Source organism: Crinia signifera, chromosome 2 (assembly GCF_055691185.1).
Source record: "Crinia signifera chromosome 2, ASM5569118v1, whole genome shotgun sequence".
Classification (NCBI taxonomy): domain Eukaryota; kingdom Metazoa; phylum Chordata; class Amphibia; order Anura; family Myobatrachidae; genus Crinia; species Crinia signifera.
In genome coordinates, this window is record NC_139218.1 from 125,646,928 (window position 1) to 125,791,106 (window position 144,179).

The window sequence follows — 144,179 nt, forward strand, 5'->3', positions numbered from 1 at the left end:
ACTGTTTTTTTACCCCAATGTTTACACAGTCGACATGGACACAGTTGGAGTTGAACCGCTACGCTCGGCACACTATTTTATTCTCCCACCACGCCCTAGTGGATGGTAGGGCATGAAATACCAAAGGAAATATTAACCACTAAAATGGAAAAAATCAGGCGCAATAGGTTTAAATAATAAATGGGTGTATATATATATAAAGAGGTCCACAGCTTGAAAGGCTGCTCCCAAACACCTAGAAGGACTAAATTGCCTTACTAGAATCAAAATGAGAAGAACTAAATTGAATAAAGAGAGCGCGCACTGTGTTGATCTGTTTGTTTTTACTTAATAAAAGATAATGAATATATCTAAACAATACATTGTAATAAAAAATACACAATAATTAAAAATGCATATGCAAATACAGAGTATATAATATATAAATAAGCATCCGACTTTAGTAATAAAGCGTGAATATTGGAAGATTGCCTCTGTTCAGAATGTGGATCCTTTATAGAAATCAGCTGATATATTTCTTTAAAGCGATTGATATTGTATTAACACAGAGTCTTGGTTTGTGTATAGAGACTTAAATATTACCACTGGTTGTCCCCGTCCATTTGCGATGTTCTCTCACTCGTAACAAGTGTCTGCTTCAACCGGTGTAGCCTGATGTTGAGAAGCCGGCACCGGGAGCAGACTGTGTGAGCCGGGCGTCCGCTCGTCAGCTACAACCAGCGTGGCCCCGAGGTGGAAGGGGGCTGGCGCTGGGAGCTTAACAAGCCGTGAGGTGAACTGCTATCGACCAGCGTGGCCCCAGATGGAGAAGGGCTGGCGCTGGGAGCTGTCTGGTCACGGAAGATGGAAGGCAGGGGTACGATGGTATGGTACAGCGGGTAACAAAGTCCAATCACAAAGGTGAAAAGAGTAGATGGATCATTCAGAGGCAGTCCAGTATATCGGATATGTCGGGTGCAGTAAATCCTTGTAAAGGATTTACTGCACCCGACATATCCGATATACTGGACTGCCTCTGAATGATCCATCTACTCTTTTCACCTTTGTGATTGGACTTTGTTACCCGCTGTACCATACCATCGTACCCAGCGTCCTCGACCCAAGTGCCACTCCAGGTGTGTCTGTCCTTCAGGACGCCCGGGCTGCCTTCCATCTTCCGTGACCAGACAGCTCCCAGCGCCAGCCCTTCTCCATCTGGGGCCACGCTGGTCGATAGCAGTTCACCTCACGGCTTGTTAAGCTCCCAGCGCCAGCCCCCTTCCACCTCGGGGCCACGCTGGCTGTAGCTGACGAGCGGACGCCCGGCTCACACAGTCTGCTCCCGGTGCCGGCTTCTCAACATCAGGCTACACCGGTTGAAGCGGACACTTGTTACGGGCATGAAATACCGCCTGTCGGCACATGTCGGCTCAAAAAACAGTGAAAAACTCATGTCGACCTAATGACTGTTGACCTAAACCCATGTCGACCTTAAGTCATCTCGACCTTGACCCATGTCGACCTTTAACCCTGTCGACCTTGGGCCAGTCGACCTTCCGGGGTCAACCTAATGACTGTCAACCTAAGTCTGATCTGACAGATGAACGTTTCCCGTTGTATGATATGGTTGGAAAATATATTGGTAGAACGCTAGTGACATTTGCTGGTGGTTATTCTATATAACCTATTATTCTTGTGTTAACAAGTGTTCCAGTTTTCCTAAACTAAGGGTCACCACAAGTGCTCTATTTTAAATTTGCTGCAGTGGCTTGCTCACTTACACTGGGTGAGTGCTATGCCCTGGTTTATCTGGGTGCAAATACTGCGGAGACAGTGATCTAAATATTTTGATAAAAATTTCAACTAGACATTCCTCCAACCTTCATTCAACCTTCTACACTCTGCCTACGATTAGAACACGTGTTTCACATATTAGCTTCCTCAGCTAATATTTTATTTACAATGGGCCTACAGAAGCATTGGGACCTTGTGGGACCTGTAGTTCCACTGTGAAAAACTACTTCATTCCAGGTCAGGTCGTTTCTTCGGGAGGGGGACCTCTTTTTCACTGGATTCCCGACTTTCCAAAAAATTCCAGGCATGGGCTGATTAGTTTGGGGGTATATGTCTCTGCTATTGTGTAAGGACCCCTGCTGGCTCAGCATGGTGCTGGTTACTGGAAAAATGGAGGAACCCCACTCCAGTACCACGCTCAGAGGTCTGGGGCTAGGTATGCTTCGGGTTTTGATGGATTTTCTTTAAAATTAACCCTTTTTTACACTGTAATACACAACAGCCTGCACAGATCATACTGCCAATGTCAATCACAATTCTTAATGAATTTAGGGGGTGATTCTAGTTGACCATCACAGCGTACCGATTCTTTGTGACGCCGCTCCGGTGAATGCACAACCCTGTCGCTGTTTCCCCTCGCAATCATGCGAGGAGATGTGTCACCAAGGTACATCCGCTCGCATGTGCCCACAGCAGGAGAAATCAGTAGATCAATTTGCAAATATGTCAACTATATTTGCAGGCAGCGCGATGAAGACATGCAACGTCAGCTGCTCACTCCCCGGCACACCTCACCTAGCCTGCAAACCCATGAGAATGCCCAGTGTTTTCATGGGCGACACCCAAGCCTGCTGCCACACACCCCTGGCCTGCTTCGCTCCATGCAAACGGCCCGGCTACATTGCAAATCGCCGTAGCAATTCGCAGTCGGGGGTTTGCTTCCGCTCAGAAATGCGCAGGTGCAACCCCAGCCATTGGGGCAGGGGCCACATTTGGTTCACTCCGAGTGAACCAGATTTGGCCCCTTACTCCAAATTGGTTTTGAGCCTCCTGTGCTCCAGACCGAAAGTAGATATATATTTAAAAAGTGTCATTACTTGTCTGGGTATGGATACGCATGTGTCATAATGTTACAAATCCCAACACATAAAACCTTAACTGTAGGTGATGATGAACGATATATCAAACTATAACACAAATTTCATCAACAGAGTCTACTTCATGTTTCACACCTGTCCTGCACATCTCCTGAAAGGAAGGCGAGGATGACATAGCAGTCTATGGGGCAGATGTATTAAGCCTGGTGAAGTGATAAAATGGAAGGTGATATTGCATCGCTAGGTAGCTCCTAACTGTCATTCATTAAACACCATCTGTAATTTGACAGTAAGGCACTGATTGGCTGGTGCGTAATTACAGTACCTTACACTTTATCACTATACCAGGCTTAATACTGTACATCTTCCTCTATGTACTAAACCTTGGAAATAAAGTGGACATAGATAAAGTACGAGCCAATCAGTTCCTAACTGCTATGTCATAGAATGACAATTAGGAGCTGGTTGTTTTGTACTTTATCTTTTTCTACTTTATCTCAATCTAAAGGGGTGTACTAAGCCTTGGAGAGTGTAGAGAAAAAAAGTGTCAAACAATCAGCTCTTAAATGTCATGTTGAAGGCTGTGTTTGAAAAATGACAGGAGCTTACGTACCCTCAAGTCTTACTACATAGAGCCTGATTCAGGCCTGATCTTACAGCAGTAAATTTGCACGGCCAGTGATCAGTTTAACCTCCTCCTGCTACAGTGAAATCCCGCCCTGTGAATGAATGTGCTCGCTGTGCGAATGGGTGTGAACGGCACCCGAGCGACTATTTCCAAACCCCATCGGAAGCTGCTCACCATCAAATGATTTTAGCACTGTGCCCCAGTCATCACAGCCGCCATGTAGCTTTGGACTAAGCAGCTGCGATGAACACAGGCACATCTGGGCTCTATCATCACCTGTAAGTATGCGCAGTACATTGATAATCGGCCGCTGGGTGAATGGCTGCTGTGCGATTAGGTCTGAATCAGGCCCATAAATCCCATAGACATTTAGGAAAGTTTTAGCTTACAATGCTACACATGATTGTAATATAGCCTGTGCACACTTTTATTTGAAAAAGGGAATATTAAGCGCCATCTTGTGGACATGTGTTGCATAACATAAATTCAAAATAATAATTATCCTTTAATAAGGATATTCCTCATACAACTTTGGAATCCTATTTACAAGCTTCTCTTAGTCCCCTGCTTCTCAGAAATTAGATTTTAAGGCTACTGATTCAGTAAACGAGAGAGAGAGAGAGAGAGAGAGAGAGAGAGAGAGAGAGGGAGAGAGAGAGAGAGAGAGAGAGAGAGAGAGAGAGAGAGAGAGAGAGAGAGAAACATGAGGTACAGTGCAGACAGGAGTTTGGTGTTTTCACACTAAAGATGCTTAACTGTCCTGCTATAGTGAGTCCATTTATAACTGTGGAAAAGATAAGTATCTCTGCTGGTGGTAAGTTCATGTACTGTATCATACCTCCCAACAGTCCCGATTTTATCGGGACAGTCCCGATTGTCAGGGCCTGTCCCGCTGTCCCACCCGCGGGCGGCAGTGTCCCGCGGTGTGGGGGGGCTGTTGGGAGTCCCCCCTGTCAGCTGCTAAGCAGCGGGGAATAAACGCTGTGCGCATGCGCACAGCGTCTATTCCCGCAGCCAGGTGGCTGGGGGCATGGCTAGAGGCTCACAGAGCCTCTGGGTCATGCCCCCATAGCGGCAAAATGGGGGCGTGGCCTCGCGGAAGATCCACGAGCATAGGCCACGCCCCAAATTAGGCCACGCCCCCCGAAAATTTCGCCACGCCTCCGGCGTCCCGCCTACTGGACGGCCAAAGTTGGGAGGTATGCTGTATGGCCACCTATGTGAACAGCTGAGCTTCTGTTTATGCAACCACTTTTACCAACATGCCGTAGCGCTCCCATAACATACCCATAAGATGGCCACTCCTGTAACACACCCATAATGACAGACCATCATGTGTGGTCACTAAGCCACCTCCTAGACACCACTCAGGAACACCCATCACTTTTCTGATACTGTGCATCTTGATTGCAACAGCATATTAGTTTGGAGTGATTTGGAGCAACAGAAAATGCTGGATATAGTGTGCACCTGCAGATACAGGTAACAGTGTAGCAATGGATATCTATACCAGGTTGAACTAGATGGACGCAAGTCTTTTTTCAGCCTTACCTACTATGTAACTATGTAACAGTGGGTCTTTTAGTTTGGCCAAGGAAGTGACACAGTGGTGTGAGGTGGATCCACTGCTTCTATATGTGGCATGGGTGTATGCCTGGAGCACAGTCTCTCTCCAAATACAGTACATTCAGAGGCACATTTATTTATTATCAGTTTCTTATATAGCGCATACAAATTCCGCAGCGCTTTCAGTGGCGTAGCTACGTTTTGGGCGCCCCCCCGCCGTTAGGGGGGGGGCGCCCATACCCAGCCCCCGCCGCCGCCCCGTCGAGCAACCCCCCTGCCGCCTCTGCTAACCCCCTCCCCCGCAGTCTTACCTATCGCGTTGGTCCCGGCGGCTCCGTCCGTTCATCTGCTGAGGACCACCACAAAATGGCCGCCCCGTACAGCAGACAGTTTCAGAGAACTGTTTGCTATATGGGGGCGGCCATTTTGTTGTGGTCCTCATCAGAAGAACGGAGCCGCCGGGACCAGCAAGATACGTAAGTCTGCGGGGGATTGGGGGGGTAACTATAGCACCGTAGCCCCCGGCGCCCCCACATGCACAGCACCCCCCGCGGTGGCGGGGGCTGCGGTGCTATAGTTACGCCCCTGAGCGCTTTACAGAGAATATTTCAACATTCACATCAGTCCCTGCCCCAGTGGAGCTTGCAATCTATATTGCCTACCACATATACACGCACACATAGACATTCTAGGGTTCATTTTTGATGGAAGCCAATTAACCTACCAGTATATTTTTGGATTGTGGGAGGAAACCGGAGTACTCAGAGTAAACCCACGCAAGCACGTGTGAATATACAAACTCCACACAGTTAGGGCCATGGTGGGGATCAAACCCATGACCTCAGTGCTGTGAGGCAGTAATGCTAACCATTACACCATCCTATCTGGCCTGAGGATGGAGGAAGAAGAAAGCGAGGTTAGATGTGCATAAGCAAAAGGCATAATGGGTCAGATTTCACAAATGTGCAGCAGAGTACCTCTGCTACTATGAGGACACAGGCAGGGCCATCTTAACAGCAGTGTGGGCCCCTGGGCAAAGCAACGCACTGGGGCCCTTACCCATTCTCACCTATTAGGGGTGGAGGGTGCTATCAGCAGCAGCTGTGGCAGGTGGTGCTCTATCTTCCATTCAACATGTAGGACCTGGAGCAGTAACTTCTGCTAATTACTCCTTTACTGCACAGGTGATGGGAGGCAGAACACTAACGTGTGGAAGGGGGCACTGAGCTGAATGAAGGGTCCCTTGTAAATGACTTCCAGGGAGGTAGAGGGTGTTTAGATAATGGAGTGGAAGGGCAGCTTGTTTGACTGCAGATATCGCCATTTTATGGAAATAGATTTCATAGCCGTCAATAGTAGAAAAACCTAGAGTCCCAACTTTCAGGAGGTGCTGGGAACTTGGGGATCAGAGATCAGGAGCCAGAGCAACCCATTGACAAAAATATAAAACTGTACACCAGACATTTGGAGCTGGAGCAGGGACCGACTGCTGGGAGGCTGATATCTCTAGTTCTGGGCATGATAGAGACAAGCCGCTAGTGTCGTCAGAAAGGGGAGAGTCCCAGCTTTTGGAATATACTATCAGAAAAACTCAAAGTCAGAGAGAACCTGAGAAATATAACTGGGAATTGCAATTAACAGGTCAGATGTGGGCTGCTGCTTTGAAGTTGGATATCTCCAGTTCCCCAGGGCCGATTTTCAAAATTCTGGTATCCCTGGAAAAAGGGGATCCTCAGCTATCAGAGTAGGGCCCTTATACACCTGGGGCCCCTGGGCAAGTGCCCATTAAGCCCATATGAAAAGACGGCCCTGGACACAGGGTCCAGGGGTGTAGCGAGGGCGCTATATTTACCTCAATAACATTCATTTTCACTCATTTCCAGTCTATTCTGAACACCTCACAATATTGTTTTTAGGGCAAAAGGTTGCACCGAGATAGCTGGATAACTGTGCTAAGCCACACAAGTGTGCGGCACAAACACGTGGCTCATGTAAGAGTGGCACTGCAGCGGTAGATACGGCAGTACTAGGCACCAGGCAGGTAGATACAGCAGTATTAGGCAGTGAGCCCCAGACCAGACGGTAGATACGGCAGTATTAGGCAGTGAGTGCCAGACCAGACAGGTAGATACGGCAGTATTAGGCAGTGAGCCCCAGACCAGACAGGTAGATACGGCAGTATTAGGCAGTGAGCCCCAGACCAGACGGTAGATACGCCAGTATTAGGCAGTGAGCGCCAGACCAGACAGGTAGATACGGCAGTATTAGGCAGTGAGCGCCAGACCAGACAGGCAGATACGGCAGTATTAGGCAGTGAGCCCCAGACCAGACAGGTAGATACGGCAGTATTAGGCAGTGAGCCCCAGACCAGACGGTAGATACGCCAGTATTAGGCAGTGAGCCCCAGACCAGACAGGTAGATACGGCAGTATTAGGCAGTGAGGGCCAGACCAGACAGGCAGATACGGCAGTATTAGGCAGTGAGCCCCAGACCAGACAGGTAGATACGGCAGTATTAGGCAATAAGCGCCAGACCAGACAGGTAGATACAGCAGTATTAGGCAGTGAGCCCCAGACCAGACGGTAGATACGCCAGTATTAGGCAATGAGCCCCAAAACAAACGGTAGATATGGCAGTATTAGGCAGTGAGCCCCAGACCAGACAGGTAGATACGGCAGTATTAGGCAGTGAGCCCCAGACCAGACGGTAGATACGCCAGTATTAGGCAGTGAGCCCCAAAACAGACGGTAGATACGGCAGTATTAGGCAGTGAGCCCCAGACCAGACAGGTAGATACGGCAGTATTAGGCAGTGAGCGCCAGACCAGACAGGTAGATACGGCAGTATTAGGCAGTGAGTGCCAGACCAGACAGGTAGATACGGCAGTATTAGGCAGTGAGCCCCAGACCAGACGGTAGATACCCCAGTATTAGGCAGTGAGCCCCAAAACAGATGGTAGATACGGCAGTATTAGGCAGTGAGCGCCAGACCAGACAGGTAGATACGGCAGTATTAGGCAGTGAGCCCCAGACCAGATGGTAGATATGGCAGTACTAGGCACCAGACAGGTAGATAAGACAGTACTAGGCACAAGACAGGTAGATACGTCAGCAATACTAGTATTGTGCACCAGCAGAATTTATAATAATTCATTTTATTATTAGGTACTGCTTGGCAGTGGCACTCAGTGGAATTATTTTTTACAGTCCCACACAGCACAAGTATTATTTTTTAATTAAATTAGATATAGCAGCCTAGTATGTAGTTGTACTACTAGGTAGGTAGGTAAACTTAGGCAGTAACACTGCCAGTGGCAACAGTGGACTGAGTAAATAATACTGGCAACCTCTATTCACAGTATTCAGTGCAGGCAGCACCAGTGGACTATATATAATTCAATTAATTAAGTATTAATAATATAGCAGCCTAGTAGGTAGAGAAAATAAACTACTAGGTAGGTAGTACTGCCAGTGGTCACCACAAAAGGTAGTTATATTACACACCTCCAGTAGCTTTATGCAGTGCACCAGCAGAATTTATAATAATTAATTTTATTATTAGTTACTGCTTGGCAGTGGCACTCAGTGGCACACGTCAGTGCACCAGCAGCATGGATTTATTTTTTACAGTCCCACACAGCACAAGTATTATTTTTTAATTAAATTAGATATAGCAGCCTAGTATGTACTAGGTAGGTACACTAGGTAGGCAGTAGCACTGCCAGTGGCAACAGTGGACTGAGTAACTAAATAATACTGGCAGATTCAGTGCAGGCAGCACCAGTGGACTATATATAATATAATTAATTATTCATATAATATATATTACAGCACAGTACCAGGCCCCAGCACAGAGGAGACAGTAGCACAGGTACACTGTTAGACTGTCCTCCTTGCTAGGGAGAGCCCACCCTAAGCAGAGAGGAGAACAGAATACACAGCAGCACTGAGGGACACAGCCCCAGCGAATAAAATAATTACAGCACAGCACACCAGAGGTAGACCGCACAGAGGAGACAGTAGTACTACGAGTACACAGTTAGACTACACAGCAGCACTGAGAGACAGCCCCAGCGAATAAAAAATATTGCGTTCAAGGTCAAGCTCAAGTTTAAGCCCCAGCAGCACCAACACATCCTCTCCCAACCCACTACTAGACTGGAGTGAAGATGGCGGGCGCAGCAGCCGCTATTTAAAGCTTCGCGAAATCCGGCGCCGGGAGATGACGTTCTGACCACGCAGACGGACCCGAGTCAGGCGGGAATCTCCGAGCGCTGCTCGGAACCGGGCTCGGAATGATGACGTTCGTGGGGGCTCGGATCTCTGGAATCCGAGTCTGCACATCTCTAATTATAATGGCACGCGATGCGACACGATCATGCCCGATTTGGGCTTATTCCCATGTTAAATAGCCCCCCAGACCCGATTTTTAATTGTATCCCCACCCTGATGGGTAATGAGTATGTTAAATGCCGCCCCATTGTTAACGTCACCCCACTATCAACGCCAACCCGAAGCGTGGCGAGCATAGCGAGCCCGCGAGGGGCGGCGGTACGCATCCTCTGACCTTTTCATACCCCCACTATCCACGTCGGCATGGAGTTGATTTTATATAGTGTGGCGAGCACGAAGCGTGGCGAGCAGACGCGGAATACGAGCCCGAAGCGTCAGAGGCGTAACTATAGCACCGCAGCCCCCGCGGCCGCGCGCGGGGGGTGCTGTGCATGTGTGGGCGCTGGGGGGCTGTGGTGCTATAGTTAGCCCCCTCCCGTCCGCCCATCTGCCGCCCGCCAATCCGCCGCCCGCAGCCTTACCTGACTTCACTGCTGGTCATTCTTCTGCTAGTGAGACGGACCACAATAAAATGTCCGCCCCATATAGCAGACAGTTCTCTGAAACTGTCTGCTGTATGGGGGCGGACATTTTGTGTTGGTCCGCCTCACTAGCAGAAGAATGAAGCCAGCAAGGGAGCCGGGACGGGACCAGCAAGACAGGTAAGACTGCGGGCAGGGGGTGCGGCGGGGGGCGCCCCCCATTACTGGGGGGGCCCAATTAATAGTTACGCCACTGCGAAGCGTGGTGAGCGCAGCGAGCCCCGCGAGGGGATGTGGATTACTTAACATGTATTCCACATCCACTCGCCACGCTTCGGGCTCGTATTCCGCATGCGCTCGCCATGCGTCGTGCTCGGTGGCTCGCTGCGCTCGCCACACTATATAAAACAACTCCACGCCGATGTGGATAGTGGGGGTATGAAAAGGTCAGCCGCGTACCGCCACGCTTTGGGTTGGCGTTGAAAGTGGGGTGGCGTTAACAATGGGGGGGGGGGGCATTTAACATACTCATTAGCCATCAGGGTGGGTGTACAATCAAAAATCGGGTCTGGGGGGCATACAACTTAAAATCGGGTGCAATCGCGTTGCATCGCATGCGATCATATCGCGTGCGATGCGACGCGATTTTTTTGGTTGTACAATGCCTTGCGATGGAAATCGGGGGCGCCGTGATAATACACAAGTACCGAAAGTGTTTTTTTTCTGTCATGTCAGGTAGTTGCTAATAAGTATTTCCCTAACATGTCTTCCTTTCCTCCCCTCTGTGCTGTGCAGCTCACCAGACAGTATCAATGCCTCTTCAGGCTCACTGTCTACTACCATATCTAAGAGACAGGTTGTTGTAATGTCATATTGTTGATAGGTATGGCCATCGACCATCAATGATTCAAAATCATTGATGGTTTATGGCTGATGTGGAATACTTTTGCCATTGATGGGGGAGAAGCTGTTTCCCTCCATCGATGGCACAGTAAAACCGATGTTTTGCATTTGTTTTTGTTTTTTAAATTGCTGGGACACAGAACATAGCTCCGTCCCACAACACCCACTTTCTGATTTGCCCACAGGCCAGTCAGTTGAATAAAATGGATGACCATTGATAGGTAAAACTATCAATAGTCATCCATCACATAGTTTATTACTATCGATGGCTGTTTGCCGTATCACCATCGATGGCAATTGCAACGATGGCCATGCCTAATGTTGAGATATTTGAGATATATATATATATATATATATATATATATATATATATATATATGTATAGAGGAATGGAATGGGCACTCACCAAGGTCTAGGTAATCAAAACAGCATTTTATTAGTATCAAGTTGACATACCAACCGACTATGATGCCTTCTCATCCTATGGAGCACCTCCCTTTTGCACTTTGATGAGATGCAAGTGCGGATTACTTGGAAAAATTTATATATATATGTATATATATATATATTTTTTTTCCCCCTGTCACACTCTGCCTCCCCTGCCTCTACCTGTCACCCTTTGCCCCTTTCTGTCACACACTACCGTGTTGAATATTGTGAACTTGGGTTGGGGTGTATCAGGGGGGCTAAATTATATTTTTGCACCCGGGCTTACCACCAATAAGTTCTGCCACTGACCCAGAGGGAATCTCTCTGGCATTAAACTATCCTGCAATTTCTGTTAGAGTGATGACTATCTGAGGATATAGAGCATCATGACATGAGCTAGAATTGTCAACTATCATCGTCATGTGCACTTTTGCATCACAGACCTCTTGCACATTCATGATATGGGCATGATGGTGGTTGATGTAAACATCTGCCCTCTGCCTAGGTGGTCTCAGCCCGATATATGTGCAGTCTATAGTTCCATGCACATTAGGCATGCCGGTGAGATTATAGAAAGCTACCCAAGCTCATGCCACTGGATGTCCTGACTAGTCAAACAGATTTAACAGCAAGATCTTCAGGAAAACCAAAACCTTGTCTGGAAAAAGCGGACTGGGTTATACCTAATATCCCTGAGCTTGCTCACTGGAAGGAGCCAGTGGCAGAAAAACGGAGAACAGACAAGCCTATTTGTGCAAGCCAGACACTGCATATGAGCGAACAGTGTTGGGCTCTATCTGATGTAGTATGAGGTCATTCAGTTGTTACACTTTAACCAGAACATCTGTATGACCTCACCATAAGATCAGAGTATTCTCACTCAGCCGACCTCAAAAAAACCATGGCCTGTGTAGCTGGGCCTAAACCTGATCCTGCTGCTGCTGTCTCTATGGATCCTTCTAGTCAGCACCCTACATTATGCAGCAGATAGTGCAAAAATGCTATGCATTGAAAGGACACTTTTCTGATGGTGGGTACACACTGTGGGGCAGATTTATTAAGCTTGGAGAAGCGATAAACTGGAGATAAAGCAGAGAAAAGGTAAAAGGAGATAAAGCACAGCCAATCAGCTGTGTTTGAAAAAGACAGTTGGGAGTTGATTGGCTGGTGCTTTATCTCCTTTTACCTTTTTCTCCGCTTTATCTCCAGTTTATCTCTTCTCCAAGCTTAATAAATCTGCCCCACAGTAAGATGTGGAATTCGATTTTGATTCGATCTGGCATTCGATTCTATTTCGATTCAATTTCTACTATATAGTCTTGCCTGGCAAGACTATTTTCTTTTTGAATTCCACTTAATGTGAATGCGCATCAAGATCGAATCTGCATTGAATGTGTAAAAACCATTCGATGCCAATTTGATTTCCATATTTGCTTGTAAAGGATTTCTATAAAATGGAAAAGAAAAATAGTGGAAATCTCATGTTTTTACCCTCTATTACAGCCTGGGTGTATCACATGGCATGAGTTCTTTTTACAGTCCCCATTAAGCACACATTAGAATTGATCCAAACCCACCTGTCTGAAGTAGGTTATTTATTTTGGTGGGATTGCCATCCATTTTAAAAACTGTTGCTGAGGAAATCTGGAGTTTTTATACTATAATGCTGGAGAAAAACAGTCTGCCCAAGTTCAATTGTTTTATAAACTCTGCCTTCGTGGAAGATTCCTGTTCCTTTGTCCTAGTAATTTTGCAGATTGCATAACTACAACACAAGCACAACCCTACCCCATGGAAACTGTTGAAAAGACTAAAATGATGCTTAAAAAAAATATACCCCTTAAACTGGGTACACAGTAGATGATGTAACAGATACACACCTGCTGAGGGAGGATGGAGGGTGTTATGTGTGCACATTGTCAGCAACATAGCGGGTTCACACTGGACTTTAACGGTGTGTCAATCCGAACCATCAGAATTGTCCAGTTCATTAGTCCTAAAATCATCTCCTGCAAATGTATCATAGGTCATACAATAAGTATAATTTATATATAAATTCCGGCAAAATATATTGTTAGTGTTCCTGGTGCTGTTTTTTTAACTCCTCTAATGGTCCATGTGTTCTCTGTTTTCTGTCCATGTCTACCTTATGTAGGTGGTAGTCCCAAGAAGGATGTCACATACACAGAATATGCTACTACAGTCAGCAGTGGAGATACTTTTCTTTTCCCTTTGATATATTTGGTCTCTCCTTGGCTGCAATCCTGGGTATCTATATAGCCATTTCTCCTCATTGAAATGATTGAACAACACTTGGTTTCACTGAATAATAGTGTAACATACACATATAAAAATTAATATAGTATTCACAAAGTTTTTATTATATATAAAAAATGTAGTATTTCAGTTCATAAATAAAACAGTGTGTACACTTGGAAAACAAATGATAACATTGTATAAGGGATGAGTAAAGCTCCTTGGGGTATTAGAGAAGAGTGGGAAAAAAGCACACCCTGATGTCTGAGCGGTGAATAATTAATCAATACACAGTCATTGTCAGGACCCTCTTAATGGCATTGTGGGCCCTAGGCACAGCAATGCACTGGGGCCCCTACTTAAGTTAAAAAAATAGTAATGTCCAATGATGTCTCTCCAATTGCTATAAGCCATTCAGCAATTAGCAGCCATACAGCCATTGACTGTTTGGCTGCAGGTCGGTAGAGAGAGCTTCCTGGCAGCTCTGATTTTGTGTAATTTACATTCAGAGCATCTGGGCGGCAATCTCTACTAGCCTCACAAGAGACTCCGGAGGCACCAGCAAACCCCTGCTCAAAGGCCCTTAGAACTGAGGGGCCCCAGAACAGCTACCCAGTACGCCCATGCGTATATATGGCCCAGGTCATTTATGTAGTGCAGTTCCCTTGTAAGTGAAGGGGGGCAATTATTCACCCCTCAGACAGGGTGTGCTTCTCCCCCACTCTTAGCTAATACCCCAATGAGCTTTGCTCTCCTCTTATACGATTTTATAATTTGTTTTTCATCCACCCATGTTGCTCCATTCCACCACTGTGCCATCTCTGAACTGGACCATCCCAATACATTGCCGGCATAAGGGACTGCAAATGTCCCCCAGGATGACCATTGCTCCTGCAGCATACCTGGCCAGCACCTTTTCTGGATGGACATTTCCTGAGGATTGGGGTTTGCCACCCCTTTGCGGCCTAGAAAAGCTTTTCTGAGGTACCTGGATAATCTATTGCCAATAATAATACAATCAAAGGCATCAGACTGGGCATATAGGAACGGACTCCATTGCATTAACTCATGTATGTGTGGAACTATTGGGTGAACTTATTACATTAACACGCATAACAAAGCTGTATTTCAACTGATTAGTCCTCAATGTACCGTATATTATCATTATTATTTATTATTATTATTATTATTATTATTCATTCTTTATTTATTATTTAACATTCAATTATTATTATTTTTTTTAATAACGGTGTTTTAGCGCTGTTACCTATTGTTTTTACTGTGTTTTCTTGACTGGGGGAGTTACTACCCCCAGTATTCTGTAATAGCAGCTACTTGGCATACCAACTTGGTATGCCAAGTGGCACTCTCTGTATCACTTGATATAAAATGTCTTTGTTTTCCAAGTGTCTTTTTTATATATAATAAATACTTTATGTGGATATTTATAAATGTATGTTACGTATTATACAGTGAAACCCAGCGCTGTTCACCCAGTTCTATTTGCTTTACATTTTATAGAGGGTTCTAAGTAGTAGTGTGCACCCGGCCATTTTTCAGGTTTTGTGTTTTAATTTGGATCTGGAACTCCTCTGGAATGGTTTTGCAAACCCACCCTTGCGTGTTTTTGTTTTGGATCTGTATTTTATTTTTTTGAAAGGACATGGTAGCACCCCTGGAATTTTACGGCACAATTAGCATCACCCCTGGAATTATACTGCACACTTGGCGGCACCCCTGGAATTATAAGGCACACTTGGCCGCACCTCTGGACTGATACGGCACACATGGTACCACACTAGAAATTATACGGCACACTTGGCAGCACATCTGGAATTATTCAGCACACAAGGCAGCTACCCTAGAATTATGCAGAACACTTGGCAGCATACCTCGAATTTTATGGCACAAATTGAAGCACCTCTGGACAAATACAGCACACATGGCAGTGACACAGAAATTATACAGCACACATGATGGCAGGCCTGGAATTATATGGCAAACTTGGCAGCACCCCTGGACTGATATGGCACACATGTCAGCACACCTGGACTGATACAGCACACATGGCAGCACCCCTGGACTAATATGACACACTGGACAGCACTGCTGGACTGATAAGGCACACTGGGCACCATCCATGGACTGATATGGCACAGATGGCAGCCCTGCAGTAAAAAAAAAAAAAAGACACACTTTCTTTTGATTTTTTTTTTTACGTTTAATATTTTTTTTTCATTTATTTTTTTAAAAAGCAGCCCATTAGTAGCCATTGAGTAGTGCCCACTCACCACCACAGCAGACAGCACGGACACATACCTGCTGTCTGAAATCCACAGCCAGAATGAAGATGGATCTGATCACCGGGACTTACAGTGTCTGTCAAATAAAGTAATGACATTTTTTTCATGCCACCCAGAACAGGCGTATGGTGGTGCTGAAGGTCAGGATGGGTGGAGGGGTGTCTCAGCTACACATTCCCAGATGCCGGTGAGCCTTTACAGTGTACGGATTGATTGAGCTGTAAACGAAGTGTCCTATTTTTACCTTGGTCAGGGTTCGAGATAGCGCATAACATCAAGCAGTGGCGGATCCACAGCGGGGCGACTAGGGGCCCCCACACTCCAGGTGGGTGGTGGGAGGGTGGCAATCAGCGGGGTCTGGGCAGCATGTCCCTGGGGTCTGGGCAGCGTGGGGCGGTCCCTGCAGTGGCCGGGCAGTCAGCGACCAGGGACTTGTGGCGGATGGGAACTAGTTCCCATCTGCCGCAGGGACCCCGCCACTGCCCATCTGCTGCAGCATGGGAAGCATTGCAGCAGTACTGGGGGATTGATGCCATATTCTCCCACTCCGCATCTTCCCGCTGCCCAGCTCTTTTGTCACATTGTCTCCGGGGGGACCTACCCACTCTCCCATCTTGATCATCCCATGTCCCAGGTGCCATGAAGAGGCCATGCCCGTGCAAAAGTGGCGACTCTGATGGGCAGCGAGAATAACTACTCAGGTGAGTGATGCGGGGGGGGGGGGGGAGATGTGAGAGGAGGGGGCTTCCACAATTTTTGTTGTCCAGGTCCCCCACAGACTTTAATCTGGCCCTGCCATCAAGCAGCGATATGCAATCAAATTTTTTGTTAAACTCGGTAAATCAGGTAACGAGACGCTTGCCATGCCTCAAAAGGCATTCAGGGAGGAATCCTTGCCCAAAATCACAAGTCACACATTGCTGCAAGTGAGAGAGTTTTGGCCACGTACAACGTGACAATGCTGCCTCAACCAACCTGCAGTCTGGATCTTACTGATGTATTTTTGTTCCCCTGGAAAAAAACATCCTGAAAAAAATGTCCTGGCCACGACAAGGGCACTCAAGGATGGTACAGTTAATGCATTCCAGGAGGCATACCAAGCTTGTCAGACACTCTGGCAATTGTGTATGATGTATATTTGAATATTATAAACCCTATGTATTGGGAAGTAAAAAAATATTTTTTATCAGAATTAGTTTCATTTCTTTCCTGACAGAATATATAGGGTCCAGGTCTCGTGAAATTACAACAGTGGGATGATGACAGTCCGCCTTGTTCTTAATCTGGAAAATAGTGTGGAAGATCGAACCCTCATCAATCCGGCCTCTGATAGGGGGGGGGGGTTTGGGAACTGAACCCACTCATCTCTAGTTCTAACACACCCCTCAAGAATATCAACCAAGACAGCGCCCTGTGATTCACACCCTCTTCTGTTCATCTTTTCTCATTGATTGCAGCATTCACATTATTTTATTCATTCTATTCCCATACTTTACAATGAACATGTTACTGTTGACATTTTCCTTGTGACTTTTGAGAGGGCTATACATAACCTTTTTTTATGCAATCCATTTTATTGAAGCAGACAGCAATTTAAAGAACCATTCATCAAAACAATAATTACCGTAGAAAAAACAACAACTGCATTAGAAATAACATGAAATTTGCACATGCTTCATGTAACAAAAATATCCAGGGACAACAGTGACATTTAGATGTCTGAAATAAACAGTTACAATAGAATACAGCAACATAAAGAGGAGTGAGGGGAGAAAGAGGGACAAGTGTAAGTAGGTTCTCAGGTGGTTTATATGGAGAGAAAGGAAAACAAGGCAAATGAAGAGTCATCATTACGACTGATTGTTTGGGTAGATAACACAAGGGCCATTTTTTTTAGAACTGTGTATTCTGTATGTTCAGGGGCATCACTGTGTATGGTGACACATGGGGTGCTCTCAGCATCATAATCCCCGAAAAGAGAGCCTGGCTTTGCGGAGGTCTCTTCTGCAGTGAATTCAGGGGTGTGCTCAGCATCTCCGGAGAGTAAGGCTGTTGTGGTGCTAATATTCTAGGACAGGAGCTGGGAGCTGCAGATACTGCAGAGTATATTACTGCAGAGTATATTACACTAGAGCACCGGCTCCCTGTCACTGCAGAAGAGCCAGCACTTTGGTATCACCCCTCCTCTGTAAGGAGCAGTGGAGTTTGTAGGCTTTAGGTAAAGGGAGATAACTATTTCCAGGGGATCACAAGCATTACAATCTATAGTGCGAGGAGGGGGCTCTCCGTATGCAGGAGATGCTAGCTCTGGTTGCATTCATTAGATACCTGAGCAATAAACAACTATGATAAAAGGCAAAATACAGTACTGTATGTCCAATAATGACCTCTTAGAGCATCTTCACAATCCACCAAAAGCCTGACAGTAAAAAAACAATGCCACCAGATATAACACTGTGTATATACCAACATGCCATTACAGGCCATCAAACCTTCACTACATGCAATCAGACCTCACACATGACATTAGACCATGTTATGAGTGTCGCAGACTGACCACCAGAGACTTATGGATACACCGTCAAATGCAAATCTTGGATCACTTCCAAGGGAAAAAGGATGAAACTCATTAAAAAATTCAATAAAAATATGGAAATCAGATATTCCTTTTTGCATATATATATAGGGCGTGGCCTAAACTGACAACATTGTGCTTTTGGAGTTCCTGACCACGGAGGCCCTGACGGCGGCGAAAAGGCTGGTCCCGGCTATTCAAGTCGTTGGTGCACCGTGTTGGATATCACTGTGGCAAGCTGTTTGCTGTTATCTATGATGTATGTGAGCCTGCACTTTTAGTAAAATTTGTTTTACACTTTGCTCATATCTGCGCTTTTTCTCCAATTTCTTTCTACATGTGATTGGGACAATTAAAGCTAAGGTCTGGCTTTATTTGGAGAGAGCTGCACTACATCCTGACCCAAGGACGCACTCCTATATTCTGAAGCTTGTGGCTGTGCGCAGTCTGGATCTACATTTTGTATATATATATATATATATATATCTGTATCCAGGTTTACCAATTGCAAAACTCTCTTACGTAGCGTTTGGCCTCACAGTCTCGTCGATTCATTAAGGACAAGAATGTGCTAGAATTAATTATCTTTTAATTAGAACAAAATATTCCAAGGTATGATTATGAAAACAATTACAAACAGACAGGAAATACAGTACATAGAAATCTCAACACAATAAACAGGGAATAATATGTCATAACCTAACACTTTCCATTGTGGGGGACTGCACAGGTCACACAGGGTCACTTCCAGCCCCAAGAACTCTCAAAGATCATTGACAGAGGGAAAAAATTATACCTTCAGAGTCATGCCCCACCTTTGTGTTTTAACCAGCTCGCTGGTAGACAATGGACTCTTTTTAAGAATAAACCCCTCCTAAATATCTGTAACTTAAGTATTTTACAGGAAGGAGAGGTGACACCCGGTGTGGCTGACAATGTTTACTTTACTCAAAACCCCCAAACCAGGTTTAGATTCCTTGTACTACTGTATATGTTTTTTTCTTTCTAATTTTTGGTGCTCACAAGACAAAGCATTGCTATATATACTGGTTATGATAAATGAAAACAACTTTGTTTCTCCAACAATGAGCTCTGGATCACCTGGATCCTGGATTACCTTACTAACCGCCCACAGTATGTGAGGACCAGCGAGTGCCATTCTGATACTATTATTTGTAGTACAGGGGCACCTCAAGGAACGGTTTTGGCACCATTTCTCTTTACCCTCTACACTGCAGATTTCACATATAATTCATCAACCTGTCATCTACAAAAGTTCTCTGATGACTCTGCTATTGTGGGCCTTATTGTAGATGACGAAGATAGGGAGTACAGAGAACTTGTGCAGAACTTTGCTACTTGGTGTCAGGGGAACCATCTTCAACTCAATACGAGGAAGACTAGGGAGCTGGTAGTTGATTTCAGGAAACATCAGCATACCCCCCCAACTCCTGTGAGTATTCAGGGAATGGATATTGAGATCGTAAGAACTTACAAGTATCTGGGTTTTCATCTGAACAATAAATTGGACTGGACTGATAATTTTGCTGCTTTGTATAAGAAAGGGCAGAGTAGACTTTATCTGCTGAGGAGACTGAGGTCCTTTGGAGTGCAGGGAGCGCTCCTGAAGACCTTCTTTGACTGTGTAGTGGCATCAGCCATATTCTACGGAGTGGTCTGCTGGGGCAGCAGTGTTTCAACAGCCGACAATAAGAGACTTAACAGGCTGGTGAGGAAGGCCAGTTCTGTCCTAGGAATGCCTTTGGATTCTGTAGAGATTGTGGGTGAGAGGAGAATGATCAGCAAGATAACATCATTATTGGATAATGCTTCACACCCTCTCAAAAATATTTTGACGGATCTGTGTAGCACTTTCAGTGATAGGTTGCTTCACCCTCGATGCTCAACGGAGAGGTACCGCAGGTCTTTTCTACCTGCTGCAATCAGAATGTACAACTGTCATGGTCTATAGGGATCTACATGTTCTTAGATTCTAGATTTATATTGTTTGGACTTCTTATCTTATTTGCTATTTTCACCCTTATCTGTACTTGAACCTTGCTGTAACAATTGTAAATTTCTCCATTGTGAGACGAATAAAGGAATTCTATCTATCTATCTATCTATCTATCTATCTATCTATCTATCTATCTATCTATCTATCTATCTATCTATTTTTTTATTGGACTTTATGGTCACATTTGAAATAATTATAAAATGAATTTTAATTGATAAAGTTTAAATTACAGGTACCGTATAGTAAATATTTTTTCGATAGCTGTAACTGACTAAATTACACCACGCCTGTAAGGCTGTTTACAAATATTGGGTACTGTAACACCAAAGTTGTTCAGCAGGAGACTCCCTGAAATAGTAGGCAATCGCCATGTTTCCTTAACGAGTCTAGAAAGCTTGCTGACCTAACCCACATTATGAAGCTGTTACATTTTTTAGGGGAAAACAAGAAATCTGTCACAGCCTCCCGGACCGCGGTGGTCACTTACCGGGTCCGGGGGCGTGGGTGGTGCGGGCGCCCCCTCCGGGCTCAGCGGCGACGGCGGCAGGGCTGGGGCAGCGTGCGGGGCTGGCTGGGTCAGGACGCTGGAGTCCCCGCTTCCAGCAATGGTCTCCCGGCGGTGCCGAGGGAGACAGGAAGCGGGGCTCTGTCAGGCAGGCGGGTGCGCGCTCACTAGGGGCGCGCACGCCGCTCTCATGAACTTTTAAAGGGACAGGCAGGAAATGAGGGGTTTTACCTGCAGGGATAAAAGGAAGTCCCTGACAGGTAAACCCCGCCAGAGTATAGGCTCACACCTACTCCAGCGTTATTGTGCCTTAGTGCTTGTCCCTATTGCTACTACTTTGATCCGGCTTGTTACTGACTACTCTTCCGCTTAACCCCTTGTACTCCGCCTGTGACCTTCCGTGTATGACCCCAGCTCGCTCTCGACTATTCTCCCGTCTCATCCCAGTGTACCGCAACTAGTGTCTCCCGTGTATGACCCGGCTTGTTTTGGACCTTCGTTGCCTCTCCCCTGGGCTCCTAACTGACCGTGTAATACCGACCCGGCTAGACGACCGCTTCTCCATATTGTCTATCTCCCTGCCACCAGCTCATAAAGGGAAACCTAACCAGAGGACCGTGACCGACGTGTCGAGTGCCGCAGAAGCCCAAATCCCAATTGGAGGGGTCACTGGCAGAAAACCCTCGGCACGGTTAGACTCCACACCTCTGCGTTAGGTCGAGCCAATTCCCGAGCTGAATAGGCAGGGATCCTAGTAAACTTGTGACAGAATACTCTGGCCCCTAAATATGGATCCAGCGGCCGGTCCGTCTCCGAAGGAGCTTCTGGAACATCTGCTTACCAGGGTGAACAAGCAGGAACAGGATCAGGCACAGATCATGCAGTGTCTGCAGACCCTGATGCAATGAATAGAAGCCCCCCCGGCGCCGCCGCCTCCGGCACCACTTCCTCCGGTGGTCGCAGCAAGTGCACCTTTGATTCGCATTCCGAATCCTGCCAAATTCGATGGGAATCCCAAAGAGTGTCGGGGATTTCTAAATCAGTGCCTCATCCAATTCGAAATACAGGCGGCATCCTTCCCGTCAGATAGGGCGAAGGTGGCCTACATGATTTCGCTACTCACGGGTCAAGCCCTGTCCTGGGCCTCTCCACTCTGGGAGAAGGATCACGCGGTGATTAATAACATCACTGAATTCATCACCGAGTTCCGTAAAGTGTTTGACGAGCCAGGTCGGGTGACGTCCGCCGCTTCGGCCATCCTCCGGCTGAGGCAGGGAACCCAGACTGTGGGACAATACACGGTTCAGTTCAGGACCCTCGCATCCGAGCTAGGGTGGAACGAGGAGGCCCTGATAGCTACCTTCACACAGGGGCTATCCGAGAAAATTAAGGATGAGTTGGCAGGTCGAGAGCCGTCGACTTCTTTGGACGACCTCATTTCCTTATGTACACGTGTGGACCTCCGTTACCAAGAGAGGGACAAGGAGAGGGAACAGTCCCGGAAGTACAGCTTCAAGTTGGCACCTCGATTTATTCCTCCAAGTAGCCCACCGTCGGCATCAGCCTCCGGGGCAAGTCAGCAGTCAGAGGAACCCATGCAGATTGGGAAAGCTCGCCTTCCTTTCGTAGAAAGGGAGCGAAGATTCAAGAATCGACTGTGTCTGTACTGCGGGGAGTCAGGTCATCTCCTCTCCGCTTGTCCTAAGCGTCCGGGAAACGACAAGGCCTAACTGATTGTAAGGGGGTCAGGTTAGGCACATTATCGTATACCTCTTCTCAAGTATCCGCAATTGGGTTTACCATAGATGTAACCCTAACTTATAGAAACTCTTCCTTGATCCTCAAGGCATTTCTAGATTCTGGCGCAGATGGTAACTTCATCACCGCAGATACCGCCAAGCGCTTAGGAGTTCTGTGTCACGGACTGAAGAATCCCCTACACATCATCGGAATAGATGGTAATAGACTGCCCTTTTCAAACATCTGTTCCAATACTGCAGCTGTACAGATGAGAGTAGGGATTCTCCATCAAGAGTCCATCCCCTTCTTCGTGCTTCCATCAGCAGAGAACCCTGTAATATTGGGGTTGCCATTCACCTGTTCTGGACTGGAAGCATCCTCAAGTATTGGCATGGGGGCAGGAATGTCAGGGGCGATGTCTTGAACAGATTAAACGTCATTCATGTTCTATATCCTCCTCTAAACTGGGAACCAGCCCCAAGCTTCCAATCGCTTACCAAGCCTTTGCGGATGTGTTCAGCAAGAAGGAAGCAGAGAAGCTACCAGCCCATAGAATTTGGGATTGTGCCATAGATTTAGTTCCTGGGAAATGTCCTCCTCGAGGTCGAGTGTTTCCATTGTCCATGGCAGAGTCTCAGTCAGTTTCCGAGTATATTAAGGATAATCTGGAGCGGGGTTTTATCAGGGAATCCAAGTCACCAGCGGGAGCGGGTCTGTTCTTTGTTAAAAAGAAAGACGGGGGTCTCAGGCCCTGTATTGATTATAGGGGTCTCAATGCCATCACGGTGAAGGATCGTTTCCCCCTTCCCCTCATCTCCGAACTCTTTGACAGGATCAAAGGGGCTCATTTTTTCACGAAACTGGATCTCCGTGGGGCATATAACTTGATCCGCATTAGGTCAGGAGACGAGTGGAAAACAGCCTTCAATACGCGAGACGGACACTTTGAGTATTTGGTGATGCCGTTCGGCTTGAGCAACGCCCCGGCAGTTTTCCAAAGATACATGAATCATATCTTCCAAGATCTTTTAAACAAGTTTGTAATTGTCTACCTGGACGACATGGCAGCATGTTCAAGAAGTTCTAACTCGCCTTCGTAGGCACAGGTTGTACTGCAAACTAGAGAAATGCTCATTCGAACAACAAGAGATGCCTTTCTTGGGATTCATTGTTACTGGGTCAGAATTACGGATGGATCCAAAGAAGTTGTCTGCAATCTCTGACTGGCCACAACCAGTAGGGTTAAAGTCCATTCAACGTTTTTTGGGTTTTTGTAACTTCTACAGACAGTTCATAAAGGGTTATTCTTCTGTAGTAGCACCTATAACCAAGCTCACTCGCAAAGGCGAGAATACCAAAGAGTGGTCCGCTGAGGCTAAGCAGGCCTTTTCATTGCTCAAGCAACTCTTTCTTTCGGCACCCATTTTAAGGCAGCCTAACCCTGACAAACCCTTCTTTGTGGAGGTAGATGCATCTTCAGTAGGCGTAGGGGCAGTCCTTTCCCAAAAGGATGAGGCTAACAAATGGTACGCCTGTGGTTTCTTCTCCAAGAAGTTCCAACCTGCAGAAAGAAATTATGCTGTAGGGGATAAGGAGCTGTTAGCTATTAAACTGGCCTTACAGGAATGGCGTCATATATTGGAGGGCGCAAAATTTCCAGTAACAGTCTATACTGACCACAGAAACCTAATGTACCTCAAGACGGCCCATTGCCTAAATTATAGACAGGCTCGATGGTCCTTATTTTTTGACCGATTCGATCTGGTGCTAACTTATCGTCCAGGAGATAAGAACATTAAGGCAGATGCACTTTCACGAGTATTTGGGCCAGCTGCCTCAGAGGAGTTAGATGACCAGAAGCCCATCCTAAAGTCTTCTTGTTTCATTGCATCCTCCAAAAAGATCAAAATCCCCGTAGGGAATACGTTTTTGCCCTTAAAGTCCCGAACCAAACTGCTGAATTGGTTCCACTCCTCTCACTTCACCGGGCACGCAGGTGTCAAGAAGACTACAGAAATCATTTGTCGTAGTTACTGGTGGCCCTCAGTCAAAACAGACGTTAAGAACTTTGTAGCTGCTTGCGATACATGCGCTCAACACAAGTCCATACCACAAGCCCCAGCTGGCTTACTTCAGCCCCTTCCAGTCCCAACTCACCCCTGGGTTGATATTTCGATGGATTTCATCACTGAACTTCCGGTTAGCCAAGGTTTTAATACAGTCTGGGTGGTGGTGGATCGTTTTTCCAAGGCGGCTCACTTCATTCCCCTCAGGGGCCTCCCATCTGCTTCTCAGCTAGCCGAGAGTTTTATAAAAAACATCTTCAGACTGCATGGATTTCCTCAAAGTATAGTGTCAGATAGAGGAGTCCAATTCACTTCCAAGTTTTGGCGAGCTTTATGTTCTTCTTTTAAAATCAAACTCAACTTCTCTTCGGCTTATCATCCCCAGAGCAATGGGCAGACCAAAAGGGTTAACCAAGACCTCGAAAAGTTTTTAAGGATGTATGTGTCAGCCAATCAAGATGATTGGGCGTCTTTGCTTCCTTGGGCAGAATTTGCCCACAATAATCTTTACCACGAGTCCACCGGTCAGTCCCCATTTTTCATTCAAAATGGATTCCATCCTAATCTTCCAGAAATTTTTTCCAAGTCTTCCAGTACACTGCCATCTGTCCAACATGCGGTTGAAAAGTTTTTGAATATTTGGTCTGAGGTGAGAAGAAACCTTACTAAAACCTCTGATCGCTACAGACGTTTTGCCAATTACAAAAGGAAAACGGCTCCCCAATTTAAACCCGGAGATAGGGTATGGCTCTCCACGAGACATTTAAGGCTCAAAGTCCCGTCTATGAAGTTAGCGCAAAAGTTTATCGGCCCCTTTCATGTCATTCAAATAATTAATCCAGTGGCGGTGAGGCTCAAACTGCCCAGGTCTCTTAGGATTCCCAACGTCTTCCATGTGTCACTTCTGAAACCGCTTATTCTCAATAAGTTTTCTTCTCTCAAACGGCCTCATACGCCTCTCCTAGTAGATGGTCAGGAGGAATATGAGATAAGACAGATTCTGGATTCAAGAATTTCCAGGGGTCGTGTTCAGTTCCTCATTGACTGGAAAGGATTCGGTCCTGAAGAGCGCTGCTGGGTTAAGGCCTCTGAGATCCACGCTCCGCAGTTACTCCGCAGGTTTCATCAGAAATACCCCAAGAAGCCTTTCATAGGGTGTTTGGTGCCCACCCCTAGGGTGGGGGGTAATGTCACAGCCTCCCGGACCGCGGTGGTCACTTACCGGGTCCGGGGGCGTGGGTGGTGCGGGCGCCCCCTCCGGGCTCAGCGGCGACGGCGGCAGGGCTGGGGCAGCGTGCAGGGCTGGCTGGGTCAGGACGCTGGAGTCCCCGCTTCCAGCAATGGTCTCCCGGCGGTGCCGAGGGAGACAGGAAGCGGGGCTCTGTCAGGCAGGCGGGTGCGCGCTCACTAGGGGCGCGCGCGCCGCTCTCATGAACTTTTAAAGGGACAGGCAGGAAATGAGGGGTTTTACCTGCAGGGATAAAAGGAAGTCCCTGACAGGTAAACCCCGCCAGAGTATAGGCTCACACCTACTCCAGCGTTATTGTGCCTTAGTGCTTGTCCCTATTGCTACTACTTTGATCCGGCTTGTTACTGACTACTCTTCCGCTTAACCCCTTGTACTCCGCCTGTGACCTTCCGTGTATGACCCCAGCTCGCTCTCGACTATTCTCCCGTCTCATCCCAGTGTACCGCAACCAGTGTCTCCCGTGTATGACCCGGCTTGTTTTGGACCTTCGTTGCCTCTCCCCTGGGCTCCTAACTGACCGTGTAATACCGACCCGGCTAGACGACCGCTTCTCCATATTGTCTATCTCCCCGCCACCAGCTCATAAAGGGAAACCTAACCAGAGGACCGTGACCGACGTGTCGAGTGCCGCAGAAGCCCAAATCCCAATTGGAGGGGTCACTGGCAGAAAACCCTTGGCACGGTTAGACTCCACACCTCTGCGTTAGGTCGAGCCAATTCCCGAGCTGAATAGGCAGGGATCCTAGTAAACTTGTGACAAAATCTGAGATCCTATGCATTCAAATGGGATCATCATAATTACAAGGCGCAATGCTGCAGATGTATTAAGCCTAGTAAAGTGATATACTGTAGCATCGATTAAGTGGAAGATGATAACGCACCAGCTAATCAACTACTAACTGTCATTTTTTTAAACACAGCTGATTGGCTGGTGCGTTACCACCTTCTGGCTCAGATTTATTAAGCTTGGAGAAGAGATAAACTGGAGATAAAGTGGAGATAAGGAAAAGGAGATAAAGTGCCAGCCAATGAACTGTGTTTGAAAATGATAGTTGGGAGTTGATTGGCTGCTGCTTTTTCTCCTTTTACCTTATCTCCAGTTTATCTCAAGTTTATCTCTACTTCAGGCTTAATAAATCTGCCCCTCTGCTTTATCTCCACTTTTTCACTTTACCAGGCTTAATAAATCTGCCCCAATGATCCATGTGGCTACATGCATTTTAAATAATGTTTCCTGTGGCTTCATATATGGAACCCCTTGTAAAACACAATACATGAGCAAGCCCTGACACGTATATATGTGTCTTTTCTCCAACAAGTACAGTAGGTCTTACTAACTGCTTTGGGGCTCATCTACATTTGGATGTAATTCATTGTATTACACACCTCTCATGTGTAGCTGTACATGTCTGCATTTCTAAGTGTCCCCTTCACAATCTCCCTGAAATGCTCTTTCAAAAGTAGGCAAGTATGGGTAGCATTTCGTGCATGATATTTAAACTGTAGCTCTGAGATTCTACTCTGTTTCTGCTAATACAGCACTTACATTTTAATAATAGTTATTACAGGAACAAGACTATATTTAATTTTACATGGTATCACTACCTGACAGTTCTGTCTGATACCATCATCAGATGATTTTAATTAATCTGGGCATCTTTCATAGCTTATTTGGTAGTGTATTATGACAGCATTTCTCCACAATTGTATTCATAGGAAACACATAGCCAAATATATGCTGAGTATACAATTTTTATGTATCTTGTCAGTTAAATTACAATCAGGGCCGGCGCCACCACTAGGCAAATCTAGGCATTTGCCTAGGGCGCCGGCCACTGGAGGGCGGCGTTTCGCCCCCCCCCCTCCCCGTGCCGCGGGGGTACCTGTCCTGCGGCTGTGTATATAAAGCTGGCGGCGGAGGCAGGGGGGGTCCCTGCAGTCAATAAGAAATAACGAGCGCTATCTACCTGGCTACGCGGAAGCGCTTCTGTTGTGGAAACACTGGCCGCACGCTGATTGGCTGAGATTCAGCCAATCAGCGTGCGCCGTGCGGCCAGTGTTTTCACAACAGAAGCGCTTCCGCCAGGCGGATATCGCTCGTTATTTCTTATTGACTGCAGGGACCCCCCGCTGCCGCAAGCTTTATATACACAGCCGCAGGACAGGTACACACCCCCCACCCCCGGCACCGGGGCGCCCTCACCCCGACTCGCCTGGGGCGCTCCGGTGCCTTGCACCGGCCCTGATTACAATATAAAAATTAGTAAAGTATTTAAATGAATCAAGCTCTGAATGTTTTAAGACAAGAATATACAGTACAGATGAGCAGATTCATGTAGCCAATATGAAGTTAGCTGAAATCAGATTTAACTCACTAAAATATAAAAAATCATATTAATCAGTAATTGGATTTAGGAACAGAGGGCCTTATTTTGTGCCTGATTTGCACCTGATCCCTAATATGCAAATTTGCAGATGACTGTGAGTGGCTAACTGCTGCACAGACGTAGAGAAACTCTGACCCTTCCACAACATTGCAACAGAGACAAGATGATCAAAGCCGGTAATGGCATCATACACCTTGTGTTGACACTTTTCACCTGTTTTCTTAGTCGGATCCATCAAAATCGGGTGAAAGGGACCCAAATCGCAATAGTGCATGGGCACCTTTAGAACCAATAAGTAGTAACAATGTGACTGATTCATGCTTGTAAGAAAAACAAAATAGCAAACAGCTGGGCTAAACCACAGTGCACGTGGGACAGATTTAACATGTACAGAGAGAATTAGATTTGGATGGGATGTATTCAAACTGAAATCTATATTGCAGTGGTAAAATAAAGCTGTGTAACATTTGTGGGTTCCTTGTGTAATGATTATCTTTATTGCCTGACAGCACTGGGGTCATGGGTTTGATTGCCAGCATGGCATTAAATGTGTGTTCAGCACTGGCGAGACCTGCTCAGCAGAGGATGCAAAGCAGGGAGGCGCCAGGCTGGAGAGCAGTTCTCCCTGCTCTGCTATCGGTTTGATTTGCCTGCCACGTTGTATAACAGAGGCAGCAGCACTGGCAGCTTGTGGCATCCTGCTACCCCCTGTGATAGCTGCAGCTTCAGTATCTAAAAAAGGAAGTGGGGCTACATGGCGCAGGAGGGGAGCTACACAGGACATAGGAGGCCGGGCTACATGGGACCATGACTGTTGTCTGTTGTGTGTGTGTGCATTATATGTATAAGTGGCACTTCTGTGGACATTATGTATAAGGGTCATTATGTGTTTAAGTGACACTACCAATGGGGGTTTTACTTGTATAAGCAACACTACCACTGGGGGTGCTATTTGTATAAGCTGCACTATACCTGGGGGCATTATGTGTATAAGTGGCACTACCACTGGGAATGTTATGTGGAAGTGGCACTACCACTAGGGGCATAATGTGTATAAACTGCACTACCACTGGGGGCATTATGTGTATACATTTTTTTAAATTGTGAGCAGCAGCCAATAGCTGCCAGGTTCAAGGACCCAGTGGCTTCCTGGAGCACATGTATCTTCTTCTGCACATTCACAGAAATTCCTGAAACAGAAGGAATCCCCAGCCAAGCAGCCTGGCTGTTAGCACACACAGACTCCACGCAGCCAGAAAATCAGTGGTGGTTAGTGCATGAGGGAACAGAGGCAAATTAATATGGTACAGAAGCTGAAAAAAATCAGGTGAATTGAGAGGGAGCACATGTGACCCACTGTTCTAATATCCTCCTATGCATGACCCACTGTCAACCTTAATTGTCACCTCATGTATGTCCCTCTTTCACCAAACTAGAGCACAAAGACACACAAGGATAAGATTTTAGAAAGGAGAAAAAAAAGAGGAGAACCAGACTATCAAGGAGAACAATGTAAAACAATTGTAAAAACCTGATGGTGAACCTACAGTAATTTATACCCTCTTATATTAATATATATTTATTCGGGAAAGCCTCATAAGGGCTTCTAAGACTAAACCACCAGTTGATTTTTTATTATTACAAATTTGTTTGGGCTAACTCTTAGAATTATTATTTTATGTATTATGCCCAAATGATGGGTACAGCAATGGCCTTGAATATGCACTGGCATACTGTATGCTAACCTATATATGGCAACATTTTAGTGCAAACACATACTGTACTTTACAGTATATCTATATTCATCTTATTGTAATAAGGTTTAATTATGATATTTTTTTTATTTGAACTGAAAGCAGAGATTCATTTATCACTATGATTGATTGACTAAATTATCTCAAAGAACATTTAAAATGTACTTTTAGTATTGATCATCACTCAATGGACTTTCTTAATGTCACTGTCTATAGGGATGGCAATAAGCTTGGATTTACCTCATACAAAAAGCAGACAGACCGGAACACTATATTACAAATCAATAGTCAACATCCTACAATGCTTAAAGGAAGCATTCCTATCTCATAATTCCTCTATGTGTTCCATATCAATTCCTCTGATGAACTTGCTAAAAACCAGATCGATTAAATCAAATCAAGGTTTCTCGCTAGGGGGACTAACTGAAGAGCATTAATCAATGTATACATAAAGTGTATTATTGGTTCTCTTCCACAACCAATAAGGTGACAAAATGACCAGTGTAAAATTGGATTGTACATGTCAGCACGTATGATCAACATCACATACATCTAATTGTATATGCAAGAAATTGATCTTTGCTTACTGCAGACCCTTTCCATATGCTATGAATGCTTACAGGAAGTGGTCACATTGACAGCAAATATAGAAGTGCCCTAAAATTCATCCCATCTAAAGCAAATGTGTCTTGGCTGAATCTTCTAAAACCAGATGTTTTAAACGCAATGACTGTTTTATATGTTGCGCAAAGAAAAATACATGGTGCAGATGCACACTCCATATTATTAATCAATAATAGAGGCTCTTGGTATATTAATTGGCCAAGAAATATTTGCCCACCAACCAGCTTCACGGTGGCCTCATTTCTGGTGGGTCCCTAATACTAAGTTTGAATCTGGGGCGCGGAACCCCGAAAAGGTTGGCATAGGCCAGTCACCCCAGGGCAGCACACAAGTGAAAAACTAAGCTAAAGGTGTATTAATAAGAAAGTAGCAGAAGCTAGAGGTTAAAAAGTGAATTGCTAGAAAGTATAATATATTAGTGGGAAATAAATAGTGCTAAATAAATGTTAGGGTGTGCCACCCCGAAAGCAACTCAGCCACACCAACCCAAGGGGAGCCGCGCCCCAAATCCATCCCCAAGACTAGCAATAAATGTCAATTTTAGGTCTTACCTATATTGTGCCTCCAGTTTGCAGTCTGGCTACCAGGGACCAAGCTGGTAAAATAATATTCAAATCAGGTGGGTGGGGTGCTACTCTAAGTTGAAGGAGTCCCAACCTTCAGGTGTACAGGTGTACACAATATTAGCTTATTGGGGGGGGGGGGTCTTAGAATGCACACCCAAGATACATGAGGTGCTATCATGCTGGGACTTGTAGTTCTGCAAAGAAAAATACATGGTGCAGATGCACACTCCATATTATTAATCAATAATAGAGGCTCTTGGTATATTAATTGGCCAAGAAATATTTGCCCACCAACCAGCTTCACGGTGGCCTCATTTCTGGTGGGTCCCTAATACTAAGTTTGAATCTGGGGCGCGGAACCCCGAAAAGGTTGGCATAGGCCAGTCACCCCAGGGCAGCACACAAGTGAAAAACTAAGCTAAAGTGTATTAATAAGAAAGTAGCAGAAGCTAGAGGTTAAAAAGTGAAGTGCTAGAAAGTATAATATATTAGTGGGAAATAAATAGTGCTAAATAAATGTTAGGGTGTGCCACCCCGAAAGCAACTCAGCCACACCAACCCAAGGGGAGCCGCGCCCCAAATCCATCCCCAAGACTAGCAATAAATGTCAATTTTAGGTCTTACCTATATTGTGCCTCCAGTTTGCAGTCTGGCTAGTGCTACCAGTCCCAGCATGATAGCACCTCATGTATCTTGGGTGTGCATTCTAAGACCCCCCCCCCAATGTTTTATATGTTGGTCAATGCTATGTGGTAGGTAATTTCCATATCCACATAGTGGCCTGAAGATTCAATTATGAAATAAGATGTTTTGTATGACGAAATGCATTATTTATGTTCTGACATACTGTACCCATGTGGGCTTTGCTATATTGGCATGTCCAAACAACCATTCCGGGACAGGTGGCCAAGCATCAATCCTCCATCCAAGCTGCATTCAATAACGGTGAATCTGATAAACACTTTTAAAACCTTGGACACCATGGGCCTGATTCTGGTTCACTTGCAAAAGCAAATTCTCTCTCTAATGGACAAAATCATTTGCACTGCAGGTGGGGCAGATGTAACATGTGCAGAGAGAGTTAGATTAGGGTGAGTTACTTTGTTTCTGTGCAAAATAAATATTGTCTGCTTTATTTTTACACTGCAATATAAATATCAGTTTGAAGTAAAACCCCCACCCAAATCTAACTTTCTCTACACATGTTACATCTGCCCCACCTGCAGTGCACATGGTTTTGTTCATTAAAGAGAGAATTTTCTTTTGCAAGTGAACTAGAATCAGCCCCCAAGTTCCTACATTGAAATGCACGATAATTGATAATTATTCAGGTTCAGTAGCAGATTCTGCTAAATAGCAAAATCTGATACTGCTGTCAATGTCATGTTGGAAACTGTCCAGCACTAGGGAAGGCTGTCCAGGATGTTAATGGCCTCCCAGCACTGTGATTGCAATCCAATTGTGATAGCTTCACTGGAATCAATGCAATCATAGCATAGAAATGTATTAGCATTTTAATTGCTCAATATCTGATAATTAGTAACTAATAATTTAAAACCTATTAGTGCCAATTGTAGAACACTCACACTCCCTGCCTTGCATCAGAGAATGTAATGACACACTTCCAGTTTGACAGGTTATTGGTACATTGGTGCCACTGTGTTCTAATGAGCCAGACTATGGGTTGTCACACTAAATGATGCAGAAGGGCTTTCCAATAAATAAACTCAGATATAATGCTTTGCTACTCTTTAATACAGGAACCGGAAGTCATACAAATTATTTAATAGCCTTCATTGGCTATTAAATAATCTATTATGGTGATTATGTAGTGCTTTATAGGGGAACTCTAGGGGCAGTATCAGTATGCTTTATGCCTGCATGCTGTGCTGACATCCTTCTTCTGCTGGTCTTGACAATGACCCAGTTGCTGGCCACACATCAGACCAACTGTCCTCCAACCATCCAGTCAGTTGCTTGACAAAAATCTGGTACTGGATGCGAGCAAAGGACAATCAGAAATGTGCTCACAAACCCGGGAAAATGGACAAAAACATTCAGTCAAATTGTTTAAATCAAACAGATTCAACTACAGTACCGTGTCTGAGCGACAGTTTTTGTCCTTTTCCAGATTTTGGGAGAATATTGCTAAGGTAAATATTACATTTGCTCCCATTCAGTACCATATTTTTATTCCATCCAAGCAAATAGTTGGATGGTTGGTGGAAAGTTGGTCTGATGTGTGGCCAGCATTAAGGATTGAAATGTAGATTGATAATGGTGATGTTCATTGAATAAATACGTTAAGATTTTTCCATTGGTCAGTGCTGTCATTTGACTGACTGAGCCATACTCTGGATACTGTATATTGATTTGGACAAATCTATGTTTCCTTAGAGAATCACAGTCTGCTGATGGATGATGCATTGAAGTAAAGCTGTATGAGGAGCTAATGTGCTCTAGAATGCTTCAGGATAGTAAAGGTTCAGGTACACGCCTAGTAGGATGTGTCCAGAATTGGGCAGAAAGTGGTCCAGGAGAGGTCGTGGAACTCATTATCCTCTGCCACCTTATCACTGCGATCCTTTCTTTCATTAGGCAGAGCCAGGTCAAGTGGTAGGTGTTTGGCAAAAAAAAAAAAACCCTGCATACTATAATACTTTTTCTGTTGGAATTACTGTCCAGGGCCTAAGTGGAGGTTGAACTAGTTCCACCTCATCATTACAGGACAGTGGCAAGCACGGAGTTTGACTGGGGCAGAACACTTGTCAAACTGTAAAAATTTAAGGTAACGCTACCCTTTGTCCGTAATAAAAGAGGTTCCGAACCATCAGGTGCCAGAAAATCTTTGTTGCACCTGTATCTTATTGTGTCTTGCAAAAGTATTTAAATCCTGGCAAAACTCAATAAATATACTACAAATAAAATCTAATTGCATTTACCCTATAAATGATCTAGCAGTGGAAATCACAGTGCTTTAGGAAAATATAAATAAAATATAAGATGACATAACAGGAATGTTATAATACTTAAAATCTATTGCATCAAGCCAGGTACACACTATGCAATGTGTATACCCTGCAATATTGGTAGCGTTGGGAACTTTGGGGACTCAGCACAACCCAGCATTGGCAACTGTAGATGGCGGGAGGAAGTAACGGAGGGGGCAGGATTGTTGGGAGAGGAGGTCATGCTACATTGTGCAGCATAGCCCTAGTTAACAGTGCGGCCCCTTGTCTGTACAGGCAGGACAACAGAGGGCATTGTTGTTGACTTGTGCATGCCTAAATTTGGCACACACATAAGGGATATTTTAAACATTATCGTCCAGAAGGGGGGAATTAGCAATATTGTTAAAAATATTGCTTACTGTGTATTGGGCAGGCTTTATTGTGTTGTCTGAGATAGGAACCAATTAAAACTTAAAGATTGCAAAACATAAGCCTTTATTATGTAAACAATACAACAAAACAAACAAACATTGGTTACACATTGCCGCTAAATTGGCTGAGTAGACATAGTTCATGCAATTGATACACAGAAAATCACATTCGTATTAAGTACTTTTATTATTCTCAGTGAACCACCATAGGCAGAACATAACTAACACAGAAAAGGTTGTTAAAATCAAATAGTGTTTTATATGCTAATGATGGTATTTTTATCTAATCAAAATAAAGGAATCATCTGTCTTCCGAATCTAACTTTTTAATTTGATTTAGGGAAAAAGTGTGTTCCCTTCAGGCTGCTTGTAATTGAAATGGGAGCAGCTGTTTGTCAAGCTGTAATTGGCATTAAATTGTTCTCCAGAAGTTTCCAAATCTTTAGAAAAATTGTTTATATATCTTTCCCAACTGCATCTGTCAGATCACCACCATTATTACAGAGAGAGAGAGAGAGAGAGAGAAATTGGTTAATTGTGTGCACAGCGGAGCCGTTCATTAAATATGCGCATATCTAATGAGCCGCTAATTAAATATGTGCATATTTAATGAACGGCTCAGCTATTTCCCGTTCGCGGCAGGGAAGCCCGCCGATGAAATGACAATCTCCTTATGGACCTTCCTCCGTGTCCTCCTCCTGAGCACTGACGCGCTGCCCGGATCCCCAGTGCCCCCGCATTGGGATTAAATGGATATCTGTGTAATTGGATTCTACAATTTTTAGTGAACAGAGCACAGGTTGTGAAGTTCGGAAATCATATCTCCGGCGAGGTCATGGTTAGCACAGGCGTACCACAGGGGTGTGTCCTGAGCCCGTTGTTATATTCTTTGTTCACGCATGATTGCGTGTCAACTTCAGAGTCCGTGCAGATGGTGAAGTTTGCGGACGACACTGCTGTGGTTGGCCTGATAACCAATGACGATGAGGTAGAGTATAGGTCTGAGGTTTGCAGACTGTTTGAATGGAGTAGGCAAAATTGTCTGCACTTAAACACAAATAAGACCAAGGAGATGAGAATAGATTTCAGGCGAGGTTGTGGTAGGCCAATACTTCCCATTTTTATTGAGAATAAGCCTATTGAGGAGGTGCAGGTTTTTACATTTTTGGGGTTACTCATTTCAAATGATCTTGTGTGGTCTTTAAACTCTACCACGGTGGTTAAGAAGGCCCAGCAAAGGCTTTTCTTTTTAAGGAAACTCAAAGCTGTATGCTCCGACATTAACACACTAACTAGATTCTATAGGGGCATTGTCGAGAGTGTCTTAACTTATGGAATCATAGTTTGGTTTGGGAGCTGCACCGTGGCTGAGAGGACCGCGTTAGATCATGTGATAAAAAATTCCAGGCTTAGTACATCTGGCCCCCAGTGTAGCACCTAATGAGAGTCCAGAAGGAAAAGTGACTGAAGTAGAGTAACTACAATGCATTGTAACAAACTTAAAACTCTTCTGTATCTCTTCATTAGCTTGTAGGCCTGGTAGAGAGGCAGTACATCAATTCTGGCCAATAGTAGCTATGGGGATATCTACCATGATAAACTGTGGCAAAGTAGCCTTATAGCATCGACGATATAGTCTGATGAGTCCTTAACTACCCCAGAATTCTTCTTCACCTTCCAGATTGACAGGCAAACCACTCTCCCTCCTTGTCTATAAAGAGAGGCTTTTTGATTTGGCTGGACAGGCTGACACAGTGCAAACAGACACATCATTTTCAACAAACAGTTAAAACACACATTTTATCTTTCAAATGTATAGCTTCATTAGGCTTGCTAATTAAAAAACCATGGCTGCTTTCTTGCACAGGGCCTCTTTTTGCCACAATATGCTTACAGTATTCTTATATGCTATTGTATATCTCCCGGGTGAAAATGGAAATTTAAAAAAATGGGTCAACTATACAGTAGGTCAAGTGATGACACTCCTGTAACCTTGCAGATCAAAGAAATCTGCTTATCACACAGATTCATGGAGCAGATGTTCCCAAAACACAATATACAGTTCTGTACTTCCCACATTGGACCTTATTCTTATTTAGTCAGACAGCTCCGTGTGCGGTCCGATGTTTGGTATTTGCGCATGTGCAGAGGCGTATCTGCGCATGTGCGAACGCCTCGCAGGTCCGTGCAGAAACCGATCGTATGGAACCATCCGAGTAGGGGGTGGAGAGGCGTGTGAAGGGCTGTTTGGGCTCATTACCATATGCGTACACCCCGCCCCCCTCGAAAACGCTGGGCATATGTATGGTAATGCGGCCATGATGCACGTGTGGGGGGCGGACATCTGACATAGTCGGATGTCAGCTGCCCGCCCATATCCCTTCTTTCATATGGAAAAATGTCCAAGTGGACTGAAGCACTCGGTGCTGCCTGACTGCTCCATTAATCACTCGATGGTCAGCGACCAACAGAGGATGGGGGAGGTTCCCACAGATGGAGGAGGTGTTCACATGAAACATCCACTTGCGGTCCGTACGCTCGGCATCTTCAGGGCCGGTGCATGGCACCGGAGCGCCCCAGGCGGGGGGACACCCCGGCGCTCACCCGCCCCGGCGCTCGCCATCGCTTCGTGCGGGGGGGAATGCGGCTGTCGCTCCGTGAGGAGGGGGTGCGGCCGTCGCTCCATGCGGGGAGGGGACAGACGGTGCCGGGTGAGGTGATGTGCAGCCCGGGCATTGCAGGGAGGGGAGGGGAGAGGGGGGATCAGCACAGTCACATCCGTCTAGGCCCGGCGCACATCCGCTCCATCAGGGGGAGGTTTTGATGTGGCCACATGTGCAATGGGGAGATGATGCCGGGCGGGCCCCACCGCATCGCACGGTGGGGGGGGGGGTAGAGTTGCTTACCTCCATGGGGAGGACGGGACCTCCTGCTCCTTTCTTCCGCCCTCCAGTGGCCGGCGCCCTAGGCAAATGCCTAAGGCTGCCTAGTGGTGGCACCGGCCCTGGGCATCTTACCACATTTGGACTGTGTGAGCGATCCGTACGGTAGGCGGGGCTAAGAACACTCGGTTCCTGTCCGAAATACGCATCCATCGGAATCAACTAGAATAAGGGCCATTGTCATGATCACTACAGCAGTATTTAGACAAAGAGGGATAGATTTTGTGCTATTTATCCAGGGTCAAATACAATCTGTGTTATAATGTAGAAAACATTTCTGCATGATTAATACAATGGAGCATTTTTTAGAAAGTGTGGACAATAATTGCCCAGACATTCTTGGACAGAGGCTGTAACACATAATTTTTTCATTTAACCGGTCAGAGAATTAACATCATTATCAGGGTAAGCTCCTTAATTCTGGTATCCTGAAAGATTGTTTTGACTCTTCAATCAAGAGTAATGTCTTTCTTCCCATAATTCTATTAAAGGCAGAGTTGTATTTGACTAACAGGAAGAGTGCAGCATTCTCATTGTAATTTGTTTGCTGGAAGGGACATACTTTAGCATCATTGAAAGGCATAGCCATGATGTTAGATGTTGGTCACACTCACTCCAGAGATGTGTGTATATATATATATATATATATATATATATATATATATATATATATATATATATATATATATATACAGGGGCAAACGCAGGATTTTCAGAAGGGGGTTTCCAGATGGGTGGAGCAAAACACAGAGATGGACACTTAGGTGACCCAGTATTTGCTGGGTCAATTAACGTTAAAGTATTATGGATAGACCAAATGTATATAAATAATAATAACAATAATAATAATTAAATATATATATATATATATATATATAAATATATATACATAACAGCAGAGTAGACCCCTGGGCATAGCAATATATTGGGGCCCCTACCTATCCTCCAGCGGTAGGGGTGGGGGGTGTTGTGAGCGGAAGCTTTGATGTCCCGCGGGTGGTAGGGGTTATTATATCAACCGCTCAGCATGTAGGGCCTGGATCAGTCATTTTCACTAATTACCCCTTTACTGCACAGATGGTGGGAGAAGGGGGCATTGGGCTGAATGAGGGGCCCTGATACATAACTTCCAGGGTGGTAGAGGATGTTTAATATGCAGAGGAGGGGTGTACAGTGGAGTGGGCTTATTATTCATACTTTTCTGGTGGGAGGACAGCTTGCTTGAGAGCAGATATCTCCAGTTCCCGGAAATAGATTTCTAGAATAAATACTAGAGAATCCCACCTACCAAATGGTATTGGGGACTAGGGGATAAGAGTTCAGGAGGCAGAGCAATCTGCCAACGAGAATATAAAACTACATACTAGGTGTGTGGAGCTGGAGCAGTAACCAGCTGCTGGAAGGCTGATATCTCTGATTTTGTGAATAGTAGAGACAAGCTTCTAGTGTCCTTCAAAAGGGAAGAGTCCCAGCTTTTGGAATATACCCTCAGAAAAACTCTAAGTCAGACAGAAACTGAAATATCTGACTGGGGAGAGCAATTAACAGGCTTGGATGGGGACCACTGCTTTGAAGTCAGATATCTCCAGTTCCCTAGGGCTGATTTTAAAAATTATTGTACCCTTGGAAAGAGGGGACCCTCAGCTTTCAGACTAGTGCCCTCAGATTCCTGGGGGGGTTTCTGGGTACTCAGAAACCCCCCCTGCGTGCGCTACTGATATATATCTTGCATCCTAGTGATTTAGGCTCACCCAACTGTACTTCATCATAGTCACATTCAAAATATTTGCCAGGGCCCAGTTTGCTCTTGTTGGACATTCTAGCAGCATTATGGGCCTTATTTTGGTTCATTCTTTCTGACAAAATCCTTCTTAGATGGACAAAACCATGTGCACTGCAGGGGGGGCAGATGTAACATGTGCAGAGAGAATTAGATTTGGGTGAGTAATTTTGTTTCTGTGCAGGGAAAATACTGACTGCTTTATTTTTACACTGCAATATAGATCTCACTTTAAAGTAAAACCCCACCCAAATCTAATTCTCTCTGCACAAGTAACACCTGCCCCACCTGCAGTGCACATGGTTTTGCCCATCTAAGAAGGATTTTGTCAGAAAGAATGAACCAAAATAAGGCCCTATGTGATGCATAATACTATTCATAAAGGGCCAGGCTTCTCTAATGGCTCAGCAGGGCCTCAGGTCAGCTATGCAGGAAGGAAGAGTTCCCCCTACTACAGTGGTTCCCAACCGTGGTCCTCAAGTACCCCCAACAGTGCATGTTTTCCAGGTCACCCAGCAGGTGCACTCATTATTCAGGCACATTTTAAAAGATCCACAGGTGGAGCTAATTATAGCACTTGCGATTCTGTGTGGAGACCTGGAAAACATGCACTGTTGGGGGTACTTGAGGACCAGGGTTGGGAGCCACTGCCCTACTAGATGCATAGTTGATTGTTTTCAGTGGGAGTAGCCACACCTTCAGAATTTGGCCTCGCCCCATCCTCACCTTAGCCATTGCTCTTTACAGCTTTTTGTGAAAACCATGAGCTCATCTGCTGCTATATTATCGGTTATGGTATAAATCATCTACAGTGTCTAGGTCTACAATCATATGGTGGACTACTAATGGTCGACAGTCACAGGGTCGACAGGGTCAAAAGGCCGACATTGAAAAGGTCGACAGGGTTTAAAGGTCGACATTCAAAAGGTCGACAGGTAAAAGGTTGACATGGTTAAAATGTCAACATCAGAAAGGTTGATATGGTCAAAAGGTTGCCATCCAAAAGGTCAACATGGAAAAAGGTTGACATGATTTTTTATGTTTTTAGGGTGTCTATGTCAACATATGTCGACATGGACACTAAGTTTACCACGTCCCCTAGCATGGCTCACTGCACTCGCCATGCTTCGGGCTCCATGCCCTAATGGATGGTAGGGCATGAAAGACCACCTGTCGGCTGAAAATTTAGTAAAAAAATGCATATCAACCTTTTCCATGTCGACCTTTTGATCATGTCGACCTCTTGACCATGTCGACCTTGAGACCATGTCCACCTATTGTGTGTCGACCTTTAAACCCTGTCGACGTTTTGAGTGTCAACCCTTTGACCCTGTGGTCTTTTTTACTGTCGACCATTAGTGGTCGACCATATGACTGTCTATCATGAGTCAGTCTATGATCAGTCCGGATACCATATTATCATGCAGGCGGTGGTGGTGGTGCATGGGACCCATTTATTGGTTTCTGCACAGGGGACAAAGTTATAAAAATACTTAATCAAAAACACTGAAGGCTGCTAGAAAAATAATGAAATTTACAGTCCTATTGGGAAAGAAGCACGATATAAGTAAAATTATCCTTATTTTATTATATGTTTTGTAATATTTGCAGAAAGACAAGTACAAAAGAAATTCATCCGAGTGGGAATTAAATTTTAACTACATCTTTATTGCAGATTATTGTGAATTTAAAGTATTAGATGTGTGTGCGCTGCTTAAAATACATTATTTATTGGCATTACAATGGTGCTCTAAACTGGATTTTATGGACTCAACTAAACCGGTGCTACCTCAATATATAATGTAAAGCAGGCATCATTAAATAAAATAAAGTAAATTGCTTATTTAATGCAGCGGAACTTTAGCGTTCTCTTGAATCTTCTCAGGTTTTCTTTACTGAAAAGGCAGAGGTGTTTATTGTACAAAGTATGAATTGTTACATTTCAATTTCATAGTTAATGTACTGTGTCAGACCTACATCAAACAGAACCATGTTGCATAAAATAATATTGTTCTCCTAGCTTGTGCAAGAGGAATTTATACTTAGTAACAATCAGGCAACTTGAATTGGAAATGACCGGTGCAGATATCAAGGGCGTTTAACACAACAATAATATTGTAGAAAATAAAAATTCTTGCGGACCTTATGTAATTAAATGGAAGGTTTTTCAATTATTGAATAGTTTTGCTTAAAAGAATGGAAAGGTAGGATAAAATCTAAGCTGGTGTTCCTTGATAGTCAAACTACATTGGCTGTATTTGCACATGTTAAGGCCCCTATACAATAGGCAATGTACCTGCAATTTGGGCTCTTTCCCTTTGATTGCAGTGATCAATCACAAAAAAAATGAGCCCAAATTACAGGTGAATGACAGGAGATGCAATGCGAGGTCCCGTGCACATCGCACCAGAGCCTTTCATTAGCACTGGCTGGAGAAGCAATCTGAAGGATTGCTTCTGAGCCAGACAAGTCTGGCTGGTATCTCATGCGATATATTGCAGGCAAAAGGAGAGCGTGGGATCCTGCTGTCCGTGAAGGACCCGGGTGGCTCATAGATGTGTTGCGTGCGACTTCCCCAAAGGGACAAGTCTCCATGATGTATGGGGAACTTTAGTCATTCAAATACACTATCGTTCAAAGTTTGGGGTTACTTAGAAATGTCCTTATTTTTTTAAAGAAAAGCACTTTTTTCAATGAAGATAACATTAAATAAATAAAAAATAGACTTTATACATATGTAGCGCCTCTCAGCCAGCCTAAGGAAGCGCAAGATTCCCTGAGCTGGCAATCGCTGGCGGAGAGGCGCTGCATCTGTTGGGGTCTCCCACGCACACGTGCTTCATTGTCGTCACAAGGCAGAAACCCTGCACATTTGTGGGTTCGATTATACTCCAAAAAAAGAGAGCTTTCATATGAAACTTGGCAGTCTATTCTTGTTTTTCAAAATGAAGGCTATTCCATGTGAGAAATTGCCAAGAAACTGAACATTTCCTACAACAGTGTGTACTACTCCCTGCAGAGAACAGCACAAACAGGCTATAATCAGAGTAGAAAGAAAAGTAGGAGGCCCCGGTGCACAACTGAGCAAGAAGACAAGTACATTAGTGTCTCTAGTCTGAGAAATTGACACCTCATAGGTTCTCAACTGGCAGCTTCATTAAATGGTACTTGTAAAACGCCAGTGACAATTTCTACAGTGAAGAGGTGACTCTGCGATGCTGCCCTACTAGGCAGGGTGTTAAAGAAAAAAAACATATCTGAAGCTGGCCAATAAAAGGAAAAGATTATTATGGGCAAGAAAAGACAATAGACTGACGGAGATTGAAAAAATGTGTTATGGACATACGAATCGAAGTTTGATGTGTTTGGATCAGACAGAAGAACATTTGTGAGATGCAGAACAAGTGAAAAGATGCTGGAAGAGTGCCTGATACCATCTGTCAAGCATGGTGGGGTAAATTTGATGACTGGGGCTGCTTTGGTGCTGGTAAAGTGGGAAATTTGTACAAGGTGAAAGGGTTTTGAATAAGGAAGGCTACCGCTTGATTTGCAATGCCATGCCAAACCTTTGGACAGCGCTTGATCGGAGCCAATATCCTCCTCCAAAAGGACAATGACTCAAAGCACACCTCAAAATTATGCAATAACTATTTAGGGAAGAAGCAGGCAGCTGGTATTCTGTCTGTAATGGAGTGACCAGTGCAGTCACCAGAGACAAGAAGTGCCTAACAAGCCAATCCAACTTGGGGGAGGTGCTTTTGTGGTACTGTTATCCTGAACATTTGTATACTAAAAGTACCTATACAGTATTTGCTTATCCTGTGCCAGTGCGCATTAAGTTTGTTCCTTACTCTACAAACATAGATAAATTGGAGTAAGAATTTCATCTATACTTTATACACAAAGTATAGCGGTATATACCTTCTCTACACTTTTTCCTTAATTTTCCTCATTCTCACCTCAAGGCAGACATCTGCCCAATACTTCCAGGTCCCCTTCCCCCTGCTTGGATCGCTCATTTCCAACCAATACCGCAGGCAAGTGGGCAAAAGCAGAGTCCAGGTTCAAAAGGGAAGGTCACCCCTTATTCTTCTATTCTCTCTCTCAGGGTACTCTCATTGAAGCCTCTGTGGGTGACTTCCCTGCAATGACCTAGGGTTAATCAGGTGGTCTCACACACTAGCTCCAACAGTAGAAGCCCCCTTTTAAGGAGACTTTCTTTCTCTCTGCAAACCTTATACTGTGTTTCCAAACTAACCTAACTACAGGGCAGACATCAGAAGCCCCCTTATTCCTAAAATGCAGGTGAAGTAAATCTGTATGCACTCGCTCACTTGCTATATTAGCAGAGGTATACGTCCAAGCAAGCAGCAGCAGTAGCAACAGATTGAATTTACAAGGAGACTCACTTTCTTCTTTCTCCTTCCTTCTCTCTGTAAACTTACCAAATTATTCTATGGACATCATCAATTTATCAGATGAGCATTTAAGGGAGATTTGTGTTTCCAAGCTTAATAATTTAAAATTGAACAGTAATTATCTATTGTACCGGTGTTAGTTGAAAGAATTTACCTAAGACAGTGGTTCACAAACTGTGTGCCTAGGCACCCTGGGGTGCCTCAGGACACTTGCAGGGGTGCCTTAGGTTGGTGGACTAGGATCAATTCAGTGCTGGTGGCTGCCAATCATAACATATGTGGACAAACAGAAGAAAATCCTGTCCCTCACCACATAACTGTGACATATAATCACAATGTACTGAAATTATTTGTTTTTTTGCTGAAATTCTCAATAAGAAATATTTGGCCTTAGCAATTGACCCCTCATACTCTCAGAAGGAGGAAAGCTCTCCAAATTGGCTTCACCCATATGACCTTAATATAACTGCCCCCCTCAATGCCCATATGTATATGGGGGAGGGAGATTGTTATATTCTAGCCATGGTACCCAGGTCTTACTAAATGTTACTGGTTTATCATCCACGATACTTGCTATATATTCTAAATGATAGATATCCCAAATGGCCGCTAAGATCGCATGCTTAGATGGAGTTGTTATGGATTTCCAATGAAAAGCAATTTTTATCTTTACCGCTCCACACATAAACCATATTAACTTTTGCTGGTGATTTGATATCCCTGGTATGTTTTGTGGTAATAAATAATACCTGGGTTCCACTGGGACATGGATTACTAATACCTTTTCAATCAGATCTTGTATAAATTTCCAAACCCCCCTTATTTTAGGGCATTCCCAGAAGATGTAAGTCAGGGAACCCCTCATTCCGCACTCCCTCCAACATTCATCCGACATAGTCGGGTACATTTGAACCAATTTAGTAGGTGTCCTATACCATCGTGTATACACTTTATATGCATTTTTTCTGTATCTAATTGAAGGAGAAACCGATACTATATATTTTTTTATTTTATCCCAGCAATTGGTCTCCATCTGAATTCCCAGCTCTTGTTCCCATGCAATTTCGTGTGCTACTCGTCTCGGCTTATCATAATTGAGTAACAATTTGTATACTGTTGATATAAGACCTTTGGAGATGGATCTTTTATAGCATAAAGTTTCCACGACTGTCCTATTCCCCTGACTATAACCGCCTAATATCGAGCCATGGAAACTCCGTAGTTGTAAAAATTGATAAAAACAATGTGTGGGTAGGCTATATTTCTCTTGTAGCTCCCTAAAGGATGGGAACACCTGCGACTCTACTATATCTTTGATAAATAGAAAATCTTTCACTGACCAATCCTTAAAGTATAATTTATCCTTTCCCGCTGGGAAGTTAGGGTTGTCCCTTAAGGGTACTAATTTAGGGGGGTAGAAATCAGTTCATAGCGTTTTGTTATTCTGTCCCAAATATTCAGCGTAAATGATATCGTAGGAAAATTATATATCGTAATAGGTCTAAGTTTACGTGGTATCCAAAACACTGTTGATATCGACTGCATTTGAAGTAATTCAGACTCCACCTGTACCCATCTTCGAGACGCCGGGTTAGAGTGCCATAATACTGCCTGAGCCAGGTGAGCAGCTAAATAATACAATTTAATATTTGGGACCCCTAGACCCCCCTCTTTACTAGCTTTTTGTAAGATTTTCAATCTCACCCTCGGTTTTTTCCCTGTCCACAAAAAAACGAGTAAACAACTTATGTAAATTCTTTATCGTACTGCTAGGTAATGCAACTGGGAGGGCCTGAATCAAATATAATAATCTCGGAAGTACATTCATCTTCAAGGCGTTAGCCCTACCCGACCATGAAATATACATCTCTGACCACCTGGTTATATCCTTTTGTAGGTCGTTAATCAATCTGGGATAATTTGCTTGATAGAGATTATTATAGTGCTTTGTTAAAAAAAATCCCAAATATTTCAATTTTTTTCCCCCCAAACAAATTGATACAATCCAGCTATTTGATTTTTCATTTCTTGGGGAAGATTTATATCCAATACTTCTGTCTAGGGCAAGAGGGGGGCAGTAACCCCGATAAAGGTGAATCTCGCATTAGGAAAGTGTAAGGGGTTTACTTATATATTCAATCCATTTGTGTTTTTTTTTTCTCTTTCCTCTTTTGTTGTTTTGTCTGTGTCTTTATATATGTAATTATTGGTATATTATGTATAAGTGTTTACCAGGAAGGTAAACGATGGTAGCATGTAAATGAATTGATTGTAATGTGGAAAATCATGTAATAAAAAGAAATATAAAAAAAAAAAAAAGAAACATTTGGCCTAGAGGTGCCTTGAAAATTTTTTGATGCTCTAGGGCGCCGTGAATCAAAAAAGTTTGGGGACCACTGACCTAAGAGATTATTAAATAAAGTGCCTTCCAATGAATCGCTTCATATGTGCAGACTTCAGCTTGCATTCTTGCTGATTTCACAGAAACATGGAGATATTGTACTGTTGGCTTGAATAGAACTATTGCAACATTGTCACATTTTACAAATAGAATTGTTGCAAAGGACAGTACTATTTTCCAATATACACTTTATGTTTCAATTGACATTTAATTCTGCACTAACTAAAATATATTTTCGCTAACTCGCAATTATCTGATTCTAGCCCCTCTGCCACAAACAAATAATATCTGGAGCAAGGGCTTTTTCCATCAGTTATCTTTTTGTCACATTTTTTGACATTTTGCATGTTTATTGTTTTGTGTCCTATATGTATGTAAATATGTCTTCGTCACGATAGTTGGTTCCACTTAATTTTATAAGTAAATACTAAATAAAAGTTATATTTTTAATCAAACAACAATTCAAAAGAAGTACCCTAAAAAAAGAGAGAGTTCTTTCTTTCCTCCCCACAGGTGCTTCAGTAAACCTGGAGTGAAATCTCTTCAGATTACCTCAACAAATTAACAGCTAGAATGCCAAAGGTCTGCAGTGCAGCAAAAGGAACATTCTTTGACGATGGCAAAGTTTGAAGGAAAAAATTATTATTTTAAATAAATGATTATTTCTAACCGTGCTAAATGTCTAGACTATATGCTCTATTAATTTCGCAACTCATTTGATAAATAAAAGTAAATTTTCATATAAAATACTAAATTGTCTGGGTGGCCCCAAAATTTTAAACGGTAGTGTATGCAAACAATGTGTTAATAATGTTTTATTAGATGAAGAGATGTTAGGAGATTGGAACAAGTTTCAAGTTAATTTAGTTGTTATACTTATATATTTAATATTGCAGAATTCGATGTATAAACAAATATATGCTGTAGGGAAATGATCAAGGTCTGCAATTAAAATTAAATCAGTCGTATTATTAGGCCATTATAGCATCCCTGGTCAATGAGAAGAGCTAATTGTGTGGTGTGAGTGTAAGTTAGTGTTATCTTTACCTTCAAATTAGGCCAACCTTCATGTTTTTTTTTTATATATCTGGTTAAAACTCTGGCAGAGAAGCAAAGGTTTCCATTTTCCTGAAAACATTAAATAAATACTTTGGGGGAAATTTACTAAGAATACTAATACAAAAAATTGTATACATATTCATATTCATGATACGAATGAATACGACTGCATACGTCGTATGCAAAGTCGTGTTCCGGAGGGGAATTTACAAAGCAGTCAAATACGACTGCTTTGTAACCCTCCGATGTCGTATTAATTCGTATTAGCTGGCCGTATATACGGACGCTAATAAGAATTCCTACAGGCAGTCTGCATGGATCAGTCAGATCCATGCAGGCTGCAGAGTGTAAAAAAAAAATAGAAAAATAAATAAATAAATAAAAAATCGGCGTGGGGTCCCCCCTTTCAGCCGTAACCAGCACCAGGCTGAAAGAGCAAGGGCTGGTAATAAAAAATCAGGAAACCCGGCAAGTAGGGGTTCCCTGATTTTTAACAACCAGCCCCAGGCTTCAGGTCTGGGGCTGGTTCCCAAAATACGGGGGACAAAATGAGTAGGGGTCCCCCATATTTTAAGAACCAGCCCCAGGCGAAACCAGCCAGCAGGGTAATGCCACAGCCGGGGGAGACTTTTTATACAAGTCCCCCCGGCCAAAGCATTAACCCCCTGACCTGTCAGTATGGCCTGAGGGAGTGGGGACACCCCCAATAAAGGGGTCCCCCCCTCCAGGACTTACCTGACCAGGCTGAAGCCTGGTGCTGTCCCCGGTGGCCCTGGAGCGGTGGCCACCGGGCTGATTTGAGTGTAAAAAATAGAATAATAAACTATTGTTTTTTTTACTGTGGAACTATGAGTCCCAGCAAGCCTCCCCCACAAGCTGGGACTTGGAGAACCACAAGTCCCAGCCTGCGGGGCATTAAAGGGCCCGCTGGCACTTGTAGTTCCACAGTAAAAGAAATAGTTAAATAAACACACACTGACAACACAGAAAAATAAAAGTTTAATACATCCATTCGTCTCCTCTTCTCCGCCTCAAATGGTTTTTACAATAAAGGTGACTGGAACAATGGGGTCCAAGGGGTTCTTTCTCACATGGGGGTACCCATCACGAAAATACCAGAGTAGGAGAAATACCATACATCCCTATAGGGGATAGGGCGTCTCCTCTTCTCCATTAGTATGGAATGCGTATGGGATACTGTATATCCAGACTTGTCAGTCATCTGCCCATTCACTTTCAATGGTGTATTCATATGGAGGAGAATAAGATCGTATATAGTTTAGTACAGTTTTATTTAAGACAAAATATCCATAGTGGGGGAGAAAATACCGGATATGGTGGAGAACTCGTTGAAATTAGTTCTCAAAAAGCGCTTTGGAAAGACAGCTCCAGTTACTGTCTCACAAGGTAGCTTCCAAAGTCCTGGCAATCATCCCAAAGGTATGAACTATATGAACTTCTTCTTTCATGTTTTTATGATATTTTGTCTTAAATAAAACAGTACTGTACTATATATACAACCCTCCTGTAGGAGTTTTCACCCAAGCCCGCTCCCTTCTTAGCTTTGTGGACAAACGTCTTCTTATAAATTTTTCCTTTGATCCCCTTACGCAGGCCCCTAGTGATCAACATGTTAGCGCAATGCACCATATCTGAACAGGGCAGAGGATATGGAGATGCCCTATCCTTCCTAGGGCGCTTGTCCCCGCTAACCTGCTTTGCAACCTCACGCGCAACCAACCTAGCAAACTTGTGTGGGCGATGGGGGAACCTGATTCCTCACTACTGGCAGAGGAATGGGACAAGGAAGATTCAGAAGAGTTACCATCATGCTCACCGACACCAGATGGTCCACCTGACTCCAGCGGTCCCTGCTCCTAAGACATCTCAACCTTGGCAGCTTCAGCTGACACCATCCCGGGAACAAAATCCACCTGGGAGCAAAGTGGTGCAGCCAAAGACCTCCCTGCCGAAGAGGCCTGCTGCATTGTGAGTTCCAGCAAGAGTGCCTTCCACAGATGACTGCACTGCTGCGGTGGTGGCATAACCAGCACCAACTGTAAGCTCAGGAGAGACACAAACATGAGTCAGCACAGAAAACCTTGCAAACTGACCATGGCAACTGGGCAGGAAGCCTGAGCAATGCAGGGATACCCCAAGAAAGAGGGCCCTGCACAGCAAAAACATTGCCCACATTAAACGCATCTGAAGCAGAATCAAACCTGGTGGTGAGTATGGCCCCAGCAGAGGGCGCCACAGTAACCCCACTGCCGGAGCAAAAATCCACAACAGAGTACCCAACTCCTTGTGGCTGAGCCCCATGAACTGCCTGTAATGGTCTGCAGCGCCGCTTACAAAGTAGGTACAACAGGATTGGACACCGTGGGGGGTGTAAAGCTAAACAGGGGGAGCAAAATTCTGGCACTAGCCACAGCCGAAGTATCACAGGCCACAACTGCGGGTGACATTGGTGAGCAGGCACCACCGGACAGACTAACGATTGCGGCATCCATAGCGTCGGTAGCAGGGGGAGGCACTGTAGTAGGCACAGCCACTGAGTGCCCTAACTGCTGTCCGAAGCCACACGCAGCCACGGTAGCCAGCGGGCGAGCAGCGTCGGCCAGCCTGGGCGGGTGCTGAGCACTTAGGATGGGGCATCCCTGGGTGAGGATGCAGGCAAAGTGACAAGAGGCAGAAAAGGAAAAAATAGTGAGAGTCTAAGAAGATGGGACAGGTATAGAATGAACTGTTCACTTCCAGGACTCATAGAGGAAGTAGCATCATATGACTTTCCTCAATATACCCCTAAGAAATCTACCGCCCCTTAGCCGCCTACAGTAGTTTGCTAATCCACTAAACAAAAAATGCATAAATCTCATGGGTAATCTACCTAAAAACAAAACTTTATTAACCAATCACAAAATTCACAGGCTCTAAAATGCAATCAAGCCTATGCAGCCGTCGCTTAATCATCTCTGGAATACATTTAAATTAGGTCAATGCATTTAGGCCATAAGCTATTAATTTCTTTTGCAGTTATAGATCTGACAAAAATTTCTATTAACAAGAAAAATAACAATACCATACAAATGACCCAATTAGCTCTTCCTATTGATTTTTTGACATGCAACACTAAACAGCCCGGTTATAGGTTAAAATGTGTAATATAAACAAGTCACTGCAAAACTATTTGCTATTGGATTAACCTCTGTTTATCATAAACTTTAATAGGTGCAATTATGGACTAATAATATTTGCATGTTTATACATTTTATTTGAATTGATTTTTTTAGACACTGGTATATTATATGGGTTAAGTCTGCCTCACTGATCATTACCTTATTAGAAGTTATTCCAGGATTTATTTTACTACACTTTAAGAAGGTGCTTGCGACAGCTCCCCTGGTGAAGTTAATTAATTATTTCTACTATTACTTCAGTACTTCTCTTGTAGAGAAGTATCTACTTTCTATGTGGTCTGGTGCTGCTTAGTACTGTATTTAAACTTCTCCTACAAAAACCTGATGCAATGGAGGGGACAGATTTGTTCACATATGGGGCCAAATGTAATGCAGACTGAGTTTGGCGGCTGTGTGGGATGCCGGCCGAACTCAGACGTTTCTTTAAAGGGGCAATCATTTAGAAGCCATGCTTTTGCCTTGTAAGTGATTACCCCTTTAAGAAAACATTAAGTTCATCCGACATCGCGAACAACCGCTGAATTCAGGCGGCATAACATTTAGCCCATCCATAAAAAAAGTGGATATTAATGTCTCTGCTGTTTTTGGCACATTAAACTTTTCTCTGTTACACTTTTCAGAGTTACGCCTCATTTTCTGATGTAAGCTGCAAATCCAAAAGCGTATTAGTTTCTGTGCACTAATTGCGATGGTAATATAACTTTTTAGATACTGTAATCTGCCTGTTGTGCAAATTCCAGGGTTGCAATATTCAGGACCTTGAACAGCTCCTTTGGAATCGCTTCCTTTTTCTGCATCATGTACAACTGAAACTGATCAGCATGCAGCAATACATTGTCACCAGCAGCAACAGATGGGGTATCCACATCCAATTGCTCTCCTCAGACTCCATCACGCTGTCTAATGGCTCGATGAATAACCCACCTCATGCTGTACATCTCTAACCATCTCTGGCATGCAACACCAGGCACCATGGTCTTGCAGTCCTCCTTCACTTCCTTATGCTGGGAGCTTACATGGCATATACACCTTTCCTCATGGCTGCAGGTCTGGCTTTTGAAACCTCATCATGGAGGAGTATCCAAGGCTGTTGAGATGGATTTGGTAGGATATACCTACAATCAAAATCCCGATGGTCAAAATACCGACAACCATTGACCGACGGTCAAAATACCGACATTTAAAATACTGACACGGTCAGTATTTTGACCGTGTCTGTATTTTGACAGTGTCTGTATTTTAAATGTTGGTATTTTGACCTTGTCAGTATTTTGACGGTCAATGGTTGTCGGCATTTTGACCGTCGCGATTTTGACTGTAGGTAAATTGACTGCATCCCGTTGAGACATCCGCAGATACGATGTACTGAAGGAAGCATGGCTAAGTATGTGAGACACAGCCATGCTGCAGAAATAACTACATGTATTATTATGTGCTTCCCGGTCCTACATCCTGCAGCCCCTAGACAGCTGGCATGAATCACTTCAAAAAGGCCAAGGTACAAGTAATTAGTAGCCAATCCACCCTTCCTATCTTGGGCTCCCCTGGGGGTATGATACAATACTATAATTTAATCATATTTTATTCTTAATAACAGTTTATGGAAGTGACTTTCAGTATCGTTCACAACATTTCATATATTTATTTCTTACCTTGTTCATGGATGTTTAGGACTGAAGATCTTCCTGCAATTAACAAATGAGTAATGAATGCCCAGACAGCTCTTACACTTGGGCATGACAGTGCTACCTGGAATATATACTGCAACAGCTAAAAATAATGTTAATTACTTTTTATTTGGCACCTTATATGTTTGACATTGTAAAAATCAAGACAGCAACTTGTGTGGGTTGAGTGGGATTACATTAGATACCATACTATGATAATATGAAACAACCCAAAATCCACCCCAAACACCTTTCAGCAACTGTCTCTACTTAGAAATCTCCATCAGGGAAAACTGGCCTCAGCTTTACTAGGAACCACTAATTTTGGTTTATTGTTCTTTCTTTTGTTCTTTCTTTTAATGTATTCATTGGAGTCACTTGTTCACTTCCCTTTGTTGAGATGTGGAAGCATTTATTTAGCTGCCTGCCTAACATGTGTAAAATGAAAGATTCCTTCTGCTTAACGCTGGTCCATTACAAATGTTGTCAATCAAACCCCAGACCCACCTTGCAATATATTTAACCACAGATCTTCTAAAATATAAAATGTTCAATACCACTGTGGTGGACAAAATTGAACCATGTTGTTCCAGTCTCTATCCTCCCCTATGCATCCACTTTGGTAAATTTTTTCAATAAGGAGATCTTTAGTTTACATGGTTGTCCAGGCAGGAAAAAAATCAGATAATGTAGCAACATTTTGGAGGGCGTTATACTGTTGATATGTGGTTAAATGGTTAAAGAATACAAGATTTCACTTAATGAATTGTTTCTCCACATGACTCATGAGCCAAAAGTTTGTCACTAGACTTAAAAAGTCATTCTATTTAGTCTGCAGGTGGATGTTGTTTACTTAGCTCTATAAAACGGTCTACATTTGCCCCAGAAAGTCATTTTTGTAGTGTCACAGTGCTGTATGACTGTGAAGTTCATAGCCAAAGAGAGCCTGAAAACTTATTATACTGACTGCTGCTTAACTTATATCACCTGTATCCTGTTATCTTCACTAAAAATTATTATGGAGTCAATTTGTGGACTAGCTTCCTTGCTACATCTTCCATTTTGTAGGCATCCACCAATATATAAAAAGCATTACAGATTTAAGTTAGCTTATCTACTGCCCGTCAGTCTTCATTAAGATCTTCAAACTATCACAAGTATATACTACAAGACAATCAAGTTGATATTTTGCACTGGACTGTTTGCCCACAATAGCCATTAACACTCTTCTTATGTCTCAACCACTTTATACTGTTTATAAAGTAAATCTTGTTTTACCATTAGTTCTTTCTTTAGCTCCCTCTGGTACTGGTTTAATCCTTTTAAACTTCTCCTAAACCTGGTTAAATGTTAAGGAATATCTTAAGATATTCGGTAAGCTGTTTTGCAGGTAAACTAGGAGAGAACAAGCTTCTGTAAACTCTTACGTACAGAGGGGCTCATACAGCACTGGTTGGTCACTGATTAGCAAGATCTTTTGCAAATCTGAGCATTTGTGCACGTGGTAGTGTGAGCACACAAGCCCTGAAACTGTGGTTGCGTTCAGGAAAACACAACCGCTGTCTAAGGTCAGGTGTTTTGGGGGTAATAACAGTGTGGGGGTGTGTGGTCCGTATCATTTGCGGGACGGGCCGCTGTGACCCAAAACATGGCTATCCAGTGCCTGTCTTTGCAGCTAGGCAGGGGATTAAGTTCATCTAAGTCGTCCAGAGGCAATTTGTAAGTTTTGTACAGGAACAGTGTATACATATCCCTTTTCTTCTAAACTGGAGATGATGTATTAAGATATACACTATGTAATCTGAGGATAAACATACAGTAAATGACACGCTTATTATACTAGCAATATACAAAAACATAAACGAGGGGTACAATGGAGTCAACACACAAAGGGGGGGAAGACACAGAAGGAAATGAGGGTGTGAGGGTAGGTGAGAGGCGATAAGTCCTAAAATTGTATCAAGGTAAATAGGGACGACCGTTAATTGTACAGCAGATGAGATCAATCAGAGCCAAGTAATTGTCTGTGCAGAGTCCATTCAGTATTGTCAAATCTGTCAGTGAATAATGAGTGCACCTGTGTAACTGGTCCTTGAAGATCGAGGTTAAGAACAACTGGTCTAGTGTATCAATGTAATTGCCCCACATTTTCTAGAACTTATTTAGCTGACTTTCTATCCAAATATAGTAGTTGTAACATCTTCCCATGTACCTCAGAGAGAGACGGAGAGGAGTGGGGTACCCAATGCTTCAGAATAATTTTCTTTGCAACAGTGATGAATATTGTCATCCATGGTATCAAGCATCGATGGAGAGGATCAAAAATATCCAATTATGCGGCATTTCCAAAAGCAATGATAGATAGAGGCTCTGGAAACATGTCACTTGTTACATTCTCCTGTGACCGAAGGCACGAAGTGAGAGAGGCATGCGGGTAATATGTAGGCTCATTGAATGGTTTTGACATGTACTTCCTGTAGAGAGGAGAAGCTGAGTATCTTAAAATAGGAATCGTAGTGGGTGCTCAGGCTGTCAGATGAGGACAGGGAAGGGATGTCTGAGATCCATTGGTCATACAGCTTGATCCATCTGGCATCACAGGAATTCTTCAGTAGAAGAAGGTAATAAGGCTTCAGCCGAAAGGTACTACGTTGGTTTTGGGTTAGGAGTCCCTGTAAAGGGTCAGAGATTAAAATTGTAGTGATAGGATGCTGTAGGGAATATAAGTAATAATGGATTTTCTAATACACAAAGAAGTGGTTTTGTGGAGCTTTTGCTGATTAAAAAGATATCAGCATGCCTAGATTCTGTATCTGCATAGGAAACAGAATGTTACTGTACAGCGTTTTCCAGAAAAAGTCATAATGCCTTTTCCATGAAAACACTCTAATGTAGCATTTCATATGCAGATACAGCCACATGCACACATACAAAATAGGCATGCCAAATATAATTGTAGTCAGCAAAAGCTGCTAGTGTGATCTTTTCGCTCCATTTTGTGAATAAGATGCATTTTCATGGAAAAAGTTGCAAAAAAGGACACCGGTTGCTACCAAGTCCATACACGGATTATAATTACACTTGATTAATTTCAAATAAACTCATGAAACTGTAGTTTTAATGTGACTAATAGTAAAGTCTACAGCTGTTTGTTAGATTAATATTTTGTTTTAGGCACCATGGGGTGAAACAGCCATAATGCCTCTGATGGGTCCCTAGCTACCATATTTTCTATAAGATATCTAGCATTTCTCTACAGCTCTTCTTCACTCCTTATCTCAGTGTTCTACTTCAAAATGAGTTTACTGATCAAAGGGCAAATCCCCAATGAGAAATACAGGCATTATTTTCATATGTCATCATTCTTGCATTAGGGCTACACATCAAACATATTACCTAACAAAAGATAGATACTGTAGTATCAATAAAATTAACTCCAACCCTGCCTAAATGAACACAAAGTTAAAGAAAAATACCTACTGTATGTCTACTTTGAAAGTAATCACATTTCCATGAATGGAAGATGTATCTCCCTTCTGGCTATGGGTCTGATTCATCTGATGGCACATCAGCGAACTAGCAGCGCTGTGCAATCACCATGTGTATAGTTAGCCGCCACCCCGCCAGAGTGTAACCCTGCCCTTTGCAAGCATGCAAATGAGTAGCGAAGATGCATATACATTCACAGATCACTCACCATAGAACAATTTCTCCGCTGTGTGCAGCCGATGTGTAGGCCAGGATTTTCTAGGCAGCTGTGATCAGCCTGATCGAGGCCTGAGCTGACATCACCCCCCCCTATAAAATGCTGAGACATTAGGGTTTTTACTGGCACTTTCATAAAACTGCCGGCTACCACCACCAAATACCGGCTTCCTGTCAAACACCTTGCGAATATCCAGCGATTAAAAAATCTGGCTTTTATCGCAGGACTGCCTTGCATATGCGTACTGCGACTCAATGCATGTGTAGTCTATTGATAATCGTCCCTCTGCAATTTCACACAGCAGCAATCAGGTCTGAATCAGGCCCCATACTCTGAACTCTTCAATGTACTTTATTATGATGGTGTCAGACAGGTACAGTGTTTTTGCAGCTGGAGAAGATTTAGAGTTCATAGCTTCCAATGCATGCAGAACATTCAGATCGTAAGCCTTCCAATGTAACAGGGAATGAGCATCTCTTATTCACTTTAATGTGTCATCATGGATTGATTTTGGCTTTATAAATGCTAATACTTTTTACTAGAAATGCACTAAACTTCAAAGCGCCTGTACGTCACTATCTGTATGTTTGTGGACAAACTTCAAAGTCAGTCCTTTTAATTAAATACATAGCACTCTTCTTTTTGTATTTAAAGCACATTCCGTGAACTTTTTGAAAATCTAGTTCATACAGTATAACTATAAACTCCTATACCGTTGTGGCATACTGGAAAGGATTTACAAATATGTATCTGAGTACAGCAGACTTTTGTTCAGTGTTCACAGTAGAACAGGTGAGTAATCCATGAATTATGTAAGCGCTACACACTGCCACTTTTCACTTCATTCTCTGGCATTGAAGGGGTACGAAGAGGTAAAATATGTTCCGAGTTCGCTGTAACCTTCCTAATCTATTTCATCTGTTCTGCGAGGCCAGGCTTTGTTGGCATTTTAATTAAAGTCTTCTAACAAGTGTTTTCTAGCTGGCTTTACCATTCAGTTCAGATTGATTTCAACCCAGACTCCATTTGACAAGTGCTTCCCCCACTGAGCTACATGTTATTTATTTCTTTGCAAATGCCACAATGACAAGGGAATAGAAGCCTGACCCAACACTTATATATATATATATATATATATATATATATATATATATATATATATATATATATATATATATATATATATATACTGTGCAAAAATAGTTGTTAATGGTTTATTTTTAATTAGTTATTAAAATGCAAAGTGAATGAATAGAAGAAAAAATCTAAATCAAATCAATTCTTATAGGCACCTTTGCACACAGTTGTTGAAGGAAAGGAACTCGGCAGGGGGTTCAGATACATTTGCAGTCAATCAGTTGACTGCCTGTTGATATTGAATGATGGATCAGTACTATACCTGCTTGTATCAGGGTTGCCTACCCTCCTGGAATGCCGGGAGGGCTCCGGAAATTGGGTCATCCTCCCAGCCCCCTAGAAAGGGGGCAGCCAATAATTACCCTGCACAGAAACAAAATAACTAACACAAATTTAACTCTCTCTGCACATGTTACATCTGCCCCACCTGCAGTGCACATGGTTTTGCCCATTTTCCAAACAAATGTGTACTGAGCTCAGATCTGAATAAGGCCCAATGTGATTTTTTATCTGATGCACTAAGTTTCCTTGGCTGACCACTGCATCAAAGTTCCCCATTGCTTTGTGCGTCTTCAAAAAAGCTTGAACAGCACATCTTGAAACCCCAGTCTGCTTTAAAATATTTGCCCGATTCAGTATAACTATCTTGTATCTTGCTGCTGTGCTCAGTCTTACCATGGTGTATAACCTGTGACATGAAACGGTCTTCCACAACCTCAACTTTATATCATAATTTCATACCTCCCAACTTGACCCTCTCCAGGAGGGACACATTGCTCTGTTTCTGGACTTCCCTTGTAATGTATGATTGCTATTACCTGTGAGGAAACATCTTTCTTACCAATGTACCTGTTTAAAACAGGTGATGCCAATCATACATTAAGAGGGAAGTCCAGAAACAGAGCAAAGTATCCCTCCTGGAGAGGGTCATGTTGGGAGGTATGAAATTATGATATAATTTTGCTGTTTCTCACCCAGCGTTAATCCTCCTAAATATCACCTGTTTGGTATAATTGGTTAATTGCACAACTGACTATAATAAAACAAAACTCCTGACTTTGTTCAAGTGTACCTAGAACATACTTGCCTACCTGACCCTCTCCATGCGGGATAAAATGCTCTGTTCCTGGACTTCCCTGGTAATGTATGATTGCCATCACCTGTGGTGAGCTAGGTAATTGATAAGAGAGGTGTTTCACCACAGGTGCTGGCAATCATACATTACCGGGTCAGGTAGGTAAAGGTGCATACACACTGTACAATTTTTTGGATCAACTTTTTTGACCAATTTCGTCCATATCGGCCATTCTGAACAAAATTGGTCAAAATATCTTTCAGTGCGTTTGCGTTTTAAGACGAATGATGATGCGCATACCCGCCAGTTATTCATCAAGATTGTTCGTCAACTGTGCATGCAGCTCAATTTGGATATCTTTGAAAAAGAGCCTATAAACTGTAGCTAGATCTTTCGTCTTTCGTCTGTCGTCAATATCTTTCATCAACATCTTTCGTCCAGGACACTGGGTTCAAGGGAAATGTCTTTCAAGGAAATTGGTCAAAAAAATTGTGCAGTGTGTATGCACCTTAAGTATGACCTAGAATCAATTGATGCGATTTCAAAGGCACTGTAATCACACCAGATATTGATTGGATTTAGATTTCTCTTCTTTTCATTCACTTTGCATTTTATTATTGGTGAAAACCAAACATTAATACATCTATTTTTTAAAGCATTCTTACTCTGCCTAAAGCTACTATACTTTCCACCATAGCAAAGCATGTTGCAGTACAGGTTGAGCAAATACACAGTTTTTTCTGCATGCAAGGTAAATACTGTCTTCTTTACAGAGAAAAAGACAGATTGGGTGTACCGATGGCTGGTACACCCAATTGCTGCCATCACCTATCCCTTCCTGAGTGTGTCTCCAGGGGCCAGATGTATCAAGCTTCAAAAGTGATAAAATGGAGAGTGATAAGCAGCCAGCCAATCAGCTCATACCTGTCATGTCACAGACTGTGTTTGAAAAATGTCAGGCAGGAGCTGATTGGTTGGCTGTTTATCACTTTCCATTTTATCACTTTTGAAGCTTGATACATCTGGCCCCAGGTGTCTTGTTACAATTGGAGCTTTGGTCTGCAGGATCCCCATATAGGCATCATCTTTTTGTGGAGGAACGCCACCTCTATAATTTGCCAAGCTAAGGATCCAGTACCTCCTTTTCTCCTCACTATCCACCTCCTTGAGAAGAATGCCATCTTTAACAGCATAATTGGAAAAAAACCAGTGGAGAGAGATTCTATTCATCTGACCCCCACTTGCCACCAGGACCACAAACAGTCCTTTTGGGCCCAAAAGTGAACAGGACACTTCTGGAGATAAGGTGACTTTGAAAACCCAGTAAAATTGTGCTCAATTTATCGCAGCAATAATTTCAAGTATTCATTAATTTTACTGAATATTTTAGCCTTACAGCTTACATTTAAAATTTTTTTTTTTAATAATAAATGCTATTCGTTTGAATTAATTGCACACCTGTGTTAAGTGTTTAGCGCAACCATTCCCCTGTATATACAGGTCGAGTATCCCGTATCCGAATATCCGTTATCCGAATTATTCCGAAATACGGACATTCCAGAAAGTGAAAAAAATTATTTTTTTTGCTAAAAACTCACTGGGGACATATGTAACAGCATCACTGGGGACATGATATGTAACTGGCACTATATATGTGCAAGACAATGATTGCTTGGCATTCAAATTCAGTGCTGAGATAGTACACACATTTTGTTTCACGTTTTGAAACCTTGTTTTTTGAACAATTAAAATATGTTTGTGTGTATTTTATGTGGTAATAAAATATATTTGTGTGTATATTATGTGTTTATACAGCATAAATGCAAGATACTTCAAAATACATCATTGAAATATTAAAATATTCCGAAATACGGAATAATCCGTTATCCAAAATTCTCCTGGTCCCGAGCATTTTGGATACGGGATACTCAACCTGTATTACTGTCTTCTTTACGTATAGGAGGTAATTCTGGTTGATAAGCTCCCCAGCGCATTCGCACAGGGGACCAATGTTTTGCAACTGTGCATAGGCATAAGGCATTTATGCGCAAGTGCAGGCTCCGATTGCGAACGGACACGGCAACTTGTATAGATGCCAGTCCGCGGAAAATGCATAACATGGTTAAAAGCTAAACTAAGAAGTTGAGTAGCAAGAAGTGAAGCAATTAGCATACAAAACACACTCAATTACTGATGCTCTCCGCAGGGAATGAGGGACAGCGTTTTATTTATATCATTTTGATAAATGCATAGTGCACAAGACATAATGTAAACAATAGATTAATGAATAAATAACGCATCAATCCATAACCTGGTGGCAGGTGTTTAATTATTCAGTTGAGAAAGTAGGAACAGTGCTGTATATTCTCTACGGTTTAAAAGTCCTCTAATACCGGATTGAGTTCAGGGATAGAAAGTGTGTAGTAGATGCAGTATAAGTAATATTGCCATTTACTGTTTGTGCTATCTACGGTGCAGCATCAGATTGAAGATCTTTTAAAGAAACACTTTACTGCATGCATGAACTGCATGAGATTTTGCATATGATTGCAATATGTGACATTAAACATACTGTACAAAAAGTACATGTGCTAATCACTGGCAAAAAAAAGCTTATAAGTTGCTGCTTTGCATTTGGGTTATACCCTGAAATATAACATTGAATGCAAATAAATGACTGGTTTGGCAATGTCATTTTAATGTTGTTTTAACTTTTGAAGCATAAACGATTGAGAATTGTGGTCAATTAATAGTTCCAAGGCTCTCTGCATTATTCAGCTTATGGAGGAATGTTGGAAATCACTGAGGCATTAATTAGAAAATGTGAACACAGTTTCTTGAATTCATTTCATGGATCTGCCATTTATACATATTGCTTCACATAATGGGTTGAGATGGACAGTACTAAGCCCTGGAGAGTGATAAAGTAGAGAGAGATAAAATACCAGCAAATCAGCTCTCTGTACTTTCGCTCTCTCCAAGGCTTACACAACAATATCCTTTTAAACTACACAAATGTGCTTTTTTTTAAATAGCAGTGTCAAAACTTTATCTTCACCTTGATGCATATTCCCTCCAATTTACCTCACTCTATCACTGCAACTCACCTGTCCTTTTCTTGATCCCTATTAGCTCTGTCCCCAACCTCTCCTTCTTCTCAAAGTGTCATTAATAACTCCCCTTCCATCTGTTTTAAAGCAGATGGCTCCCTCTGGTCCTGCATGTCCTATTTCTAATAAAATGCCTTTTCCTCTGATTCATTCAGGATAATGGACTACCCACAGCTACCTCATACCTGCACTGACCCATGATGCCAGATTACTGCCAATAAAATTAAGATGTTTAAAGATGCCTAATGAGATTGCTACCCTTCACACAACAGCACAAACTGTAATTAATGACTGCTAAGGGGGTAATGTTGCTGTAATTAGAACTGAGCTGACATTTCTAAAATAATCCCTTCGTTTTGGTATCCTCCTATTACAACACTATAATCTAAATTGTAATTAATTCATTGTCTGGGATATGGAAATTAAATGAAGTAGATTAAAATACACTGCTTTTTTTGTCATGCTGATTAATAATTATTAATTTCTACATTCATTTAATAGTAAATAAATAATCAGTACATTTAATGTCCACATTTAGGCATATACTGTACACTTACAAATGAATGCCTGGTTTAGTGAAAGTAAAGTGATGATTTAAGAGGGTGCTCATTCCCAGATGGTATATGCGCTCGTCGGAAATATTGTCAATTTTGACAAGAATAGGTCATGTCCTGAAATTAACCAGAGGTAATGATAGGGCAAAGGCCCTTTTGCAAAATAAATCTCGCTGGATTTTTTATCTGGACACTATAAACCCTACACGACATCGGAGTCCCGACTGTTGAAACCCAGACAGTCGGGATCCAGACTGACAGGTGCTATTCTCCCTCATGGGGATCTATGACACCCATAGAGGGAGAATAGAATAGGTGGTGAGTGTAGGGTGCCAACGAGCCTGCGGAATGGTGAGCACAGAGAGCCTGCAAGGGGCTTTATTGCACTTGCCCTGCTGTCTGTGTCCCGGCAGTTCGAATTCCGGCGTCGGACTAATGACTGTCAGAATCCTACCTGTCGGTGCGCTGTACCTAATTGTGATCTGTTCTAAGGGGAGAGGTTGAAAGCATATGTCAGTCTGCTGTTTGTTTATTCTGCTATTTGTCCATTGATGTTAAGGTCCTTGAATAGGGCCGAAACATTGGGCATTCTGTAGGCACTATGTCACTTTAAATAAAGAAGCATAAAGGTGCCCATACACATGCCGATTACCCGGTACTTTTTGTACTAAATCGCGTCGCATCTCATGCGTTGTGCATGCCATGTGCATGCAATGCGATGCGATGCGATCAAAAGAAAGTACAAAAAGTATGTGCAGCACATACTTTTTGTACTGTGCGATGAGATGCCGCGCGAGAGGGCATCTCATCGCATAGGATCGCACGGGGAAAATTGGTGCGTGTATGGGCACCTTTACTGCTTGAATCTGGTGAGTGCCCTGTTTCCTATGAATCTCTGTATTTGAACATGCTGATGGAAGTGTATATTAACTGGTGTCTGCAGGAGCACCCCGCCTTAAGATTATCTATACTGTGACTGCATTGGATCCATCTATCTCTCTCTCTCTCTCTCTCTCTCTCTCTATCTATCTTTGTAGGTAGATACAGATGAAACAATAAAATGAATAATACATTCTATATTTTGTAACCATTTCATTTTCTGTTTCAAAATTACTTCATGTTTTATCTTTTCCTCTGTGAAGTATTCAGTAAAAAAAAAAAACCCTACAAATAAAATACAACTCTGTAAGAAATTGTTTGGGATCATTAGTGTTTTGCAATTACATGCTATTAAACTCTTTGTCATCATACTGTGAAGATTCTCCCATCAAATTTTAGGGCTGTGCATAAAAATTAGTCACAGCACAGTTCAGCAGTTCTGCGTAAATAAAATGCTGAACGCTGTGGAACAAATTAGCATTATATGTGTAATAGACCTCGGCTATTAATTTGCATCTGGCAAGCTGGTCAAGTCATTTTGAAAAGAAAAATTAGGGAAGCTGTTTCCGTCCTCACAAACTTCTGAGTTTATATTAAATGTATAAACAATTTAACCCAATAGATGCCAAGAATCCAGTACACACTTGTGCAAGTCTGCATTATGCATTGGTGTGACGGAGTCCTCCATACACAGAAATATATCTGTAAATGTGCAAACACATCACTAAACAAAGGGGGTTATATGGACCTGATCGCACCACCGGGCAATAATTGAATGACTGTGCATGCACGCTCATAGTACATATGTACGAGGCCATCCTATGACGAAATCCAGAGTTTTTTTTATTGCTGGCCATTCACAAGTTGATTGACATGAAGCTGACATTTGTGGCATCCAGCCATTTTCTAGGAGTGTCATGGAAAACACAGGTGTGCTCCTAGGCAGATAAAGCAGTGTGGGCCAGTGTGATCAACTATGGGTGTCAGATGGATGCACACACACAGGCTGATCACTGTGTAAAAAAAAAATTCATACTCATGTACACAGGGTCTAGCGATTGCTCTAGTTTGGGCTACCAGTCTCTGTGGCTTCCTGTGGCTCTATGACCCCTTGCATTAAACTGATGCTGCAAAGCGGCAGCTCACTTTACAGCATCGGGGATCACAGGAGAAGAAAGCCCTGTCGACTGGCAATGTTGCAAGAACCAATCCCTGGGGTTGGTGACTATTACCAGTGGTGGGGGGTCATGTAGCATGCTCTGTCCTTGCATGGGATAATTGAGATATTTGTGCAATGAATGCAATTCTCACATTTCGAGTTGTGCCGATGTTATCACAGCACATCCGCATCCTCAGATGTGGATGGACATAAAATGCTTCCTAATTGTGCAGTTCCCATCACTGGCACTCCTGGCTCTACTATTCTGGTTCAGTCCAAACTTGGTGCACTAGTTTATCAGTTATTCTGGTTTAATCCCAATCCCAGTGTTAAAACTATCCAGCTAATCCTGTTCAATCCCGGTGTACTAGTTTAACAACTTTTTCAGTTCAATTCTGGTGATTCAGTTACCTGCCATTCATGTTAAATTCTGGGTTCTAGTTATCCAGCTATTCTGGTTCAATCCCAGTGCTCCAGTTTATCAGCTATTTTGGCTCAATCTCGGTGTTCCAGCTAACCAACTATTAAGGTTCAATTCCAGTGCTCTGGTGTATCAGCTATTCTCGTTCAATCCTGTTGCAAAACTGCAACTGCTGTCACTAGCACAGTGCAAGGCCGACCTGCTGTCCAGGTCCTTACCCGTGATGTGGCCGCAAAATATTGCAGGCAAGTTCTTTGCTACACAGCAAAGCTCTCGCACATTACTGACTGCACCTGGTCGTGCAGCCTATTTGTGAAGCCATGTCCTGAGTCGTATCGGCTGCATGTGATGTCACACAGCTGCCGCGGACACACCTGAATTTACTGGACCAATCCCACAAAATGCTGTGTCCCACCCCTGCAATACCATCCCTTCACGCCCCCACCTGCACTTAGGTTCAGATGTATCAAGCCTTAAAAAGTGATAAACTGAGAATGATAAACAGCTGGCCAATCAGCTCCTACCTGCCAGGTTACAGGCTGGATTTTAAAAATGACAGATAGGAGCTGATCGGTTGGTAGTTTATCCCTCTCTGTCATGCCTTTCAGCATAGGTTTCTGTTGTGTTCCTTTGTTTCTATGATTTTGCATAGTCAACTCCCTCTAGTGGTCAGCACAAATCTATCTCAGACGTAGTTGTTCCCCTTATCGTTTTGTAGTTAGCTTAGCAATGCATTCTGGGCCATAGATGCTGCAATCTGCCATTTCCCATTCACCACATGGACTCAGGCAGGCATTCCTAACATGATCCAGCCTGGTACAGCATTTGATGGTTAGTTTATCACTCAAACTGAGTCACCATAAACCCAATTAGACAGTTATGCATGCTAGCTGTATTAGTTAGACCGTAGCATGAACTTTTTACTTATAATACCATGTTTGTATGCACAATGTTGTTTGTATTGCAAATGTGTTGCCTTGCATTTTCCTATATGCATTTTGTAATTGCATCTTCATTTTTCATTTACAGTTTTACCACTTCACATGTATGCATTTCACAATACTGCAACTTTATATCTATATAACAATTTCATGTCTATGCAACATGACGCTTATTATTACATCATCTAATCTGTCATCGCATATGTTTTAATGATCCCTTTTCTGAATAACAAATACAGTTCTTCAGACATCGTATCAGGATCGATTATTGGAAAGTAAAGGAAGGTTATGCTGTAAGCCTTGAATTTGCCAAGCGACTTAATGAGAGGCTGAGGTGTGCATATCACCGAATAGCAACATCCACATACTGTATCTGCAGCCCAGTCAGAATCAGGCTCTGGGTGTGCAACTGGGCATTACCACACAGGATCAGCGTGCCTTGGTCATATCATGGCTGTATAGGTGGAATTGTTGCATGTGCAGAGATCCATCTGATTTCAGTGTGGCTTTTGCATATTTTCACACCATTGCAAGTAGCTTAGCATCCACTCTTGACTCCGCTCCTCTTTCCTTTCTAATTGTTTCATTTCAAACCGCCTAACCTATGATATCCTTAGTCAGTAGTTTTGGATGTGTGGTTTTGAATACATAATTTAAATGAATTCCATGATTCTGGAACTGTACCATGAACTTCAAATTAATGGATTGCTGCATCTGGATCACAGATTCTGGGCCAGTCAATTTCAGTCCAGCGATCAGGTATACGCCACCCCGCCAGAATAAAATCCCGCCCTGTGCAATTGTGCAAATTGCTTAGCACAGTTTACAAAAATATCGCAGCCCTGTAATTAGCTGCAAATCCATTCGCAAGCTGCTTACGACTGAATGATTTTTCCACTTTGTGCAGTCTGTGCATAGCCCGGGATTAACTCGGTTCCTGACACTCCCAGTAAACATCCGGTTACCACCCACAAACACTGGCTTTCTGTCAGTCACCTTGCAAACGGCCAGCAATAAAAAAAGTAGCAGGATTGCAGGATGGCCTTGCGCATGTGTACTACAGGTCATTGGGCTATACAGTATACCGCCCAACAGTCCCGAAAACCGTGGGAATGTCCCGGTTTTCGGGGACATTCCCGCATCCCTCCCGCTGCGAGGGGGGGGGGAGGGGCTGTTGGGAGTCCCCCCTGTCGGATACTGAGCAGCAGTGAATAAACGCTGTGCGCACGTGCACAGCATCTATTCCCACAGCTAGGGGGCTGGGGTTATGGCTAGAGGCTCACAGAGCCTCGGGGTCATGCACCTATAGCTTCAAAACGGGGGGTGGCCTCGCGGGAGAGCCGCAAGTATAGGCCACACCCCTTTAATTAGGCCACACCCCGACATTTTATTTTATTTTTTTCCGCCGCACCTGCGGCACGCATCCCTCTGTCCCGCCTCCTTCTCCCTGAAAGTTGGGAGGTATGGGGCTGGGATAATCGCCCAGCCTTCTAATTTGCAGCCATGGGATCAGGCCTGAATTAGGCCCTCTATGTCAACATTTTAGCAGCTCTACTTACTGAATAATCCCATGATATATTGATTAGTAAGAGATCAATATTTCAATAATAAAAAAGTAATGCATAATATAAAGTAATGAACCATATTTATAATTTTACTTTCAGCAAGGCTAGAATATGACCTAATCAAAGGTTTTTTATTGGCCACTCTGATTTTAGAGTGTTCACAGCACAGTCCCGATACACGTACTGTACATCGCTTTTCCTAATGGCCGTGAGCCAGGACATTACTAGACTGGTAACATTAGTCTCTGTGATTGCACAAGGGTTTCTGAAGAAAACAGCCATTCAGCAGACTATAACTTATAATCATTTGTAATGGGAGTCAATGAGCCTGAACGTCAATGTACTATACACATTGCAGCGCCCAACTGCATTTTATTATTATTAGATATACATTGAATTGTATTCTAGTACTAAGATAAGAGGTAATTGCTATGTCATTCTGCAGTATCAGTTGTAATGTCATAAAGTTTAGGCAGGCAATGACATAATAACATGACCTGCCCAAATAGCAGTACATCATTTTATCTACAGTACACCTAGAAACTATCCACTTTCAATTGAGTGCGCAGGAATAAGTTACATGATACATCAGAACATAAAACCATAATAAATACACATTGGTGTAAATGAAAATTATTCTTGTGAGTCTGATTCCTCAAGACAAGTGCTGTTCCTTTATTTCTTTTGTATTTATGTCACCACAGGTAGTTCGCAGTGCTGTACTTGTGGCACACATCAGAACAATACAGGGGACAAAGAAAAGTAACCCCTGTTATACTCTAGGGGCAGTGATTCAAGAAAATTTAGGAACCACATATACACATATAGATAACCGTGCACTCATCCTGATTAAAATAGATGTCTGCTCTGGTGCCTTCTTTCGGATTTATGAACTCTACATATGGGACCTTCTTCTGGTTGACTCGCAAGGCTGCGAGTCCACCAGACACGGCTGCGAATGGATGATTTGCATAATCATCCATTCGCAGCCGGGGAGAAATAATTTGATGGTCGGCGGCCATCGAATGATTTATCCAGCGCTTGCAGATCAGAGACACCTCTATGGTGTCTCTGATCTCTGAGCGCCCTGTGCGGGAAGCAGATGGGCAGCTGACATCTGGTGATGTCAGCTTCCCACCCCCCGCACCTGCATCACTGGGCGATTACCAGAGGAACGGCCAGCGTTTTCATGGGAATACCCATGAAACACTGGGCGTTCCAACGGGCTTCACCCCCGCCGCAGCCCTACCCCCTGGCTGTACTGCTAAGTGCGAGCTGGATGGTGAACATGTAGTTCGCCATGCCCGCTCGCACCCTGCATCTGCACATGCACAGAAATGGGCCTGCAAATAACCTGACACATAACCAGGCTCCTGCCTGATGATGATGTAGTAGCATTGAAACGTTGCTGTGGTTTCTATAAATTATATTTGGAAAATGTGTTGGTCGGAGTGCTGCTTTTTTTTGGAATCTATGTTGCTGCTGCAGCGAGCGGGCACCCGCTACTGAAATGTTACAATGTTTTTATATTTGTATGTGTTGGGAGAAGGGGAACCAAGAGGAGGGGTGGGGTGTTTTAATATTATTAAGATGAGGTGTGCACAACCAAGTATTAACAGCATAAATCTTTACAAAATATTTATTGCAGGCAAATGCAAATGCTTTATAGCACCTAATGTAGCTCTGTCTGTACATTTTACTCTGAACCCGTAAAGTTTGCAAATCTGTTCCTTGACAGACTTGCCATGTTTTTCAATTAACAGATACCGCAAAGACTGTCAAATTTGCAAACAGAAAATAGAACTAGCAAGATACTCAGGATTGTTGAATTACTGCAGTTTCGACTGTGAAATATGAAAACATATCAGAACAGCCACAATTCTAAATAGCTTCAAGTGGATACCGGTTTCATTGACCTCACCTTGTCAAATGCCTGTGAACGTGTGGCTCTCTGTGGAATTAAAGGCATGCTCGTGCTACAGTGCTATTCCTGCCGCTTAACAATGTGTCATTCGCCTTGCTGGCGTAGAGAACAGTCTTCCCCATGGGAGAATCAGGAAGTAACAGTTGTTTTATAGTTTTGCCTGGCTATGGATATAAAGCTGAGAGCATACAATGGGTTCATTTGCACACAAGTTGTCAATCGGGAAATCATTTGTTTAGTTCACTCTCTTTCTCGCTAGCAGGTGTTACTGGAAGATTGTGCAGATGGGGAAAACAAGAGTCCAAAAAGAATGGGTCAGTGGGGATTTAGGAGCCCAGATATATAATTCTATAAATGTTATTCTCATATTGTATTAAATTGTGTAAATTATATAATACCCGTATTACACCAGCCTAAAAAACCCGGGTTTTTGCAAAAAAAAAACATGGGTTTGAAGTCAGTGTAATCGCACCCATTTGAAATGTCCTGGGTCATGAGACCCAGCAATTCTACCTGGGTAAAGAGCCGGTTGAACACGCTTATTATTCATCGGTCATACTGGTGGCCAAAGACGAGTAAAGATGTTCAAGATTTTGTACTGTAGCTTCCTGTTCTACGTGTGCCCAACATAAAGTGCATCATCAAGCTCCCATGGGCATGCTCCTCCTACTGCCTATTCCTACGCGTCAATTGACCAATGTCTCCTTGGACTTTATCTCAGACCTCCATAAATCACAGGATTATAATACCATCTGGGTAGTGGTAGCTCAGGTTTCTAAAATGGTGCACTTTATACCACTGAGTGGTCTACCTTCTACTCCCAAGTTTGCTCAAATATTCATGCAGAATAAAATACAATAAAATACAAATCGTGTTTGACCGCGGTGTACAATTCGTAGCCCATTTCTTGGAAGCCCTTTGTTCAGCTATACAAGTGAAGTTAAGCTTCTCCATGGTGTACATCCTCAGTCCAATGGGAAAATGGAGAGGGTCAACAAGGACCTTGAAGCATTCCTACAGCTGTATGTTTCTACTTTACAGACTGATTTAGCATGCTACCTTGGGCAGAGTTTGTTCATTATTTTAGGTATCACTGACTACTGTTTATTCTTTATTCTACATCATGAAGGTCAACATGCACATCCGCCCAGCTTTGAGTTGTTACCTGCATTGGAAGTTCCAGCTGCATATACCACACTCAAAAATGTTTCTCAAGTTTTCCCCTCAATTTATTGGTCCATTCATTATAAGTTAGGGAAATGTGATCTGCTTACTAAAAAATATGAATTCACATTTACCATGTAATATACAATTTATTATTAATTAATCTGTTTTCTTACCCTTTAAAAATCATACTGTATATAAATATTTATTCCTGCATTTGACCACATGACAATATAGATTTAATAATTCGGTACTTGTGAGTTATCTGGGCTGCCGATTTTTTGATTGTATGCCTTAAGTTAAGGCATACAATCAGATGCGATGCGATGCGATATCGCATCGCATCGCATCGCATGCGACCATCGGATGCGATGACCCGATTTTTCCATAGGAATCAATGTTAAAATGGACTGAGTCCATTTTAACATGGAATTCAATGGGAAAAAGGGGTCCTTTTCATACCCCTATTATCCAAGTGGGCATGGAGTTGGATATAAACCTGTGGCGAGCGTAGCGAGCCACCGAGCCCGAAGCGTGGCGAGCGAAGCGTGGCGAGCGAAGCGAGCCCCGCGAGGGGACGGTATTCTGTGTCCCCTCGCGGGGCTCGCTACGCTCGCCACGCTTCGGGCTCGGTAGCTCGCTACGCTCGCCACAGGTTTATATCCAACTCCATGCCCACTTGGATAGTAGGGGTATGAAAAGGACCCTTTTTCCCATTGAATTCCATGTTAAAATGGACTCAGTCCATTTTAACATTGATTCCTATGGAAAAATCGGGTCATCGCATCGCATCGCATCCGATGGTCGCATGCGATGCGATGCGATGTGCCCGATCCGACCCGATTTAGAAATCGGCAGCCCGGATAACTCACAAGTACCAATAATTCAAATAGCAACCACACTAATAAATATGGATATATTACTTTAACCGGTACTTGTGAAGTATCACGGCTCCCACGACCTTCATCGTATGCTGATTGTATGCTAAAAATCGCATCGCATGCGATCAAATCGCATGCGATGCGATCGCACCCGATTTTGCACTGAAATGCATCAGAATGCATTGAAATGTGTATTAAACTTGTGAAATGCCCCCAAATGCCATTTTTCATAGTGCACCACCCTCACTATCAACGTGAACCCGAAGCGTGGCGAGCGCAGCGAGCCCGCGAGGGGCGGCGGTACGCGTCCTACGACCTTTTCATACCCCCACTATCCACGTCGGCGTGGAGTTGAGAATAGAATAGTGTGGCGAGTGCAGCGAGCCACGGAGCCCGAAGCGTGGCGAGCGCAGCGAGCCCCGCGAGGGGACGCAGATACCTTCACAGCTATACGCGTCCCCTCGCGGGCTTCACAGGTATCCGCGTCCGCTCGCCACGCTTCGGGCTCGGTGGCTCGCTGCGCTCGCCACACTATTCTATTCTCAACTCCACGCCGACGTGGATAGTGGGGGTATGAAAAGGTTGTAGGACGCGTACCGCCGCCCCTCGCGGGCTCGCTGCGCTCGCCATGCTTCGGGTTGACGTTGATAGTGGGGGTGGTGCACTATGAAAAATGGCATTTGGGGGCATTTCACTAGTTTTATACACATTTCAATGCATTCTGATGCATTTCAGTGCAAAATCGGGTGCCATCGCATCGCATCGGATGCCATCCGATGCGATCGCATACGATATTTGAGCTAAAATGCTCAAAAATCGGTAAAACATCGTATCGCATCGTATGCCATCGTATGCCACTACATATGGCATACGATGCCATGCGATGGCATACGATTTTTGAGCAAAAATGCTCAAAAATCGGTAAAACATCGTATCGCATTGTATGCCATCGTATGCCACTACATATGGCATACAATGCCATACGATGGGAGCCGTGATACTCCACAAGTACCCTTTAACCCTTTATGACCCATTGCATGTTTCTATTTTATTCCACTGATGACACTGGTAAAGTAGATGAATGAGGCCCTAAGTAACTCAAAAAAATGGTTTGGTCGTTTTGGTGATTTTCTTGGTACTTGTGTATTATCTGGGCGCCCGGTTTTATCATTGCATGCCTCTACTTAAGGCATGCGATGTGATACGATGCAATGCGATTTTTCATTGTAAAGACCAGATTTTTAATTGTATAGTCACCCATGGGTGATTTCATACCCCCACTATCCAACTACGTATGGAGTTAATTTTATATAGTGTGGCGAGTGCAGCGAGCCCCAGAGCCGAATCGTGGCGAGCGCAGCGTGCCCTGCGAGGGGACGCGGATTACTTTACTCCATGCGTAGTTGGATAGTGGGGGTATGAAATCACCCATGGGTGACTATACAATTAAAAATTGGGTCTTTACAATGAAAAATCGCATCACATGAATTGTATGCCACTATATTGCATGCGATGCAATGCAATGAAAAAATCGGGCGCCCAGATATTACACAAGTACCATTTTCTTTTATAGTACATAAAGCATTGTGGGTCATACGCCAATACATTGTGATTCATTCTTATTCATTATATTCAAGCATCTGCCAGAATATTTCAACAGTATTATTGTACATTTAAAGGGACAATGGGATTTGAAAGGCAACCGCCATCAAATCTAAAGGTGCCAATACACGGTACAATTGTTGGGTGCGATGAGATGCGCACACCCGTCACACATCTCATCGCACAGCTCAAAAAGTATGAGCACATACTTTTTGTACTAGATCTCATCTCATTGCATCTCATTACATTGCAAAACATATGCGATGCGATCTAGTCCAAATTGTATACAATAATTGTACCGTGTATGGGTACCTTAAGCCAGGAATTCCCAATCTTTCTTGAATCCCGGCACCCTAGATAAAATAATTTCTTGATAAATTTGAAATACAATATTAAATTAATGGTGCTTTCACTGTTATCATTAGGTTTAGTTATGTGGTGGTGCACATTTGTGCTTCTGATTGTCTTATGTCTTATGATTGGCAGCCACTAGCACTGGTTTTGCCTATCACTTTAACCCTAAATAATTTGAATGGGTCCTCGACCACCAACCCGGGGCACCCCTGGAGGGTGCCACGGCACACAGTTTGGGAATGTTTATAATGTCTTTTTAAATGAACAAGTGGTCCTAAAGGGTTATGGGTTGAGCAACTCCATACTTTGGCATATGTATCTGTTTAGTCAGTCTCTTCTTGTGTACATTATGCCTTTGTGTCATACCCCCTTGACATTTTGACAGGATGACTGGCTTTGAAATGCTGGAGGCAGAGCCGCAATGATGCCATTCACCAGCAGCCCAAAATATGAACCTGCATTCATCATCGCAAAACCAGCAATCCCGGTAAAGAGAGGGTTTTTTTCCACCAACTCTCCTCTAAATTTGAAACTCTCCTGAAACTACTAGAAAAGTAGCTAAGTATGGTTGTATGGTATGAGTATCAACCTAGATCAACCCACCATATATATTGACTAGTTACCACCTTATCAAAATGATAACAATAATGCCAGTGGCTGTTCATGCCCAAATGGTGCTTCATCATTCACCACCTAGTGTTTGCTGGTGCGTAATACATTAGAATTTTCCTTATTCTGGAATCTGTATATAGGATAATCGAGGTAACACTAGATTAACATGTAAAAATATGGTTATGGGCTGAGGAAGCATTCCGTTCTCCTCACCTTTGCTTTGGATCCACTGTCCCTCATGCAAAGACATTCATTGTAAATACAGTATGTCATGGCTGATTCTTATCCTGTGATACTATAGTTTGAATTGTGCTTAATATGCTGCTTTATTTAGTCAGATAGCAATTGTTGTACTTACAGTTAAAGTAGCCATACACACGCAGATTTATCTTCAGATCTGGCTGGTTGGAACAAAAACATGGTTATGGATGAGAGCACATGACAGTTGACCATTTGCTTGGAAATGCTGGAAAACTGCAAGCTGTCATTCAGACAATACCAGGATATTGTTCCAACCAGCCAGATCTGAAGATAAATCTTACTAGTGTATGGGCACCTTTACAGTATGGTATATTGGATGTTAGCAAAGTAAAATACTTAACAAAATATTTGTATGAGAAGTTGTGCATATTTATCTTTGCATTCGTTGTGGTCTTTAAAGGCTACTGAGACAACTTTGTGCACTGATACTGTAAAACACATTACTGGCTTATAAAGTATTTGTATTTCCTGTTATACTTTAGATTTCTTTTGAAAGTCAAGGTCTTCCTCCTGCAGACATCTTCTTAGGCATGCTAGAATCATGGAAATGACAGATGACAAAAAAGATGTGCTCATTCTAAGTGATTTCAAAGGTATTTCCAAAGACCAATTACAGGACTGCCTTTGAGACACACTCTTGAGTGATTTTGGTGTTAAAGTGTTCTACACTGGCAAAGAACTGCTTGAAAAAGGAAGTTCAAAGAGGTAACAAAGGACATATAAATATACACAATGAATGTCTGTTCTAGAGTACACGCCTCAGGTCAGGTACAAATGTACACAGACGTAAAATGCTTTTTTAAGTGGTAACCGATTTACCAGTAATAGTAAATTGCATGTCTCCTGTAAAGCAGTGAAATATATCATGGAATACACAGAGAGCTAAGAAAAAAGTTACAGCAAAATACAAAGTAATAAAATATGTGTTACAGAAATTCAACTCTACTACATTTAACTTTGTTTCTAAAAATGTCTTCTGTTTCAGATACTGTAAGTACACTAATGTAAAAAATGTAAATCATCTGAGCATACTAGTCTACACTGCTCGAATATCTGGTGCACTTTCTACAAAAGAGTACACCTGTCTACTGGATCTCAACCACTTGCTCAGTGAATTGTATCATCATGGCTCCAGTGTCCGTTCGACAGAGCTGCAAATTTTCTGGAGCGGTCATTGAAAAGGTCAGCAAGAGTACTCCTTCTGCCTAAGGCTCTTCTCTATTTTGACATGGTTTGGGTTGGTCACATTCAAACTTCAATAATACCCCTTTCACAGATTTCCCAAATCTAGTAAACTGGCAAATTCTCGGGTCTCAGCCTAATTCTTTTCATGAGTAGAGTTGGGAGCTAGGTCTTAGGGCCTTATTCTAGTTCACTCTTTCTGACAAAATCCTTCTTAGATGGACAAAACCATGTGCACTGCAGGTGGGGTAGATGTTACTTGTGCAGAGAGAAATAGATTTGGGTGGGGTTTTACTTCAAAGTGAGATCTTTATTGCAGTGTAAAAATAAAGCAGTCATTATTTACCCTGCACAGAAACAAAATAACTCACCCAAATCTAATTCGCTCTGCACATTTTACATATTCCCCCCTGCAGTGCACATGGTTTTGTCCATCTAAGGATTTTTTTCAGAAAGAGTGAACTAGAATAAAGCCCTTTGTCCCATGTCTTTTTTTTTTTCCAGACATATAGAAAACCCAGGTCAATACACATAAATTTATCCAAGAATTGGGAATTGAGAATCCATGACCCTGTTTGTTGGAATTCAGATAATCACATATATTTACATTTTTTTTGGAATGAGACTAGGCACAATGACTGTTTAATACATACTATCAGTAAATAGCTGCAAATTGTAATATACTATGTGCTGCTTCTGGCATATCTTTTATAGAAAATATGTATCTATCTATATGTGTATATTTTGTGACTAAAAAGCATTGTGGGGTCCATTCAAGATTATAACCTTGGAACTGCAGTTTGCTGTTTCATAAAAGGGTGGTGGAAAAAAGGCATGTGGTCTCCTAAGATTTCCATTTACCAGAACTAGGCTTTATCAACCTGGGCTGGTGGCACAGTAGTGAGAGGACATTCAACATGGAGTGCATACACTATAGTAACAACAAGCACTAGGCCAGAGACCAAAGGTAAGAAAAGTGTATCCTCCTCCCAATGATAACTCCAGTGATGATAGCATTGTATTGTAAAGTAATTTGATTAAGGCCATAAATTGTAATGGACATAAAATGCCATAAGCCGCATAACTGTGTTTGGTATAATGTGTAATGGGCATTATATTGTGAGTCATATTGTGTAAGGGGTATTACTATAAAGAGGAAATGTAAGGTTGCAAAACCCGGGGGTATACAGTAGTGTTTTTCTACTAAGCCATGTCCCTTGCATCTAGGCCACATCGACTTTTTTTTTTTTTGGAGGGGGGGGGGGGGGGGATTTTTTTGGCAGGGGGAGCAAAATTTATAGTTATGCCACTGCCCATAACTACTCTATATGTGATTTAGAACCCCATCATATAATTCAGAAAACAATCATGACTATTTATGACCCAGAGCCCCATTCTCCTTCTTATTATTATTACCAGTATTAATATATGTATTAATATGTTGCACACATTTTCTGCAGTGCTTTACAAAGGCTATTTGCCCATTTACCTCAGTGGAGCTTACAATCTAGATTCCCTATCACATGTACATGCACACACTTTCATGCTAGGATTAATCCTCAAAATCCTACCAGTATATTTTTGGATTGTGGAAGGAAACCGGAATACCTGGAGGAAACCCATGCAAGCATGGGGAGAATATACAAATTCCACATAGATCGGGCCATGGTTGAAATCAAACCCATTATGTGAGGCAGTGAAACTAACCATTACACCATCTTTGCTGCCAAACATGTTTCTTTATATAGGTGTCCCATCATTCCTATTTATATGACTCAGAGTCCGATAATTCCTCTTTATCTGACTCAGGGCCCCATTGTTCCTATTTATATGACTTAGAGCCCAATTGTTCCTCTTTATATTAATCAGAGCCCCATCATTCCTCCTCATATGATGCGGCATACAGACTACGTAAGGCGGAAGTAGAGAGTCCGCTTGAGGGAGGATGTGATTGACAGCGGAGATGACCTTTGGGAATAGACTATGTATCCCACACTAGCCCAATCAGATGAGAGCTACGGACACCCGCGTAGCCCAATCAGATGAGAGCTACGGACACCCGCGAAAATGAGCAGGTACAAATACACGCTATTGAGCTATTAATATACACTGGTGAACAAGCCTGTAGGCGAAACGCGCGTCCAGGAACAGGCGAGACTGTCACGAATGGGGCAATCGGGTGCTGGAAAGAGGATCGATGGAATCTATATAACGCTAAGTAGAACTTTGAATTGATCTGCTCTATATATTGGTCATAATACTGTATGCTACAACCCTGTATGTGCGTAGGGGATATACCTTAACCAATAGAGTTTGAGTAACAATTGTATGTGATGAAATCGTGTGGAACTTGGGGCAGATACAAATAAGCTTATGTTGATATCTATTAGGTAAGAAGATCTAGTTACAGCTTAATTCCCTATTGAGGGACTGTTATCTACTTATATCTACCTAAGGGACTCTCATTGGTCACAGTACCAGATTGATCTCATGCGCTGGTGATACCAACAGGGGTGACACTGGACCTGGGTCTCAACAGCAGATCCCTACTCTTCTTCCTTCCACTGATCCGACCACAGGTCTCCATCACAATCACCCCCTCATCTGGTCCGTTCACTGTCTATATGACACACGGCCAGAAAGTAGGAATGATTGGAGACTAAGGGAAATCAGCTAAATTTTAAATCTCTGTATCTGTCTTGTGATTTCCAGGAATTCTCCTCAGATAATAAAATATATATACCAAGCACCATACTAATGTAGGCAATCTTGCCCAAAATACCACAGAACTATATGCTGTGGTAAACCCGCCGTGACAGTCACCTGATAACAGCCACGATATTTCGCCGAACTTTTTTACACCCTTTTTCTCACTTGTAAATATATATATGTGTAGATAAAACTTTTTGCACCTTTTATGAATCTCTTTCTTATGAGAGAAAAAATATTTTTATGTCAATGTGACTCCAATAATTTTTCAGCCAGGACACTCTAATGCCTCATGGGAGAATATCCCGATATTGAGACCATTTTGATAAAGGCTGACACATTCACATAATTTGGTGCCTAATGTGAGTACCATTTCTTTTGTACCTTTTCACTATTTAATCACAAATATTGCATTATAAAAATATAAAAATTACTGTCTGTATGAGCATCTTCCCAAAAATAGTGACTTGAGTGTGGTGACCAGTGTGGGGTTTTATCTTGTGATATATATCATTAAAAAATAACAAAATTTTTTTTATAAAAAGTTGTGCCCCGACATAGAGAGTCATCCTTTTTTCTTCTTGTGTAAGTCCTCCTCATATGACTCAGAGCCTTATCATCTCTTTATATGACTCAGAGCCTCATCATCCCTCTTTATATACCTCACCATGCTTCTTCAAACTTTATGCCTAGGAGCCCCATCTTGCCCCTTTATATGACATTAAATTCCAGCCCAGAACTCACATGCACCTTATGCCCTATCATTCTTCTCTAAAGACATCAGAACCTCACTGTATGTCTAAGAGCGCAATCATGTCCCTTTATATGAGTAAGAAGTGCTGTTATGGAACCCATTCACCCTTATAAAGAGCACCACATACCCATTTCTCTGATTCAGAAACCCTCATGTCCCTTTATGTGACTCATAGGATCTAATTTTCTTGTATGTTATCCCAGTACACACAGAGAACTCCATGGGTGGGGTTGTCAGTATCTGAATTCTATGACAATCAACATTAAGGAGAAATTTGCTGAATGTAAGTTCTGCAGCAAAAACCCTCAGCTCAGCCCGTATTAAGTACAAAATAAAAATGAAATGTTCTCTATTTTGGGCTGTAGTACACACAGAAAAGAAAACCTTGAATGCATGATAGTTTGCAGTGTTACATGTGGTCACAATCTGAAAATCATGTGTTATTAAGACCAGATTCCTTTTGTGAAACATGCAATATTCATATTATTCAATAGGTTTACTTTTTATGTATAACATACATGCAATGGTCTGTGAAAGGGGCAGGAAAGAACAATCCCATGGACACCCCTGGGACTGCTAGTGCTGACATGAAGGGGCAGATCCAATCCATCTCTCTGTTTGTAACCCTACAGGGAAAGAGATAACTTTTTTTGCCCACATCCCAATCTCAACAGTTTACGGTACATAAATATGTAAACCTTTGTCCAAGTGCAAATTGAACCTTGCACCAGAGTGCAGTCTACTTTCTGCTTAGAAGGAAAATGGATACATAGGGAAAAAAAGATACAACAGAGACAAACAGACAGACACAGACAGATTACTAATGTACTAATTTTTTTGCTTATAGATCCTTGTAAAGGGACAAGAAACACCACATTCTTGCAGGGCTCAAACTTATCATGGCTCACTACATTGGCTACAACAGCATCACTCCCTGCACATATCACAGTGTGTGTGTGGTCTGGCAGAAACTATAACAAAAGTACTAACAGAACTTGCCCTGAACAGAAATAACAGTCACCGCCACAAAGCAAGAATAATGGACCTGTCTCTTTTTTCTAAAAAAAAACAGTGGTTCCCAAAATGTGTGCCTAGGCACCTTGGGGTGCCATGAGGCTCTTGCAGGGGAGCCTAGCGTTGGTGATCCAGGACCAAATCAAATATAGTATTGTCAAAGTGATAGGCAAAATCAGTGCAAGTGAATGCCAATTATAAAATATGTAGACAACCAGAAGCACCCCTGTACACCAACACATAACTAAAGCCAAGGATGACAGTAGGCAGAGTTTACTTCAGTAAATATTTTTTTTCCAAACACATCAATAATCCAAATTTATCCTAGGGTTGCCATGAAAATAAAATACTGATACTATAGGTCACAGTGACTGAAGAATGTTTGGGAACCACTAGTATAGAGTAATGTTTGGTGAACCTTTACCAAGAGCTGTCCAGCCTTTCTTATTCCTGCCCTGGGTAAAATAGCAACTACTGTTGGGCAATATATATTTAAGGTTGGGCCTGACAGCCCTCCACATGAAGAGTCAAATGTTACAGTACAAAGAGTAAGTAGTAGTTGTAGTAATAGTACGTTAATTTATAAGGCACCACAAAGTGTCCGTAGTGCTTTACATAGCAAACATAAAAACAAATTACAAGGTAACGTATAGAGTGTGATGATAAAATACAGCATAAATAGGGGTATAGCTGGGAGAACTAAAATCAGCATCAATTTGGAGTAGGTGTCAAAATTGTCGAGGAGACTGAAGATGGAGTAGAGGAAGGGAAGAACAGGGTAGGAGCACTGGTGAGGTAAAGAGGTAGGGTGAGTATGTGAGGAAGGAGGGCCCTACTCATAAGAGTTAACAGACTAAAAGGAGGTGGGTGGACGAATGAAAAACAATAGGAATAGTAGGAACAGATGGAGGAGTAGGGTCAGCAGGATAGGAGGAGTGAAAGAGGTTAGGAGGAGGAGGGGTAGGCTAGTCGGAAGAAGTGGGTTTTGAGGGAGCGCTTGAAGGAGGTAAGGGAATCAGAAAGCCTGATGGGTGGCGGGAGGTTGTTCCAGTGCAGGGGGGCAGCGTGGGAGAAGTATTGGACACGGGAGTGGGAGGAGGTGATTAGGTGAGAGGTCAGGCGGTGGTCGGCTGCGGAGAGAAGAGGACGGGAGGGAGTGTGGATAGAGATCAGTGAAAAGAGGTAAGGAGCAGTGGAGGAGGAGGAGAAGTGTGGGGAGCAGAACCACTCCTCCACACAAGGGATGTAAATATAGGTTTGGAGCCACAAATATTTCCCAGCTCTGCACAGACTCAACTGGCCCTGTGGCCCATACCTTTACAGGGGCACATATTAAGCAAGAAAAATAAAATACAATTACTACAATGATATACTGTAGGACTAATGTCCAGATCTGTAACTGGGGGCTCAGACTAGTCCTGCCTAATTAGATTCAGTGACCTGGGCATTATACAAAGGAGGCAAGTTTAGCATCTGCCTATCCAGTGGCCACTCTAATCTCAGGGTCTCAGGCATTTGCTCACCTATTTTGGTTTAGATGCAATCACCTGGTCCTAGTGATAATATCAATCAGGCGTACATCCTGCCTACTTGTGTGCACTTTTAAGTAAGTGACCTGGGCTTAGCTGGTCCCAGCCATTAAGCCTGCCTACTCACAGGCACTTGTAAGTGACCTAGGTCAAATGCCCAGATCACTAATTTATACAAGCTGGGGTCACTTAAATCGCTAGAGCCTAGTGTTTTCTGATGCCTTTCTGTGCCCACAGATTTACTTCATAAACCCTATTGGTCTGGGTGGTAGGGGGTTGAAGAAAATAAGTGGGCCCCTCACATAGGGTGTACTCGTACAGTGAGGAAGGCTACAGTGGGGAGCCTCACTGGCCTCTTTGGCTTCCCATCACTGCATGCCTCTCTAGTCATCAGCTTCTTTTCATCTGCCAGTGGCCCATCCCAGCCAGTGGCACCACCTCTTATTTTCTTCATCCAGAGAGCCCAAGGCATCTTCTCTTTTGCTCTCGCCATCTTCTGACATCTTTCAGAGATACCAGAGCTTTTCTCTGGGCTTCTGTCTTTCTTCTCCACTATCGCACTTTTCTCTCTTCCTCCACCCAGCAGTGTCACATAATGGGTGGATCTAAGGCATGTTGAGCTGTGACTAGCTTACCATGGTCACCTGATATTGGCTGCTGGTCGGCGAGCTATGATTTACTCATGGAAAGTACTAAATGTGAATGCCATGTGCCACTTTTCATTATCTGCCAGACCAGAAGAAATTTTAAATCACCTTTCACATGGCGCTGCCCAGCGCCATTGTAAGTCCGGTCCTGGAAGCCAATATATGGCCCTGGCATTTGACACCTACAGTACCACTGTTGCTTCCTGAAAGGTACTGAGAACAGACTAAACTCTCACAGCGCCATCTTCTGATTTGTCCATAGTGGGCCACATTGATGAACATTCATGTTTGTTCCAGGTCTAAAGACCTCTTATCATAGATACATTGGGTGAAATTTACTAAGATGTGAAATACACTTCACAGGTTATGTTGCTATGGGCAACCAATCAGAAGCTACAGTACTTCTTATTTATTTACCACCCCCTAGAAGATATTAGACAGGATGTGATTGGTTGCCCATAGCAACATGACCTGTGAAGTGTATTTCACATCTTGGTAAATTTCACCCATAGTGTGAACATGCCTTTACTATATTTGGCCTGTTGCACGTTCCTTCTTGTCCACCATTTTGTTTCCACAGAAGCAAAGAGGTGAAAGTCAGGGATACACTAAAGGTGTAATATGGACTTAAGGTTGTCTGTTTTTAATGTGCATATGCACTATGAACAAGCATATGTCACACTTAAAAATACATGGCTTTTGGTGGCGCAAAGCAAAAAAAATTATGTTTATGTCAAAAACTTAAAACCAGCAGAGTATCAACCAGGTACATTGAAAGGTTGCATTTCAGCTGAGCACCAAGTCTGCCTTTTCCTGTTATGCTGCTGGGCTCCTCTGATATGATAATAATGTGGATGAATCATGCATCTCGTTTGACAAGACACAATTTCTCTGAAAGGCTTGGGTTACATCTGTTTAACAAATTGTCTTTTCTATGTGAATATGCTAGACTAGCATCAAGTTGGAAAGTTCAGCAGCTTTTTTATTTCCTGAATTCTGCTTCCTCCAAATGCACAGAATTCTTTTTATTCTGTAGATGTAATTTAATGTATTTCGCTGCCGGTCAACCTGCATTTTTGGTCGTCTTTCGATGCACACAAAGAATGACATCCCTTTTGTTCGCTATTCCAACCATATGTAGGGCCATAAGGTGATTTCCATTAAGAGTGTCTTTTTATATTCCTTTGACAAAAGTTCATGTGCACACAGAGATATTTATAAAGCTTTCTATTTATAAAGATCTTTGTACAAGACCATGAATTAATTGAGTTGAGCAAAATGTCTTCAAGAACAGGCCAACAGGTTAGTTGAGGTACCAACAAGCAATTCTCACTTTCAGAAAAGGAATAAGGGCTTATGCATACTGCAGACATGATAAGATATTTCATTATATTCAATACTCACTTTTTCCATTACCAAATAAAATATTACAAGCAATGCCAGAGACAATATAGACACATAAATATTATGGTTATTTATCTGGTAAAAATACATATGAAATAGCTGAAGAGGTGATGGGCTAAATATACTAAGCAGGTTTTCTTGTGGGTTTGTGCTGGATGTCTGGTGAATTTGCAACCTACTGATTTATTAACCCCTCAAAATCCACAAAACTGCAGAGAAAAATAACTTTGTCTATTTTTTCTGTAAAATGATAAGTCTACCCCACACAGATCAATGAAATGTGTATGCCACTGAAGAGCATAGGGTTGGTGTAATTGATTACAATGCATATACATATATAAGGACATGCAGTGACCGGGAAACAAAATTAAATAAAAAGGGAATCATAAATAAGAGCCATTGGGGTAGATGTATTAAGCTTTAACAAGAGATAAATCCAAGGGTGATAAGGAGAGATAAACATCCAGCAAATCACCTGCTAACTGCCATGTTACAGGCTGTGTTTGAAAAAAGTCAGTAAGGAGCTTATTGGCTGGACGTTTATCTCTCATTATCACCCATGCATTTATCTCTTGTTAAGGCTTAATACATCTGCCCCATTGTCTGTAACTGCATGTTGTTTTACTATGACTTGGGTAGTGGTCACTGAAAACAACAGTGGTTTGCAGGAATAAACAGCCAGCAGTGCCATATGTTATCTATTTTTGACATAAAATTAATATTTAAAATTTTCATATTACACAGCACGTAGTGACCCATATTCACTATAGACATCACATAGTGGCCCATATTCACATTACACAGCACGTAGTGACCCATAGTCACATTACACCATGCATAGTGACCCATATTCACATGGATCGCTAGTGCACTATGAGCAGCATAGTTACTTAATTTAATTTATTTATCTACTGCACAGCATAGTGTACCTTTCATTCTTTTTGTATATTCTATACAGGGGTTGACTGCCCCTATTCACACTGCAGCTTGACAAGGCAGCTCATATTACCTGTGCCCCTCAAAATTTGTTGATAACTTATTATAAACTGTTCTCCTTTTTGACACCCGCGTGTGGCCTGCATCACCTGCGCTTTTTGTTGTGACATCACAGAGGTGTTAAAGTAGATTTGGTAAACTGTGCATGCGTCTAAGGGATCTATTTACCTTGGATTGGGTTGAAGTGGACAGAAATAAAATACCATCCAATCAGCTCCCAACTTTCATTTTTCAAATGCAGCCTGTAATGTGGCAATTAGGAGCTGATTGGCTGGTACTTTATCTCAATCCAAGGCTTAGTAAATAGACCCCCAAAGTCACACTGCACATTCTCCAAGGTACCTTTTCTCAAAAGATAGGTTATGTTGGTCTCTAACTGAAACTCTAACCCCAAAAATAACAATAAAAATAACGGTGAATTTAGAACCATTTGGGGTAGAAATCCTGTGTGGAACAAAAGGTGTTTGTCTATCAATGGGGATTGCAGTATGGATTTATTTGCAAAGTGATTGACAGTCAGGAAGCATATGGGGCAGTACAGATGGTTTAATGGTTAGCATTACTGCCTCACAGAACTGAGGTCATGGGTTCGATTCCCACCATGGCCCTAACTGCAGAGTTTTCATATTCTCCCCGTACTTGCGTGGGTATACTCGGGGTACTCCGGTTTCCTCCCACAATCCAAAAATATACTGGTAGGTTAATTGGCTCCCAACAAATTAACCCTAGAATGTCTGTGTGTGCATGTACATGTGGTAGGGAACATAGATTGTAAGCTCCACTGGAGCAGGGGCTGATGTGAATGTTAACTCTGTAAAGCGCTGCAGAATATGTATGCGCTATATCAGAAACTGTTAATAAATAAATATGGAAAGTTGGTGGCAATAATGCAGGTGTGCCATTTTAGTGTCTCAGCCTTCATCTGTGATCCCGTATGCAGTAACAAGGGGTCTGGTGTCACATTTCCTGTGGCCATGCTGCATGGTTACTCAGATGATGAATTGCACTTGTAGAGATTCTCTTCTACCGTTTTATGAAGTCAGGGGTTAAGTCAGACAATTCTGTCTGTACTGTATATGGCATGTGTCAGTTTCTGCCGATTTACTAATCTGCCGTATTTACGGATTTGTATTAGCCATATCCCACCGTATTCATATTTGGTGGGCTAAATATACATCCGCTAAGTACAAATAGGAGTCAGCAGCCTGCACGGATGAGTCAGATCTGTGCAGGCTATTGTGTAGAATTTTTTATTTATAAAAATAAATAAATTAAAAAAACAGTGTGGGGACCTCCCCCTCGCCTATAACCAGCCCCCGGCTCAAAAAGCCAGCCCTGGTTTTAAAAATTCACGGGCCAAAACAAGTAGGGGATCACTGGTATTTTTAAAAAACAACACCAGGCTCAAGTGCCGATCCTGGTTGCCAAAATATGGGTGACAAAATTAATAGAGGTCCCCTGTATTTTATATACCAGCATTGGGCCCAACCAGAAAGCAGGGTAATGGCACAGCCGAGAGACACTTATTATATAAGGTCCCGCAGCCAAACCATTATCCCTTGACAAGTCAGCATGAACAGGGACCCTGGGGGAGTGGGGTCCCCACAATAAAGGGTTCCCCCTCCTCCAGGATTACTCTGCAGCCAGGGCTGTCCCCGGTGAACCATGGCAGTGGGCAACAGGCTGATGGCATGGGGTGAAAAAAAAAAGAATTAACTATTGGGTTCTGCTGTGGAACTATGAGTCCCAGCAAGCCTCACCTGCAATTGGTACTTGGAGAACCACAAGTCCCAGCATGCGGGTCATTCCATAACAGACCCAATAGCCAAATAAACACACACACACCAGAGAAGTATTTAACTTTATTACATGCACACACACCCCATACATGCCATACTTACCTACCTTGACATGAAGGTATTGGTCCCCTTGTCCAGTAGAAATTCCATATGGGGTACCTGTTGAAGGAAATTATACTAACAAACTCCTATAGCATGGATCATGTCCTCTTCATTCCCTGTAGCATCAACATACTTGGTAAAAAAACAAACCGCTAGTATTGCGTACCCACGGACTAACTGACAGAAATTTTTACATTCAGCACTTCTGCCCCCAAAGTGCACTATTGTTGCCTAGCGGCCAATCAGGAGCCGACCTTCCAAAACTCGGCTCCTGATTGACAACTAGGTGGCCAATAGCGCACATTGGCAGGGCAGGGTTAATCCACTCCATGTAGAAAAGAGTAGGTCACTAAAGTGGCCTGAAGGGCGCCTGGGAGGCGTTGTTCTGCTGGAGCTGCGGTCTCTAAACTTGGGAAGTCTGACCAAAAGACAGTAATGCGAAGGAAAAAGGGGGGGTTGAGACCGCGCTCTCTATAAACATGCAACAGGTGTGAATAAATATAACATTTATTTTAAACATGAATAAATCTAAAATATCCTAAGATAAAACATATATCTGTTTAAAAGTTGAGGGTACCACAATGTAACAGAGAGAGCAAGGATAGTCACCCACAGTTCGGCCGTATAATGTCCTGTGTCCGTTCCTATAGTGCCTCCAGATAATCATCCCATTTAGGAATTGCCAAATGCAGGAGAACTTGTATTGGGAGAGATGCTGATCTCCAGACCAGGGAGCGCCAGATGGAAAGAGGTGCTCTACCTGGTATGCTTGGAAGTATGTCCTGTGGTTCCTGATTTAGGGAATGGTTCTGGAGACTGGTCCGGTTTGCAGGAGATGAAAAGTGGGGCGTCTGAATAGTTTGGGTGTCCTTGCTCCCCTCCACCAACGCATTTCGCTAAAGAGCTTTTTTTTTTTAATCCACTCCATCAGGGTTCCTGCCCGGGTTGACTGGTCAGGGAGATAATGGTTTGGCTGCAGGACCTTATATAATAGGTGTCCCCCAATACAACAGGATTGGGGTTCCGTACTTCTGAGGCGCAGGGACTTTAGCGGGGATACCAAATGGCGACATCACCCTGGATCTTATCACCACCTTGGATGTTCACACTTGGTGTATTCCCAAAATGAGGAAAAACCAATAAGAAGAAACCAACTGTTATATATCGTTCCTTAATTGAAAAACCCAAGATGGATATAGGAAAAAGAGGTGAATAGGCGTACCCCACTCACAGTGTCTATGGCGGGGTATGGGCACGTAGCGTTATCTTTAGGGACCCTCTAGTTCTTAATTTATCGGACCAGCCTTCCGTTCTCCCGGTGTGTGTACATAAGAATAAAAGAAAAATATATATTTGTGTAAATGTGTATCCTTTGTTCTGGTCCTGAATAAAAAAACTCCTTTCGAGAGTACAGAACAGGATTTTCCTTTTTCTGGGCGTACCTCACTCACCAAGTGAAAGGTGGGGGTACACCAATGAAGGTTTCTTTTGTGAAGAAATAAACGTGTTCGAACAAGATGGGCGTACCCCACTCATGGTATTTTTGATGGTATATAAGCCCGTAGCGGGTTCTTTTCCTTACGTCCTCTGTTATTCAGAAGATTTCAGAATTCCTCATCCAGTGGACATACAAAGTGAAACCAGAAACTCACACTGTATGGTGTTTTTTAGGGTGCGTAAAGGTATCTTTTATAACAGGAACCAAAATCCTTCACCGTGCAAACATAAAAGTGCAATGTACCCGGGAGATTCTTTAGTGTTTTAAAGGAGGTTAGGGGGTTTGCGTACCAGACTTACGGTTGGGTAAGTCTTGAAACTCTCATAGCGTTTTCTTGGCCCTGTATCTTTATAATGCTTTCTCCGCTTAATCCGATGTGGAGGTATATACCCAAAAGACAGATGTGATTCGCAATGAGTAGTTCAGTTAGATGGAAAAAGTCCCCTCACAAGTTGTTTAGAAAAGTGAAAAAAATATTTTTATTTTTGTTCCAACCATATATCCTCTGTCCCCATGACAGTAGGACAAACCATAAAAACAGGGGGGTACAGTGCATAGACCACACAGGGTCACAACAGATTCAAAAAGGATTCAAAAGAATCCAGAACATCCAGATAAAAATACAACGATAAAAACAATAGAAGTGAAAAAATATGTACATCCAATGTAGGGTTGGATATAAAGGGTGATGGCTGCTCACACTCCACACTGGTTGTTGACGCATTTCGGTGTGTCAAACACCTTTTTCAAGACATGCCTGTGGAGAGTGTGAGGCCATTCCTTTATACCCTGAGCAGCCTATTGACCCTAGCAGGAAGTGATGTCACGGTTACCGTGTAGTACCCACTTCACGCTATTTAAAATACATATCCTTTAATACCCATCATTCAATAAATGATTACAAAACATTTTAGCACTTTTTTTACTTTAAAAATCATAATACAATCATAATGTCTTTGATTATAAATTCAGGGGCAGACGGTTACCATGACAACCTCCATGGCATTTCCATGTCCCGGCAGGAGACCAGCATGAATAAAGATACAAGAAGAGACCTAATCGGGTGTGGAGGGTGAAAACCTCCAGCTTCGCCTGTGAGTGTATCGCGATCATCCTTAGGTTTAATGGATGGTCGTTTCTTTACTCCGTTTGTTATTCCCCGCTGCTTCCGGCTGCTGGACCGCAGCTACGGAAGCTCAGCGGGTTCAAAACTCTAAAGCGTCATCCGGACCCAGTCACCTGATCGCCTGACGTATTCCCCAGCTTCTCCGGCTGCTTCTGGACATAGTTAAGTATGAGGCAGAAGTAATGCGGCAATTGGAGGACAAATTAACCTATAGAAAACTGAGGAGCGATCCAACCCAAAACACTTTACAAAAATTAAAAACCCTTCTCGAATCGGCTTTGAAAAAGAATATAATATCTGTAACAGAGATGACATTTCTTTATAACGAGAAACCGACCACCCCGGTAATATACGTTCTGCCCAAAGTTCATAAGAGTCTGACAGATCCCCTCGGTAGACCTATACTCTCCAGGGTGGATTCTGTCACCAGTAATTTGTCAATGTTCATAGATTACCACCTCCAACCCCTGGTCTTTTTGAACAAATCCCACTTAAAGGACACAGGAGACTTTTTAAAGCTGATAGAATCCATAACATGGAAAGAAAGATAGAGAAACCCTTAACATGTTTTGCAGTTATCTTAACAACAATGACTGCAATATTAAATTATCTTTCGATATAGAAGAAAACAGTATTAATTTTCTAGACATAACAGTCTATGTAGAGGAAAATATCCTCAAACATAAAAACTTTTGTAAACCAACAGATTCGGGCACATACATCCCGTCATCCAGTTGTCATCATAAAAACTGGCTAAGCTCGATTCCAAAAGGACAGTTTAAACGTTTGAGAAGGAACTGCTCCAATGACACTGTTTTCTTGGATCAGGCCAAAGAGATGAAAACCAAATTTTCAGCCTGTGGGTATGAAGAGTTTAAATTAGAGAGGGAAATTGATCTACTAAAAACAAGGGATATCTCAGTACCCAACACCACCAAAGATAAACAAGAGAATAAAGAAAATTTTGCATACTCCTTTATAACCACATACACAGAGGAACATAAAATGGTGGAGAAAATCTTCAAAAAACATTGGAGAATCCTTCAGAATGATCCCATCCTGAAGAATCTAATACCCAAACAGCCAAAACATATATACCGAATGACCCCCAATATACGCACTAATTTGGTGAAGAGTAATTTTTCATCTAAACCCCCTCTATCTAAGATCTCTTCTAAAGGTTTCTTCCGATGTGGAAGCTGTATTGGATGTAAGAACATTAAGGGCCAGGGCAGCAGTAAAATCACCGAATATACCATCAATGGTTATGAAATCAAAATTGATGATTTTATCACGTGCAGTACTAAAAATGTAGTCTACATGGTAGAGTGTAGTTGCAATAAGCACTACATCGGAAGAACCTCAAGAGCCCTTAAAGTCAGATTGGGAGAACATCTGAGGAATGTGAAAAAGGGGCTGGAATCACATTCTCTCTCCTTCCACTTTAAAACTATACATAAATGCTCTCCACAAGATATAATCTCCTTTTGTGGCCTAAAAATAGCTAAGGGCACTATCAGACAAAAAGACAATCTGACACCTCTAGCGAAATCAGAGATGAATCTCATCTTCAACTGTAACACTCTAATACCAGGGGGTCGAAATAGTGACTTTGAGTTGAAGTGGTTTCTCTGATTTTGCGTGCTGTTATTGTACATGTATAATTTTAGATGCCATCAGGGTTATTCCACGTTGTGCTGATGTGGTGGGCTGGTCTTAAAAAGAGGTCTGGCACCGCACCGGCACAGCGGAATTATTCATGAGTATATGGATTTGGTTGTAGATCTGTAAGAAGAATCAAAATGTGACTTTTGAATGTATCTCCACGGAGTTCCGATATATGCGGTCCACGAGCCGGAAAGGATGAGATCCAGCTCCTGAATGAGCCGGCAGAGCTTCCGTAGTTGCGGTCCAGCGACCGGAAGCAGCCGGAGAAGCTGGGGAATACGTCAGGCGATCAGGTGACTGGGTCCGGGTGATGCTTTAGAGTTTTGAACCCGCTGAGCTTCCGTATCTGCGGTCCAGCAGCCGGAAGCAGCGGGGAATAACAAACGGAGTAAAGAAACGGCCATCCGTTAAACCTAAGAATGATCGCGATACACTCACAGGCGAAGCTGGAGGTTTTCACCCTCCACACCCGATTGGGTCTCTTCTTGTATCTTTATTTATGCTGGTCTCCTGCCGGGACGTGGAAATGCCATGGAGGTTGTCATGGTAACCGTCTGCCCCGGAATTTATAATCAAGGACATTATGATTGTATTATGATTCTTAAAGTAAAAAAATTGCTAAAATGTTTTGTAATCATTTATTGAATGATGGGTATTAAAGGATATGTATTTTAAATAGCGTGAAGTGGGTACTACACGGTAACCGTGACATCACTTCCTGCTAGGGTCAATAGGCTGCTCAGGGTATAAAGGAATGGCCTCACACTCTCCACAGGCATGTCTTGAAAAAGGTGTTTGACACACCGAAATGCGTCGACAGCCAGTGTGGAGTGTGAGCAGCCATCACCCTTTATATCCAACCATACATTGGATGTACGTATTTTTTCACTTCTATTGTTTTTATCGTTGTATTTTTATCTGGATGTTCTGGATTCTTTTGAATCCTTTTTGAATCTGTTGTGACCCTGTGTGGTCTATACGCACTGTACCCCCCTGTTTTTATGGTTTGTCCTACTGTCATGGGGACAGAGGATATATGGTTGGAAAAAAAATAAAAAGATTTTTTTTCACTTTTCTAAACAACTTGTGAGGGGGGGACTTTTTCCGTCTAACTGAACTACTCATTGCGAATCACATCTGTCTTTTTGGTATATACCTCCACATCGGATTAAGCGGAGAAAGCATTATAAAGATACAGGGCCAAGAAAACGCTATGAGAATTTCAAGACTTACCCAACCGTAAGTCTGGTACGCAAACCCCCTAACCTCCTTTAAAACACTAAAGAATATCCCGGGTACATTGCACTTTTATGTTTGCATGGTGAAGGATTTTGGTTCCTGTTATAAAAGATATCTTTACACACCCTAAAAAAGACCACGCAGTGTGAGTTTCTGGTTTCACTTTGTATATGTCGACTGGATGAGGAATTTTGAAATCTTCTGAATAACAGAAGGAAAAGAACCCGGAAAAGAGGAAAAGTACCCGCTACGGGCTTATATACCATCATAAATACCGTGAGTGGGGTACGCCCATCTTGTTCGAACACATTTATTTCTTCACAAAAGAAACCTTTATAGGTGTACCCCCACCTTTCACTTGGTGAGTGAGCTACGCCCAGAAAAAGGAAAATCCTGTTCTGTACTCTCTAAAGGAGTTTTTTATTCAGCACCAGAACAAAGGATACACATTTACACAAATATATATTTTGGTACTTGTTTCCTAGCACGGCCACCCCGATTTGGATCGTGTCGGAAAAATCGCGTTGGTCGCATTGCATGCGTCCAAATCGCATGCGATGCGACCGACGCGATCAACCCGATTTTTACATTGAATCAAATGTGAATAGGGCCCCAGGGACCCTATTTTACATTGGATTCAATGTAAAGTATTCCCCAGACCCCCAATTTTACCCCCTCAACGGCACCCCACGATTGACGCCAACCTGAAGCGTGGCGAGCGCAGCGAGCCCGCGAGGGGTGGCGGTGCGCGTCTTCCGACCTTTTCATACCCCTACTATCCACGTCGGCGCCGAGTTGAGAATATAAAGTGTGGCGAGCGCAGCGAGCCACCGAGCCCGAAGCATGGCGAGCGCAGCGAGCCCCATGAGGGGACGAGTATAACTTCACAGGTATACGCGTGCGCTCGCCACGCTTCGGGCGCGGTGGCTCGCTGCGCTCGCCACACTTTATATTCTCAACTCCACGCCGACGTGGATAGTAGTGGTATGAAAAGGTCAGAGGACGCGCACCGCCGCTGCTCGCCATGCTTCGGGTTGTTGTCAATCGTGGGGTAACGCTCACAATGGGGTTGCGTAACTTTTTAACCATGACGGGGCCGTATACAATGTGAAATGGGTCATATTGGCCCATTTCACATTGTTTCCTATGTAAAATGGACTTAATCAAGTCCATCTCATCTTGTGCCATTATAATGGCACAAGACCCACGCGATGCTCCCGATTTCAATGTTAAAAATATTTTAACATTGAAGCCTATGGCAAAATCGCGTCCGTCGCGTCGGTCGCGTCGGGGGCCATGTTAATGCACGCGACCGACGCGATGCCCCCGATTTTGCCTTTGCCGGCAAAATGGACCTGATTTCAAAGGAAATCGGGTCCATCGCGTCCATCGTGTACCTTTACTTTAACTACACGATGGACGCAATTGTGGCCGTGCTAGGAAACAAGTACCTATATTTTTCTTTTATTCTTTTATTCTTATGTACACACACCGGGAGAACAAAAGGTTGGTCCGATAAATTAAGAACTAGACGGTCCCTAAAGATAACGCTACGTGCCAATACCCCGCCATAGACACTGTGAGTGGGGTACGCCTATTCACCTCTTTTTCCTATATCCATCTTGGGTTTTTCAATTAAGGAACGATATATAACAGTTGGTTTCTTCTTATTGGTTTTTCCTCATATCGGGAATACACCGAGTGTGAACATCCAAGGTGATGATAAGATCCAGGGTGATGTGGCCATTTGATATCCCCTCTAAAGTCCCTGCGCCTCAGAAGTCCGGAACCCCAATCCTGTTGTATTGTGTGATCTTGTAAATTGTTATTGGGTGATAACTGTGGGATAGTACAGACTCGAGGCTGCAACAGCGCCAGAAGGTAGCCAATTCCTAGAATTTTTTCTTGAATAGGTGTCCCCCGGCTGTGCCATTACCCTACTGACTGGCTGGACACGTTGCTGGTTCACAAAATACAGGGGACCCCTGTTCATTTTTTCCCCTGTATTTTAGCACCAGGACCGGCCCTTGTGCCCGGGGCTGGTTTTAAAATTGCCAGGTGTCCCCTACTTTTTTTGGCTCATGAAGTTTTAAAACCAGGACCAGCTCTTTGAGCCTGGGGCTGGTTTTGGCCGTGGGTGGGTGGGGGCACTCCATGCCATTTTTTAAATACATTTTCTAATTTTTCTATTTTTTTACACTGCAGCCTGCACAGATCTGACTGATCCATGCAGGCTAAAGCCAAATACGCCTTGAAATTGAGTTGTATTTTCCAGGCATATTTTCTCTGCAATTAAGAGCTGTATATTACATACGGCAGCTTAGTAAATTAGGAATCACCATTCAACTGAATGGGGATTCCTAGTTGTATTCTTTTGATGGCAAATGCATTCATATTCCTGAATAGTAATACGAGTACGCCTGTCAAAAGAATACGAATCTGCATATTCTATCCTATTTCAGGTGTAATCAGCTTAGTAAATTTCCCCAATGTTTTTTTTTTTTATAATTTTCAGTTTTTCCAAATTAGTTTTACCACAGTCAAAATTGATGGGAAATCAACCCAAAAAACAACAACTTAAAAAACGTTAGAGCATTGTACCAAAAACCAATACTTTTTTCATAGATGACTGAGAAACTGTAGATTTACTAGTTGTCAGTTTGTGAACCCGACCAAACAATAAAGTAATCAGTCCCAGACCTCTCACCCTGGTACGCTACAGGAAAATAGGGAGAACAAACTACATCGTGTCGTGTCTTGAGAGGTCCAGAGCTGGTTACTGATTTGGGCCAACTTCACACAAGTTTTTTTTTAATATTATTATTATTATTATTATTATTATTTATTTACTTAATGGCAGGTTAGGCAGTCACTTACTAACAACTAGCAGGAGGAGAAGTTTGCAGGTACACACTAAATATAAATGCTAGACCTTTTAATATCATTGCTATATTGCATTTCTGAGGTTATTAGCATAATGATTGCCATTATTATCAGCTTGTCCACCACGTCCAGGTTACCTCAATAGGACAAGTCCCTAACACTACTCTGAGACAGGTCCAGGGCATGGGACCCCCCAGGCCAGCCCAGCAGAGCCACCCCATGGCATCACATTAGTGTGAAATTAAAGTGATAGTAAAAGGGATAGGGGAAATTATATGTGATAGGACTTACCTAGGTAAGAAGTAATAATAAATGTGAAGGGTGTTACATATACTGTATATTAAACAAACTAAAGGGGTGATGGAAAGTGTACGGTATGATGCCATGGAGCAGCCCAGCAACAGCTGATCTTTTTGGGGAGACAGTGAAGAGATAGACAGAGGGGGGAGGCGGAGGTAGAGCGGCGGGAGAGGAAGATGAGCCTAGCAGCAGTGTTAAGAATGGTTTGGAGAGGTGCGAGGCGGGTGAGAGGTAGCCCAGAGAGAAGGATGTTGCAGTAGTCAAGGCGGGTGATGACAAGAGAGTGAATGAGAATTTTGGTCGCGTCAGTGGAGAGGAATGGTCTGATGCATGAGATGTTGCGTAGGTGAAAGCGGCAAGACTGTGAGAGAGCACAAATATGGGGGGTGAAAGAGAGGGAGGAGTCAATGATGACACCGAGGCAGCGCGTTTGGTCGGTGGAGGTGATCTCGGTTTCACCAATGCTGATGGAGATAGTGGGAGAAGAGGGGATGTTCGGGGGATGGAAGATTAGAAGTTCAGTTTTAGCCATGTTTAGTTTCAGGAAGCGTTGGGTCATCCAGGCTGAGATGGCCGTGAGGCATTCGGAGACCTTGGACAGGAGTGATGGGGATAGGTCGGGGGAGGAGAGATAGATTAGGGTATCATCAGCATAAAGGTGGTAATGAAAACCATAGGAGCTGATGAGGGTGCCCAGAGAGGTGGTGTAGAGGGAGAAGAGGAGAGGGCCAAGGACTGACCCTTGGGGAACACCAACTGGCTGCGGGGTAGTAGGAGAGGAGGAGCTCAGAGTGGAGACGGAGAAGGAGCGATTGGAGAGGTATGAGGTGAGCCAGGAGAAGACCGTGCCAGTGATGCCAAAGGAGCGGAGGGTGTTGAGCAGGAGAGGGTGGTCAACAGTGTCAAAGGCTGCTGACAGATCAAGCTGGATGAGGATAGAGAAGAGGCCTTTGGATTTAGCAGATAGTAAATCGTTAGTGACTTTGGTCAGGGCAGTTTCAGTGGAATGTAAAGGGCGGAACCCGGATTGGAGGGGGTCTAGAATGGAGTTAGCAGTAAGGTGGCTTAGGAGACGATTATAGGTCAGACGTTCTAGGAGCTTGGAGGCAAAAGGGAGGAGGGAGATGGGCCTGTAGTTGGATGGAGAGTTGGGGTCCAGTTTTTTTTTTTTGAGAATTAGGGAAGCAAAAGCGTGTTTGAAGGAGGAAGGGAAGATCCCAGAGGATAGGGAAAGATTAAAGAGGTGAGCCAGGTGAGAGCAGACTGACGGACTGAGACGACGGATAAGATTGGAGGGGATAGGATCGAGCGGGCAGGTGGAGGGAGAAGCGGATTGAAGGATAGAGTGGACTTCAGCAGCAGTGGTGGGGTAAAATGAGGACAGGGGTTGGAAGGAGGGGAGTGGAGATGTAGGAGGGGAGGAGGGAGAGGGTGAGGTCATGGCAGCAGTGATGGCAGTCCTGAGAGAGGAGATTTTGGTTGAAAAGTAGGTAGCAAAATCAGCAGCTACGATGGAGGACGGAAGAGCTGGAGGAGGGGGGGAGAGCAAGGAATTGAAGGTGGCGAAGAGCCTGCGGGGATTGGATGATTGGGAAAGGATGAGGGACTTAAAGTAGGATTCCTTGGCCAGAGCAAGGGCAGAGCTGAAGGAGGAAAGAATGAATTTAAAATGGAGATAATCCGCAAGGGAGTGTGATTTCTTCCAGAAGCGCTCAGCAGTGCGAGAGCACTTTTTAAGGAATCGGGTGATAGGCGAGTGCCACGGTTGGGGGTTGGAGCATCGAAGGGGGATAGAGGAGGGAGGGCAGGCAGAGTCCAATGCCAAAGATAGGGTGTCATTATAGAGGGAGGCGGCGAGGTTCAGGCAGGACATGAGGGCGATTGGGGCGAGAAGAGGACACAGCGTGTTTGAGAAGGCAGCAAGATCAAGTGTGTTGACGTTATGCCGTGAGACAATGCGCTTGGGAGGGGGGGTGGGAGAGGGGGAAGCAGTGAAGGAGAAGGAGATGAGGTGATGGTCAGAAAGAGGAAAAGCCGAGATAGTGTAGTCAGTAAGGGAACAAGAGCGAGAGAAGACAAGATCGAGGGAGTGTCCTTGGATGTGGGTGGGAGAGGTAGTCCACTGAGATAGGCCAAGAGAGGAGCAGAGAGAGAGGAGTTTGGAGGTACCAGGATCAGTTGGGTTATCCAAGGGGATGTTAAAGTCTCCAAGAATGACAGATGGCAGGTCAGAGGAGAGGAAGTGTGGAAGCCATGCGGCGAAGTTGTCAAGAAATTGGGAGATAGGGCCAGGGGGGCGGTAGATTGCAGCGACACGGAGGTGGTAGGGATAGTATAGATGGATAGAGTGAGACTCAAAGGAGGAGAAAAGGAGAGAGGGTTCAAGGTGAATGACACTGTAGGTGCATGAGGCTGAGAGGAGAAAACCCACGCCACCACCTTGGCGACCGTCAGGCCTGGGAGTGTGAGAGAAAGAGAGGCCACCTAGGGAGAGAGCAGCTGGAGAGACAGAATCAGAGGTGGAGAGCCAGGTCTCGGTGATAGCAAAGAGGTGGAATGCTCTAGAGATGAATAGGTCATGGATGGCAGGGAGTTTGTTGCAGATGGATCTGGCATTCCATAGTGCACAGGAAAGAGGGGGGGGTGGGTTGTGTATTTATGTGGATAAGGTTTTTGGGATTGCAGAAGCGAGGGGGGGTCGTTGGGAGGGTGGGGGTGCGGGGGCGAGTGGTCAGGATAGGTATGGGATGGGAGGGGGGAGGAGCGGTTGGAGAAAGTGAAGTTGAGAGATTAACAGCCATGTGGACCAGAGGTGAGAGGGTAGGTTAGTGAAAGCAGACAGAGGGATTTGGGGGGACAGACAGCGTCTGTAGTAGATTTGCGAGGATGTGGTAGAAAACAGTGAGAGAGAAGGTAACAGGCAAGGAACTACTGTCAGAGAGGAGACAAGTAGGTAAAATCAGGTTGATTGAGTAATCCAATTAAATATGAAACAACAAGTGAGAGAATGAAGGGAACAGAGAAGGTCACAAGTGAGGCAAATGTGAGCAGGCGTGAAGAGGGAAACAGAGTGCAATAAATGTGTGGCAAAGATAAGAGAAAATAATAGTGAATTAGTAAAAGGAAATACAATGTTGGAAAAAATATAGATAAAATGAATTAAATGTCAAAATTGAGCAACAGGTTATAATAGGATAGAAAGAATATGAATATATTACAATAAAATAGAATATGAAGATGTAGACTGTGTTCAAACTCACCTTTTTCAGTATTCTAACTCACCTGCTTCAGTTTCCAACTCACAAGTCACTTAAGTAATCAAGCTTCACTTTAGTCTGCAAGCTTCCCTCTCAATGAGCAAGCTCTAGATGGTAGATACAGCAGTACTAGGCACAAAACAGGAAGATGCGGCAGTACTAGGCACCAGACAGTAGTTACAGCAGTACTAGGCACGAGACAGGTAGATAAGGCATAAATAGGCACCAAAAGGTAGATATGTCAGTACTAGGCACAAGACAGGTAGATACGGCAGTACTAGGCACCAGATGGTAGATACGGCAGTACTAGGCACAAGACAGGTAGATACTTCAGTACTAGGCAGTGGGCACAAGACAGGTAGATATGGCAGTACTAGGCACAAGACAGGTAGATACGGCAGTACTAGGCACAAGACAGGTAGATACGGCAGTACTAGGCACAAGACAGGTAGCTACGGCAGTACTAGGCAGTGGGCACAAGACAGGTAGATAAGGCAGCACTAGGCACCAGACGGTAGATACGGCAGCACTAGGCATAAGACAGGTAGATACGGCAGTACTAGACACCAGATGGTAGTTACGGCAGTACTAGGCACAAGACAGGTAGATACGGCAGTACTAGGCACCAGACAGGTAGATACGGCAGTACTAGGCACAAGACAGGTAGATACGTCGGCAATACTAGTATTTGTGCACCAGCAGAATTTATAATAACTAATTATATTGCAGTAGGTACTGGTTGGGCAGTGCACCAGTCCAGCATAATTATTTATTACAGTTCCAGGTAGCACTGCAGGACAGGTATTATTTTTTAATTAAATAATATAGCAGCCTAGTAGGTAGAGAAAATACTAGGTAGGCAGTAGCACTGGCAGTGGGCACCAGTGGACTGAGTAGGTACTGGCAGCATCTATTCAGTATTCAGTGCAAGCACTAGCAGGCAGCACCAGTGGACTATATATACCATAGGGGATACCATAGGGGAGGTCTCAATGCTTCAAAAATCAAAGCATTGAATTTTCCACGCCAGCAGTGTTTGACTGAGTCAACACGTGTCGGCAACACTGATAAATTCATCCCCTGGATCAATAAATACTCTACTGCAAGCACCAGTGTGATGAAGTATGCTAAAAGAATGTGGCCTGTGGTTAACACAGACCGCGAATTGCCAGCCTTACACAATGCAAGATTGATGCCTGCATATAGTAGACCGAGAAACCTACGAGATCAGTTGGTCAAACTTGATGTGACAGATTTAGCCAAACCTACGGGCACACAACATTTTCTGTCAAAGCCCAATGGCTGTTATAAGTGTTTGGGCTGCACTACATGCAGCTCTTTACTTACTGGAAATTCTTTTACCCACCCTTATAGTGGTAAGAAGTTTTACACCAACCATGTACTTACCTGTTTGACCAAATTCATAGTATATTTGATTCATTGCCCCTGTGGCTTAGTGTATGTTGGTAAAACAGAGACTACACTACGCGAGAGACTGGCCAATCATTGCTCAGCTATACGTGCAGTCCTGACATCAGGCAGCAGCGATCAACCGGTGGCCAGACATTGCGTAACAGCTGGCCACACTATCGCCAGTTTATGCACTAGAATAATCAACCATATCCCCCCCTTGAGACGAGGGGGTGATAGAGGCAGATCATTATTAAGAATGGAAAGTAAGTGGATCATTAAATTGGATTCGCTAGCGCCAAGGGGTCTGAATGAGAAGGCAGGATTGCATTGTTTTTTGTAATCAGTATATTTGTAACCAGCCATAGAGTTTATACTACACACTTTGAAATTCATCTGTAAGTTTAATTTAACTACATTTAAGATATTGTATTTAATACGCAATGGTATAGCTATGCTAAATTATAAAGTGGTTCAACTAGTCCTTGAATATTATATGCAGTTTTTATGCTGTGTTTTTAAGGTACTTATGTATTATCTGGGCTCCCATGTTAAATGAACCCCATTTTTTCATACCCCTACTATCCAACTACGCATGGAGTTGATTTTATATAGTGTGGCGAGCGCAGCGAGCCACCGTGCCCGAAGCGTGGCGAGCGGACACGGTCTCATAAGAAAAACGGGAGCCCAGATATTACATAAGTACCGTTTTTAAACTTGTATTTTTTCACTTGTTTTTCACATTGTATATACAGGTCTGTGGTCTCAAACCATGTCCAAAGCAGGCACCGGAGCACTCCACCGCATGATAAGACGAGTGCCGGATATACAAAGGGGTTACCGCACCCCAAAACGTTGGTTTTTGCCGCACCTCAATAAATCACTGTAGTTACCTCCGAGTGCCGCCCATTCCTGCCCATCTACACATACTGATTCGGAAGGGCACCGGGGCATGCTGAACCTCTGAGGAGAGTGCCGGGCTGCCAGAAGCAAGTATAAATATATATATATATATATATGTATATATATATATATATATATATATATATATATATATATATATATAATTATTAATAATATTATAATATTTTAGGTACAGCACAGCACCAAAGGTAGGCCCCATCACAGAGGGGACAGTAGTACTACAAGTACACATTTAGAGCCGACTGTCCTCCTTGCTAGGGTGATCCCTGCTATTTAAAGCCTCGCGAAATCCCGTGCCAGGCAATGACGTTTTGCCCGCGCAGCCGGACCCGAGTCAGGCGGGAATCTCCGAGCGCTAATCGGAACCGTGCTCGGATTGATGATGTTTGTGGGGGCTCGGATCTCCGGAATCTGAGTCCGCACATCTCTAGTTTGCACATGACATTCAAAAGCCGACAGATAGTACATGAGTGATTTTGACACACACATCACTGTGGGCTAATTTTACAAATCAACCAAAAATGTACAAGTTTCATCACATATGTGAAATTGTTGTGTTACTTTATTCAAATTGAAATTTGCAATGTAGCTGGCCAGTTTTTGCAGATGTGCAAAGTCCTTGTATTAATATTTTGCTTTGTCATTCCATAGAATGTCATCAAACTGGATTTTTAAATTTACTGTACATTTGTCAGAATTTGAAGTTTATGACTAGGGCTGGGGTAATAAAAGTTATTTTATTCTGCTGTGGTTCAACTGAGGTGTTCCCAAATAGTTTTGCCATATGCAGAACAAGGAAGAAGTTTTATATTGTATCTTTATTTTAGCAAGTTCTAGTCATAAAGAAAAAAGTGCTGTTATTAATATGGCAATTATTAGAATTTTGAGTATGAAAAACTGTGATGCCATTTGCCCAAATTAATAAACGAACAGTTATATCCCTTTTAGACATACTACCCGGGATTTTGGCCAGGTTTACCCGGGATTTTCAACCCAGGTCACTCCCAGGATTTTAGTAACAGACCCCCTTTCACACTACACCTCAAATCCGGGAAATACCCGGGTATAACCCTTTCACACATAAGCCAGGCTTTTCAAGCTTTTCAGTGTTTCATCATTAAAATAGGACACGCCCCAGCAGCAAAAAAAAGCAACATCACATGTTTAAAACTGAAAAACCCGGGTAAACCCATTCAGACATAAGCCGGGTATTCTACCCGGGAGTTAAATACCGGGAAAAACCCTGGTCAATTGCAGGTGCTCAGTATCCGGGAGTGAAATCCCGGGTATACCCTTTCAGACATACACTAGTCCCGGGTTTGGGCGCGTTCATGTGAAAAAACATGGGATTTTCGCATATGTCTGAAAGGGGTATTATTTATAAAGCACCCACCTATTCCATTACACTGCACCCAGAATATATAAATGTATCATTCACAATGTACCAACTACAAACAGGTGGGTATTGAACCCAAGACCTCAGTGATTTGAGGAAGCATACTAACCATTGTACCACTGTGCTGCCCAAATGACTCCGATATGGTGATGTGAGATATAAAACAAGTGTATTTAAAATACTGTGTTTTAGCTGAATTAATCCAGGATAGAAGCCTAAAGTTATTAGTTTTTGATATGCAAAATGCAGAAATTGTATAGTAATAAAAAAAAAAATCAAATGTAGAGCAGATCTAAAAATGTAAAGCTTTATTCCAGGTTAACAATAGAAATAGCCCTAAAAGCAAAAACGTCTTTGTGTTTTACATGTGATCCCAGCAGATGGGGCTGCATAGCTACAGTATCCAACACTGGATCTGCAGAGGGCAAGCTTGCCAGAGTTATGAAATTCTGTTTGTTATCTGTGTTAAGTGCCTCCAGCAGATTACACTCATTGTATGTCTATTATCAGATATTCTCTAATTGTTATTTAAAAAAAGCTTATTAAATTTTGACATTCTCAAAATAACAATTGCATAATAAAAGGTAGATAGGCTGATATCTTGTTTTCCTCTCTTTTTCATGTCACACACATAACAAAAACTATTTTTTTTTACTTGTTTAATTATATTGATTGTATATTCCATCACAAACGTAAATAAAACAATATATACTTGCAGCTTTCCTGTGACAGGCATAAAATATATGCCCCCTATCAGGCATTTATGTGCCTACTCACTGTTCTGCATGGGCCTCATTTTCATGAACATGCCAACAGGTTTATGCCAACATGGGAACATTTCTTCATGTCTGGTCTAAGGTTTCTGCAGAGTATATGATACATTTTTAATAAACTGGTACTGTTGTGGCGATAGGACTTTCACAGGTCTGGAATGGGTTTTGCAAGTGAACCGTTCTCCTCTCAGAGGCCCTTATTCTGATCGGTGCGGATATTCCCGAATTCTTACGGTGCGGTCCGCACGCCACGCTGTTCGGCGGCGTGCGGCCGTCGTCCGTAGAAACGCCCACGTGTCCTCCGCATTCGGACGGACTCACTCTTTAGGAACAGGGCGTGTTTACGGACGACATACAAACCATGCGTGTGCGGGGGAAACACTCCGATTCTGCACGGTCTGACCGCGTATGCACGGCCTTCCCGCGTCAGAACGGACGCGAACCGGCCACTACGCACAGATGCGGTGTACTTCCGCAAAAAACCAGACTACTGTTATCTGAGTTCCCAAATAGATCACATGACACACTTATGCAATTATCAAACCACTTTGAGAACAGATTGTTGCTCCTGGTCATCTGTTATTTAGCTAATTGATCCTTAAACACTTACAAGCACTATACATTAACCCTAACATTCCCTATGTCGATAAAAATGTCATCTACCCTTTTGCTGTGTACATATCTAAACATCCACTTGTTTGTGTTTAAAATGCTTTTTGTACTTTTAATGTTAAATACTAAAATAACACACAGACAACTTCTTAAACAACGGCAAACTTTTATTAGAAAAATTAAATAAAATGGACCAACATCAGTCCAGCAGCAGGACACAGAGGTCCTCCACATGAGCGGTCATCCGCCTCAGGTCCTCCCTTAAGCTCATGAGAGCCCCTCTTACTCCCTGGGGTGGCTCCTGGTAATCTGTGTGCATGAGAAAGGGGGTACAACATTAATTATGCTACTCACGTACACCTTGTACAGTCAATCCTAAGTACCTACACCATGAGAAATCATACATACAAAAAAAGCCTTAGCCACTCTTGTATGTAATGTCATCAAATATATGATCATGATGCTGCCACCACACACACACACTTGTGTGACATATACATTTCACAATCTATATATCAAAACCACAACCACACTTGAGGATCACTCACAGTTGTCCTGGCCAAAGACTCCTCACTCAACTCAAAACATACACCCACTACAACATGCCACATTTACCCATACATATATACCTGCATGTTACTGCTTAATAGCTAAACTGCATGATAGATAGATAGAATAGATAGAATAGATACCACAGGAAAATGCTAGGCTACTCCCTCTTCCCATTACTTCATGATTCCTTGTCACATTTGCCAGATAGGTGAAAGTGCAGCACTAATCCGCTTCCATACACCAAACAATTTCTAAGGTCAATCCATCATACATAATACCTTTCAAAAATACATGACAACAACACGGGCACACTGGCTAGAGGGGTGCCCATGCAAACTGGGCACTTGGGACTCCAGTATAAATCAGGCCTGCCCATAATCCATTGATGTTTTATTGTTGCTTCTATACAAAGAGCCTCCATAAATAAACACTCATCACCTACATGAGCATCCAGATTGCACGTTTGCAGCATGGCCCTATAAGACCAAAGTGTGTCTGTTGTTTCCTATTTTTTGGGACTACTCTTTACTATATTATAGGAAAATTGAATCAGCTGTGCGACATAACAAACTGTACCTAACTCAGTAATGAAGCATTATGTCTACTTACCCCTGCCATGCAGCTCCACCAGGTCCTCATCCTCAACATTGGGAGGTGGTGTCACATCGTGGAGGGGTAGGGGCACCTCCTCCTCCTCCACTTCGACCTCCTGGGCCTCCTCCGTGTCCTCCTCTGTCACGACCTCCTGGGCCTGTGTGGCCTCCTCAATGGCCACCTCCTGTGTGGCCTCCTCAATGGCCACCTCCTGTCTGGCCTCCTCAATGGCCACCTCCTGTCTGGCCTCCTCAATGGCCACCTCCTGTCTGGCCTCCTCACTGCCCACCTCCTGGGCCTCCTGACGTGCCTGTCTGGCTCTCTCCCGCGCTGTGGGTTAAACAAACAAAATGGGTGAGTGTCATTTGACATTGAAATTACTCTAACAACTACATATCATAACCACATGATATACAGATAGCGCAGGGCTTGTCTTTGCTGGGGATGGCGGAGGACTCGCCACCCGCCATCCCCCGCCCCGCGCCATCTGTATGTCGGAAGGGGACGCGCGTGCACGAGGTGCACGCGCGTCCCGTTCCGACGGAGCTTTTGCCCGGGTCCCCGCCGGCTTCCCCGGGTCCCCGCCGGTCCACACCGCCCCCCCGCAGCCCCCCGCAGCCCTGCCCGTCTCCCTGAAGCTGGAGACGGGCAGGACTGCACCCGCCGCGCCGCCTCGCCGCCCGGCTATTGAGACGCTCGTGCGTGGGAGACGCACGAGCGTCTCATTCAGCCAGAGCGCCAGATTGCTGGCGGATCGCCAGGGACACGGTCCTGGCGCTCCGCCAGCAATAATAACCCCTGCTCCATCTGTATGTGTTATATATCACACATATAGTATATGGGTTTTCGATGTCATCAACACCCAATTGACCTCATGTAATATTAATATTAAATAATGTGAAAATGCAAACACTCACTGGCCTAGATGCACTAGCCTTCAAAAGTGATACAATGTAGAGTGATAAACACGCAGCCAATCAGATCCTTCCTGTCATGTCACAGACTGTAGTTGTAAAATGCCAGGTAGGAGCTGATTGTCTGCCTGTTTGTTACTCTCCATTTCAACACTTTTGAAGCAGACCGAATCCTGGCCACTGTAATTTATTGGTATTTTGCGAAAATACTTACAGCGCTGCAGACGCCGCCTCAGAGCCTGCAGACGCTCCGGCTCCCGCCTCCGCAGGTCGGACCATCGCCTCTCCAGTTGGGCGATGGTCCTCCGCACATGAGTGCGGGCGAATATGCGGCGCCGGGCCGCAACATATGCCCGGCGCTTGTCCCTATTGGTTATGAAGGGGCCTGCCTGCCCCACTCCATCACTGCCACCAGCGACATCAGCTCCGCAGTGGAGAAGGGCTGTGCTCGCTGGTAGGCAGCCATTTTAGCAATGGCACAAATCAAACAATCATGTGCTGTCATTGGTTGGTCAGAGTGATATTTGGTATTAACTTTATTGTTCATTTTTACACTAACAGCGTGTATGCGCCCGAACAGACGGCTAACCCATTGCATCACACACCCATCCTAAACAGTGTAAAATAAGATGGAAACACATTCTATCTAATCTATAACATTCACCAAACATGGGTATAAGCAACAGGTGAAATAGTGTGCATCACTAGACACTTAAACCTAACTCAACAAGGTACTAAACAGCTAATTTATAATGAAAGCTATGCAGCAGAAACATAGCAAATAGTGGCAGACCTTTTCACAAAATTAGACCATGCTGTCATGTGTACACTTACCTTCTACTGGCCCATACTACAGAGGTGGAATGAAAAGTAGCTAGAATCCAGCCTGAATTTGGAGTGCTTTCACATGTGATTTGGATGCTAGCACTGTTTACTTGTGGCTAAGTGGTGGACTGGATTGACATATGGAATGGGTAGTGTCAGTTGTACTACATAGCAAACAAGTGCACAGTACAGAAGTACATTCAATTATACATGTCATGTCTGACCTCAGTTTTATTTGGTCATTGGTGTTGGAATCTGCATGTAGCTAATAAATCACACTTACTGAGTTTGCCAGGTTTTTTTGAAATATTTTTCAACACCAAGGGGCGGGCCGTATGCGCCGCACGGTTGACGCTGGCGTACGGGACGCGGCCGTACGGAACGCAGGTTGCAGCTGATTAACGCCAATTACAGAAATAGTATTTAAAGTTGTCCTAGAAAGGCAAACACTTGTTGCAAACATGCCAGGCTCAGAGTCAGAGGAAGACCAGGTGGTGCAGAATCTGTTAGCCCGCATGGAGGCCAACACCACCTATGTCCCCCTCAACCCAGAGCACCCAGATGGCCCATCAACATCAGGCCAATCAGCAGCTGGGCCATCTTCAGCATCAGCAGAATCATTGGGAACACAGCAGGTGGCTTCCCAACAGAGTAGCCAGCCCAGCACTTCAGGAACAGCAACCGGTGGCCGTGGCAGTGGCAGTGCCCGTGGCCGTGCCTGTGCCCGTGGCCGCAGTGGGGCAACAGAGGAACCAACCACAAGAAACATGGCATATGAACCGCGGGAGCTTGACATCCTGGTGACCCGGGCACGTGATTTAATTGAGTGCCCAGCGGTGAAGTTGACACACACAAGGAGATGGAAGATCTGGGAGGAGATAACGGCGGAGATTAATGCAGTGGCTCCACAAGTTCGTCAGACGGAGCATGTTAAGAAGAGGCAAGTACATGTGTGTTACATTTGAGTAGTACAAGTCCAGTAATGTTAACATTCAATATTAGATGGAGTTGGGCAATGGGTGTTCACGTTGCTTGGAGGCACAGACATGTTGGCCATGACATTGAATTGATAGTTATTGGAGGGTGACTGTTTTTGTATCTTCTAAGGGTTGGTTTGAAAAATGAATATAATGTAAGTTTGGTGTCAGTAGGCACATGTTGTATTATGTTTCAGATTGCAATGGGTGCTACAGCAAACATGAGGAGTTACATGTATTAATATGTACACTTTGATTGCAGGTGGCACGACTTCAAAGGCAACCTCAAGAAGAAATTGACCCAGCGGTGGGAACACAGCCACACCTCTGGGGCTGGCCCCATGCCATCCAAGCTGGAGCTCACCCCCCTGGAAGAGATGGCCCAGTGCTGTATTGCAGTGGAGGAGGTCCGGGGGGTGAGCACTATAGCGAGTCCCCAGCGGAAGTGATGGCTTCTACGCTTGAAGGTAATTATTTGCCAGGCCATAAGTAGATGTTTAATAAATGTTATTTTGGCCCCACAAATGTCTGTATTAATTGATACATGCAGAAGTGCCATGTGTATTAGTATTAATAATATTAAGTTGTGTTCATTATTTGCAGTGTAAAAGTGTGTGACAAGTGCAGCATGTAATGTTCCCTTTAAGCTGCAATGCTTCCAATTGTAGCAGTGAGAAGCGTGTAATTAACAAGTAATGGGTAAAGTATGTGATTGTATTGGGTTCAGGTGACATTGGTTGAGGTGCGTCCGTCCTGATTAGGCGTTCCGATTGCCTAGCGCATGACCGAGTGGTGTCCGCAAAGCAAGAGTAGCCTTTTGGACACCGCACATTTCTTCCCTTTTTGTTCGCGTGCTTTCGGCGTGCTGTCCGAATGCACGCCTACCCAAATATGTGTACTCCCCCGTGTCCGCCCATGTTTCCGCCCAGTTTAGCCCACTTTGAAACTACGCCCCTGTGTCATTCCGCATGACGCCCATAACACACCCATATTGCCCGAGTGATTGCGGTGCACATTTCTGTACGGTATTAATGAGAACAAGTACGGAGACCATGCGTGGCACATGCGCGTCGCGTTCTCCACGCATGCGCAGACGGCTAAAAAACGCCATCCGAAAGAATTCGGAAAAGTACGCACCGATCAGAATAAGGGCCAGAGAGGCAAGTTTCCCACCTTGTTTCTACAAGATGGATTAGGTGAAAGCCAGAGGTGGAACAAGCGAGTTGTGGGCCCAGTTTGCCCAAAAATGCACACAAAAAATGCATAGTGTATTTTTGTTTTGTTTACTTCAAAATTAAAGTCCATTACACATTATGCTGCACACTGTAATGTCAATTACACATTATGCCAAACACAGCAATGCCCATTATATATCTCACACACACACACACACACACACACACACACACACACACACACACACACACCACACATCTGACTTCCCTGATTTTCATTCAGGTGGGTGTCAGCTAAATTTCTTAGGGTGTGACAGGAGGCGGAGATTGTCAGGACCATGAGTATGTGCTAAATGGGCAGCTGCCCAAGATGCCCTCAATTTTAGGGGCCTTTGAGCTGGGGCAGATTGAGGCTATTTACCTTGTGAGCTTCTTGGGAGGTAATAGATAATGCTGTCTAGTCACTACACACAAATGGAGCAGCCAGGCACCATCCTTACCTGCCTCCCAGTCTGCAGCCAGACAGCGAATAGCTATCGGCAGGCTGATTGGTGGATGGCTGGAGCTAATCAGAGCACTGACAGCTATTCACTGTATAGAATCAATTGGGGAATTGGAGAGATGTCACAGCACAACTGGAGTGCATGTTATGATTTTTTCTATGTTTACATTTTTTTCCCTAATGGGTATAGAGGGGCCCCAAATGCATTGCTTTGAAAAGGGCCTACAATGTTTTTAAGTAGGCGCTTATGACACTGGCATTCCCTCCACCAGAGCTGCTCTTGAATATAATAAAATAAAAATGTTCTAAATGACCTGGGGGGAGGGTTTACGTGTCTTGGTGCCCCACCCCCAACAACTTGAATCTGCTTAAGCATACATATTTATCTACAGTGCGAGAAGTCCCCACTGTAGAATCCTTTAAAAATAGTCTAAAGACTTACCGATTTACGCAAGCATTTTACTGATATAGGGGGAGATTCTCTAAACTAAAAATGCGGTAAAAACCCTGTTATCTGGGTTTTTACTGCATTTTGGGATGCTCTAAGCATCCCCCGCTGGGTAACCAGGCTTCCAGAGGAGGAAAGCCAGCACAGTGCCGGGTAAGGGCACAGTGCTGGGTAAGGGAGGGAGCCACCGGGTCCCGATGGGACCCACTGACTCACCGCAAAGGACAGCTCTTAACGCAAGAGCTGTCCTTTGCCATAATTATCGCATATGTTACAGAATATGAGATAATTATGTATGCGGTAGCCAGCTATAGGGGGCGGTAAGGGGGCGTGGATGTTAGAGCATCCCTCCCATATACTGTTAAGCTTGTTTTGGATTTGAGCTGTAAAGACAATGGTAAATCACTTTGAGTACTATTGGGAGAAAAGTGCTATTATTATTATTATTATAATTGTATTTATAAGGCGCCACAAGTGTTTCGCTGCGCCATAGAAAGGAACAGTACAGGGAGACAAAACGTAGTATTACATTGAATAAATAACAAAAATAGAGTACATGCAAAGGGCACCACATTTCAATACACATTACAGCTTAAATATAAGTAGTGAGGACTCAATCAAGATACAGTACTACTAGAGGCTTGTAGCCAATGATGGCTATGAGTAATTGCGGACAGAAATGGACAGAATATGGGAGAGCTGTGAGTGAAATGTGAAGAGAAGAGGACTTTGACAACAGGAGGGAAGAGAGCCCTGCTCTGATGAGCTTACAATCTAGTGGGAAGGGGAGACAGATTACATGAGATGGAAGCAAGTGGGTGCTGGCTAGATAGCAGGATGTAAACAGGCAGGGGGTAGGAAAACCAGCCTCAGAACTAGTTTATGCAGTGGAAGGGTATGCTTTGATGAATAGGTGAGTTTTCAGTGCCCGTTTGAAGCTTTGCAGGGTCGGGGAGAGTCTAATGGAGGGAGTGCATTCTACTGAAGGGGTGCAGCATGGGCAAAGTCCTGAACTCTAACATGGGAAGCAGTGATCAGAGTGGAGGAGAGAAAACAGTCGTCGGCTGACCATGGAGGGCGGGAGGGTGTATGAATGGTGATGAGGTTAGAGATATATTTAGCAATGGAATTAGAGATGGCCCTGTATGTGAGTGTGAGGTGTTTGAAGAGGATTCTGTAGGGGAATGGGAGCCAGTGCAGATTTTGTTGAAAGGGTTTTGGCAGAAGTAGAGTGGCGGGAGAGGAAGATAAGCCTGGATGCAGAGTTGAGGACAGATTGGAGAGGAGCCAGTTGGGATCGAGAGAGTCCAGTGAGGAGAACATTGCAGTTGTCGAGCCGTGAGATGACCAGTGAGTGGATGATAAGCTTTGTTGCCCTCTGTGAGAGAAAAGGTCTGATGCAAGCAATTTTGCGTAACTGGAACCGACAAGAATGGGCCAGAGCTTGGATGTGGGGTGCAAAGGAGAGGGAGGAGTCAAGAGTGACACCCAGAGAGTGAAGTTGGGGAATGGGGGAGATGATGGTGTTGTTAACAGTGATAGAGTTATTAGTAGTGGGTGTAGCTCTGGATGGGGGAAAGATGATGAGTTCAGTTTTGTCCATATTGAGCTTCAGAGAGAGCTCAGACATCCAAGAGGAGATAGCGGAGAGGCAGTTGGAAACCTGAGAGAGAACAGTGGGGGACAGATCAGGAGAGTATAGGTAGATTTGTGTGTCGTCCGCATAGAGGTGGTATTTGAGGCCAAAGGAGATAATGAGTGCACCCAGAGAAGAGGTGTACATGGAGAACAGAAGGGAGCCAAGGACAGAACCCTGAGGGACAATGACAGGAAGGATGGAAGGTGGTGAGGTCTTGCCAGAGGCAGAGACGGAGAAGGAGCGGTTGGTGAGGTAAGAGGAAAATCAGTCGAAGACCGTGCCAGAGAGGCCAATGTTTTGGAGTGTATGGAGAAGGAGAGGGTGATCCACAGTGTCATAGGCAGCATAGAGGTCCAAAAGGATAAGTAGAGAGAAGTGGCCCCTGGATTTGGCTGAGAGCAGGTCATTGGTGACTTTCACCAGGACAGTCTCAGTGGAGTGCGGTGGTCAAAAGCCAGATTGAAGGGGATCAAGGATGGTGTGGTCAGAGAGGTAGCTGGTGAAACACCTGTAAACAAACCGTTTAAGTAGTTTAGAGGCGAATGGGAGAGAAATAGGGCCGTAGCTTGTGGGTGATAATGGGTCCAGGTTGTGTTTTTTAAGAATTGGTGAGACCAGAGCATGTTTGAGGGGTGAGGGGAAGATACCAGTAGAAAGGGATAGGTTAAAGAGGTGAGCAAGGTGGGAGCAGCCAGTAGGGGAGAGGGAACAGGGAGGTGGGAGGGGAGGGGGTCCAAGAGACAGGTGGAGGGGGGAGAGGATGAGGGAGTGGACTTCCTCATCTGCAGTGGGGCTGAAGGAAGACAGTGTTGGGAAGTTGGTGGGGGAGGATGACTGGGGTGAGTGGGCAGCTGAGGGGGGATAGGAGGAGATATCATGTCAGATTATCTCTATTTGAGAGGAAGAAATCAGAAAAGTCAGTGGCAGTGAGGGATGATGGGAGGAGGGGTGGAGGAGGGCGAAGTAGAGTGTTGAAAGTTTCAAAGAGACGGCAGGGATTGGAGGACTGAGAAGAGATGAGCGATTCTTTATCAAGGGAGTGAGCAGTGCTGTAGGAGACGAGAATAAACTTGAAATGGAGGAAGTCTGCCAGAGAGTGAGATTTCCTCCAGAGGCTTTCAGCAGAGCAGAGTTAGTTTGTTGTGCCAGGGTTGGGGTTTAGAGCATCGGAGGGGGACAGTATGTAGGGGGGCCATAGAGTTGAGGAGGTCCATTGTGAAAGTCCAAAGAAGGCGGAAAGATCTAGAAGGAGGCAGCATTATTGATGTCAAAGGGAATGTTAAAGTCACCGAGGATGATAGAGGGGAGGTTGGAGGCAAGGAAGTGTGGAAGCCACCCAGTGATGTTATCAAGGAAAGGGGAGCAGGGGCCAGGGGGTAGTAAATCACAGCCACAAGGAGGTGAATGGGGTATAAGAGGCGGATAGTGTGTACCTCAAAGGTGGAGAATGTGAGGGAAGGCTGAGGTGTAATGACACAGAAGGTGCAGTTGGGGGAGAGGAGGATGCCCACTCCTCCACCCTGGCGGCCGTCAGGTCTGACCAAGTGTGTGAAGGAGAGGCCTCCATAGGAGAGGGCTGCAGGAGAGGTAGTATCAGGGAAGGAGAGGCAGGTTTCAGTGATGGCAAGAAGGTTAAAAAAAGTGGGAGATAAAGAGGTTGTGGATAGTTGGAAGTTTGTTGCAGATTGATCTAGTATTCCAGAGAGCACAGGAGAAAGGGAGGGAAGGGACAGGTGAGATAGGAATTAGGTTGTGTGGGTTGTGGGTGCGTGTTAGAGGTGTGAAAGTTGAGAGGGGGTGAGACCTGACAGTGAGAACTGGTATGGGACAGAAACGAGGAGCCATATTTCAGTCCAAAAGTTGTTCAGAGTAGCAATATAGAGTGGAGTGCGTGTGGCCTAGATTAAGCAGTGCGAAGGTGATGTACTGGAAGTGTGGAGAAACTACAGAAAATATAGTCTATAAGGGGGCCAGAAGCAGTGCATGACAGCATTTAGTTCAGCATGGAGTTCAGTATCCAGGCTGTGCAGACTGCAGGTGATGCTCGGTCAGGTAACTCACAGCAGTATGTTGAATGCTGTATTTTCAGTGGACGATAATAAGTTTTATGTCCATCTGTTTTCCTCCTATTTGCTATATAAATATCATTATTATTATTATTATTATTATTATTATTATTATTATTATTTCACAATGAAGGATTTGTTAAGAAAAAGATATTAAGACAATGTGATCAAAAGAAATAGGAAAAAAATGTATAATTGAATAAAATAAATAATTACTCAACAACGACAGGTCTGTTAATAGAAAAACTATGGCGATTATTCTGGTTCACTGATTCTGGCAAATTCCTTCTTAGCTGGACAAAACCATGTGCACTGCAGGCAGGGTTGATGTTACTTGTGCAGAGAGAGTTAGATTTGGGTGGGGTTTTACTTCACAGTGAGATCTATATTGCAGTGTAAAAATAAAGCAGTCAGTATTTTCCCTGCACATAAACAAAATAACTCACCCAAATCTAATTTTCTCTGCACATTTTACATCTGTCCCCCTGCAGTGCACATGGTTTTGTCCATCTAAGAAGGAATTTGCCAGAAGGAGTGAACCTGAATAAACCCCTTTATGCCTTGGAAAATAAATGCTGTTATTTAAACTGCTGAGGGCCAGGTAATATCTCCATGAATGCGGATAATATCTGTGGTCTCGCAGTATTGTCTTGAGACAATTCACCGGGCCCCAAAGCTGCAAACGAATAAATGATTATGAGCAGCTATTTGGAGATCAAAGGTTGCTTTGTTGTGGAAGAACAATTAATTGTAGCCACCTGTCCTGGCTAAGAATAAATAGAGACCTTAAGGTGTCATTAGGAAAATTGCCTTTGGCTTCTCTACTTCATGTACATGTCTCATTCTGGATAGCAGCATTTCATTAATCCTTCATTCTACTTTAATCTGCATCATGTCTGCTCTAAGTGTTTAGTGGGAGATGTGGTACAAACAGATCTGGTTGATGTATGTCTGTTCCTAATGAGAACTGCTCCTGAATATAACACAATTTAAAATAAGCAATATATCGCATGCAAATCGCATGCAAATCGTAAGTACCCAAATCGGACGCCCAGATAACTCACAAGTACCACATATAGTACTCCACATTCATTCTTTAATATTAAATTGAACACCAAATATTTGTCAAAAGATTCATCTGGATATAAAATCACACAAGCAAATAAGCAGGGTCTCACATGGTAATTTGTGTCACTTCAGTTTTCATAAACTATAATCTAATGTCCATGTGCTACAATTGAAAGGAAATCAGGATTTAGTTTATTGAATCTGAAGGATTCCAAATTCTAAACTGAACATTGGGTTCTATGCAATCTTAATTTTTTTTTTATTGCCAGATGCCTACAAATTGGTGGGTGATAGGAGTATGGGAGCGACAAGGTTAATCCACACATTGATTCAAACCGGAGTAGGTTTTCTTGAATGTAAAATAATATATATGATAGAAGAAATACATCAGTCAATAGGATATGGTATTAATCTCTCTCTACAGTTAACCAGCACTGTGGTGCTCCAATAACAGTGTGTAAGACTTGTGCACATGCAGGTAGTTTTATGGAGGTATGTAAACAAGTCCTGCTCCTGGAGTCTAGACAGTCTAGTTTAAATTTGGTGAATAATATTTACTCAGATATCTGATATTATTTGGGCAGATGAATTATATTAATAACACAGAGTTGAGAGACATCGCGTAGTGATTAACCAATTAATTACATAACAACACTCGCTTAGAAATGTCTCTTCTTACAAGTTCTAGATATCTAAAGGTGTGTACACATGGTCAGATGTGCCTTAAGACAGTGGTTCCCAAACTTTTCCAGGTCAAGGCACCCTTTGGGTCTCCATAATTTTTTCAAGGCACCCTTAAGCCAAAAAACTTACCAGAGTGTTCTCTTTTTTTAAAAAGTAGTTGGGACAAAATAATGCGATTAGTATTAAGATCAGGAAAAAGGTACTTATCATCAATTTGTTTGCAAAAAAGGATGGCTGGTGGCCAAACATCGCCAGCAGTGAATTACTGGCATTGTTTTCGGTGGCAGTTGGTTCACCTCCTCTATTTCAATTCTGAACTGTGCCGCAGCCACCTCTCTGGAGCCGCTACTGATGGCGTCTAGACATAAGATATAGAAAAGCCATGTTTTGCCGAAAATCTGGCTTTTCTGAGCTTCGGGCTATTCACAGAGCAGGTTACCGTGGAGAAGTTCTTGACTTCTCCAGTGACACCCCAGCTCTGCGGCTGGAAGGGAGGAAATTAGATCTGCGGTTTCTACTTTTCCATGGTTTTTAGATTTGCCATCACAGGATGCAGAAATTGCAAGCAAGCTAAGTGCTTCCCTGCTCTCTGCCCAGCACCCAGCTGTAGCTATGCCCCTTTCCTCCCTGCAGTGTTCCGGGACCTCTGGCAATGGAGCATGTTCAGTGGGACCCACCAGCTGAATCCAACACCACGGAGTGGGACAGCAGGAGAAGGGAGCACAGCTGGAGCCCAAGATACCACATCACATTGTCGTATACCTCCCAACTTTCTGAAAATGTCCAGTGGGACCCCATGCCCGGAATTTTGGGGCATGGCCTATAAATCATGTTACTCCTGCAAAGAGATGGCCCCATTTTCACCACTCTGGGGGCATGGCCAGCGCTGTGTGCGCTCCTGGCCCTGCCTCCAGCACCTGTTTGTGGGAATAGAAGGAAAGCTGAAGAGGAATTCAAATATAAATTAAATATACCACATCAAATAAGTAATACACAGATATTGTTATTAATACGTTGTGTGGTAGCCAGGCCACAGATTTTTATGTCTTGGTACAAGCAAATACCTCTTGTACCTGGATTTTACTTATTTGATGTGGTATATATTAAATGTATCTTTAAATGCACTATGGAGCGCCCCTTCTTTTCTCTTTAAGCACACACTTTTAGGAGGTTTTTCTGGCTGACTAGCGAGGCTGCGAATTTTCACAGCCTTGCGGGTCTACCAGACAACGTCCGCCCCCCCCCCCCCCTATCGCACGTCGCGATCCCCACACGCAGGCAATCGAATAGATTTTGCGTGCAGGGACAAAATCATTTGATGGTGGGCAATGATCAAATGATTTTGCAAGTGCTCTCAGATCTGAGGTGTCTCAGATCTGCGGGCACCCTGTGCTGGTAGCGGGGGAGCAGCTGATGTCTGCTGCCCGCCCCCCGCATTCACGTCATTGGGGAATTACCATAAGAACGTCCAGCAATTTCATGGGAATGCATATGAAATGTTGGGTGTTCTCATGGGCAAATCCCTTCCGCCCACCACCCCAGACCCCCACTGTTGTGTGCGAGCATCCGGCGAATAATCTATTTGCCGTGGCCTCTCGCACACAGCACCTGCACATGTGCAGAAATGACTATGCGTATGTGCAGCCGCAAAAAAACATGCAAATGTGCGGGGGACAGATTAAATGAAATAACCCCCTTAATTTAGCAACTGCACCTGCATAATAGTGAACTCACTGCATCCACACACTGCAGCCACGGCTCCAGCGGAGGAGGTACAATAACTGCCTCTCATACTTGCGGCTTACCTTGCACTGCTGTGCTTCTAATCTAAACCAAGCTCAGCCAACAGCACAGGAGGAGGGGTGACGCCGGTGATGTTCTCCTCAGCAGGAAGCTATCACGGGCAAAGCTCTCTGCTAGAGTCTTCTCCTCCTCCCCCCTTCCTGTCCGGAGGTCGCACAGCTGACAGCTGGCGCCCGTAGCGGTATCGGGGGTGAGAAGCCATGACCTCCCCTCGCGGCACTGCACTCTCTGTAAGTTTTGGAGACTACATGCATCCCCCTGCCGCTAGCTGACTCCCTGCGCTGGCTAACTACTGTATGCTCACTGACCAGTCCGCTCGCACAAACAGATAGGAGAAAGGAGACATGTGGCTGCCAGGCATCCTTGTTAGGGCCACCGGCCGCGGCACCCCTAAGACAGCACTGCGGCACCCCAGGGAGCCGCGGCGCACAGTTTGGGAACCACTGCCTTAAGATACTATCCACGATCCAATCAGATCGGATCGGAATCAGATCGCAAGGCACATCCGATTTGCATACAAGTCTGACTATATAGTGCAGATCTGCACTATATAGTCAAGGCAGACCAGACTTTCTGCCTTGCGATACGTGAACGCGCATCGGGATCGGATCGGGATAGCAAGGGTTAAAACCCTTGCGATCTGCATCCGATTCCGATCCGATGTTGACTATACCGTCAACATCGGTAGGCAAATAGTACCGTGTGTACACACTATTAGACTCTTAAAATTTTCCTGTGATAAAACTTTTAAGAAATCATAAAATATAAATAATAATAATAATAATAATAATAACAAACATCATTAAAAACATTTCAGCCCGATTGTTTACAAAATGCCGTCAGCACTTGTAAAGTGAGTGAGTATATCGGCCATATTTTTCTCACTTTTGACATACTGTAGTACTTGGTAAGTAACTTAGGGGGAAATTTACCAATATGAAAAACCTAGTTTTTCGTATTGGTATTTCCCCTACGGCTGCATACGACTGTTTTAGTCGTATGCAAAGTCATGTTCCGGATAGGAAATTACAAAGCAGTCATATACGACTGCTTTGTAACCCTTCGATGGTGTAACCATTCGTATTAGCTGTCCATATATACGGCCGCTAATACGAATGTTTCTAGCAGTCTGCACGGATCAGTCAGATCCGTGCAGGCTGCAAGGTGTAAAAAAAATAGAAAAAATAAATAAATAATAATAAAGAAAAACGGCGTGGGGTCCCCCCCACAGCTGTAACCAGCTCCAATCAGGAGCCGCTAGGCCGCAAGGCGGCCAATAGCGGCATTCGGGAGGCGGAGCCGCACGATGTACACAAACACCGTGCGGCTCCTACTGTCCGGTCTGGTTTCGGGTGTCGGTTTGTTTTTTTGCCAAGACCCTTACCTGGACTACGTCGCCCCGGGACAGGTGAGTATGGTTTCCTTCCACAGCTTACTGTGGAAGGACCCCGACTTGAAGAAGGACATCGACATGGATCCAGAAGACCGCCGACACAGGACCAGAAGACGACACAGGACCAGGGCTACCTACGGAAAGAAGATAGGTAAGTATTAGTATGTGTGGGCTTTGTATGTATTAAAGTTTTATTTTAAGTGTGTGTCAGTGTGTTTTATTGTATTATTTTTAATACTGTGGCACTACAAGACCCAGCGGGCCCTTTAATGCCCCGCAGGCTGGGACTTGTGGTTCTCCAAGTCCCAGCTTGCGGGGTAGGCTTGCTGGGACTCATGGTGCCCCAGTATTAGACAATAGTTTAATCTATTTTTTACACCATAATCAGCCCGATGCCCACCGCCCAGGGGCATCGGGGACAGTACCAGGATTCAGCCTGGTCAGGTAAGTCCTGGAGGGGGGGGACCCCTTTATTGGGGGGGTCCCCACTCCCCCAGGGCCCCTAGCCAGGCTGACTGGTCGGTAGGGTTAATGCTTTGGCCGGGGGGACTTGTATAAAAAGTCTCCCCCCGGCTGTGGCATTACCCTGCTGGCTGGTTGTGCCTGGGGCTGGTTCTTGAAATACGGGGGACCCCTAGTCATTTTGTCCCCCGTATTTTGGGAACCAGCCCCGGACCTGGAGCCTGGGGCTGGTTGTTAAAAATCGGGGAACCCCTATTTTTCGGGTTTCCTGATTTTTAATTACCGGCCCCTTCAGCCTGGTGCTGGTTACGGCTGTGGGGGGGACCCCACGTCGTTTTTTTTTTTTTATTCTATTTTTTTTAATTTTTTTTACACTGAAGCCTGCACGGATCTGACTGATCCGTGCAGGCTTAAAGCAAATACGACAGGGAAAGCAAGGTGTATTTTCCTGTCGTATTTGCGTGGGTGTTTCACACCACTTAGCAGCCGTATTATCAGTACGGCTGCTTAGTACATCAGGAACCACCATTCTTTTGAATGGTGATTTCTGTCGTATTCTATCGATGGTGTAGACATTCGTATTTGTAAATACAAATACGAATGTTCCATCTTTAGGAATACGAATTGTTGTATTTTTGGGATTGTAAATCCCGAAACTACAAATTCGTAAAAAAAAGGTGTATTTCTCCCTACGAATACACCTTTTTTCTACGAATCCATTTTGGAAAATGTCCCCCTTATTCTCAACAAGTGTGTTTGACAGTGATGTGCTTTCATCTGATGTGTTGCTTTGTACTAGCAGATAAATCTAAAACACCTTTATTGTCACATAGGATGTCTTTTAATCCAAATAACCTCTTTTGCTGTTTTGGTTGTTACTTAATTGAACAGGTTATTGCTGCACCTGCTAATCCAACTAGGTATCTAGTATAAGAATATCTGTCACCTTGATTTGCTCCTCAGTCTGCATCATAGAACATTGCAAGTTTTTTTTTAACAGAATAATTTTTAGTAGGTTTTCAGAACAAAGGGAGGGGATACAGAAAAAAGAGAAAGGAGGGGGTCGGAAACAGGGTAACTATAAAAAGCAGAGTGGTCCAAATTTATATTCAACAATGGGAGGGTTTGAAAATATATTCAATAAAACGGTAAAACTGAAATCCAATAGGAAAACAGAGGAAAACTCAAGTACACAGGGGATTGGGGACAGGGACCTCCAGAGAGGAACTCCTGCCAGTCAAACCATTTCGTAAGCAATGAGGAGTGGGAATGGGAGTACTGGCAATATATGGTTTCCATAGTAAAATTATAAGTAAACTTAGCTTTAATGAGGTCCAAAGTGGGTGGAATAGGGTGTTTCCAAAACTGCAATGGCGGTTTTAGTGGCAATAAACATATGAGTGATAAGGTATCTATTATGAATAGGAATGTAATCTGTAAAAATATGTAGGAGTGCAACACGTGGGGACAGGGAGATATGAAGGCCAGTCACTTTCAGTATGAGGTCTTCAACCAATGTCTAATTTCTAGGTACTTACGAAAATCAGCAGTAGGGAGGGAGAAGGAGGTTTGTATTTGTGAGAAGGACTTAAGGACACCACCAGAAAATAAATCACTAATCAGTTTAATGCTGTTGTCACTCCACGAAGACAAATTTAAATGAGGGATTAAGGAGGAAAGCCCTAGAAAGGTAAAAATAGGTGAAGGCAATTTTAACAGTAAACATTTTGAAAAATTGTCCCACGCTCTAAGGGTCTCCAAAGAAGCACAAGAAGCCTGTCTGGAAACAGATCTATCCTTGGGTGGGCACCAAAGTAGGCCCATCAACATGCTTGATTGCAAAAGAGGTAATGTAATAGGTGAAATATTCAGCAGCAGACTTCAGTTTTGGTGGTGTTTAATTTATATAACAAGGCCATTGAGTAGGTCCGGAGGATATTATGTAACTCTGGGAAGGGACGTCACCGGATCAGTAAGAAAAAGCAGGACATCATCAGCAAACAAATAATATTCTATGGAGGGAACCATTAAACATTGGAAGTTTTAAAGTTTATCATTGTGTATTGCTACACATATATAACAAAGAAGAGAAAATAAAAAATAAATATGTAGTAAATCAGATATATATTGCAGCTAAAACAGCAATAGCCCAGAATTGGAAACAAACTCAAGCACCAAAGCTAAACTTAGTAATGAGTAAAATAAACTATGCATATAAGATGGAAACACTAGATGTACAAGAAAGTAATGTAACAAAAAAATGGCAAACATGGAGAAAATATGTGGAAAAAATACCACTTGGGGGGATCTAGGATTTAGGATTTAGGACTTAAGAACAGACCCAAGACTAAGAGAGAACGAGAAACCTATAAAACCTTGGAAATAAAATACTATATAAACATTTGTAGTAACTGAGATTAATGAATACGAACCTGTAAATGTTAAATGTTAAATGTTTGTATGAGAATGTAAGTGTATATATGTGAGATATAAATACATGAACGTCCATGTTAAATATATCCAAACGTATGTAATGTAAATGTTTTAAAAATGAAATAAAAATTCAAATTAAAAAAAAATAAAGTTTATCATTGTGCAATTTCTTCAGTTAGTTTAAGATTAGGAAATGCTGAATTAAAACCTAGTTGATATAATACCAAGTTGTATAGTGCACACATAGTAATGATCAAATATAGAGTACTACACCTTCTGACAGGGGGAAACATTTTATTACAAGCAATATCTGGCCTTTGAGTAAATCCCCTTGCAACAAGGTGCACCTTTTAACAGGCAAGTTAATGGTCTGTATTTAGTTTTCTACAGAAAATCCAATTGTTTTTAATTGTTTGATCTATTCACATTAGTCCAAGTCCCATTTTTATGTAAAGTTGCCACTTTTTTATCGACAGCAGACTTCCATTTGGACCACTCATTATTCGATTTTTCTTCAAATTTTTTTGTTGCTGAGAATACAATATTAGCAAATTCATCACTATACATTTGGGTGTTTTCCTTTGTTAAAAATCCATGTGTACTGTTTATATTCAAGGTTTAGAGTCTCTTGCTTAGTAGTATTATATTCACTGGTAGTTCAAGCATAACACATTTTTCAGGCATTTCATAGTTTGAGTCATGAAATACTGTATGACATCTCAGGAATTAATGAGTTTTTTGTTAGCAATGTCCCAAAGTCAATATCCCCTGCTCTCAAGAGAGCATCTTGTGATTTGTAGTCCAAACTTCTTAGAATATGCACATAAGGTTTGCATTCAAAAACTCTTTTTAAGTGACTTATGTCAAGTTTCTTATCATCATTCTTAATCTGTGTTCTCCCCTTAACCGCAACATTAGGTGCATTATTCTTTAGATAAACCACTTTGACCTGCCTCCACCCAATATTTTTTCCCAAGGCCGGAATCGTTCATCATTGCATAGGCTCCTTCCACCATATTATGGCACTTTTTTTGTATGTTAGAACATGGTTTTGTTCTGCCATATACAACAAGGTTAGCTGATGTTTAATCCTACTGTACATTATATCATAAAATCTGAAAAACCTTGGTTTTGGTATACTCCTCTATTGTCAGATGCTAATGTATTTTGTTAGTAACCTGTTTGAGTTTCTTGCAGTCAGAAATTTTATGTATAGATTCACTTTTTACTCTTTAGCTTGCTGGTAGGTTAAACCTGGCTCCATCTGTAGGTCCCCCATGTAAAATCATCTAATAGTACATGAAATACCCAAATCTACTAAATGACTCATGTTCCATAGGACCACAGACATCTGTGTGCACTAATTATAGCTCTAGTTTCTGATTTTGGAAAAAGCATTTGGGTTTGCTTACCCTTGATGCATCTGTCACATACTAAATGATCAGTATTGCTTGTAGTCATTGTCACCATCCCTTGTAGGAGATTTTCTTCATTATTCATACTCTTAGGGTGAAATGTAAAAGGATGAAAGAATCAGAAAGTGAGAGATTTGGTAAGAAATCCACAGTTTTTTTAAAGCGGCAATCATTCACATGGCAAAACCAGTTTTGCCGTGTAAATGATTGCCGCTTTAAAAAAAAAAGGAGATTTCTTCCCAAATCTCTCACTTTCTGATTCTCTCATCCTATTAAATTTCACCCCTTATGTCCCAGTCACACGTGCCACAGTTCCATAGTCTTACTCAGTAGAAGTAAGAAGAAGAAATCTGATTTTACTGCTTAGTACATAAGAATAGAATTGCTGGCACTGGCTAGTATTGTCTCTTCCCTACACAGTACACTGGCCTTCTGTGAACTTGATTTGTAGTACAAATAACACCACTGGCACAAATAAAACCACTTCACTATTTGTGGCTACAGTTTTTATTTTTATGTTTACTGTAATTGGCCCAATTTTAGAGGACATGAGAACTTTATCCTAGATTCCTGTGTTTGAAATGCCACATAACTGAAGCCAGCACTTATCAGGGATTTGCTTTCACCTGCCTGAGGGAGGTGAACAATCCTCAATAAGCTGCGATGACCCCTCCAATGTATGTCTCAATCTTGCCCCTGCAGCAGCGGACAAGTACTGCAGTGAGGGTGCCTGGGACCCTGAACTACAGCCCATGTAACCTACATCCACCCCTCTTCCACCACCCTGCATGCATCGACCAGACAGAGGACATATAATGGGGGACTGCAACTACCAGGGAAGCCAAGCTGTGAGAAGCTGGAGCTGTTGTGGAAGCCAGTGCTGAAGTAGGTGACAATCATGATACGCCACGGTCCGTGCATTAATAAGAAAAAGCCCTTGGCAATATCATTACCCTCAGTAATTTAGTATGAGTAATTGGATATCCAATAAGTTGCATATACAGTGTATGATAATATAATAACTTGTCAGTGATCAAAATAAGAAGCAAAAAAAATGAATTCATAAATCTATTTGCAACAATATTGCTACAGATATGCAGATAGTGTTTAATAAGTCTACTGGATTTCTCAGAGTGATATTGATAATGTGCTTATACGCCCAGAACCATGATCAATTGGGCTGTATCCACATAGAGTTTGTATTAACAACAAACATCATTGAAATCCATAGACCGAAGTGATAATTACCAGCTTTCAATTACAAGTGCAAACATATTCTCAGTCATTATTTCAATAATCCTTATGCATTATTCAGCTATATCTTAAAGCATTTCCTTCAAAGGATAACAAGTTTGTTTTACTCGCCCTGTAATTTTAAATTGAAACTTACCACTCGGATAACTGCAAAAACACAATCAGGTTTCATTCAAAAGAATATACAATTATTCTCATAATTTTTTATATATCAACAATAAATATAACACTAAAACAAAATTTACAGTACAAAAGGCAACTAGCTGCCATCTGATTTAGGGGTAGATTTATTAAGCTCGGTGAAGTGAAAAAAGTGTCTGTTTTTTTTTAATCACCGGGCAATCAGCTCCTACCTGTCATTTTTCAAACCAAGCCTGTAGCTTCAATGGGGCGTATTCAATGCTGTGGGCGAGCGGCGACAGTGAGCAGGGCTTCCTGCTCGCTGTCACCACTCACCCTGTCAGTATTCAATGCACCCCCCTCATATGCCAATTTCCCCTCCCTCCATTTTTTGAGCGAGGAGGAATTGGCGTATGCGGCTCCAGAAGCAGCGAGATTTGCGGCTAAATACACAAGTTTTCTGCATTAGCCACTGGCCTCGCTGTTCTGGGGAATTCTCGCCGTCCTGTGATGGCGAGGATTCCCCCAGAACGTTGAATAGGGCGAGCGACTGTTGAGGGGGTTAAACAGCAAGGATCGCTCGTTTTCTGCAATCCTCGCTGTTTAACCCCCTCGCCGGCCACATTGAATACCTGCCATAGTTAGGAGCTGATTGACCGGTGATAAAAACTAGACACTTTATCACTTCACCGAGCTTAATAAAACTGCCCCTTAGTTCCTAACAAAACCATATACCGTGCCAGTGGTTCCCAAACTGTGTGCCGTGGCACCCTGGGGTGCCCTGGATTACTTGCAGGGGTGCCCTGGATTGGTGGTCCATAACCAGTTCAAATTCTTTTTGACCAATAGTAATAGTCAAATTGTGGACAAACAAAAGTGAATCCTGTATGTTACCAAATAATTGACATAAAAAATGAGATATAAACTCAAATTACGTAATTTTATATTTTTTCTGATGTTATCGTGAGAAACGATTGCTCTAATATTCTAGGGCACCATGATTCAAAAAAGTTTGGGAACCACTGCCATATACAGTACAGTAACTTGAATTTAAAAAAAGAACGGGAGAAATTACATAAATAATATTTCAGGTTTTTTTTTTATATAAATGTCCACATATTAAACAGGATTACAGTAGATAAAAATAGCATAATATCTAACTGCAGAATAATATCCGAAAAATCGACAAATAAACAAAAACAAAGAAAAAACTAATTAAGCATTTTAACTATAAAGATTGAAGCCTCCTATTTAATATAATGAATAATACTATCTTAATCAAATGCTCCCACATTGCTATCAGCCCCACGGCGCTGTATCTGTATGTGATGCATATTTTGATCTCAGAATGTGCTGCATATAATGATATTTTTATGTCCTAATACTCAAATATTCTATTTTTAGGTGTATTTTATATTAATTATATTCCCTGTCATGGATGACTTGTAGTTGATTGACCATGCTGTAACTTATAACTGTGATGATGAAAGTAACCAGTGAAAGGAGAAGCTATTTCCATTGAGAATGTATGCTCTGCGTTCTTGAAGAATCTGCATTTAAAAAAAACCCTGTCACTGACAATTCTGTGTGTGGATTTTGACCATCATTAGTCAAGCAGTTAAAAGAACGGAACAGGTTGACAGACATGATGCAAGAACAGGAACTATTCTTGATTTTGACATTTTCACTAATATGTCATTACCCTTGTCTGTGGTTAATTTTCTTTGTGCCTCATTAAGTAGTTAAGCTATGCATGCATGCTCGTGTTTTTTTTTTGTTTCCTTGTAACGTATAATTGCTATTCTAGTTTTTGCGTTACATTTTCCCTGTTTTTCTTGCTTTGTTTTTTAAATCCACAACTTCATGCTTCTCTTGTTTATTCCTCTAATAAAAGATATTTTGCAAAATTCCCTAAGGCTCCAGAAAGATACATTTTGCAAAAAGAAATAATAATGAGTATTTAATGATAATGGCTACTCCTTGTCAAATGTACAAATAAAATAAAAAATATAGTGATAATAGCACTAATTGTATATGTAAAGTAAAAGATGCATGGCTTGACGTGTTATTATTAGTGAATCTTTAAATCCAGTAATATTTACTGACTCCTAAGCATTTTTATTAAATTAGACTTCATAAAACTATATGAAATGTACAGGATTCTGTCAGCTAAAATTACAGATATAATTTGCTAAATGATCCCTTTCATGCTTAGGGATGGTTATTGTTGCCTTTGCCATCTTTGGTTGCTATCGATGGCAAAAGTGCCACTGGCCATCGATAGTGTAGTACTATTTAATGGATGACCACCAATGTTTTTACATATCGATGGTCATCCATTTTCTTTGATTGATTGGTCTGTGGGCCAATCAAAATACAGGGGCAGAGCTTTGCAGGTGTCAGGTGTGAAGCTACTGTATGCTCCGTGTCCTGGCACCTTGGGGAAAAAGCAAAAATTAAACTATTAATTTAAGCTTGACATCAATGGTGGGAAACCATCTGGTTCTCCCCCGTCGATGGCAAAACTATTCAACATTGGTCATAAACCATTGATGATTTCTAATCATCGATGGATGATAGCCATCCCCATTCATGCTTTATTTCAGTATTGGATGTAAGGATTCAGTATGAAATCCAGGCGGTCGGGATCCCGGCGTTCAAAATCCCGACGCCGGAATCCCGACCGCCGAAATCCCGACAAGGGGGGGACGTGGATCGCCCCCCCTTGCGGGCTCGCTTCGCTTGCCATGCAGCGGGCCCGGTGCCTCGCTACGCTCGGCACGCTAATTTATTCTCTCTCCAGGGGTGTCGTGGACATCCACGGAGGGATTTCGGCGGTCGGGATTCCAGCGTCGGGATTCCAGCGTCGAGATTCTGAACGCCGGGATCCCGACCGCCGGGATTTAAACTGCATTCCGGATGTAATGCCCCACGCAGACAATAATAATGGATCCAAGCTATTTCCACTAAAAGTATGTTCAGATTTATTTTTTCTCTGATACTGTGGATGGCACTAGTAGGCTTCAATGTGATCCACTAAGTTTTAAGAGTCCTCACTGGTCTCCTTAATGTTAGAAATGCATACCTTGACCAATAGCTGAAATCTTTTAATTACAATTTCCCAGGTACAATTCAAGATTAAGCTTTATAACCTGAGCCTTGTCCCTGCATTGACAGGAGTCATCTGCCCAAGCACTGACATTTCAGACAATGAAAAAGTAACAGTAAGGTAAGTCTAGCGGGCATGCTGGATCTATAGTACTGTCACTGCAACTTGTTAGCGAATACTGTGATATCACTTAGTGACATTAACGGGATCCACTGAACATACAGGTTATACTGTATAGCAAAATTGACCTGCATGTTCACTAGACATCAATCATCATTAACAAAGCAAGGGAGTGTGCATCGTTAATGATATTGAGTGTACATACTAGATGATATTGTGAACAATTTAGCTCAGAAGCCCCTTTCTTAGCAATATTGCTCACAATATCCTCTAATGTGTATGGGACTTTATGGTCCTCATTCTCCAAATCTTGTTGTTGAGTCTTTTATAAAAAAACACCGTTAACATTGCACAATATACAATTATTGGCCTACACTACTACACTAGCAATTTTTCTTCAGAATACATTGACATTTTAGCAGGGGGTCAGAGGTGATCTCCAGGCTGAAGCTAGTAGAGTGGCGAAAAGCCTAGCGGAAATTATGGATTCAAATAATAGATTGAAAAAACATTCCAAACATTGCTGGATTTGCAAACAAATGCTGAGTGGGCCCTTAACGCAATTATGTTACCAGGGCCGGCGCCACCACTAGGCAGCTTTAGGCATTTGCCTAGGGCACGGGCCACTGGAGGGCGGTACTGAGCTGCAGCCACCCTTCGCGAACAGGAAAAGCAGGAAAGCTCCTGCCCGATGAGAGCAGGAAGAAGAAAGCAGCTGCCAAGCCCAAGTACCAGCAGCTATTCATCCTCCCAGCAGGGAGCAGCAGGTGAGCCATACCCCTGAACCCCTGGTGCCTGTCCATGGATCAGAGTTAATCTGTGGGTAGCACCCGCTGCCCACCCCCTCCCTTGCTGGTCATCAGTGGCAATCTGCGGTGGGTAGCGCCCTCACCTACCCTAAAGGTTTTAGTGGGGTACTGCTGCAGCTTCACCTATCTGCCATTGTGACAGTGATTAATGGTGCTGAGCATCGGGAGCCAAGGCACACTGACTCCACAAGTGCAGTGCATTACTGGGAATTGACTAAGTCCAATGAGACTTTGCACAAGAGGTCAGGGGCTGAGAGGCTTGTTCTGAGCTCTGCTTGGTGGAGCACATCATATGCTTCTCAGGCCAATGGAGGACAGCAGCAGCTGCAGCCTCATTATGGGAGGGTTTTTAATTAGAAGCAGCACTGAGCCTGACAAGTCCCCCTGTCCCCCTGTCTAAAGTGACCCCGGGCCCCCCGAAGGCTTAGTCTGGCCCTGTTAACAATATAGCTTCATTATCACTAAGGACAAAAAATATATAGAAGTACTTAAAACAGATATTTACCGAAAATATATTTTTACAGGACAAATCTTTAAAACAAAGAAATAATCCTATGTATTAGGTGGGCTGTAACTTTGTATTTGCAGCAATGGCTAGCTGGTATAACACCCTAAAGCGTGGCTTATTTTGTGCATTAAAGACCTACTGTATTGTTTCCCCAACTTGGACTACTATTTGTACCTAGGTAAATCCTATACATAGACCTCCCATCAATGTGGTGCTCCATACTGTATCTTTCCATCACAAAATAGCAAGCAGTAATCTGCATTCTGTATCCACTGTTAGCTCTGTAAAATGTGTGCGTTGCCTAGGTAAAATAGCCTGCCAGCAAATGAATTTAGCTAAACCAATAGGGACCACGTTCGCTGGAAACTTTTCTCAATTATTTGTCTTTAGGAAGCAATAACTTATTAGGTAGAACATGCCTACAGCCTGTTTTCTTATTCCCCCCAGTGTAAATGGTCGTGTTGTTAATGGATAGAAACAAGTCATTTGAAAAAGTGTCATGTGCAAACATAGATTGCTATGGGGTTATGAGGTTGGGAATGTTGTTATGAGTTGCATAAGTAACCCTTCCTCTCTGTACACTACCTACTGTATATGGATTAAATATAAATTGATTGTTCAAGCTAATTTCAAAGAAATGTTTCTTTAAAATACCATCAAAAGCTTTGATTATAATATTGCATGTCTTAATTTGTGTTGTTTTTGTATTTAATACTTTAAAAGTTCATTAAAATGTTAACATCTGTTGAAATATGTAATGTCATTGTTTTATGGGTAACAATTAATATTTCCTATTAATTAAAAAATGACAAAGGTAAGCTCTAAGATACATGTAAATCATTTGATTTCAGAAAACAGGACGGACATAAATCTCTTTGTAGATGTTCTCTGACAGGTCTCCATGGAGATACTCTTACCTCAGGCTCTATGTTCCTGGGATACAGGAAGTACATGAGCACTTGCCTATGCAAATGAAAGTTTAGTTAGAAGACAATTAAGCATGAAATAGACACAGACACAGTGCTGTACATTTACAGTTGACAAAAAAATGGGCCTTATGCATTGGCGTAACTACCATACAGTAGGTGCAAGGGGTGCAGCTGCTATGGGGCCCAGCTTTACTGTATAAGTTGTATTAATGTATTTGTAAGCCCTTAAAACTTTTACTATGGGGTCTATTTGTCTGTGAAGGGTAGGGTTTAAGGTATGGTGGAGGGTTTCAGTCAATCTATGGTGGGTAGTATGGCCTATATTGATAGTCTGTTTAATGTGAGCGGTATCCCTGAGGTCTCTGGGGCTTGTCAACAGGTGCTGTAGAGATAGTGGCCCTGTGGAGGATTGTGATGCCATTTGTCCAGATGGGCCCCAATCTCCCGCAGGGGTAATACATTAATAAGGAACCTTAAGTTGGGTAATGTTAGGGTAGGTGGTTAGCCACCATCTTTTCTGGTGTGAGTTCCCGAAAGGGGTGCCAGGCCGCGTCCCATCAGTCAGGATCCCGACAGTCATTTACCAGACGTCGGGATCCCGACAGTCAAAACCACGACACACAGGGCCCCGACGGCCACCGGCTATTCTCCCTCGTGGTGTCCATGACCCCCATAGAGGGAGAGTAGAACAGGTGGCGAGCCTAGAGAGCCACTGTGCCTGCAGCTTGGCGAGTGCAGTTAGCCTGCAAGGGGCTTTGTTTCGCTCACCATGCTGTCTGGATCAGGCCAGTCTGGATCCCGACGTCGGGATAATGACTGTTGGGATACCGACTGTCGGTACCCTATACCACACCCCCCGAAAGTGGTCTAGCAGATGACCTCCTCAGCCCCTCTCCACCCCAATTTAAGTTGGAGTCGAGGTTGGACTGGAGCTTGAGCCCACCCAGCCCCTATTAGGCTTCAGTTTTGTTACTTTGTATTATTTAGGGTTGTTGCCTTAGTCTATTATTGATTTTACATATTTCACACAACCCTAAATAGGCTATCCTAATTTACCACCATACCCTTTCCTTGATATTTAAATAAAGTTTGACAGTTTGGTTGTTCATGTCATTTATTTCTTCATTGTGTTAATGTACCCATAATAGAGGTTTTATTTCAACTACAAAAATCTCACTGTGACCGTAGGGTTAATGATGATGATGATACTGTATCATATAAATAATAAGAATGCCTGTAACCTTTAGGATAAAACAAGACAAACAAGACAAATTGAGAGTCCTACTTGTTCCTGACAAAGAGCATCTAAGGAATAGTACGATAGTATATGATGTTTAAAAGGAGACAGTGAGATACATTCCAAAAATCTGTTTACTGTATTTTAAAGGTATCCAGACAATAGGGCCCAGGGAAGAAGTCACCCACAGCCCCCCTTGAACAGCCTGGGAACCTTCCAAAATGCTGGAACAATGATACACCATATGCAGGGCCAGTGCTAGGTTCCTCAGCGCCCTGGCAAAGTGTCTGCCTACCCACCCCCACAAACACACACATATATACATATGCATCAATACCCACTTTGAGGGGTGTGTGTGTATGTATATATATATATATATGTAATTATTATCCTTTATTTATATGGCGCCACAAGGGTTCTGCAGTGCCCAATTACAGATTACACATAATCAAAACAGGAAAACAGTGACTTACAGTTGAAGACAATAAAGGACAAATACAGGGTAAATGATTATAGGAACATCAGCCAATTACTGCAACATATGTATCCAGGTGGCGGCAAACAGTATGCTTTGGTGTAGTCCAGTGGTTCCCAACCTTTTTTGTCTCCCGTACCCCTTGATTAGGCTTTTCATTTATGAGTACCCCCTCGTGAAATTTTTAGGAGGCGTGGCCTAAAAGGGGTGTGGCCTCATTTGAAGGGTGTGGCTTAACAGGTGCAAGTCATACTGGCAATGACGAGAAAAAAAAAAAGTGCAACCACTTGACCACAATATAAGCTCAGCCCATTCTGTGGACAGCATATAAAATAAAAGAACACTGTCAAATCTCTATTATTAAAGTAACAGACATTCCAACGGATCACGTTAGCCTTCCAATAGTGCCAGATACACATATGCCCCCAAAAGTGCCAGATACACATATGCTCCAATGGTGCCAGGTATGCCCCCACAGTGCCAGAAACGTGAATGCCACCACGGTGCCAGGTATGACCCCATGGTACTGGGTATGCACCCACAGTGCTAACAATGCCCCTACAGTGCCAGCAACAAGTATGCCCCCATAGTGCCAGCAACAAGTATGCCCCACAGTGCCAGTAATGCCCCACAGTGCCAGCAACAAGTATGCCCCACAGTGCCAGCAATGCCCCACAGTGCCAGCAACAAGTATGCCCCACAGTGCCAGCAATGCCCCACAGTGCCAGCAACAAGTATGCCCCACAGTGCCAGCAATGCCCCACAGTGCCAGCAATGCCCCACAGTGCCAGTAACAAGTATGCCCCACAGTGCCAGCAATGCCCCAGTGCCAGTAACAAGTATGCCCCACAGTGCCAACAATGCCCCACAAATGCCGGACCTGGTAATCTCTCCTGAGCTCCTACTAAATGTCCCTGGTCTCCGGTGTCATGCAAGAGTCCCCCCCCCCCCTGAGTGGGGTATACACTCTCTGGGCACTACAGGAGCACTGGACTGGAGTTTGGTACTGGTGACTTAACCCTCAGAGGAGAGGGGTTGGTGCTCCCTCTGTGGTATGGGGAGGGCATGTGTAGGTGCATCTGCTGTCTGCCTGGGGTGGCGGGAAGCACAAATACCTGAAGCCGGGAACGAGTTGCAGCCGGGAACGATCTAATCGGATCGTGGATAATATCTTAAGGCACATCTGACCATGTGTACACACCATTAGACCTGGTCGCTGTTGTGCAATTGATTATTGAATGATTTCACATGCATCTGGGTAGCTGCGTGCATGTGCGACCCCAAAAAGTGACAAAAACAGCAAATTCTTTTTTCAAAATCCACCCGCAGTTTGGTTGAGAGGAAGTCGCAGTTTGTGGGTGGTATGATATCCGGCCTTTTTCTGGGAGTGTCAGAAAAAATGCAGGTGGATCCAGGTGTTTTCAAGGATGGTGTGTGATGTCAGCACTGTCCATATCAGCCTGTATTGGTCGTAGACCTGTGGAAGGTTTCCGATTTAGGCACACTTGCACAGACTGGGGAAATTTTTCGATGTCAAGCTGTGAATAGATTTGCAGCTCAGTGACCTATTAGCAGGCCATTCTCAAACTTGTGTGGGGCAGGATTTCACTCTGTTGGGCGGCAGCTAGCTCAACTCCTATGGTAGAAAAGCACTTTGTGTATAAAATTACTATTATTATTATTATTATTATTATTATTATTTTTAGCAGTAGTAGTAGTAGTAAATGTTTTGTTAATAAGATAAAGATTTTGTGATGTTGTCTGATAGCTTAGACAAAAGTTGAATATTGATTTTACAATATTTGTTTTATTAGTTTTGTTTATTTATTCGTTACTGATAATGTGTATAGTAAGTTGATTTGTACTCCCAAATTGGTCTCCTAAATATCATATGCATATTATTATCATTTTAATGTGGCATCCAAAAATTCCAATTAATAGAAATATATGCCGATATAAACTAGTAAGATTTCCTTTTATAAAAAGGTACATTGCTCGGTTAAAATGAACAATGAAAATATTGTACTTTAGAAAGAGTTCTGCTTGTTCACATAAATTCATTAAATAGTCTTTCTATGCAGAAAAGATTTGCAAGGCTTATTATACATATGTAATTAGATTTCAAATATGGAAATATATAACAATTTAGGTGCAGCTCATTATAAATCAGGATTTTACATTTTGTGCAGACTTTTAGCGCTATCCCATCTTATTTCTATTATAAATACTGTAATGGATAATTAATTCAATAAAAGTGTATTCTGACTTTACCATCATTTCAGATATCTGGTTACAGCAAGACATGGTAAGCCTTAATCAAACTAGTAAAATGAGAGTCCTGTCAACTTCTGTTGCTCCTTGCATACACTACACTAATATGATAGACTCTATTTTAATTAGGGGTATGCACCGGCCACTTTTAGTGTTTCACGAAACGTGTTTTGGGTATGTATCTCTGGCAGTGTTTTGGATCTGAATCTGTTCCAAAACACCACCCTCCCTTCAGTGTTTCATGTTTGGTGTTTTGGATCTTTATTTATTTATTTATTTATTTTTTCAAAAAAACATAAAAATCGCTAAAATCACAGATTTGTTGTTTTTTTCCTCCTATGCTATTATTAACCTCAATAACATAAATTTATTTTCACTTATTTCCAGTCTATCCTGAATACCTCACACCTCACAATGTTGATTAGGCCAAAAGGTTGCACTGAGGTAGCTGGATGACTATGCTAATCAACACTAGTGGGCGGTACAAACACATGGCCCATCTTGGAGTGGCACTGCAGCAGCAGGCAGGATGGCAGTTTGAAAAACTAGGCCCCAAAGAGCATATAATGCCAAAAAAGAGGTGCAAAATGGAATTGTCCTTGGGCCCTCCCAACCACCCTTATGTTGCATAAATAGAACATGCACACTTTAACAAAGCAATCATTTCAGCGACAGGGTCTGCCACACAACTGTGACTGAAATGATTGGTTTGTTTGGACCCCCACAAAAAAATAAGCAATTCATATCTCTTCCTGTACAAACTGACTCTACAGAGGCAAGAGGTCATCCTCATCCTCCGATTCCTCACCCCATTCAGTGTGTACATCCTCACAGATTATCAATGTGTCCCTGCTGGACTACACATTCACAGGTCCCTCTGTAGTCTCTGGAGGCTGGACTTCATTGTAGAATTGATAATTCATTTTGATAAACATCATCTTCTTCACATTTTGTGGAAGCAACCTCCTATGCTGCTCACGGAGTACACACAGGAGGATAGACAACTCAGGTAATATAGAGCCAGTTTGGACTTGTAATGGCCTCCAAACTCTTTTTTTTCCTGCCAGTACAGGTATGGACTGTCTGACATGTCTTCTTGGATGCTTTCACCAATGTAATCTTGCAACATTTTTTCAATGGTGACAGCATCATATGCAGCAACAGAAGACATGTCAGCAATCATTGGCAGGTCCTTCAGTTTGGACCAGATGTCCAAACTCGCTCCTGCCTACCCTGCATCCCTGCCAGCGGGTACGGTAGGAAAATTGAGCTGTTTCCTCGCAGCCACAGGTGTGGGAGAAAATCAAGGAGGAGCTGTTGCCATCTCCTGACCAGCAGGTCTTTACACCTTTGTAGACTTGTGTCCACTGGAAACAGAGACACAACATACGCTTTAAACCGAGAATCGAGTACGGTGGCCAGAATGTATTCCTCTAGTTATGCACAAAAACAAACAGGAAAAGCACCCCACAGTTAGGCTTTAAAATATCTTACGTCCCGGAAATATCAATGGTCCCCTGACTCCTCAGCTAGGGGACCAATGACATTTCCGGGATGTAAGATTCTTGTTCTGTTTGTTTTTGTGCATAACTAGATTTCCTGATTTCCCAGGAAGATAACTTCTGGGTAGGATTGTGCTGCCCCTTTCAGCGCCATAGATTGTATTTTGTTTGTAATTTAGAATGTATTCCTCTGACTTTTACAGACTGACCACCCTCGTATCCTGGCAAAGCATATGTAGGGCTTCATCCACAAGAGCTACATGCTTTGCAAAATCACCACTCTTTATCTCCTCCTTTATTTTCTCCAGCTGCTTCTGCAACAGCCTGATCTGGGGAATGACCTGACTCAAGCTGGCAGTGTCGGAACTGACTTCACGTGTGGCAAGTTCAAATGGCTGGAGAACCTTGCACAAACATGGAAATCAGTCTCTACTGTGATTGGGTCAGGTGCTTCCCCCTCCTCTGCCTATGTCATAGGTGGCTGCATATGCTTGAATAACCTTGCTGCTCTTCCATCCTCTAAAGCATATAGAGGGTGGAGTTCCAGCACATCACAACCTATTGTTTTCAGTGATGGCAGGGCAGGTTCAGTAGGGTTTGCTGGTGCTCCATTCTTCAGCAGACAGTTTCAGAATGGTGAAAGTGTCCCGCAAATTTGCAGCCCACTGCAAGCATCTCCTGCATGCTCCTGTCCCTTTTGAGGAAATGCTGCACCACCAAATTTATTGTGGCGGGCAAAACATGGCACATGTTAGAATTTGCCCATATGTAATGCCCACAAAATGTTACTGGCATTGTCCAATACCACAAATCCCCTGGAGAGTCAAAGTGGGGTAAGCCACTGCACGATTATTTCCCTCAGTTTCTCTAAGAGGCTGTCAGCATTGTGCCTCCTACTGAAACTGGTGATACACAGCGAAGCCTGCCTTGGAAGGAGCTGGCGTTTCAGAGATCCTGCTGCTACTGTTGTTGCGGAAGTGGGCTGACACAGTCATATAGTCCTTAGTTTGCCCTGTACCACTTGTCCACATGTCCGTGGTTAAGTGGACCACTGGTATAACTGCATTTTCAAGGGCACTGAGGACACTTTTTCGGACTTCTCTGTACATCCTGGGTGTTGCATACCTAGTGAAGTGGAATCTAGTTTTTGATTTGGTACCGGGACACAACACCTCCATCAATCGTCTAAATCCCACTCCACTGATAGTGGATACCGGACGCACGTTTAACACAAACATAGCTGTTAAGGCCGCAGTTATCCGCTTTGCCATAGGATGACCCCTGTCATACTTCATTTTTATTGCAAACGACTTTCGGACGATGAGTTGCTTAGTGAAAGACGTAGCTTTGTTCTGACTTCCCCCCTGGGATGATGATTTTCTCCCAGCCGCAACAGCAGCAGCAGTAGTCATAGCGCTGCAGGATCCTCCAGAGGAATCCTGGATAGAAGAGGAGTCAGTCATGCAGGAGACATGCCCTGCAGGACTACCTCCGATCCAGAGGAGGAAATTGACAAGGAGCAGTGGGGCAGGGTGACAGTTGCCCCTCGGGCCAGTCCCATTTCCAGCTATTTGGGCCGGCCTTGGCCATTTTGGGGGGCCCGTGATTTAGCAAGTGAGAGCGACCGGTCACTGCACATTGTTGATGTGTGCACACCGCACCACACCGCGGCCCGGGTACCTGTGTGCAGTCAGTGCAGTAAATAGAGAAAGGTTGTATGTCTATAGCGCACCACAGTGATTTTCAGCCTAGGTTGGCACAAATTGAACCTTCACCAAAATGGTTTGTGTGACAAAAGATACAAAATAATGTGTACTTGTTTCCTAGCACGCGCCACCGATTTTAATTGTATTGATCGGGGCCGCAAAAATCGCGTTGATCGCATCGCATGCCAACCAAATCACATGTGATGCGATCGACCCGATTTTTACATTGGAATCAATGTAAAATGTTTCCTGAGACCCCAATTTTACATTGATTTCAATGTAAAAAGCCCCCAAAACCCTCATTTAGATAGCAACCCCCCCCCTGATGGGTGAAATGGCCCTCCATTGTTAACGCCACCCCACTATTGACGGCAACCTGAAGCAGGGCGAGCGCAGCGAGCCCGCGAGGGGCGGCGGTACGCGTCCTCCGACCTTTTCATACCCCCACTATCCACGTTGGTGTGGAGTAGATTATATATAGTGTGGCAAGCGCAGCGAGCCACGGAGCCCGAAGCATGGCGAGCGCAGCGAGCCCCGCGAGGGGACGCGCATAATTTCACAGGTATACGTGTCCGCTCGCCACACTATATAACATCAACTCCATGCCGACGTGGATAGTGGGGGTATGAAATGGTCGGAGGACGAGTACCGCCCCCCTCGCCGCCGCCCCTAGAAAACTTTAAAAAAATGACATCTAGTGCAACATTGCATGTATAGAATAAAATGACAATTTATTGGACAAACTCACAATTGGTTGGAATAAAAATCGCATATAACCCACATGGGGTATATAAGACTCTCAGAGGACCATTGGCAGCGGCAGAAATCGTCAGAGATCCATCCTATCCTAGGGAGTCCGGTCGGCAGCAGTGATTGGCTTTAGCGCGTCTTCAGGCTATGGTAGCCCTTCATCAGAAGCATAATCATTGGTGCAGAACGGGGCTCTTTTAAACCCTACATGATTACACATAAACTCTCACAGCCGCGAGTTCCGGTGCTCCGTATACCGGAAGTGCGGCATCGTGTATCCGGAAGTGGTGCATCGCTTTCAAGTGCCCCAGGGAACTGTTCATCAGTTGCTCTAAGTTCCAGATTCATTACAGTCCAAACATCTATGGAGCGCAGCTCCGTTTCCGGAAGTAGATGTCATACAGTGGAACGCACGTCCATTTTGGATTTTATGTCCATTGAATATAGAGTCGACATAAAATAACAAAGAATTAAAATACAATGTATTAGACACTAGGTGATCATTAAAAATGCATAAATTGATAATGCATAAATTGGTATACAAAAATATAAAAGAAAAGATATATAATAAAACAAAGAAAAATGCTGATAAGGGCACTTGCAGATCAGACTTTGTGTTTAAAAGATCCACTTAAGTTCAAATTCGCCGTTCAGGCCATTGGGTACCAAAGTTTTCAATTTGCGCTCTGTGTTTTGACATGCCCTTGTTAAACTTTGCTAACATGTGAACCATCTTTTACCATCCTGTTACCGCCCAGTAATGACCCTCAAGCCGCATAGATAGATGCGTGTGTAGAAAAACACAAGATCAGTCCGCAAAACAGAATTGTGTTCCAAGCTGGTCCCTTGGTATGCATATCTGTATGTGTAATAAAAAAAAAACTTCTCAAAATTAATATATGTATTTTTACTCTGCTAATGATAAGAAATAGATATTTGTATTGAAAAAAAAAAAACATTTTGTTCATGTAGGGTTTAAAATATTATTTTCTTTACATGAAAAACCAGAAGCATGTACAAATGCTAAATACTGTCTCTGAACTTCAGCAAATCGTTAAAGAATTTGTCGTTTTCTCCCACTGTGATTTATTAAGGTTCCCCATGTTGCCGTTTAATGAATGTAATGCTTTGTGCTAGAAAATCTGAAGTTGGATGATTCAACAAAGCACTAAGGTAGGTTTATAATGCACAGCTGTAAAACTACACAGCTTTCACCAGATAATGAAGCATAATTAGAGACAGAAGAGTATTCTCGACATAGATAAGGCAATACTAGCTGGGTTTCAGCTTTTAATTTGCTTAATAAAATTATTAAGATTTCGTGTAAATCGACTCATAATATTTCTAAAAAAGCTAATCTCTAAAAATTACCGTACACAAAATGTGATAGGTATTGTACATTGTACCTCGCTTCAAGAATAAGGAGCCTGTGAAAGAGGTTACTTTATATTTTAAGTTGCATCATTCTAGTATGAGCCAAGGATGTTTATTGCATGGGTAGGAAGACATTTTTTGAGGAGTTAAGGAGGCCAATAAGGAGGTCATCCAGCTCACACTCGTACAGCGAGCATTTTAAAGTTGTGATTTACAGGTTAATATTTGCTGTGAAATTTTACGTTTTTCACTTCAACAAGCTCTGATAGTGTCATACTAGCTCCACCTCTAACATAGTCAAAGATGTTTGCTTGGCTTGGCAATAACTAAACCATTTTTTAAACATTAAAGAATTTTAGATGTTTACAAATAATTGGATGAAAATATTTCAAAACTTTTTTGAAGTCTACAGTATGTAATGCTGCAAGCACCTTAGCAGCACATTCAAGTAACGCTATGTTGTTATCTCCTCACTGGCATCGCAATTTCTAGAGAAAAGGAGGGCATGAGACACATGATATTTTAAATAATTTAGTAATTTCTTTGTAGAATGAGTGTTTGAGCATTTACAGATAATTTTTAAATTGGATGATCTCTTTGAAAGAGATTTTTTTTTTCATTTTGGCCATATCAATTATTTAGCCAGGTATTAATTAGATGTAAGTACGTTTGAATGGTGTGTTAATCAGAATCAGAATCACTTTCACTAGTAATTTTTTATGGATACAGTGCAGCTTCAAGCATGATACAAGAGGGATAACAGGACATAGGGCCTTATTCTAGTTCACTCTTTCTGACAAAATCCTTCTTAGATGGACAAAACCATGTGCACTGCAGGTGGGGCAGATGTAACTTGTGCAGAGAGAATTAGATTTGGGTGGGGTTTTACTTCAAAGTGAGATCTATAATGCAGTGTAAAAACAATGCAGCCAGTATTTACACTGCACAGAAACAAAATAACTCACCCAAATCAAATTCTCTCTGCAAAAGTTACATCTGCCCCCCTGCAGTGCACATGGTTTTGTCCATCTAAGAAGGATTTTGTCAGAAAGAGTGAACTAGAATAAGGCCCATAGATACATTGCATCAGTTGCGCATACAAATGACAATTCACATGTTATGATTTGCAAGGTTAGATAGAGCAGTTAGGTGTTTAGATTAGCAGTATCTTAGAGAACATTGTTCAATAGTTGAATAGCTATTGGGAAGAAGCTTTTTGCGGTTTTTGACGACTTGGCAGGGACGGACCTGAAGTGTCTACTTGATGAGAGAATATCGAACAAGTTATGGCCAGGGTGCAGTTTGTCCACCACAATCTTCCCAGCACGCTTTTTTACCCTGCTTAAGTATTGTTCCCTTACAGGGAGGTCCGTCCCAATAATACTCTCTGCTGTCCTCACCACTCTTTGCAGGCTTTGTTTGTCAGATTCATTGCCCCCCCCCATACCAGATTGTAATAGAGGAGCTTAGAACGGACTCCATGATTTTTCAGTTACCTCAGGAAGAACAGATGCTGTTGGGTCTTTTTGACAATGGAAGTTATGTTGGGATACCATCTGAGGTTGCGAGAGATTTTTGTCTCAAGGAAGGAGAAAGTCTCTACCCATGACACTACTCTGTTGGAAATTAATAGTGGGACCTTGACATTTGGTTTTCTCTTGAAGTCTACTACCACCTCGACTGTTTTGATGAGGGTTGTTTCTGCCTCACCACAGTGAAAGCCTGTCCATTTCCCATCTGTATGCGGACTCATCTGCCTCCTTGATTAGGTCGATGATGGTGGTGTCATCAGCAAATTTTAGGATTTTTACTGGCTGGTCACTCAAGGTGCAGTCATTAGTGTAGATGGAGAAGAGCAGTGGGGAACGGACACATCACTGGGGAGCACCAGTGCTGATCGTACGTATGGCGGATGTAGGTGGATTCTGGAGCTCATATGCTAGTGTACTGACTTGCTCAGATTGGGGTTACTTGATTATGGGCTTCTAAATGCATATAAAGTAGAGTTAGTAATTATACAACCAATAATACATATTTGGCAATAATATTATTATTATAATTTTATTTATAAGGCGCCACAAGTGTTTCATAGCACCGTGCAAAGGAACAATACAGGGAGACAAAACTTGGCATAACATTGAATAAATAACAAAAATGGAGTACAAATAAAGAGTGCCACAGTTCAATACACATTACAGCTTAAATATAAGTAGTGAGGACTCAATAAACAGAGGCTTGAGGCCAATGATGGAGATGAGTATGCAGACGAAGATGGTCACTGAGTGTTTGAGTATAGGAGAGCTGTGAGTGAAATGTGAAGAGAAGTGGGCTTTGACAACAGGAGGGAAGTGGGCCCTGCTCGTCGTAGGAGCTTACAATCTAGTAGGAAGAGGAGACAGACAGATTACAAGAGGTGCAAGCAAGTGGGTGGTGGCTAGATAGCAGGATATAAACAGGCAAGGGGTCGGAGAACCAGCTAGTTCACGCAGTGGAAGGGTATGCTTTGATGAAAAGGTGAGTTTTCAGTGCCCGTTTACAGCTTTGCAAGGTCGGGGAGAGTCTAATGGAGTGAGGGAGTGTGTTCCACTGAAGGAGTGCAGCACGGGCAAAGTCCTGTACTCTAGCATGGTAAGCAGTGATCAGGGTGGAGGAGAGACGACAGTCATCAGCCGACCGTAGAGTCTGGGAGGGTGTATGAATGGAGATGAGGTTAGAGATATATGGAGCAATGGAGTAAGAGATGGCCCTGTATGTGAGTGTGAGGTGTTTGAAGAGGATTCTGTAGGGGAACGGGAGCCAGTGCAGATTTTGTTGAAGGGGAGTGGCAGAATTAGAGCAGCAGGAGAGGAAGATAAGCCTGGCTGCAGAGTTGAGGACAGATTGGAGATGAGCCAGTTGAGATTGAGCGAGGCCGGTGAGGAGAGCATTACAGTAGTCAAGCCGTGAGATGACCAGTGAGTGGATGATAAGCTTAGTTGCACTCTGTGAGAGAAAGGGCCTGATGCAAGCAATGTTGCATAACTGAAACCGGCAAGAATGGGCCAGGGCTTGGATGTGGGGTGCAAAGGAGAGGGAGGAGTCGAGAGTGAGACCCAGGCAGCGGAGTTGGGGAACGGGGGAGATGATGGTGTTGTTAACAGTGATAGAGATATTAGTAGGAGGCATAGCTCTGGGTGGGGGAAAGATAATAAGTTCGGTTTTGTCCATATTCAGCTTCAGAAATCGCTCAGACATCCAGAAGGAGATGGCTGAGAGGCAGTTGGAAACCTGAGAGAAAACAGTTGGGGACAGATCAGGAGAGGTCGATCTTGGTGTCAGCAGCATAGAGGTGATATTGGAAGCCAAAGGAGTTAATGAGTGCACCCAGAGAGGATGTGTACAGGGAGAACAGAAGGTGGCCAAGGACGGATCCCTGAGGGACCCCGACAGGAAGGATGGAAGGTGGTGAGGTGGAGCCAGAGACTGAGAAGGAACGGTTGGAGAGGTAAGAGGAAAACCAGTTGAAGACCGTGCCAGAGTGGCCAATGTTTTGGAGTGTGTGGAGGAGGAGAGGGTGATCCACAGTGTCAAAGGCAGCAGATAGGTCCAAAAGGATAAGCAGGGAGAGGTGACCCTTGGATTTAGCTGACAGCAGGTCATTGGTGACTTTCACTAGGGCAGTCTCAGTGGAGTGAAGTGGGCGAAAGCCAGATTGAAGAGGATCAAGGATGGAGTGGTCAGACAGGTAGCTGGTGAGACACCTGTAAACCAGCCGTTCTAGTATTTTAGAGGCAAATGGGAGAAGAGAGATAGGGTGGTAGCTTGTGGGAGATAAAGGGTCCAGGTTTGTTTTTTAAGAATATGTGAGACCAGAGCATGTTTGAAGGGTGAGGGAAAGATGCCACTAGAAAGAGATAGTTTAAAGAGGTGAGCAAGGTGGGAGCAGCCAGTGGGGTCCAGGTTTGTTTTTTTAAGAATATGTGAGACCAGAGCATGTTTGAAGGGTGAGGGAAAGATGCCAGTAGAAAGAGATAGGTTAAAGAGGTGAGCAAGGTGGGAGCAGCCAGTGGGGGAGAGGGAACTGAGGAGACGGGAGGGGAGAGGGTCCAAGGGACAGGCAGAGGGGGGAGAGGATGAGATGAGGGAGCTGACTTTCTCAGCTGTAGTAGGGCAGAAGGATGACATTGTGGGGTAGTTGGGAGGGGAGGATGATTGAGGTGGGTTGGCAGCAGAGGGGGTATGGGAGGAGATATCATGTCGGATTATCTCAGTTTTAGAGAGGAAAAAGGAGGCAAAGTCAGTGGCAGTGAGGGATGAAGGGAGGAGGGGTGGTGCAGAGTGACGTAAAGCGTTGACAGTTTTAAAGAGATGGCGGGGATTGGAGGAATGAGAAGTGATGAGAGATTTGAAAAAAGATTGTTTGGCAGAGGAGAGAGCAGCGCTGTAGGAGGAAAGAATAAACTTGAAATGGAGAAAGTCTGCCAGAGAGTGAGATTTCCTCCAGAGGTGTTCAGCGGAGCATCCACATTTTTGCAAGAATCATGTTATTTTGTTGCTCCAGGGTTGGGGTTTAGAGCGTCGGAGGGGGACAGTGTGGAGGGGGGCTACAGAGTCAAGAGCAGAGGTGAGAGTAGAGTAATAGAAAGAGGCAGCCTGGTTGGGGCAGGTCATGGTTGAAAGAGGAGAGAAGAAAGAGAGCAGATTGTGGTAAGAGCGTGGGAAGGAATAATTAGAGAAATCAGAGAGATTACAATGGTGGGTGAAGACTAGGTCAAGGGAGTGTCCGAGATTATGAGTGGGGGTGGCGGTCCATTGAGAAAGTCTAAAGGAGGTGGTAAGGCCAAGAAGATTAGAGGAGGCAGCATTATTGATGTCAATAGGAATGTTAAAGTCACCGAGGATGATAGAGGAGTTTGTCCACCACGATCTTCCCAGCACACTTTTTTACCCTGCTTAAGTATTGTTCCCTTACAGGGAGGTCCGTCCAAATAATACTCTCTGCTCTCTCTCAGGCTTTGTTTGTCAGATTCATTGCCCCCCCATACCAGATTGTAATAGAGGAGCTTAGAACGAACTCCATGATTTTTCAGTTACCTCAGGAAGAACAGATGCTGTTGGGTCTTTTTGACAATGGAAGTTATGTTGGGATACCATCTGAGGTTGCGAGAGATTTTTGTCTCAAGGAAGTAGAAAGTCTCTACCCATGACACTACTCTGTTGGAAATTAATAGTGGGACCTTGACATTTGGTTTTCTCTTGAAGTCTACTACCATCTCGACTGTTTTGATGAGGGTTGTTTCTGCCGCACCACTGTGAAAGCCTGTCCATTTCCCGTCTGTATGCAGACTCATCTGCCTCCTTGATTAGGCCGATGATGGTGGTGTCATCAGCAAATTTTAGGATTTTTACTGGCTGGTCACTCAAGGTGCAGTCATTAGTGTAGATGGAGAAGAGCAGAGGGGGAAAGGACACATAACTGGGGAGCACCAGTGCTGATCGTACATATGGCGGATATAGGTGGATTCTGGAGCTCATATGCTAGTGTACTGACTTGCTCAGATTGGGGTTACTTGATTATAGGCTTCTAAATGCATATAAAGTTGAGGTAATAATTATAGAACCAATAATACATATTTGGCAATAATATTATTATTATAATTTTATTTATAAGGTGCCACAAGTGTTTCGTAGCAGTAGTACAAAGGAACAATACAGGGAGACAAAACTTGGCATAACATTGAATAAATACCGAAAATAGAGTACAAATAAAGAGCGCCACAGTTCAATACACATTACAGCTTAAATATAAGTAGTGAGGACTCAATAAACAGAGGCTTGAGGCCAATGATGGAGATGAGTATGCAGACGAAGATTGAGATTTCCTCCAGAGGCGTTCAGCAGAGCATCCACATTTTTGCAAGAATCATGTTATTTTGTTGCTCCAGGGTTGGGGTTTAGAGCGTCGGAGGGGGACAGTGTGGAGGGGGGCTACAGAGTCAAGAGCAGAGGTGAGAGTAAAGTAATAGAAAGAGGCAGCCTGGTTGGGGCAGGTCATGGTTGAAAGAGGAGAGAAGAAAGTCTCAGGGAAGACAGGACAGTACAGTCAAGAGACCCAAGGTTACATCTGGTGACTGTGGGTCTGGGCAATGAGGGGAGAGGGGAGGATGAAAGAGAGCAGATTGTGGTAAGAGAGTGGGAAGGAAGAATTAGAGAAATCAGAGAGATTACAATGGTGGGTGAAGACTAGGTCAAGGGAGTGTCCGAGATTATGAGTGGGGGTGGAGGTCCATTGAGAAAGTCTAAAGGAGGTGGTAAGGCCAAGAAGATTAGAGGAGGCAGCATTATTGATGTCAATAGGAATGGTAAAGTCACCGAGGATGATAGATTGGAGGTCAGAGGCAAGAAAGTTTGGAAGCCA